We start from the raw sequence: 114,038 nt of genomic DNA, 5'->3' as shown, positions 1-114,038 counted from the left end.
TTTTCTATATATTTTTTAAATTTCAAATTAAATGAAATATTCAATTTATTTATTTTGATATGTAAAAAATATATTTTTTTAATTTTAAAATTTATGAAATATTATATTAATTTATTTTAAAATGTAAAATGTATCTAATAATTTTTTAAAATATTTTTTTTTAATTTATAAACCTATTTGGTAATTCTTATTTCTTAATTTTCTATTTTATTTACCTTATCTGAAATCTCTTTATTATAAACTTAATATTTTAAATACTTATTTAAGATCTTTTCTTATAAATAAACTTTTTTTTATATATATCTCAACCCATTAAGCGACTTCTCCCATCATAACTGAGCCACAGTTTTCGCTTATTATGATATCAGAGCTAAGAAGTCACAGCTTTGGCCGAGAGATTACTCAACTCTTTGCCTCTTGATCAGACACAATCGCTGCCAAGATGATAACAATGATGATGGTAATGGGGAGATGGTGGCTATGATGATGATGATGATGACGGTGATGCCATGCTAATGACGCCGCCGGCCTGCCAAGTGAAAGTGCTGGCTGGCCAAGATCTGCCTGTCTGCCTGCCTGTTGGGATGGATGACTGTCAATGACCGAACTGGAGGCGTCGCGTCGCACCTGTTCTATGCGATCGGCGAGCTGGTTTCACTTGTCAACCTCGATCCACATTTGGCCTGCTGCCATTGCAAATTCTACGCATAAATTGCGTATGCCAGGCACGTTAGTAATATATATTCAAGGTGTATATATGCAGGTATAGGTATAGCAGCATGTGCATATATGTAGCACCCACAGATATCGTTTTCGAAATGGGAGAGTCTAAGTCTGAGACTGAGGCTCGGTCTCAGTCTGAGTAATGGCCCGCATCGCTTTGCATGCCTAATATTTCATAGATTTCGCTGGAGATTAAGTTTAAGTTAAGTTTCAATCGGGGAAAATGTTTATCTTTATCTAGTTTTTTTTTAAATTTAAGTTTTTTACTTTTTTTATTTAGGGTAAAATAATTCTAAATTGAATTTTAAGTGGGTTTGCAAAAAGCTTTTATTTCCTTAAAGTTTAATTCAATTTTAAACCAAATAAAAAATCTTTTAAAAAATTTAAATATATACAAAAATAGTAAATCTATCCTAACTTAATTATATACTTATTTTTTTTTTTAATTTTAAAACATTTTCTGTGCAAGATTTTATTTTTCTTTCAAGTCTGTTTACTTTTAAGTCGACAAAAAAATCGAAACTAAATTAAAACTCCTTTAAAAATAAAAAAAAGAAAATTTAGAAATATAATAAATACGTATACATTAACTTTATAATTTAATTATTTTTTATATATTTTTTATTTTTGAAGCTTTTTTTTTGCTAGAAGTCTAAACTAAATTAAAACTTCTTAAAAAATTAATAAAAAGTATTTTAAAATAAATTTAAAAACTTAACTTAGTTATTTATTAATTTTTCTATTTTTTTCTTAAGTATTTCTCTGAAGACCATTTAATTTAACTTTGCTAAAAGTCCAAACTAAATAAAAATTCCTTAAAAAAAATTAAATATATAATTATAAAGACTTACGAGCTATACTTAAACTTAATTATAGATTTAGATATTATATACATTTTCCCTCTACTCTCTCCGGCAGAACCCATCTCCCATCTCCGTGTTGATCTAACTAATTTAATTTATTACACTTACGCCCATTTAGCAGGCTGATGTACTTGCTTTTCACTTTGATTTTAATCACTGTAATTATAATTAGCATCTTGGAAAACAAAAAAAAAACCATATGGAAAATGCAAATGAAAATACAAAGAAAACAAAATGTTTCCACTCAATTTAGTTTGTTGGTTAATTTTGTACGCACGCCGGCATTTTGAACTGTAACAAGAGCAAAAGTGTGGACAAAACATAGGTAAAACAACTAACTCACGTGCAGGCACTGCTAGAAATAATATTAATTACAATTAATATAAATTTTTTTGAAATTAAAACTAAAGGAAGTAGCCTAAATAAATACAAAATAAATATCTTTGAAATTGATTTAATTAATCAATGGTGACCCACTTCCACTAACTTTGTTCTCAGTGTATGCAAAGTCTTTACCATTAGCTGTGCGCTGTTTGGCATTTTGGTTGGCTTTAGCTTTTGGCTTTGGTAGCGTTGTTACAGGTAAAATACAGGTGCGGCTCAGCGGCTAGCCTCCGGGGAAAGTTCTAAAACAGGCGAGAGTGTGACCCTTATTTTTTGTTGTTTGTTTGTTTATTTTTTTTTTTTTGCTACTGGCCTGGCCAATTTATGCAAATGCCTTTTGGCCAATACCATAAATAAAATCGAAAATAGTTAAAGAAATTTGTGAAATTCCAGGCTGATTCTGGCGTCATTTTGGGGATTTTCTAAAATAAAAGTTTAACATTTAAATTGTATTTATTTACGGGAAAAAAAATATAATTTATAAAATAGTAATAGGGAAATAATAAATAAATATAATAAATTAATACAAAGAATATTTATTTTTTAACTCATAAATTTTATTATTATTATTTGGATTTATTTTATTAATTTTATTACTTCTTTCATTTATCATTTCATTTAACTTTCTATAAAATCTTTAAAGTCACCAATTAAAATATTTAAAAAAAAGAGTTAGAGTTTTATTTTGTTGACTAGTTTATTTTCCCCTTAAAAAACATATCCGAACCATGTTGCCCAGTTTTTTGTTTATCTTGAATTTAATTTTCGCTTTTTTTTCGGCGCTAAATATTCATGGAAACGAGCGTGGCGACGATAATTATTTGCATAATAGAAAATGCTCATGCTGGTTGGTATCTTTTTTTTTTTTTTTTTGGCTGCTGGCAGAATCGAGGAGATTCGAGATCTGAGATCGGAGCTGTTCGACAAGTTGTTCACTTTCTTTTTCACTTCAGAAATGATTTTTTTCTTTATTTCTCTGCGGGATGATCATGGTGATCATGCTGATGATGATGATGATACCGCTATGTAAATATTTTCCATTTTATGGAACTTAAGGGGGCGTTGTTCATCGATTAAGAAATGTGGGTGAAGATATAGCACAGATTTAATGAGATAAAGATATACCATATATATATAAAAAATTAAGATAAAGATATTTTATATATGGATTTTGGTGGGTTTTTTCTTGAGCTTAGATTAATTAGTAATAGTATTAATAGCTTATTTTAATAATAATAATAATTTATATTAAATATAAAATTAAATTATATAAATTTTATTAAAAAAAAAAATGTCATTCAGCTGTCAAGAATTTGATTCTGCGTATATAAACATTTTTTATACATTTTTTTATATTTATGGTCTTGTTATATTATTTAAAATATTAAAATAGGTGTTCTTGATATTTCTATATTATAGAAATTTAAATATATGTTAAATATAAAATTAATAATATTATTAAATATTAAATAATACGATAAATTTACATATATATATAAATATATAATAAATATATCTCTTTAACTAAAACTAAACATTTTTTATAAATTATTTATAGTCTTGTTATATTATTTAAAATATTAAAATAGGTGTTTTTGTTATTTCTATTTTTTTAGACAATTTAATATATGTTATATGCAATATTAATAATAATTTCATATTAATAATAATTAAATAATATGATAAATATACATAAATATATATAAATAAAAAATTTAATTAGAACTACAAAAAATATATCGAATATTTTTTATTGTTATAAAATTTATATAAAATTCACCTTAAATTGTACAATAAATTTCTTTTATTTGATGTCTACTTTTTACCATATTTTCCCTTATTATTGTATTTATAATATTTTTTTTTAGCCACATCCTCTTTGCTGATTTAGTTCAATTTGGTTTTCGAAAGGCAAACCATTAATCATTGGATTGTTTAATCTCTCACCTGAAGCTAATTACGCACCTTGGCAGCTAAGAAAAAAATGAAGCAGGGAGCGGCTCAAGGTATGGACATTGCAAATTACTCATACGCCCCGCATGACAAGTGAAAGAAATGCAGAAACGGAGAACGAAGATCGCAGGAGGAGGAGAAGGAGAAGGGGAGACCAAACAAAAAAGTCGTTAACTGGCGACGTTTTCGAAATTATTTAGCTCTCTTTTCTCCCTATCCCAACGGCTCCCACCTTCATCTCTCTCTCTCTTTCTCTCTCTTGCTCTTGGAAATTTTTTATGAAAGAATTCCAAAATCCAATGAAGAGTGAAAGCAGCAGCCGAAAGCCGGCAAAATGTGCGAGTTTCGTTTGGTCTTTAACAACAACAACAACAAAAATAAATAAAACACACATACAACACTCCCAAAGATCATTGACTGCTGTGTATCTGTGCATCTGTGAGGTTTAGTATCTCTAAATTTTTGTATCTCTCTTGAGAGTGTGTGCTGGGTTTGATTTTTTTGTATTTTTTTTTGGGAGTTGAACTCGTTTCTTAGTTGAAGCTTATTTTTGGGGGGGGAATATTGATTGGATATTTGAGTGGGTATATATATATACATATATATATATATGTTTATATATACATACTATTCTATATACATTCCAGTAAGTGCATTTTTTTAATTACTATATTTAACAGGTTCAATGGAGAAAACCTTTTATAAATATTTAAGAATTCAGTATTTCTAAAACAAAGTTATAAGTTTATTATTAAAATTAAAATTAAATTTTTTAATATTTTTACAAAGGAATTGGAATTTTCTTAAATTTTATAATAATTATTACTTGTATGTACATTTTATTTTTATAAATTTTATTTGTAAAAGGGAATATTCTTTCACAATTTGAATTTTTTTTTTTATTAATTTATCAATTTAAATTTTTTAATTATTAAAATTATTAAAAATGTGTTTATTAATTAGTTTGTATTTTTTTTACTATTTAAACTTCCCTCTACAATTTTAAAAAATAAATAATAGCTTAATTTTATTATTAAAATTATTAACAAAATTTTTATTCTTTAATAAATTTATATTTTTTAATGTTAAAATTATGAAAAATTTGTGTATTAATCAATTTATATTCATTTATTTTTAAAACTTCCTTCTATACTTTTAAAAAATAAATAATAGCTTATAAACATTCTGCTTATCATGCAGTTGGCTTTCGCAATGTGAGATTGCCGCCAAAAAAATACAAAATAAATGAAAATGAAAAACGAAAGACTTAAGGCACAAACTTGTCGCCGCTGCTGCTGCTGCTTGCCACTGCAACAACAGCAGGTTGCAGCCTTACATAAAGCAAGTGGCAAAAGGAAACAAAAAGCCGAGAAAAATCGGTGGAAGTCTGTGTGGCATAAAAACAAGTGGAAAACCAGTCATGAAGTTTTGCCGGCCAGGAGTTTTTTTTTTTTATTTTAATTTTTTGTGCAACTGCTTGAATATTTCTCCTTTTTGGCGGGTTTCTTTTGTCTGGGTTTTTGTTAATTTTGTTTTTGTATTTAAGCACTTGCGTAAATAATTTTTTTTTAACAGCACTTTCGCGCCAGACTTTAACTCCCCCTCGATGTATATATATATATTTTTTAAGCTCTTTGGCTTACTTTTATCTCTGTGGCTTGATTGCAGATGCCTGATGATGCTACTTTTATGGCTATTAAGAGTTTTGCTTCTTTTATGGGTTTTGTTTTTGAAAAACAAAGAAAATAAATAGTGTTTCTTAGTTGTTTTTCTGTTTATTTTAGTTCTTGTATCCCAGATTATGCTTTGTTATTTACTTATTATTTAGTTCCTGCTTTTTGTTGGCAAGTTGAACGCTCTATTTAAGCCACTTTAAGCCAGAGTTAGTGCCTCTGCCAAAAAAAAAAAGCGCTCAAAAAGCATTTAATTGCTCACTCAATTGCCGGCCGCTTCTTTTCCGTTTGAATTGCTTTATATATGGCCTATAATTTCGTATTATCTTGCCTTTGTTTACGGATCTTTTGGCTGCCTTTGCAATGCAACCGTTACACAGGCCGTTTACAACGCATATACTTAACATTTTATATAGTTTTTTTTTGCTTGCCATTCCAGAAATAATTAAAAATAAACCCAGGCTTACATAAGCCAAAGGAAAAAACAATAAAAATAGTAAAAACTTTAAACCTTAAGCCCAAAAACCATAAACAGATTCTCCAGTCACGTCGCATTTTTTTTTTTTTTTGTACCAATCCAAGGCAACAGCATTGAATTCTTTATTTGTTTTGTTGTTGTTTTGTGATTTCAATTAACATAAAGTAAACATTACAACAACAACAATGGGGTCCCAAAGTCGAAGAACAAGTTTTCAAAACTTCACTTTCAGTTGTGTGCCAAGAATCATCAACGAACGAACAACCCTATTTAACAATTGCTCAGCGAATCGTGATCCGTTTTAAATGTAACATTCTTTTATAAAACTAAAAGTGGAGCAGCACTTGAGCTATATAAACCAATAATCGAAAGGGCTTTATAAAGTCGACATCGGAATGCTAAATGGGTTTGTCAATGGTTATAAATGCTAATGGGTATAAATCTAGACACCTTAATTGTTAAACAGTTTACTTAATTAAGACGTTGGGAGAGTAAAAGATATGGAAATAGTGATTTAGTGTGGTGTTTTTTTGATATTCTGTGTTATTTTATAATATATTAGTATAGATAATGGTATTTTAGAGCAGATTATAGTAAGTATTTAATAATAGTTAAATATATTTTAAGGTATTTTATGATTTATTTATAATAATTTAATAACATTATAATTATAATAAAATTAGAATCATTTTTTCTGATTTTATTTATAATTTTAATAATTTTATTTAAAGGAATTTCATAATATTTTTTAATATTTTATAATTACATACTTATAAAATATTTTTTTATTTAATTTTAAACTTCATTTCAATCAACATTTAAAAAAAAAAATTAAATAAACCATTTAAAATTTTAATTTTAATTTCTATAAAAAAATGTATATATTGTTATAACAAATTATTTTCCCTTTTTTTAAAAACCAATTTTAATTCACCTGTTTTCACTGACATTTTCCCCCAAGATTTATTCCCACTTCCGTTTTACCTCCGGCTCTCTCCCCTTGGTTTTCTGTCCGATTTTCCGCTGATTTTCTACTGATTTTTCCACCTGAAAATCACTCTCAATTATTGTCGCCGCCGTGACATCAGCAAGTATTTTTTATTCCATTTCTTTTTCTCTGCGTTTTTCTTCTCGATTGAAATTGAAGTGGAAATTGAAATGGCAGAGAAGAACTGACGATTGAAGATGCTGGGCGGCGAGCGGTTCAATTGGAAAGTGCGTTGAAGTTGCTGCAACGCTCATTACCGTTTGCTTGTCGGCATTTCTTTGGAGTTTTTGTCGAAAAACGCAGCGCGAACAGGTTGAAAGGCGTCCGCAATCAGTGTTGGTCACATGGATTTATTTGTTTTTAAATTTATTTTGTAGCTATTGTTTATGAGATTTATATATATTTATAGCCATGGTAGAGTATTATATATAGATATATATATATAATTTAGAAGAAATACTTAATAACTTAGTTATGATATTTTTAAACTTTTTTAGTCAAAAAAATATTATATTTATTTTTATTCTATTTAAAGCAGGGTATTATGATTTTAGACAGTAAAGGAGGCATTTTCGACCCTATAAATCATATATATTCTTGATCAGCATCAAAAGCCGAGTCGATCTAGGCATTTTTCACAGAAAACAAATTTTGAAAAATTTTTTTCAAAATATTTTAAGGGTTTGCATCGCTAAGATTACCAAAAATTGAGAAAAAAAAATTTAATTTTTTTAATTTTTAAATTCAATATCCTGCTTTGTAAACCTAATAAAAACTAACATAAAACTGTTTTCCGATTTGAAATTAAAGCTTTTTTGGCTTAGTTTTGATATTTTTAAACTTTTATTGGTCCCAAAAAATTATCATATAAAATTATGGATATCTATTTATCTATTTTAAGAAGGGTATTATGATTTTAGACAGTGAAGGAGCTATTTCCGAGCCTATAAATCATATATATTCTTGATCAGCATCAAAAGCCGAAACAAACTAGGCATGTTTAACAAAAAAAAAAATTTTATAATTTTTTTTTCAAAATTTTTATCATAAAAATTCAAAAAAAAAATTAACAATAAAATTTTTTTTTTTTTTTTTTATTTTAATATGCTGTTTTTTTAACCTAAAAAAAAATAAGCATAAAAAAGCTTTCCGATTGAAAATTAATCAATTTTTAGCTTAGTTATCACAATTAGTTGTAAATATTTGTAAAATCTAGCTATTTTTTGTGGCCCACAAAGCTGGCAGCACATCACTGACCGAGCGCTGACAGCAACAACAACCATGTGGCATTCCGCAAAGTTAAAGCATCGGCTGCGGCAGCGGTTGAAAGCCGCGCTTTGGCGATCAACGTGCAATTCAGTTGGCAACGAACGCGCCGTCGAGCAACACGCGCCTGCTCTCTCTCCCTCTCGCAGTCTTTCGAAGCTCTCCGAAGCTCGCCCAAGTAACGGTAACCCGTGTGAGCACGTGAATCGATACGTTCGATTATCGTTCATCGTTCATCGAACATTGAAGTTTGTGGAGTTTTTTTTTTTTAATGTATTGTATTTGTGTGTTTCAAAGTGAAATGGAATTTGTTGAATTTTAATTGCACGCAGCACGCTGCCGGCAAACAACAACAACAAAAGGCAATAACAACATCCAAAACGACGACCAGATTTCATTCAACCTGAGATAAAAACATAAACAACAACAACAACAGAAGCAGGAGAAAATAGCTGATAAATAGACAATAATAATAAAACAAAGGCCACGAACGCCGCTTCAATTAGCGTAAGTTTGCACACGAAAGAGGTGGAGAAATGAATTGAGAAAGGAGAAAAGCGAGAGGGGAGAAAATAATCATGAATTACAAATGACATTATCAACAAGGACGTGCATGTCACTTGACAAACTGTCAGCTGTTCAGCTGAGATAAATCATAATCAAACTAGAGACTTATCTTTGTTTCTATATTAATAGTAGCTTTTGGTGAGTTAACTTTACTACAAAAAAAAAAAAAGTAACGCCCTACTGTTTATGTTCAAGGCCGAATTTCGAGGGCAGAACAAAGACTGAGAACCAAAAAATAAATCTCAAATTTGATTACTCTCATTATTCTCTGTGAGTCACAAACATTTTGGCATTTCATTTCATTATTTTGCCGCCTTTTAACATTGTTTTCTTAATTTCAAAATACTCGTAAATCCCCTCTAAACCCCCCTGGCTAACGATCTTAAAACGATCTCAGACTACGACCCCGACCTGAGCAGCCTAACAATTCAATTCCCATCGAAATCGGGCCAGTTAAGAGGGGAAAAAAAAGAAAAAAATCTTAAAACGAGTGCAGTTTCTTTTGTAAAAGTCTTGTCAATTGTTTTTTGTGCTCTTTATTATTATTTGTTGCTATTTTTTCTTATTTTTTTTGCTCACAAAAGAAACCATTACCATAGATATGGAAATTAATGGAGGTTAGACCAAGACAAAAAAATAATAAATAAAATAAAATGGAAAGTATTTATGAACAAATTAGTGGTTTGGTATTTTTTTGTTTTTGTACTTAACGACTTTAAAGCCGTGTTCAGTTTTAATGTCCGTTTGCTTGGTCAAGAGTTCATTATTAGAATGGGCAAAAAAGTCTAGGAAAATATAAACTAAAAAAAAAAAATAATAATAATAATAAAATAAAATAAAATAAAAAATAATATAAAATAAAACAAAAAAATAAAATAAAAAATAATATAAAATAAAACAAAAAAATAAAATAAAATAATATAAAATAAAACAAAAAATAAAATAAAATAAAAAATAATATAAAATAAAACAATAAAATAAAATAAAAACAAAAGAAAATAAAATAAAATAAAAACAAAAGAAAATAAAATAAAATAACAATATAGAATCATAATCTTATATCACAAAATATTATTATAAAACAATATTATATTTACAAAGTTAATTTTATTTAATTATTACGTCTTTTTCCCTCTCGAAACCCATTTTTTATTTAAGCTTCCTCATAAATAGTATTTGTTAATTAATATTTAAAATTGCATTGCCAATGGCCAGTCTTCTTTTGGGAAATCCTCTCTTAATTACTCGATGGCTTAATCACCTTACAATTATATACTTTTTGCTTCATAATGATGAAGCAATACTCGATTTTGATTACAATTACGAATAAGGGTTTGGAGAGTCTCCAAAATGGTAGACTTGGGACACACACCTATGTATGTATATGGACTTCTTCAGCTTGCATAATAATAAATACTAAAAATAATTATAAATAAAATTAAAACCCCCAGAAAAGTACGTGAAGTACGCCCACGGCACGCGTACTTATGCGATAATTGCAGGAAATGCAACGAGAAGAAAAAAATAATAAAAATAAATAAATCAAGAAAAACATTGCATGCAGCGAAAGTTTTTCCCTGAAGTGTGTGCATATTATAAATAATAATAATAAAATGCGAGGCGAAAACAAGAAAATTGCAAAGAGGCCAAAAAAGTATACAAAAAAACCGCAACTGCTGCCCACTGGCTAATAATTGAAAGTGAAAGGGGGAACCCAGACGCAGGCGCAGACGCAGTTAGCGGCTTGCGATTTGAGATTTCAGATTTCAGACTAAGGCTACACGGCAAGAAAAAATAGATGGTAAATAGTAGAAAATAATAGTAAATAATTGAGAGTTTAACAAGTTAAATTAGGGAATTTTTAGGCCTGAAAAGCAAGAGAAATTGCAAGTCTTGGCCTGGCAACATGGTTATATGTTTATAAACATTTTCCTGGCAACATTTGGCATAGCAACCTTTTTTTATGTGGTTTTTGCCAGGTTAAATTTAAGTTTTTAAAGCCTAATTGAATATTTTAACTTAATTTTTGAGAAAAAAGTAAAAGGTTTTAAATTTTTCTTACTAGCTATAAATATTTCCAACTAATTTCCTAGCTAGGATTACAAATATTTATTATAAATATTTATAAATTTATTTATTATAAATAAATTTATAAATATTTATAATTCATATTTAACCAGCTTTTAAATATATATAATTTATATATTTTCTTCCTGTGTACTCTGGTTAGCTTTATCTAATGATATATGCCTCCATTTCCTTGCAGTTAGGCAAGTGTTTCGTTTCTGAATTTATTTTGGCTTTTTGGTTTTTCGTTTTCTGATTGCTATCCCAAGATATGTGTGATTTTATTTGTATTTTTTTTTTGTGAGTATTTCATAAGCCATAAGGCCGGTCGTAAATTGGCCAGCTTAGATGCCGTTGGCAGTTACCAATATTCGATACCTGGCCAAGTTAACAACTGCGTGCATTGCACTCGCTGCCAGCCAAAGTGCGTAAGTCCACAATTTTTCCGCACTTTCCGTTCGTTTTTTTTTTTTTTGCAATTATATTTTCGTATGAAGTCATTTTTGTTGTATTTATTTTTTCTTTTTTTTTTTTTTTTGTTATTGTGGCAAATGTTAATTCCAGAGCGAACGGCAAACGGCAAACGGCGACGACCTTGCCGCCTTAATTGCAAAGAAATAATAAGAGTGCGAGTGTGCGACTCCAACTGCGAATGCGTGCAACGATAGTTGTTCGAAACCAGATTAGCAGTTGGCTGAATGTTAACCATATGCGATATATATACATAAATATATGTATGTATGTACATACCATGTGCGGCATTTGGGGCTACCTGCCATTGCACCTGGCTATGATAATAAGCCATAATTACAAAAGCAGCGGTGAGGTGGTACATTTTTTAGGCAGAGATCAACCAAGATCAGTAACCTTTTGTGATGGAGATTAAGAGTTGGGTAAATTGAATATTTATCACTACTTGATTAATATCAGAAAATGGCAGGGAATATTTTTAAAAATTAGACGGAAAACTAAAAAGTTAATCGGAGAAACAGAGACTTGTATAAAGGATATTGAAAAATTAGTAGAAAATATAAGGAAAAAACAACAGAAATGTAGAGAATTTTTAAATCTTCAATTGGATAATAAAAATATCATTCAAATAAATTAATAAAGTTGAATAAAAATAAGTTGTTATGTTATATTATGATTATATATTTAAAATTGCTACGTTTTTAATTTTTTTACATAAATAATAAATTTTTTAAGTATCTTACACTTTTTTTTGTATAAAAAATATTTTGTAAGGCTAGGTTTATATTTTTTAAAGTTAAGATATGTACTTTAAAAAATATTTCTTATTTAAAAATGAAGCATAAAATATCTGAAGAATTTATTAATTATGTAAAAATGAAATTAAAAATATATCGGAAAATTATATTAGTATTGCCTAATTAAATTATTTAGGATTTTTCATTTCGATTTTTGTTAATTTCTCTGTACAAATAATTTCCAGTTTTAGTTTACAGCCATGCAATGTAAACAAACAGCGTCTGTAATTTCGTATCCACAAATGTGGATCCTATTCCAGGATCTACATCCCGTGGGAGAGAGAGCAAGAATCACAAACACAAAAGCTAACAAGAAAAAGCGGCAGCGAAAAATTGAGAGCGAGAGAGCAAATGATATGGTCTCTCTTGCTCTTGTTACACTAAAATGTTACACAAAAATGTGCAGAATAGAAAAAAAAAAAAAAAAACGGAAAAAGCGAACAACCAAAAAGAATAAAGGAAATAAGAAGCAATGTATAATTTGTACTCACTTTGTTGTATGTAGCGGAAAGTCCGTCAAAATTCCTTTTCTCCTTTTTACACACTTATTTCCTTTTTTTTTTTTTAGATTCTCTGGCTTTCAGCCGTACATTTAACAGCTTTCGATCCCTCCGTAGGGTTTTTTTTTCACAATTCTCCCACCATTTTTTTTGCCGCGTAGATTTTACCGGCTTTTGTTTGGATTTTCGTTTTTCACTGCGGCACTATGTTTATCCGCATTTTTCCGCACTTTTCCGAGGGCTTTTTCAGCTTTTTTGACCCGTTTTCAGAGGAGCGCACGCGTTTCCAACCGAACACTTTGTGAGCCGAGGACGAAAAGAAAAAGGAATTGCGAAAACGTGAAGATGGCAAAGTCAGAAGCTAGGAGCGGCGAGAGTACAGTCTCTTTTAGCTTTCACTCTCCCGCTCTCTGGAGCAACGATCCGTTTTCGGAGGACCTAGCGTTATCTTCACGTGCGCTTTCATCCCGTCTTCGTACGTGCGGTTCTAACCGAACGCCGCCATTTGCACTTGCACACATAAAAAAAAACTAAAAAACCAATGCCTCTACGCAGCCCGGGCGTAGATTTTCGCGATTTTCCTTCGGATTTTCGTTTTTCAAGGCGGGACTATGTTTATCCGCATTTTTCCGCACTTTTCCGGGTGCTTTTCCACCGTTTTTAACCCGTTTTCAAAGGAGCTCGCGTTTTCCCAACCGAACAAATGCGGGAGTGAGTCCGAAATGGAGAGAGAGAATGGCGGAGGACGGCAACAGAGCGGCGAAAGAGTCCTCTCACGCTCTTCCAGCTTGTGGCCAATTATCGATTGACGATCAGTTTTGATTTGAATAAAAATCGAATAATTATGTTTTTTAAACATTTGCCTTAGCAACGATCGGTGTATGTAGAGATTAATGTATTGAAAAACTGTAAATAAAATATGTAATAGGTTAGGTAATGAAAATATTACTTTTTTTATCATATACATATATTAAATATTATAATTTTAACTATATTTGATATTTAAAATTCAAAATATAGTTATTTTATACGCATTAAAAATAGAAACAAGTATTTTGTGCTTCACTGTTGAATAAATAATATATTTTGCTGGTATTTTATTCTTCTTTTTTATATAAAAAAAAATATACAAAATAAAATATAAATAACCAAAAAATTATGAATTATTTTTAAAACTAATTTTCATTGTTTTATTAATTTACAAAAAATGAAAATCAATTTTTTAAAAAGCCCTTTCCTTAATATTAAGTAAAAGTACCATATTTTTCGGACTTAAAAATCTAAAAAAAACCCAAAAAATTTTAATCAATCAACTTAAAATATTAAATAAATAATATTCAAGGTTGCTTTAATATAAAAATAAAAATCTCTTATGTAAGCTGAGTGCTAATCGAAAATTAATTGATATTTATACTTGTTTTAAGCCTTTAGGGCCCAGACTGTGATGTGTGCCAAAGATCTTTTCTAAAGTCTCATAGATCTGTAAGTGTTAATGATGTTGTTGTTTGTTTTTTTGTATATTTATAAACCACAGAGAAGCGATTACCTCACCGAAATGAAATTATTAATTGCGCGCGAAGCTCTCAACCCGAAAACTTGATTAATATTCGTTGAAGGTTCACCTAACAAAAAATATTATGATTATTTTTCACTTAAATCTCGTCGAATCAACTACAATAATAATGAGGCATGTCATTGGGCTACGAAAATCCCCAAAAAAAAAGGCAAAATATATTGAAAAACATGGGATATTAAGTATACGCCTTGCTGTGCCATGGGCCAAAAAAATTAACAGTCGTCCACTAAATTCCAAAGGAAAAATAAACACAAAAAAAAGATGAAAAAAATACGAAAAAAACGTACTAATGCTGACCACAATTTTTGAAGGCTGCTGGCTGATGCCGCCGCTCTTAACCCATTGTTGGCCAACATCAACGCAAAGCAAACAAAACGTAAACAATGCAAAATTGTCACTCTTTGATCGTGTGACTTAAATACTCTGACATTTCAACCTCTGCTTGTCTGAATGCATTCCAAAATGCAGCTCAGGTGTATGCTCAGGTGTGTACTCAGGTGTGTTTGTGTCTGTGTGTGTATGTGTGTGTCTTGGCCTCAGCCACCACCAACCACTTGCAACATGATCATAATTATTCTCATTCCGATTCATTTGTCTGTCTGTCCGAATGCCTGCATAAAATTAACGCCGGCGCATGTCGATCCCAAGAAAATATAGCCTGGGTTAAGAGCTCTCAAGTGTAGAGGCTATAGGAGACCTTAGGAAACTATATATAATGTCTGTGGAAAATCTCGGGGAAAAAAAAGATAATAATAATATAAAATATAATTTAAATTTAAGATAAAATTAATATAAAATATGATTTAAATTCAAGATAATATAATATAAAAAAGTTAAGTATTCTAAAAGAGAAAATACAACTAAATGTCTAAAGAAAATATTTAAATTTGGTTTTTTCTTTAAAATCTACAAGGTATTATTATTTATATATATTAACATGTAAAACAATTAAATAAAATCTTTAATCTTAAATATAAAAATAAAATATTTATATAAATTAATATATATTTGAAATATTTTAAGTACAAAACCTTAATTTATGTATTATTAATATTATTTATTAATTTAATTATTTGTATTCTATTATTTGTTTGAGAATAATTATTTTATTACAATTTAAAATAATATTTATTTTTTAAATAATATTGTTTTAATAATAATAAAAAGAAAACTTTGTATTTTTTAGAAAAAACATTTTTAAAATGCGTTTATTATTAATTTACTAATTTTAATGGTTAAAATAAAATATATAATACAATTATATTAGTTTGAATCTCTACAAAAAAAACCTAGAAATTTAATTTAAATGCCTTAATTTTTATTTAAGATTTTTAATTCTTAATCGGAATATTTGTTAGAAAAAAATGAATGTTTTTTAATTTTTAAATGTGTTAGAAATAAATTCAATCATTTATAATTTATTTATAATTAATAAACATTAGAAAAATACTTATTATAAAATTTATAACATTTTTAAAAATATATAAATACGATTTTCAGAACGGATTGTTATTAAATTGTAAAGGTTTTATTTATTTTACGATTTTATAAAATCTTTAAATCAGTTAAAACTTAATGTTTTTTAATTTTAAATGTGTTATAAGTATATTTAATAATTTTTCATCTAATAAAAACAAACCATTGAAAAAATACTTATTATAAAATTAATTACATTTTTTAAAACGATATATATTTTGAATTTTAAAGGTTTTAAGCTGAGAATTTCTACTTCCCAATTTAAAAAAATCTTAAATTCATAAAAGTTAAAAAGTTCAAAGTTTTATATGATTTTCTAGTTTATATTTCTCAAGTTCTTTATCATCTTTTAGCCCAGTTATTTTTGTATTCAGAACATAAGCTGCTATATATTCTTCGTTCTTGTCCAGCAGACACATAAATTGCCCCTTGAAAAACGAATGACTTAGGCAGCGAACTTGGCTTAGCTTGCTCCTATTGGCAAATGGAGCGCAATTTAGCCATAAAAAAAAAATAAGAAAAACTGTCGTCACATAACCCACCCCCAAAGAGGTTTGCTCTATTTGCCATCAAATTGTTCTTAAAGATTGTTTTCTTTACATGATAATGATGATTATTAAGATCATGATGAAGATGTTGATGATGCAATCTTACAACAGAAGCAACTCAAGTGTTGCAACTGCGACCGCTTCTACTGCAGTGTCACATTTCACAGTTATTGTTGTTGTTGTTGTTGTTGTTGCACGTGGCACGCTCTTTTGATATTTTAATTAGTTTTTTTTTTCTTGTTTTTCTTTTTTTCTGTCACGAGAGGCAGGCGTTTTAATTACCAACAGCAAACTACAGCAACGACGACGACATGCATCACAATATCTAATCACATAATATGAGCAACTATTGCGTGGCGATGCAGGAAGCATCTTCATCATCATATATAAACATATATATCGTGCATATATCGTGCATATATCATACACATATATATCTATATATATTCAACAGTTGGGCACTCAATCAGTCAGACAGTCAGTCAATGTTGTGGGATTTTTCACAGACTCTCAAATACAAAAGGCGGCTTCTTCCACTTCTTTTGCAGGTGTCTCTTCTTCTCTTCGGATGATGCAATGCTAAGGGTGTCTTTTATTGACAATTGCAAATTGATTTAAGTTGCTTTTAATGACTTGAATAGGTTTTTACAAGTGGAAATAAAGTAATTGTGTCTCTCATAAGGCTATAAATATTTTTTAAAAATTTTTAAAGAGACTGGATGAAATATTAGATTATAAAAATAGTTACTATTTCCATTATTTATATTACTATATTATGATTTCTCTTTTTTTAGTTTTTTTTAAATATATATTTATATTTTAGATTATTTTTAAGACTTAGTTTTAAATTTAAATTCTATTTATTCCATTTTATATATATTTTTATATATTCTTTTAAAATGTTTTATAATTTAAACAAGTAAAGTTGACTCCCATAAGGCTATAATTATTAAAAAAAAAAAAATTGTTTTTTTTTATATATTTTTTTGTAATTAATAATAAAAAAATAAATAATTTTTATTTTGAAAATTGCCCAAATCTTCCCAAAAAAAATAAAAAGAAATGAATATAAAAAATAACAATGGCAAAAAATAATATCAACATATTTTGTCTTTCTTAAAAAAATACTAAAAATATTATTTTTAAATAAAATAATTATAAATTATTTATTTTATTATATATTATTATAAATTATTTATTTTATTTATTTATTAAAATTGTATCTCCAAAATTATATCTTAAAAAAAAATGTCCAAATAATATAAGAAACTGGTTTTTCATGGAAATGCTACCCACAATTTTCTTTTCCCCAAATCTTGGTTGATTTTCTAGTTTTTCTGTTTGTTTTCCTATTATTTTTCCTTTTCCTTTTTTTTTGCAAAGAAAAGGGCAAAGCCAAACGGAAATATGAAAATCCGGCAGCCAAACAACAAAGTGAAATGTAGAAAGAGGGGAAGTGGGATGTCGATAAGTTTTCCTGAAAGTAAAAATTGCACCGGTTTGGACCAGCAGCAGCAGCAGCAGCAGCAGCAACAACAAGCTGCGGTCAGCTCACCTGTGTGTATACACACACACAACACAACCCAACAAATACCTGCGTTCACATGCAGAGACCCAAAACCCAAAACCGACATCAACACTTTCACTTGACGGCTTCGACATCGGCATCCCCCCATGTTGGCCATAATTTTTGGTGGCCAATTGATCGACGTACACCAATTTTTGCCCAACTATTTTTTAATGGGTCTCGGGTCTACCAAAGAGGATTTCCTCATATTATTGCCAGCGGAACCGAATAGAAAACCCGAGCTATATATTTCTTGCGTGGCTCTTTTGGTTTCCTAATTTTCGATTTGCTAATTATTTCTGTATTTTTGTTTCACTATTTATGCCTAAATTAATTGAAGGAAAAATAATAAACGCTGCCAATTTTGATTAAAATGATGACAGCGGGTGTTTTTTGGAATGTGTGTTTGCATAGCCATGGCTGGGGCATGTCTTGACTTGGCTTGGCGTTGGCTTAAATTATGCATTGAGGCCTACATTTTGGTAGTAGGTGGGTGCCACCTCCTCCTCCTACTACTCCTACTCCCCATGCACGAGGCAAATATTTTGAAATGCAATTTTTTTGGGGCCTCTAAAAGATGGTTATTTAAGTGTTTACGAGCTTAAATTACAAGAAAAATAAAGATTTTAAATTATAAAAGACTTTTCTATAAGTTGTTTTATACTTTTTTAAAAAATAAATCAAATAAAATAATAAATAAACAAAATATTTATAATTGTTATTCTATTATTTTCCTTTTATTATTATTATTAACATTTTAATATTAATTTTAATTTATTTTTATTATAGTTATTTTATTATATTATTATTATTTTATATTCTTTTTATTATTATTATTATAATTGTAATTTTACTATATTATTATTATTGTTATTTTATTATTATTTTCTTTTTATTATACAATTAACCTTTTTTATTTTGTTTTAATTATTTAATTTTTAAAAATATATAAAAGATCTAAATATTGCAGATTTATCTCTTGATATCTTTGAAATATCTCTCAAAAAATCCCCTTAAATATCTAAAGCATTTTCCCATCTCTTCTGTTTATCTTAATCTCTTTCTTTAGCGTTTCGCTATTTGCTCTACTGATTTATCGACAAATTTGAATGTTTATGTTTTGTTTTCCCTCTTTTTTTGCATTTTTTGCTTCCTTTTTTGTGCATTTATGGCAAGTTGCTTTTAGCTGTTGCGGTTTTTGGTTGGGCGATTTTCGAGCGCAGCAAACCAGCAGCTGCCATTTGGCAATAGTGTTGGCCCATTAGATATTACTCAGAAAATCAATAGCTAAATTAAACTAGCTAAAAGTGGAGTTAATATTAGAAATTGAAATATAGTTTATAATCCATCTTATGTTTTACCTAAAAATGAAAACAATAAACTATAAAGCTTTGTTATATATATAATTATATTTTTTTATTATTTTAATTTATAATTATATAACATATTTAATATATACATAATTTGTAATATAATTTTATTAATTAAAAAAAGTGTTTAAAATCAGTAGATATTTTGCAATTATATATTTATTTTTAAGTAATAATAAATAATATAAATACATAATAATAGTAATAAAAAATTGTTTAAATACAAGATTTTGAAATTGCTATTGCAATTTCTACTTTTTTTTAATTTTTTTTATGTATTTTGCAATTTTTTATATTTCTTTTTAAATCGAATTTTCGAATTTTCTTAATATAATTAAATAAATTAAACAATATTCTAAAAGAAAAGTAATTTAAATTTGCTATTTTTTGGCGTTTCCTGTTTTTCATATTTTTTAAATTTAATATATTTATATTTTTGTATATTTTTATATATATTCTTAGCTAAATAAAATAATTAAATAAATTAAATTTAATTTTAAAACCTATATAAAAGCCTTAAAATANAAGTTTACTGAAAAAAATCTTTTATTATTAATTATTTTTATTATTAAAAATTTAGAAATTACAAATAATTTAATTAAAATTTTTTTGTAATATCTAAAATATTTTTGCAAGCTTTTAAAAATCACTTAAACTATGAATAATTTTTTTTTAATTTTTATCAATTTTTTAGGGCTTCTTAATATATATATTTATTATTTTTTTGGCTCTAAAAAAGGTGACAACACCGACGAGTGTATAGTGTGGGAATCGACTTGGTGGTGGGGGGATATTTGGGCCTTCGGATAAATGGGAATCGAAGGCATGCACTGCCTATGCTAATTGAAGAGCTGCGAGTGAAGCCTCTCGCTGTGTGTGTGTGTGTGGTGTGTGTCTGGCCAATTAGGCCTAATTGCTGTCAAGTCAACAGTGAAAATGAAATGGAAATGAAAAGTGCCACAAATGAGCAGCAGCCGGACTTGGGGGACAGTGGAAAGCTCTGTGTCTCTTCGAGATGAGAGGATTGGAATGGGGGAAGGGGGGATGCGGGGAAGCGGGAACGGGAACTGGCTGCAAGTGGCGAAATGTCAACAGCAAAGATCGAAGAAATACCAAAGCTAAATACCAACTTTCCTGAGCTCTCCAAGAAGAGATCAGTGACTCTGGACTGGGGCTTTGTTTTGGTTTTGTTTAGTTTTTTTTGCGGAGTTTATGACCTAGTTTTATTTTTTTCACCATGAAATTGTAGAAAATGGGAGGGTTATATTATTAAATATTAGAGGATATGTTTTTGAGGGTTTTTTAATTAAATTTAAATGTTTTTGAAATGAATTTCAGGATTTTCTTTATTAATTTGAGCTTAAAGGTTAGATAAAATTTAAGATATAATATAGAATAGTCTCCTTCGAATTTTCTGTATTATTTTAAATATTAAAAAATAAAATATATAATTAAAATTGTACATTTAAGCGTCAATATTATATAGAATTAAATATTTTTCTTATATTATTATCTTTTATTTTTTTTAATATTTAAAATATTATTATGTTACTATTTTATTTATTTAAAATTGCACCTAACATGGACAAATATCAAACATGTATTATTATCCCTAAAAATATTCAAATATTTTGTAATTGTTCTGGTAATTATACACTTAAAGCCAGCTTTTTATATATATATATTTTTTGTTTTGCTGTTTTTTGTGGAATTTCTGGTCCTGTTTTTTGCTCCACTCCCCTAGATAAAAGCCAATTTGCAGCACTTGCACTTGGTAACAATTTGTGGCCATATCAGATGCCATTTCAACTAGTTTACCTCTAAGCAATATCGCGCATACGCCGCATGGTGCCGCCAAGTTAGAAAAAAATGCGACCCACCCAGGTTTTCAAGAAATATAATATACATAGAATATAGAATAGAAAACTAAGAGTATAAATAAAAATAAATTAAATATATAAATTACAATTATAAAACATAATAAATGAAATATATATAAAACTATAAAACTATATATATTAAAATATAAAAATTATATATAAAACTATAGAATATAAAAAAAAAAATTATAAAAATAATATATATAAATGTGTATATACACAACTTTATATAAAACTTTAAATAAAACAATATACAATAATATTTTTTTTAAATATATTTAAAAATATACATGAAACTACTTTTAAAATTTTATATAAAACTAACATAAAACAATATAAATAATTAAAAATAAAAATATAAATTAAATTCATTTAGTAAATAAAAACACAATATAAAAAACTATATAAAAATTTATAATTAAAATATAAGTTAAATTAATTAATTAAACAAAAACACAATATGAAAAAGTATATAAAAAACTATATATAAATCTATATAAAAAACTGTATAAAAAGCTGTAAAAAATACACTAAAGAAAGTTGTTTTAAAATTAATATTATAATCCACCTTTTATAAGGTTTTGCCTCTTTTTTTCAACCTTTTTCATTTGATTTTTGGCTTTAGTTTCGGTTTCGCTTTTTGTTTAATTGCCAAACAAAGCTATAAAAAATAAGAAACAAAAAAATAAAAAACAAACACAGGAAAAAAAAAAGAAAAAACCGGCCCCGCGTGAGGCAAATGTCAAGGTGTTCAATGAAAAGAACACTCGACAATGCCAGCTGGTTGACAAATGTTGATTGGCTTCAATTCTGGTTTAATTTCTGCCTTAAAGAACTACTTGAATATTGTACTTAAAGTTTTTTATATATTCTGGCACATTTGGCAGGCGATTATGCGACAAAATTGCGGCTTAAAAGATCAATCAAGGGATCAATTAAAGGGGACTTGCTGATCAATAGCCGGTTCAATCGGACGATTGATCGATCCAAAGCCTTTCGAAAGTGTGTGGGCCAAACAAAAGACTTGGGCAGCGAACCTGCTAGCCGGTGGCACTTTTGCAGTTTTTTTGTTTTATTTTTTTTTATATATTTCTTTCATTTTTGCTAGTCCTCCTTAAAAGGCGGAAACGTGAAACACTTAGAAAAATAAGTTTGAGATAGAAAATAACAACAATATAGTGAAATTTTTAATAAAGGAATTGCAAAGAAAATGCCTTTCGAAAAACTCTTTAAAAATCTTAAATATTTGATAATAGTGAATAAGAAATAAAAAAAAAACCTTAAAAGAATGTATAATAAAAATAAAAAATATATACAAATTTTTACTAAAGAAAATCTATATAAAACTAAAAGGCCAACAAAAAAAAGTGATTGTCTTCCAAGAAATCCTAAAAAAATTTAAAAAATTAATAATTAATAATTTAAAAATTTAAAAAATCTTAAATAATTAATTATAATAAATAAAACAGTTAAATTTTTAATAAAAAAAAATCGATACCAAAAAAAAAGACAAAGAAAATGCCTGAAAAATCCTTTAAAAATCTTAAAATATTTATAATTATTAATTAAAAATATATATAAAAAAACTTAAATAATTAATAATAATAAATAAATAAGTGAAATGTTTACTAAAATCTGTGCCAAACAACAGGCCAACAAAAATACCCGAAAAAATCATTAAAAAATCTTAAATAATTTATATAAATAAATAAAACATATAAAACCTTTGATAATAAATAATAATTAATAAATTATACAATATTTTTACCATAGAAAATCTATACCAAAGATAATGCCAAGGAAAAGAACTGTTTGCCTTCCGAAAAAACCCTTTAAAAAATCTTAAAAATTAATAATATTAAATATTAAATAATAAACTTATAAATACCTTCTCTTCTCGCATCCCTTAGCTTGTCAATGAGCCAGTGAGCCAGCACCTTTCCTCTGGAACCAACGCAGCCATGACAGAGACCAGCAATCACCAGCAATCGGTAGCCGCCGGAGGAGACTTCAATGGCCGCCACTCGGCCTCACCGGCTCGCACCATCGATTCGCATGACTCCACAACGGGGAGCCTGGACACCATTGTAGATCGCAGCCTAAATCGCGAGGAGCTGCTCCAAGTGGTGACCACCATTGAGCAGAGCACCAATACCACGAACAGCGGCAGTTTGACCAATTCACAAATCGGAATGCTGGAGAAGCAGCGGGAGGAGCACGATCAGGATCAGCAGTCGCGCCAGGATGCCCAGAGTCACATATATTCGAGTCCCGTTTACGATGAGAAGCCACCGGCTTTAAAGCTTCTCTCCGCTGCCTTGGATTTGGATACGGAAAAGACCAAGGCAGCGGCAGCGGCTGCCGGAGATCAGCCCAAAATGATATCCCATCAGGAGTTTAAGCAGCAGCTGGAGGAGGCCATGGCCACGCGACAACAGCAACAGCAGCCGGGCAGCCAGGCGGGGACACTGATGAAATCAAAGAGTGCCGCCAATACTTTGGATTCGCGTATAAGCCGGAAGCAGCGCTGTCCCCCGGAGTTTATCAAGTACAAGGGGGGAGCAGGCAGTGATGCCGGAGGCAGTGCCTCCACCATGTCGCTTTCGTCAAAGGATAGAAGACGTCGCAAGGCCAGCAATGAATGCTGTTCGGCTTTTCCTCTACAGATTGTGCTGGGTACACTGCAGCTTCTGCTGGCCATCAGTCTGGTGGCTTTGGGTTCCCTGCTGATTGTCCGGGAGGCGGCACTCTCAATGGCCGGTTGTGGCATCTGGACAGGGCTAACGGCGGCGGTGACGGGTTCCCTGGGCGTGGTGAGCATGCGCAAGACGCAGACAGCCTTTTTGGCCTTGAGTTTGGTTTGCATTGCCACCAGTACCCTGGCGTTGGCCATTTCTGGTGTGGGTTTATCCAGGGACCTCAACCGAATGGCAGAGCAGAAGGGCAACGATGAGCAGGTGAGGTTTTACAAGGTTTTTCTTTGTAATGAGGTTTTAATGAGGTTTTTCTCCAACAGTTTGTTTTGCTAACTACAAACAGCGAGGTTTCCGCCGCCTGTGGGCTGATTTTTGCTCTGTTCCTGCACTTTGTGGTCAGCATTGTATCCGTTTACAGATGCGCCTTGCAGATTTGCACCAAGTGAGTACATTTTCAATACATTTTCAAAGAAAAACTTAGTTTTCAATAAGAAATAAGTAAAATCTTTTCGAATAACTGTAAACACTTCCCGCTGGCACGATTTATCGATAAGTATTTGCTCTTAAAATCGAAAATCGGTATTTTGCCTAGGTATTTTCCTGTGTTTCTTTGGTATATTTCTGTCTTGGTCTTTGGTATATTTCTACTCTGGCTATGCGGCCACACTCGTTGGGAAAAATATCACAAAAAAAAAAAACAAAAAAAACAATTGTTTAATGTTTTTAAGTTGTGTAAATAATAGTGATAAGGAGACAGCTGTCTGTGTTAGTAACCCGAGAGCCACCAGTCGTGTGTGTGTGTCTGAGCAGCAACTATAAAAGCAAGGAGGACGTGGGCAAAGCGGAACAGAAGGAGGAAATCCGCCAGCAAAGAAGCAACAGCAGAGAGCGTGTGAGAGAGAGAGAGAGAGAGAGAGGGAGAGCGCGCGAGTGGGAGTATAGCGGAAGTGATAAAGCAAAGAGGAGAGGCCACAAGAGCGAGTGAGAGGGGGAGTGCCGAGAGCAAAGAGGAGCGAAAGAGAGGCAGCGACGGCAAAGTGGAGGCGTCGCTGGAGCAGCCACAAGACGCCAGCAGCGATTGGAGTCATGCCGCTGGCCGATTCCCAAAAGGATCTCCGCCAGCAGCCGCAGCAGCAGGAGACTTTGCAGCAGCATGAAAACCAGGAGATGCTGCAACAGCAGCAGCAGCAGCAACAGCAGCGCAGCTCTATGGGCCTCCAGCTACGCCAGCGCCTGCAGATCACCTCTTCCGGCTGCAGCAGTCTGGCGGTCACGCCCATGGAGCATACACCCACCGAGGACGATGAAAGCGGGGCAGGCAGCAACAACAACAACAACAATAACAATAACAATGCTGTGACCATGGTGACATCATCGCAGCGCCGACAACAACAGGTGCAGCAATCAGCCTTGCAGGCAGCCCTCGAGCAGCATCACATCTCCCCCAAACAAGAGCAAAGGAGCAGCAATCGAACACTCTGCTGTCCAGCTCCTCCTCCAGAGCTAATGGAGTTGAGCGACTCGGAATCGCAACAGGGAGGAGGAGCAGGTGGAGGAGCTGGAGCTGGAGCCACTGCTGAAGGCCTTGCCCTAGCCCTCGACGAGAACGAGTTCGAGCTGAAGGAGGTCATCAAAGAGGGCCATGACAAGGCCGATCCCTCCCAGTTTGAACTGTTGCGCGTTTTGGGCGAGGGCAGCTTTGGCAAGGTGTTTCTAGTGCGCAAAATAATAGGCAAGGATGCCGGGACTCTCTATGCCATGAAGGTACTCAAAAAGGCCACTTTGAAGGTCAAGGATCGTGTGCGTAGCACTAATGAGCGAAAGATCCTGGCAGATGTGGGTCATGCCTTTATTGTACGCCTTCATTATGCCTTTCAAACACCCGGAAAACTCTACCTTATACTGGATTTCCTGCGTGGCGGTGATTTATTTACCCGCTTGTCCAAGGAGGTCATGTTCACCGAGGAGGATGTCAAGTTTTATCTGGCAGAACTGGCTTTGGCCATGAATCATCTGCACACCTTGGGCATTATCTACAGGGATTTGAAACCGGAAAATATACTACTAGATGAGCATGGACACATAGCTCTTACAGATTTTGGCCTCTCCAAGCAGCCTTTGGATGGTTCCAAGACCTATAGCTTCTGTGGAACGGTGGAGTACATGGCTCCGGAAATAGTTAATCGCAAGGGACATGATTTTGCCGCCGATTGGTGGTCATTTGGTGTCTTGATGTATGAAATGTTGACGGGGAATTTACCATTTCATGGACAAACCCGCCAGGAGACAATGAATCAGATTTTGAGGAGCAAACTGGGCATGCCGGAGAATCTTTCACCGGAAGCGCAATCTTTACTAAGAGCTTTGTTCAAAAGGAATCCTTTGAATCGCTTGGGTGCCGGTGCCCAGGGTATATTGGACATAAAGGCTCATTGTTTCTTTGCCACCATCGATTGGGTGAGGCTGGAACGGAAGCAAGTGCGTCCACCGTTTATACCTGCTGTTAGCCGTGACGATGCCTTTTACTTTGATGTGGAATACACATCGAAATCACCGCGTGACTCACCTGGAGGACCCATATCCGCTTCGGCTCATGAAATCTTTCGAGGATTTAGCTTTGTGGCTCCGGTTTTGCTAGAGGGTCAGTGTCTAGCTTCCTCAAATCAATGCTCTAACAATGCGAGTCCTTTGCATCATCATAATATGGCTGGTAATCCTGGTAATCCTGTTGCTCCTGCTCCTCCTGCTTCTTCTGCTACGGCTGGAACTGCTCCTCCTCCTCGCAGTTTGCCTGGTGTTTTGCCTGGCAACTTTCACTCGGAGTATAATCTTCTCCAGGAACTCGGACGCGGCACCTTCTCTGTGTGCCGCCTATGCGAGCATCGCTCTTCCAAGAAACATTATGCCGTCAAGGTGATTGAAAAGGCTGCCGTGGCCGCTGCCTCTGCAGCCTCCACTTCGGCGGATTGTTGGGAGGAAGTGGAAATAATGCTGCGTTATGGCAATCATCCGAATATTGTAACCCTGTATTCGGTTTATGAGGATGCAGGCTCTGCCTATTTGGTAATGGAGCTATTGAAAGGCGGTGAGCTCTTGGATCGCATCTTGGCCGTGGGTCAGATGTGTGAGAGCGAGGCAAGCGCTGTCCTAAGAACCATAGCCTCGGCGGTGGCCTATCTCCATGAGCATGGGGTGGTGCATCGGGATCTGAAGCCCTCGAATATGATATATGCCAGCATGCGGCAGACACCGGAAACTTTGAAGCTATGCGATTTGGGTGAGTACTTAATCCAGGATCCTCTGGTTATTCCTTTCTAAAACAAAATCCTCAACCTGCCAGGCTTTGCCAAGCAACTGCGCGCCGACAATGGCCTACTGATGACACCCTGCTATACGGCCAACTTTGTGGCTCCGGAGGTGCTAAAACGTCAGGGTTATGACCTGGCCTGCGATATATGGTCTCTAGGCGTACTGCTCTACATCATGCTCTCTGGACGCACACCCTTTGCCAGCACACCCAATGACTCGCCCGATGTGATACTGAAAAGGATTGGCTCCGGTCACATCGATTTCGCCAGCAGTCGCTGGTCTTTGGTCAGTGCCCCGGCCAAGGAGTTGCTGCGTCAAATGCTGCACATTGTACCAGAGAATCGTCCCACGGCAGCACAGATTTTGGAGCATTCTTGGTTAAGAGAACAGTTTGAAAGTGGTGTTCAGTTAACGGAATATGCTGGTGCACAGTCGTCACAACTCTCGCTTGGAGCCCAACAGCAGCAACAGCAACACATTTCGATGGCTTTAAGGGGCGCCGTAGATGCCACATTTCGGGCTATAGCCATACCACAGGCGGCGAATGTGGGTCCGGTGGAGTTGTCCATGCTGGCCAAGCGTAGGGCCAAGGATCGGGCCCAATTACATTCGTAATTGTGGGTCAAGAGGCAGCTAAATCAATTACTTTTCCACAAATCCTTTGAAAGTATTTCGTTTTGTTTTTTTTTGGGACAATTTATTTATTTTATATACAAAAAGCATACCGAGAGATGCCAAGGCCAAAGCACAGAGCATCTATACATATATATACCTTTATATATATATATAAACTATAACTATAAAGATACAGATACCAATATATATAGCTATTTATATATATATATAGAAAAAAACTTGTTTAAAAAAACTCTCCCAGTATTTTTGTCGAGCTCGAAAATTAAGGCCCTCGCACCAAAGACCTTGTAGTAGTAGCAAGATGCGTAACGCCCATATTATAAGGTCTTTGCTAAAACACTCAAAAAAAACCTAAATAAATATATATATAAAAAAAAATAAATAAATAAATATTTTTAATTAATTTAAATTGTAGCTAAAATTTTTCAACATCACCGTGTTATTGTTGTTTAACTAATTAAAAAAAAAACAAAAAATTAATAATTAATAATAATAAAAGAAAAATAATTAAAAATAATAATAATAAAAAAAATAAAAATAATTCATAATAATAAAAAAAAGAAAGAAATTAACAAAGAGTGGAAAAATATGAAAAAAAGGCAAAAACCACAAAAACCATAAAAAAACCTTTCCTTTATTATTATTAAAAAAACTAAAAAAAAAGCTTAAACTCTAAAAAACTCTTTAAAAAAGCAAGAAAAAGGAGCCAAAAAAAAAAAAATATATATATATATTAAAGAAAATTCTAGAATTAATAACATCTAAAAAACAAATAGAGAGTTTCCCACAAATTCTACTTGGAATGTCAATTTTGCACAAAATGAAAACAAAAAACTAGAAAGAAAGTAAACTAAACAATTGATAAATGATCAAGTTACAACTAACATATTGCATATTGTATATAGAAAAGCTTATATTTGATAGACAGTGCGTTTCGGTATGTTAAAGGCAGCTCAAATAAAAAGGGTTGACTGTACTCAACTTGGCTTAATTTTCAGTCAAGACGAGATTTTTAATCTAAAACTACTTTGAGCTTTTAAAAATCTAAAAAAAAATTCCAACAAGAGATTTTAAAGTGTCTATAATTTTTTTTTTGCAAAGTTTCCTGTTTTTAAATTAAAAAAAAAAATAATTTAATAAATATTACAATACATATTCATTAAAATTAAATTAATATTACTTTCTTCTGCCTACTTTTGGGCGAATTCCCAAGAGATTTTAAAGCGTCTATATTTGTTTTTTGTTAAATTTCTACTTTTAAAAATTCCAAAAAATTATTTAACAAATTCAACAAGTAGCTAATTTCCATATCTAACTAGTATTTAGCTTTAGTATATTGTTTTTTATAATTTTCAACTTTTTTATCTATTGTAAAGATGTTGCAACATGTTAAACATCGCAGAAACTCACTTCCATACTTTTTTAATCCCAACTTTACTAGTCTCTATATATTTTTGTTTTCTAAAAATAAACACCCCTCTTAAGCTGCCTTACACCTCTAAAACGCACTGTACTGATCACAAAGCAAGTTGTGACAACAAATTGGTTTCGCATTTCGTTCATCGCTGTCCGATGTCTTCCAACCAAAGTTGTATCGTTCGGCTCGCACTGAATTCGATTGGAGCCATTCCCCCCATACTATATACTATATATATATATATATATATACTCACTTCCGACTCCCGATATGACGTATATTTTACCTAAATGTCAGTGTATCTATTTGAATAATTATGCGAATTATGGGAGTGCAATTAAAAGCGAATTCTGAATTCCATGCGAGTATGTGTGCTAGCTTATAAATGTTTATGGGATATATATGAATATATATGCATGATCTGAGGATCTAACTACAAAAAAAAAAGAAAAAGAATGTGATTTTATAAGCAAAATTCTTCACTACTTCGTTTGCAATTCAATTTCGATTCCAACTAAAAAACTTGTTGAAAATTATACAAATAAATATTTAAAAAAAAATGATTAAAAAATACTAGTATATAATTAAGAGAATTATGATGTATGTATGCAGACAGTACGTTTCGGTACTGTAAATTCCAATTGTTTTTTTTTTTGATTCAAGCTATAAATGTACGTTAACTGAAGGGAAATTTCTCTAATATAAACTGTGTGTGTGTGTGCTGTGTGTGTATGCCTGTGTGTTTGTAATGCAAATTAAGATTTATGCGCTGTGCCACTACTGAACTTACTGCTAACAAGAAAAACAATAATAATTGCATAATATATAAAAAAAAATATATATATTATTATATACACAACTAGAAAATGTTAGTTAAACTTGCAAAATTTTTAAAGAAAAAAAATAATGTTGAAAGTGGGAAGGTATTAAGTGTATGATTGATCATCCAGCATCCAGACATTAGCTAGCTGAACGAGTAGAGAAAGTTTTGAAATAGGAAAAACGATGGAAATCTGATTTACTTGCTGAAATTTGGTTGAGAATTGGGGAATTTTTTTAGATTTTACTTAAATAAAATAATAATAAATTATAAATTGTAGCAAGATTTTAAATTACTAAAAATAGTATACCTTATATATTTTTGCTGCCTACTTTTAAGCGAGTTTTCAAGAGATTTTAAAACATCTATATATTTTTTTTTAAATTTCCACTTTTAAAATTCAAAAAAAAACTATTATATAAATATTGCAATATATATTAATTTATATATAATTAATATAAATTTTTTGCTGCCTACTTTTGGACGAATTCTCAACAGATTTCAAAGCGTCTATATTTTTTTTTTTGTGAAATTTCCCCTTTTAAAATTCCAAAAAAATATTTAACAAATTCCGAAATATCAACAAATATTTCTTTTTGCCTAATTCAATTGCTTTGCCTGTCTCAGACCATATTTCAGCGAGTAAACGATTGAAAATATAAAAAAATACTTTGATTAATGAAAACGTACTAACGGTTTGTTATAAAATGCTGTGCACAAACAAATTCGACAGAGACAGACGACGGGGACGAGAAAACGAAGACCGAAAAGTAAAAAAAAACTAACCAAGATATTTGGAACATCCCCATCTCATGCATAATTCTCCTTAAAAGACGTACATTGTATATATGGAATGCTACATACAAATATTTTCTTAGTAGATTTTTACAGCTTCCAAAACTATATATACACAAATATATATTGAAGAAGAAAAACCGATGAAATAAAAAAAATTAACAAAATATACATATAAAAACAAATTGAAATTAAAATTGAAAATTATTGAAAAAAGAAACTAAAAAAAACTAAAATAAACCTAAACACGAAACCACTTTTATTGTAATCGAAATCGATTCGAAATTATTGTAAAGTTGAATCATAAAAATCACAAACTGGAAACAAAAAATCCAAAAGGAAAAACACAAAAAAAAATAAATAAAAATAAAAATTCAAAGTTAAAAATTATTTTTTATTAATATAATATTTAATAACTAATCGAATTGCATTTTATGATTTAATAGGCACTAAAAACTAAATGAATCATTTCTGGGGGCCACTCTTATCGCTGGGCTCTCTGGTCTGATTTAGATAAGGTCGCCATTCTTATCGAAATGAGATAAGGAAATGTGGGTTTAAGCAGCTTAAGTAATTCTAATTCGATAAGGGTAAAGTTATCTTTTTTTTATATATTTTGTATACCCTTTTACAGGGTATTATAAACCTATGGCAAACTGAAAGGGTACACAAATTTTCCTTCTTCTTGTTTTAATTTAATTAAATTTTTAATTTATTTACCTTTCATTGAGTTCTATTGTTAATTTAATTTGTAGATAAAATTTTTAAAAAATTTATTGGTATTTTAATTTTCTTTTAAAATGTTTATTTTCCATAGTCCAAACTTATGCTTTATTCGTTTTTAATGTGTTCATTTTAGGGTGTTCATTTTATGATGTTCATTTACTTTTAAAATGTTCACTTCCTTTGTGAATATTTATTTTCTACTTGTAAATTCTTCGCTTACCCACTTTATCACCTTCCCAAAATGAAATTTCCTTTTTCTACTTGAGTTTTTCTAGTTAACAATAATTGTTGTTTTTATTTAACGTTTATCGTTTCATCGTTTTGTTATTTTGCAGCTTAAAAATAATTATTTATTTCAGTTTTTTTGTTTTTTGTTTTGTTTTTGCGTTTCTATCAATTGGAATCATAAGTTTTCTTTTGATTTGTGTTAATTGAAACTTGTTGCCTGGATAAACCGAAGCTTTGTTCATTCCTTCTTATCATTTCGTTTGTGATTTGATTTGGATTAAAAGAAAAAAAATATATATAGAAATAAATACACTTATTGTACAATGCTTTCGTGTTCTCTGCTTTTGTTTCGGTTTGTAAGCAAGCAAACTGTGTGGAAACTTGAATGTTTTGAATTGGTTTTTTCTACAGTTTTTGAGTTTGTTGTTTAAAAAAATAGAGATGATTTCGGAATCTGTAATTTGTAACTTGAAATAATCGGTTTCGAGTAGGGCTGTGACTCTGCTTTTCCAGACAAATATACATATGTGTTTTAGGTATATTTATGGGGGAAAGACAGACCTACTCGAAATGCTCAAAATATATATATAAGTATATATATTTCTCTCTCTAAATATGTCTATTTACGGAAGGACATTCAGTCCTAGTGCTTGCCCTTGCCCTTGCGACCCTTTTGCTGTTGCCTCGTCGTCGTCGTCGTCGTAGCGGTCTCCTTGTCCTTATCCTCCTCCTTTTCCTGGCCTAAAAAATAAAAAAAGGAATTAATAAATTAGAAATCAGTTAAAATTTTAATTTGAATTTATTTTTAATATATTTTTGAATTTAAATTTATTTTAAAAATATTTTTAAATATTAATTTATTTTTAAAATAAATTAAAAAAACTTAAATTTAAATTCAATTTAATATATTTTAAAATTTAAAAATAATTTTTTAATTTAATTGTATTTTATAAATATTTTTAAATTTTAAATTTATATTAAATATGACTTTAAATTTATTTTAAAAATATTTATAAATTTAAATTTATTTTGAATATATTTTAAAAATTACATTTATTGTAAAATAAAATTAATTATTATATTTTTAAATTTAAATGTATTTTAAAAAATAAATTTTTAAATTTAAATTAATTTTTAATTAATTTAATTTAAAGTCTAAATTTTTTATTTTTAAAATATTTTAAAATTTTAATTTATTTTGAATATATTTATAAATTTAAATTAATTTTTAATACATTTTCAAATTAAAATAAAATAAAAAAAAAATATATATTTTTAAATGAAATTACCTGCGGCAGCTTCTGTATCCTCCAACTGCACCTGCTCCAGGGCGGGCGTTAGTTCCTCCACCGGAGTCTCTTCCCCCAACCTCTCCTCCGGCTTCTGTGAGCTCCTGGCCTCGTGGACAACCACCTCGCCTTCCTCCTCCTCCTCGTCGTGCACCACCGCCTCCTCCTCGACCACGTGCGCCTCCTCGGCAATGACGCCATTCAGCACATTGACCGCCTCCTGGGCCATATTGGCCTGTGCCTGCCGCCGTCTATGCTCCAGATCTCGCTTATAATTCTGCGTCCACTCCACATGCTCCTTGTAATACTGGCCAACGGGTATGACAATCACCGAGATGTCATCAACGGTGGCCGCCGCCTTGCTATCCGCCAGCCGCCAGTGACCCGAATCATTGATTTTACCCCTAGCCCGGGCCACCAGCTCCTGGGCCACCATTGTATAGCGATGCTTCTCCGTGGGATATTTGGAGAGCGTCTGGAAGACGGTCCTGGCCACCGACTCATTCTCCGAGACATCCCACAGCCCATCGGTGGCCATCACCAGGACACCATAATCACCATCACGATTATCCTCGTCGGGAATGCTTACCACCTGGGTGAGATCACGTTGCCGGACATCGGGATGGGGCGTAAGGAAGGGTTTAATCTGAATGCCCGTATTAATGGCCAGCAATTCATGATCACCAAAGCCACGAGTCACTCCCAGAGTGCCAAGCAGGCGACTCCTTTTGCCCTCGCCATTCACCACCGGCATGCAGAGATCATCCCGGGTGAGCGTCTTGTATGTCCAGCCACGCATGGTGCCTTGGCGGCATAGAATCCTTTGACCCATATCCTTGATATGCGGTCGCTTGGCATACTCCATGGCCACATAATAGTTACCCATCAGGTGGGGCTTTAGTCTGGCCACATTCAGCAGGCGTTCCCTCTCCGTTTCCGGTGTGTGATCCGCCGAAAAGGGCACTGGATAGCAGCTAGCCTCCAGGGGATCCGTCTCAATGCTAGAGTCTGTCGATGATGATGCAGGTTTTGCTTCCTTTTGATGCCTTCGCTGGCAGAGAACCGCCCGAGAATCCCCAGCATTTGCCACATACATTTTGCCATCAATGAAGAGGGAAACGCAGGCAGTGCAGCCACCAGCATCTCGATACCGATCACTGTCCTGCGCTATCAGCGAGTCCATGTTGAAGAAGGCGCTCTCCAGGGCACCAATGATTAGTTCATCCTTGGATACCCGCCGCTGGAAGTAGATGGGATGCGGGAATGTGGGATTTAGCTTGGTGCCATCGCCACCAGCAGAGGCATTGCCCTCTGAAGAGGTGTCGCGCGGCAGGAGGAGCTCCAGGCAATCCACTAGCTTCTCGTGCAGGATGTGATGGAACTGATGGGAGGCAGCCAGGGCGGCACCGTAGCCGGCATGGCCATCGAAGATGCCAAAGTATGTGTAGGGTAGATCCGGGTGCTTGTGCTCCGGATCGGAGAGGACTTGCCTGGGGGGAGAGGGAGAGAGAGAGAGAGAAGAGGGAGAAGGTTAGTTTATAATGCTTTTTTTTTTTTGATTTAAGCTTACAAAAACTACGCTTGTCGGTGTTTTTCTCCTTTTTGGGGGTCACAAAAACCAAAAATACACTTTTTTAATTTTAAAATCGATTAATCGATTTTTTTTCAATTATGATATAAATTGATATTAATCAAAATCGATTTATCTCACATATTTTAAATGAAATTAAATTTTAATTAAATTAAAATTCATTTCAAATTGATTTAAAATTCTATAATTCTTGTTAATCGATTAAGCGATTTTTTCAATTATGCAATAAATCGATATAAATCAGAATCGATTTAATAGAAAAGTTTTTGACGTATGTAAACTAGTGGAAAATTAAAAAACAAAGTTGAACATTTTTTAAATATTATTTTTAATAAAAATAAAAAATAATAAAATATGAAATAATAAAATACAAATAAAAAATAATAAAATACAAATAAAAAATATATAATAATAAATAAGAAAATAAAAACTAATAAAATATATAATAATAAATAATAAAATAAATTATTATTATTATGTTATTAATAAATGCTTTATTTATAATTATTATTTTTTATTATTAAAAAAAAAACGTATTAATTTTTCTTCGATTACAATTATAACTATAAAAGGCCATAGCAATCAGATAAGCTCTAGAAATAAAGTGATTCATTTGCCTTGTAAAAAACTATATTTCCTGGTTCTATTGTTTATTTCTAATAGAAATGTCACTTGAAAACCTATAAAAAGCTAGACATTAATCATTTTTAATGGCCCCCAAACACACAACTATATATTTTTTGTACCCTTCAACTATTGATTTTTAAAAACCCGGGGAGTATCTAAAGCAACTAACTATGCTTTTGCTTTTGTTCTTTTGGGGACCCTAAGCAAAGTCTACTAAATCAAATTACTTATCTGGCGACAAGTGCAAACAATCATCATGCCAGCTCCCCTGAGATGTTTCAGCTTCCAAGAAGAACAAAAAAATTAAATAAATAAATGTAAACAGGCAAAACTCTCGAGGTTTTTAGGGTGACGCAATCTTTAGATAAAAATGAAACCTCCAAAATAAATCTATAATCATTTTTTAAAGAAATTATTGCGTTTTAGAGTTGAGAATTGAGAGAGGAAATGCATCAAATTTGATTATTGTAAACAAAAAACAACATAAACAAGCTAAACAAAGCGTAATCAGTTCGATTTAAGGCATTTATTTATAGGGAAAACTAAATTCTAAGAAAATAAAATAGGCATATTTAGGTTTTATGGCTGCCATCAGCAAATAAACACATTTTGTGGCATTATGACGAAACGTTTACAGTGCGATAAGCAATATTTTTATCATTTAATAGGGAACTATGCGTAGAGAAGGGGGTTTTTAGGAAATGAATTATAAAATGAACAAAATGATCAAGAGAATAGCAAAAGAAAATATAACATAAACAAAATGCAAGCTAAATTGCAGAATAAAAAAAGATTTGACATACATAATAAAATATAAAATAAATAAATTAGTGAATAAATCATAAAATGAACAGAATGAACAAAAAAATGAAATAAAAATATAAAAGATAAGGGATAAAAACCCTAAACAAAACAATAAAAAGGATTAACTTGACAGCGATTTTTGCAGAGTGAACAAAGTTAATAGAATGAAGTAGAGAAAATAATGTAAATGAATCACGAAATGAACAAAATGAACTAATAATTCAACAAAATGCAAGTGAATTGGTTTCCCCAATATAAACGAGCAACTCAGACCCCCCCAGAAGAGCATCCACACCTCCCATCCCCCCCAGTGCTTACCGGCAGAAGGCTCCCTGATCCTCGTTCCACTCCGATTTGCCCGAATTGACGCACTCGGCATAGCCAGTGCCCCACGGCAGCAGGTTAATGTCCCGCGGCACTATAATCGGTCGAACGTTGTGATCGGCCGAGGCGCGCAGCTCGTCGGGCGTTAGGAGTTGCAGGAATGGTGGTCGTGCGTAGGGGAACTTGTCCGGCATGGGTCCACCTCCTCCGCCACCACCTCCCCCACCGCCACCACCACCAAATCGCATCCGCTGGTGGCCGCTGTGATGGTGATGCCCGCCGCTACGCTCCCGCTCGAAGCTGCTGATGCCCGGCAGCGGTGGCAAGTCCGGTGCAATGGCCGAAATAAAACGTTCCTTAAAGTTGCTAAACATGTTTCCTGTTCTCCTTTTTGTCCTTTTTGGGGGTCCTTGGGCCTTGCTGCTGCTTCGCTCTCTCTCACTCTCACTCTCTCTGTCTCGCTCACTCCCACTGACGTGGCGAGCTTGCGTTTATGTTGTTGTTTGCCTCCTTTAACCGCCTGCCGCTGCTGGTGTTGTTGCACTTTCCTTGGGGAAGAGGTAGAGCTACGTGGTGATTATCGATCTGCCGATCTGCTAAGCTTAAGCTACGGTTATGGCCGAGTTGCTGGCTGATCGGCCTCAACTTAGCGGATATAGTTTTTTTTTTTTGCGTGTTTTTGCCGTTGTTAGAAAATAAATCGATTAGCAACCAGCAGTGTGGCCGTTTGGTGAAGTGCTGGAAAATACCAAAGCTGTGATTCGATTGTTCAGCAAAATACCATTAAGAAAATACTGTTTTTGGCCCGTTCTATTGAGCAAAATACCAAATTGTTGGTGGCTTATATTATTTTAGGTTTAAGTCTTGGCTAAACCGTTAGAATTTAAATTTAATTTTAATTATTTTGTTATTTTTATTACAGATCCCAGCACAGCGAGCTGCGTGATGTCATTATCAAGTCAAATGCCTCGGGCATTGCCTTGGATCAGCAAAAGGTGGACCAGTACATTAAGGCCATGTCTTTAAATGGCAGCGAAAAGGTTTGATTTTTGGAATTTTTATGGAATTTTTAAAGGTTTTTTTAGAGGTTTTTTTTTATACATTATTATAGATTTTTTTTTTGTTTTTTATTGATTTTTGATTGATTTTTATAGATTTTTCTTGATTTCTATTGATTTTTTTTAATTTATTGGTTGTATTGATTTTTTATTGTTTCTTTTTTTATTGATTTTTCTTAATTTTTCTTGATTTGTTTTGAATTTTTTTTATTTATTGTTTTTTTTTTTTTATTTTTTATTGTACTTTTAATTGATTTTTTATAAATTTTTCTTTATTTTTTCTGATTTTTATTGATTTTTCTATATTTGAATTCAATTTTATTGATTTGTTTTATGATATTTATTGAATTTTCCTGATTTTTATTGAATTTTATTGATTTTTATTGTTTTTTATTATATTTTTTGACTTCATAAAATAGGTAAATACCGAAAAGCTAGCAGCCATGTGGATGTATGCCACTCAAATGGGCAGCCTGCCGCCACCAACAATCCGAAAATTGACGCCTCCCTCCCGGCAAATCATGCTGATTCCCTCTACAGCAGGCAGTGGGGTGAGTTTTAAGACTTAGTTTTTTTTTTTAGAATTTTCGAGGTAATAATTAATATTTAATTAATATTATTCCCCACCAGCTGGCACCACCGCCACCCACACGAATGCCACCACAGCCACCGCCACCCGGCTCGGGTCCTGGATTATTACTCCCTGTGCCGCCGCCTTTGATGCCGGCTCAGTACCGGGGCATGACCCTGCCTTATATACGAGCTGGACCACCGGGAGCCCCTCCTGGCTTGATCTATGCCCATCCGGGCAGCTTGAGCGGCACCTATCGCACACACAAGAGCACCAAGTCGGCGGAGATGAACGGCCAAAGGCGACGTCGGCGTGCGGGCAAATCGGATGCCAATCGTCGGCAGCGTCGCAAATCGGAGGCGGATGTCCTGGATGGCGAGGGAGCACCGAATTTCCAATATACCGGACTGGATCGGGCCATAGCCGATAGCTTCTTGGCGCGCCAGGAGCAGTCGCAGGCGGGCAGCAGTCATGTGGATTATTCGTCGTCCGCCTCCTCGGAGCTGTACGGCGGTCAGAGGTCCTCCTCCAAGACCAAGATTGTCTGCAGGGATGTGGTCATGTGAAATGGAGGATGGGAAAAGTCGAAGATCAAGTCCAAGTCGCTTTTTTAAAGTCCAACGAACTAAACCTTCTCCTCTTACAGCTTTTGTACATAAATCTTTTCCTAAAAAAACAAAAAGTTATTAAAGTTCTCTGGATTTGCTTCCTTTTTTTTTGAGTCCCCTTTCAAAAAATGTATTTTCTATTACTACTTTTATTTCTATTTCTATTCCTATTTTTATTTTTATTTCTATTTTTATTTTTATTCCCAAATGAATATTAATTGTAAGACATTTATATATATGAATCGAATAAAGTTGTATTAAAAATATTATAATCATATTTTTTAATAGAGTTTTTGAAAAATGTAGCTGCTCTTTCTTTAATTGTTTGCTTATTGTTCATTCTTTAGTTCATTTTGTAAGTCATGTTTATCCCTGTGTTGTTCATTTTGTTGTTCATTCTGTTCTACCCTCTGCTATTTATTCTGTTGTTCACTGTTGTTTCTTTCTGTTATTTACCCTGCTGTTCTATTTGTTACTGAAACTGTTGTTCATTCTGTTGTTTACTCTGTACACTCTTGTGTTCACTTTGTTGTTACACTCTGTTCACTTTTACAAGAATTAATTTTAAATTAATATTTAAAAATATGACCTTACAAAGTTATATTTTTAAACAAGCTCCCAAATAATATATATTTTTAAAATTTAATTAAAAAACGAGGTATTTTTTAAAGATAGCCTTTATATAAAAGTAGTACAGTTTACGTCATATTTCAGCTGCTCTACACAACAAGTACTGCTCTCATAGGTAGTGCTTCTATAAAATCTGTAGAAAATGATTAGTTTTGCCTTTGGGAATCCCTTGGTAATCCCCTAGAAATCCTCATCGCTGTGATGCTCCGCCTTATTGGCCGTTTTTGGGCGCAGCGGCAGTTCGCCGGTTAATTTTGAAATGCTGATGTCGTCAATAGAGTTGAGATCAACTGGGGGAAGGGTATATATATCAAAATTATATTAATATACATATATTTTTTAATATATTATAAATCTACATTTTTTTAAATTTATTTACAAATATTTAAAATATAATAAAATATATAATTATTATATTTTAAATATTTTTTTGATGTATTTATTTAATTTATTTATATTTTAAATATTTTCTTTCATATAATTAGTTATATTTATTTTATAATTTTTTGTATATATATATTTATATTGTTTTTTATTTTTTATTTTTTTAAATCTATTTTTTAAATTTATTTTATATATTTTTTATATTTTTTTATATATTTTTTTAAATTCTTTTTTTTTTAATATTTTTTTATGATTATTTTGTAAACTTATTTTTATATATTTATTTTGTATATTATTTTTTATACATTTATTTATTATTTATTTTATTTTATTTATTTATTTTTAATAAAACTCACATTCATCATCGCCCGCTGCCAATGCCATGTTGCTCATCCCACTGATGCCACTTATGCCGCTGATGCCGCTCATCCCACTCATGCCCATGATCTCGCCCACATCCAGTTCGCTGTCGGAGCTGCCGAAGCTGCTGTCATCGTCCCGCGAGTTGAGCATGCTGCTGCCAGGACCATTGCGTCCATTTCGGCCAGTACCGGCAGCTCCTCCGCCAGCTTCTGCTCCTCCTCCTCCTCCTGCTCCTCCTGCTCCCCTCCTAGAGGCCCTGGCTGCCCGGGCATCTTCAGTTCCAGCTGGTGTCCTGCCTAAGAAAAAAAATATTTAAATATTTAAAAATATATTTTTAAAAGGAAAAGCCTCATTTTTCCTACCTCCAGCTGCTCCCTTCCTGCTCCTGCCCGTTGTGGGTCTTATCCTGGAGGTGGCCGTGCCAGGACGCTTGCCCTGAGCCACTCCATTCTGCTGCAGCAGCAGCAACTTGTCCTCATCTCGGATATCAGGGATTTCCGAATCCAAACCAAAGACACTGCGTCCATTGACCACCATGTCCAGGCGACTGGAGACATCCTCAACACCACCAAGGCCGCCGCCACCACCAACACCACCCACCTCATCCTCCTCATCATCCAGATCATCATCATCGCCATCGTCCCCATCGCCATCCTCATCATCATCGTCCTCGATGAGTCCCTCGGGTATAAATGGCATCGAACTCTCCGCTGGCTTCTGCAAAACCGGCGAGGCAATGGGCGTTGTCCTTTTAGTTCTCATTTCTAGCTGAGATCTCAGAGCATCGCGGACATGGAGACGCAGAAAATAACGCTGGAAAAGCTGCTGCAACTCCTTTTCACACTCCTCGAACTCGGCCATGTGAGCCGGTCGGATGCGATGCAGTGCCTCCAGTCGTTGACGTGTCCTCTCCAGCTCCGCCCGCCTTCGCTGAAGCTTGGACCCTAGAGCATTCAGCTCCACCTTGGCCGCCTCCAGTTGAGCCCGACTGGTTTGCAAACGCAACTGGCTGGCCTGAATGGCATTCTTCAAGGTTCGTTCAACACTAAGCAATTCCAAAGGTCGCTGGGCCTGGGCCAGACGCTGCTCCTTGTGCTGCAGCTCCTTGGAGAGGAGATCGTGTAGCGTGGCGCCGCGTTGGGTGAGATCTGTGGCCAGTTCGCGGGCACGACGCAGTTCCTCCATTTTATCACCAATATCCACGGGATTGAGACTACGATATTGATCCCGTTGGTGTTGCTCTTGGTCATCCTGGTCCCCGGAGGTTCCGGCTGGGTCCTCCACTTGGCCAGTGCCTGGTGCCGTCAGCAGGCGGGTGATTTTTTGCAGCTCTTGTGCTGTTACAGCAGCGGCAGCATAAAGCTTGCGGGGATTCAAGCGAATGGCTGCTTTGGTCACAAAAAATTCAGTGGCCGAGCGGATTAGGTGGATGCGCTGCTCCTCGGTGTCCACGCCGCCGGGCAGTGTGGAGCCGGGCTCCATGAGCCCGGATAGCCATTGGAGCAGCTCGGCCACGATGTGGAAACTGGCCAGGCTGCCGTGGGGATTGGCCAGAGCTTGGAGGGGGAAAATCCGTGGAAAGCCCAGCAATTTGAGCTGCTCGCCGAGATCTAGGGGGGAGAGATAGTTACTTGGGGTCTACTTAGGGGACTTCTTATCCCCCACTCACCTCGCACATCCTTGAAGGACATTCCTGGAACACTGGGCTGCTCAGCTGCTCGCCTGCAAATGCATTTTCCGCCGCCGTCATTTGTTGTGGTCGCTTGGCTTGGTCTTTGTTTGCGCCAACGGAGTCCAAGGGGAAGGTTGCCCCGGCAACGGCCAGTGCACTGAGACAAAACTTGGGTAAGGTGGTATTTTCTATAATTTAAGAAATTTAATTTTCAAATAAATAAATAAATTACAAAAAAAATATATAAATTATAATAATAAAAAAATAAACAAACAATAAATAAATAATTAAATAAACATTCAAAATTATTTTTTAATTAAAACAATTTACAAAATATAGTAAATATATTTAAAATAATAAATATCAATTATAAAATAACTTATAAAAAAGAGTTAAATAAATACTAAAAATACTATAAAAAATAGCTTTAAAACACCCCTAAAAATTTAAATTTGAAACAACATTATTTTTAAGTCGTATGATATACAACATTTTAGATTTTAATTATCTGCATTACGGATAGTGGTTCAAAACAAACCACCGAAAATGGGATCCACTCTTCGGACGCCGTTCCTTCGTTGGCCCTTCGGCCACAAGCTCAAAGAGAGTGCGGAGGACTCTCTCGCCGCTCTCCTGTTTATTTCACCGTCCTCTAGGATTCCGCCATTCTCTCCATTTCGCACGCGCAATTTGTTTCGATCGGTCGGGAAAAACGCGGCTCCTGTGAAAACGCAGGAAAATCGGTAGAAAACGGCGAAAAACGTTCAGAAAATCGGGAAAACGTCGTTAAGTCGTGAAAACTAGCCCTCCGGAGGGATCGGTAGCGGTTAATCGCGTGAAAATCCGTGTTAAAGTTGGAAAAAAAAAATCTGCGCTCGGGCTGCACATCCAATAAGTGCCGGTTATTGGTGTGCCAGTGCCAAAAAAGTGAAATATAATTGCGATTTACAAAGGAATTTACAAAATGCAGAGTGAGTACAGTCATACATTGCTTTTTTCCTATACCATTTAGTTTTTTATTTGGTTTCTCTCCGTTTTCGCGCATATTTGTCCTTTTTCTTATGCACCGTTATTCGGCACATGCACGCGCAGAGCAAAGCACAGGATATTTGTATATGTGTTGCGTCTCACACATATCCAAATATCATTTGCTCTGCTCTCCCGCTGTCGCTCTCGCTCTCTCTCTCTCTCGCTCTCAGTTCTTTGCTACCGCCTTGGCTTTTTCGTGTTAGGCTTTGTGTTTCTGATTCTTGCGCTTGCAACAAAATGTAGAAGCAAACGAAAGGAAACCTCTCTCACGGCAGCTAGATCCCAGAATACGATCCACATTTGTGGATTGGACGTTTCTGGCGCTCTTTGCTTTGATTTTCTGGCTGTAAAGTAAAACTGAAAATACATTTAACAGAGTAATTAATTTACAGATCTTTTTGACTCTTTCACTGAGTTGCAATTAAAATGGAATCTCGATCTACAGAAGAATTTACAAAATGCTTGCTTTTTTTCAATCGTGGTTAGTTTTTTGTTAGCTTTCTCTCCGTTTTCACGCATATTTCTCTTATGCACCGTTATTTGGCACATGCACACGCAGAGCAAAGCACAGGATGTTTGTGTATGTGTTGCGGCTCACACATATTCAAATATCATTTGCCCTGCTCTCGCTCTCGCTCTCAATTCTTTGCTGCCGCATCGGCTTTTTCGTGTTAGGCTTTGTGTTTCTGATTCTTGCTCTTGCAACAAAATGTAAAAGCAAACGAAAGGAATCCTCTCTCACGGCAGCTAGATCCCAGAATACGATCCACATTTGTGGATTGAAAGTTGCATGCGCAATCGAATTGGAAAATAAAAAACGCTGCGTTGCAAACTTCTGACTAAAATTATAAAAATACTCTGCGAGGGTATAAATATAAAAATATAAAAATATAAAAATTTATAAATATAATAATATTAATATATATAATTTATTTATATATAAATATTAATATATAATTTTAAATTTTAAAATTAAATTTAAAATTTGTAAACTCATTTTAAAATTCCTATAAATATTCTCTCAGTGTTCCCCTGCCAATTGTGACTAATTTCCCTTCGATTTGCTTTGGTCAGCCATACACACACACAGTTCACCTAGACAACGGTTGCGGGGCTGGTTTTTCCATCACTTTTCTTTCCCCACTTTTCGGAACATTCTGGAATGGGGCTGGATCTATGTTTTTGTTGTTGTTGTATTTATTTTCTTTAAGAGGTTTACAGGATACTGGCGAGCTAACCTGTTGCCTGCGTTGGTCATGTAATTAAAACTAGCCAAGTTTCGCTTGATTTTTCCTCTACTCCATTTTCTTGGCTGCTTTTGACAAGGCCTAGATTTTTATCTAATTTCCGCTGACAGATTTTCCTTGTGTGTCTGACATATTTTAATCTGCAAAAATCAATTAATCCAAGTTTCCGGCGATTAATTTGCTTTGGCGAAGCACAAATATTTAATTTTTTATTTTAAAAATCTAGAACTTTACTTTTATAACTTCTATTTATTTTATTTAAAATTGTATATATTTTTTTTGTTAATTTGAAGAATGAGCGAGGCTTAGCTTAGCTTTAAAAATGACTTTAAATTATTTTAAAATTAATTTAAAATGCCAAAACAAGCCCAAAGTTTAAAGTAGTTTTACCTTTAAAAAATTCTTCAAAAGTTAAGATTTAAAAATATATTTAAAATTATTCTGTAAGGCTTAGAAATATGCTGGGTAGGCCTGGGAATTGCCTTAAAGTGATCTCAGAAACTCTTTTGACATTTAGAAATTGTTTTTGTAAAAAAAAAGTCTTTTTTAAACAAAAAATTGAACAAAACAAATTTTAAAAAATCTTCCAAAGGGGAATAAATCTTCCCAAAAAATAAATTTTTCTAAAAAGAAAGCAAAAAACTCCTTAATTCCTTGAAAATGGCTCCAAGGAAACGCATTTCGCGGATTCCCCCACGTGCAGTGGTCCCGGCAGTGGAGACTATCGATGGATCTAGTCGCTCCATTGGCATCCAGACGGATCCCGAGCCCAACAATCAGTTTGTTGCCCCTCAACCGACCAAGCGCCAAAAGATTCTGGAGAAGATCAAGCAGCTGAACAAGTCCAAGCAACTGGATATGGCTTCCACGTCGCGCTCCTCCTCCTTTTCCTCATCGTCGTTTTCGCTACTCACAGCTATGGATCTGCATCCCAAGGCCTTTGTGCCCGGCGACAATGAGAAGGCCTGCCAGGTGAAGGAGTCGGAGTTGGACGCCAAGCCGTTTGGCCCCAGATCGGACTTTGCCATCAAAATGAAACGACTGAAGACCGAGGTGGACCGTCGACGTACAGAGTCCATTATCTGGGACATTGAACGTTTGGCCACTTTGGATGATCAGATTAACCACGATCCGCCGCCACGCTGGTCAGCCGCCAGTGAGATGTGGCTGGAAGTGGATAAGCTGGAGACACGTATTGAGTCCTTTTCCCAGGAGGCGGAGCGCATGTGTACCTCCCTCAAGAGTAACATTAACTAAGCGAGGGTAAAAGCAATGTAAACTTGATCAAAGGTGTACAAAAAAAATACATTTCGTATGCCGAACAGCTTGAGTTTATTAATTATATAAAATTATTTATAAATAAATAAATTAAAAATTTTTTTTTACTATTATTTCAATGAATTAATTTAATTATTTATTGTTTTTTTTTATGTTTATTAATAATATTTTAAGAAATATGTTTATATATAGTTTTTTGTATATTTATTTTATATTAATTATTTTTTTTATAAAATTATGTATGTATTATTCAATGAATTAATTTAATTATTAATTGTTTATTAATTATTTTTTTTAGAAATATTTTTTATTATATTAAGTATTAATTTTTTTTTTGTTTTAATAATTTATTTATTTTTTATTCAACTAATTCATTTAGTTATTAAATTTTTTTATAAAGAAATAAGTTTCTATATTTTTTTTTTATATATGGTATATATATTTTTTTGTATTATTTATATTTTTTTTTATTATTTTATATAATTATTTATATATTCAATCGTTTTAATTATTAATGGTTTTTTTAAATTATTTTTTTTAAAAATATGTTTAAATATTATTTTGTTTTATATATTTCTTTTATAATATTAATTATTAAGTATTTTATAATTTTTTTATTCACTTATATTAATGGAGTTTCTTATTTTTTAATTCTTTAACTAGTTTTTAAAATAATTTCTAATTTATTAAATAATTTATATTCATTTTTTAAGTATTAGTTAGCTCTTAAAGATTTACATATATTATTATTTTCTATATATTTTCCCTGGGTTTATTCAATTTTCCCAGCAAGCTCTCTCTCTCTCACTCAAGAAGAGCATATAAATTCCCAGATAAAAGGCCTTGATTTATGGGCAAAGGCATACGATTCGTAAGGATATTCTTCCTAGGGTCCTCCTCTGGCTTTTAATTGCAATTCAAGTGGTGTGAATCGCTTGTTACCATATGAATGCCCCTGACTCGCGGCGATGACAGCCACTCACATGGGATCCTTGGGTACTGGCCAGGCACTTGGTGTGTGTGCTTGGCCTCTGGTCCTGGGTCCTTGGTCCTTGGTCCTTGGTCCTTAGTCCCTGGTCCTGGGTACTCTTCAGAGCTGCCTTGGCCCCATGCTTAATCAGTTGACAGGCAACTCGTTGCCTGCTGAGCCACGCCCCTATAGCCACACCCACACTTACTCCCACTACCCCCCTCCCCCCCCCCATTTCCATTTCCATTCACATGGCCGGGCACATCTTGCCGGGCTTTTGGCCATGCGTGAGTCTTTGTGCATATTTAAGCAGCAAGGTGGCGGCGAGTCCTCGGGTAGCACAAGGATGTGCCGGATCCCATGCCCGAACCTCAGCCATCCATGTCAGTTGGCCTGCATTTGACGAATTTTCACGCGTCACGCATTTGCAGTGACCTCAAGGCTCAAAGGCTTCCTTCCTTCGCACAGCCCATCATCACATGTCACGGTCGCCCAGGCCCTTGTTTACACCGTCATATAATTAGCTTTATAAATTGGAAATTGGTATTAGGTGAGTGGGTGATTTTGTGGAGATTTTAGTGTGGGTTTTTAATGTAATATTTAATGTTAATTTAGTTTTAAGAATTTTATTTGGATTTTAAGTATTAAAAATATTTATAAATTATAATTATTATTCTATAAATATAAAAAAATAAAGATAGAGTATATAAAGTAATAATTATTATTTATAAATTAATAACAAATATATAATTATTTAAATAATATAATTTAATTTAGTATTAAATAATTCAAATGATAAAATAATTATATAGTTACTCAATTTCTTTATTTTTCCAGTAAAGAAAATATTTACTCAAGCATAAAATTTATAAAAATTATTAAATATATTATATTTATTTTTAAAATAGTTTAATTTTATTTTTAAATAAAACTTAAAGCAAAATATTTAATCTTAACCTCCTATTTCTATGTGAATTGCAATTAAAAAAAAAAATTTTAATTTCTGTTTAGGCACTTAATTAATTATTATTATTATTTATATATATATATATTTTTGTATTTAATTCTCAATTTTTGTGGCATAAACCTGCGGCTGCGGGTGTGTGTGTGAATGATATGCGAAGGAGGTTGGCTAGACTCGTAACCCCCTCACCTCCGTTTCGGGGTAGCCTGCGTGATGTTTTGGTGTTTGTACAGCGGGGGACTGAGGGGTTGAGGGGCTATGGGGGCGCCGGCGTCGCCAACACCAACGCCTGGCAGATGCGAAGGCATCTTAGTTGGTTCTATCAACTCCATTGGCCTCGTCATTTGGTGGCCGGCGTCGGCTTGCATGTACTTATGTCAACATGTGCATATATTTGCATTGCCCCCGGGGTGTCGTCGCACTGTCCGACTGCGCTTTTCCCGCATTTTCCGAATCGTGATGCTCAACTGGGGTTTTTCCAGATGAAGCTGGGTGTTGAAAATATTTATGTATAAATTTTAATATTAAATGAGTGAAGTTTTCCTATAAATTTTGATATATACCTAATTTATCGATATTAAAACCATATTAATCGATATTATATTTAAATATTGATTTATGTTATAATTTAATTATAATTAGAATTTCTTAATTAATATAGCAAATATCCTTAATAAATTTTTAATTTTTATTGTTTGATATAAATATAAGGAGGTGATGAAAAGCTTAGTTTTAAATATATATTATCGATAAATAAATAACACAATTAAAAAATATATTTTTGAATATAAACAAATTTTTTTTTATTATTTTAAGTATTGATAAATTACTAAATTCGATTTGAATCGATATGCATACATCCAAAATATTTTAATCGATATTTTTATCGTTTAATATCGATATTTTTTTTAATAAATCCAAAATTATCAAGGATTTTGTTTAAAAGAAATATTAAAAAAAATACAAATAAATGAAATAATATTTATATGATATATTTTATAGATAAAATCGATATAATTATAATTAAATTCGATATTTTTCGATATTTAAAATTTCCAGAAATTAAAGATTAAAATATTGTTGATACAATATTGATATACTTATCATATAATATCAAAAGCACTTCGATATGCATCCCTAGGCAGCACTGAGATGCGTGAGGCGTGGCAGATGTGTGTTTTTGGGAAGTGTGTGTGTGTGCGTGTTGTGCGAAAGTGGGTTTTGTGGGCGATGGCGTTGTCCCACTTGCAATGCGCTAAACATCCGCTGACGTTCTTCCGTAGCCAGAGCCAATCTGCATCAGACTACAAACAGGCATTGAGTCACGCATACCGGCACAAAGGGGTTAAGCGGGGGCCCCCAAAAGGGGGTTAAGTTGGTGCAACAGCAAAACAATGAATGAAACTGGAAAGGTTATTTGCATTAACCTCGGAGATCAACAGATTTAATTTTGAAATAATAAACATTATACTCCCTTCCTCATTAATTTGTTTAAATCATTTAAAATTGAGGTAAATATTAAATATTTACACACACTTGCCTTAAAATGTTTATTCACTTTCCCGCACAGATACACAGCTGAATGGAATTCATTTGGTTTGTTTTTGGTGAAATATTCGCAGTAAATGGCCATGTGTTTAGCATGATAACACATTTCGAATGGCCTTGCTTATTTAATTTAATTTAATTTGAATGCCAGCCAGTAGTCAGCGGTGGGTTAGCACGAATGTCCTGTCATTAGCAGGCGCTCTTGATCCTCCTTTGTGGTTTTTCCTGGTGGGGGGAGGTAATCCATTGTGCGTGTGTGTGTGTGGGGGGGGGGGGGGGGGGGAAATTGTTGTTGTTTTTAGTCGCATCCATGTTTATTGTCAAATCAATGCTGCATAAATAAATATTTCGCGTTAGCATGTGCCAAGCTCGCTCTCTTTCTCTGTTATTTAATTTTTTTTTGTTTTAGGCCTCGAATTGTGTAAAACGGCCTATAAATTAGGTTTTCTGAGCGACTACAATTGGTAATTAGGTCTAAGTACTAGCTGGTTAAAATATAACGGGGGCTTTAGGCTGTCTTTGTGATATAGAAATTATCGAAAATTTTAAAATACTAGAGTATTTAAATATAAATTAAATATAAATATATCGAAATTATCGAAAATTTTAAAATACTAAAGTGTTTAAATATAAATTGAATATAAATATATCGAAATTATCGAATATTTAAAAATACTGAAGTATTTAAATATAAATGAAATATAAATATAACCAAATTATGGAAAATTTAACAATCCTAAAGTTATTTTAAATATAACGGAGCTTTAAACTGTCTTTGTGATATCAAAATTATAGAAAATTTATCGATAAAGATTGTTTTAGTAATTATGATACCTAGCTTTAAATTTGTAATAAGGCAAAAATATTTTATAAATATTAAATATTAAAAATAATTTATTTTGGAACTTTATATTTTATAAATTTCACAGATACATAAATAATTTGACATAAACATCAAGGCAATACTATTTTGAGCTTGTTTTAAATATTTACTTTATTATTTTGATTTTTTTTTCTATATATTTTAAAAAATATATATACCATATGTAGCTATTTTTTTTGTTGTATTTTTTGTATGTATTTTTATATTCTACAATTTTTCGATTTATTTTCTAAATCTGTCTATTCAGCGTAAAATATTTATAGCTTTTTCAGTTGCCCTTTTTTTATATATATTTTTTTTGGGCTTAACTGTTTCGATTGCCAACGAGACAGAAAGAGAGAGGGTTGAGTTTTTCGTTTACAAAACGATTTGCATTGGTAATGAATAATAAAACTAAAACTAAACCCTCAAATTCCGCATTTCCCTCTGTATCGATGGCAATTTGTCAAAAAGCAAAAACTGAATTTTATGGCAAAAAACTGGAATTGTAAATATATATAAATATATATATATATGTGTGTAAATATTTAAATATGGTTCAGACTTTGTTTTAAAATATTTATTAAAATATTTCTGTACTTAAATTTCTTTATTTTAATTTCCTGAAATTATAAACAACATTTTATTGAAGTATATTTCTATCTTTTTTTAAAATTACTTTTTTTTTTGGCTTAAATTTCCCTAAATTATACTCAAATTTTTAAAATAAATTAATTTAAATTAAAAATTAAATCTAAGAAATTTAAAATTATATAAAAAAATTATTCATTAAATATAATAAATATATTTCCGTCTTTGTTTTAATATATTTATTAATATATATTTTTTTTTAATTTTTAAAATTTCTTTTTTGTAAATTTCCTTAAATTATAAACAAAATTTTATTTCACTATAGTTTAGTCCTTATTTAAATATTTATATTTATTAATATATTCCTTTGATTAAATTTTCTTAAAGTATACACACATTTTTAATAAAAATCTACCTGGGTAATTGTAATTTTCCCCTACCAATTTTCCATTTCCACTTTCCTTTTTGGTTAGCTTTCCATATTTTTTTTTGCGCTGTTTTCCTTTTTAATTATTATTTTCCAGCTCGTGTTCAATTGTAATTTGCATTTTCAATTAGACCAGGTGTGGGTTGGGAAAATGTGTGGAAAATTTGATTTACAAATATTATTTTTTGCTGAAGGGAAGGGGGAAGGTGGGGTTTAGATTTTTGCAATTAAATCAATAAATCGAAGCCATGGCTTTTGAGCTTTTTCAAATACACAAAAAGATATAAATGAAAATCTAAGTGATATTAAAATATTAGCCTGCTTTCCTTCCAAGGCAATCAAATGGCATTTAACCCCCACACACACACCCCCCCCTAGAAATGCCAAGTCAATTACAAATGCCGCCTTGACGCCGCGTTTTGAATGCATTAATATCCCATTTCCGACTTTAAAGGATGAAAATTTAAAGCGATTTGTTTGAGATGCTGATGGCGCAAATCTGTCACAATTAATGCCGCCCCCTTTCCCTCCCCCCCCCGAAGGACTTTTCCCTCACGAATCACGCTTGAGGAGGCCCAAGGATACCCCAGATGTTGGCTCATTTACACCGGAAGTTCCTGGCTGAAGGGAAATCACGGGATTTGTCTCTGAAGCGTGGCAAAAAGTTGAAGTCTAAAGCCCTGAGCAGTGTTGTTGTTGTCACAAAGCTAGCTTAAAATTTAAAGAATATAAAAAATATACTAAAAAATAAGTAAATAAATAAAATTTAAAGTTTACTTAAATTTATTTATAAATATAGAAAGTTAAATATTTTAAAATGTTGACAACACTGTTATTGCCGGAATCGGGACCATTAAATCCATGTTAATCGATTTTCTGTTGCTTTACGGAGGCAGGGGGCGGTTGGGGGGTTTCCCTTTCCCCTAAATCTGAGCTGTTGCTGCTGGCAGGACTCCATTCCATCTCCATTTCCACAAAGAAAAGTAGAAAATAACCAGGATACCCACACCAAGTGGGCGTGGCTGTACTTAAAAGGCAATTGTTAATCGTCTAAGAAATATATATAACAAGAAAAGAATTTAGAATTAAAAAGGAGATATAAACAAAAAAATAAAATGAAAAAATAAAATTAGATAAAAATATTTTTTTTTAGAAAATTAAAAAAAAAACATTACTTTTAAATTGTATAAAATATCTTATACAATATAAATTATAAATATATATGCCTAAGACAAACAAAATAATGAAAACTTTATTTATAATATATATATATATATATATATATATATTTATTTAAATATATATATATATTTATTTAAATACATATGTATATTTATATATACCAATCCCTTTGCAAATCTTCCTTTTTTCTTGCCTTTTCCCTTTGACAAACTTTAACTTGGGAAACCCAATTTAATTGCTATGTAAATTGCATAACTGTTGCAAACTGACAAATATGAGAGCACACACCACACACACACACACACACATAAACACACTCATTTCTGCCACTTTCTTTGGCTTTCTCTCACCTCTTTTTGGGATTTTTCTCTTTTTTTTTGAATGTTCTTGCTCAACCGCAATGTCACGTGCCAGTGTGTGTGTGTGTATTTGCAAAGGGGGCGTGACAAAAGGCAACGGGTTAATTGTTAAGCGGCGTGTGACTTTTCCAGCCACAACTCTCAAGCCGCTCACATATACACATACATACATATATACATAAGCACAGCCGGAAAATGCCACATGAATATGATGTCAAGAGCGTAATTATTGAATTACTTGACACACACACATTTAAAAAAAATGGGGTGGGGAAAATATTTAAAAAAATAAAAAGAATTTTCTGTGTACTCTTTCTTAGAACTTTATAATTTATGATTTATGATAACTTAAAAGATTGTACAAAAAATATTTTAATAAATGTGGAAATTATATTAAGTAAAAGACTTAATAGAGGTCATAATATTAATTTATAATACGTATTATAAATAAAATAATTAAGCATATAATAAAATATTAACTCTATTTAAAAAAATATATCCATAAAACTATCAAAAATAATCAAAATTAAGTTAAAAATTAAAATTAAAAATTAAATTAAATAATTTTAAAATTATATTAAAAATTATTAATAAAATAAAATAAATTAATTTAATACAAAATATTTTATGAAAATCTAAAAATATTTTTTTATTATGTTAATATTTTGTAAAAAAAAAAATAAAATTAAACATAAATAATATTTAAATCACAGTATGAATAAAAAAATATATTAACTATATTTTATAAAGTCCTTACAAAATGTTGACCAAAAATTAGAATCCTCAAAAAAAAATAAAAAAAGTAAAAGACAGGAAAGAAAGTGGGAAAAGGATGTGGGGGTCGTTAAAAAGTCAGATGGCACATGTAGAGACTTGGTAATATTATGCAATATAAAGTGGCAACTTGTAAATGTGTAAAAATGGCTGTTACAACGGTAAATGCATGTCTGTGTGTGTGTGTGCGTGTGTGTATTTGTATCTGTGTGCAAGTGTCGCGCAAATAACAAAAAACCAAAACACGGCCATCCGGTTACCTGACACCAACAAGCAGCAGCAGCATCAGCTTCGCCGGTAATGGTAACAGTAACTGGCACGTCCGTGGGCGTCTATAGCCACGCCCCCTCTCTTCACACACACACACACGCACAGCACACACACACAGAGACAGAGACAGTTGCCCGACCGCTCTGAGCATTCGTTTATGCGGTTAAAGTAGTGGCAAAAGTAGTAGCCACCAGGTAAAAAAAGAGAGTAGCAGACGAGTCGCAGCATTCAGCATTTCAACAAGCCACATGCACTGCCAGAAAATTTGTATAATATAATTTAATAATTAGAATTATTTTATATGTATTTATAAACAAAAAGATAAATATTTTGTGTGTATTTATAAGCTGTAGGAGTCTTAAATAATTATTATTAAAAATTATAGGATTTTTTATTAATTTTTTTCATGGACTTAAAAATTAAAATAAATAAATAAATAGTATTATTCATGGATTTAAATAAACATACTAAGAATTAATTTTAATTAAACAATTATTTAACAAATTTTAAATTCAAGATTGATAATATAAATATTTTTTTAATATTAAAAATATTTTGTATTAATTTTTATTATTAAATTATTATTTTATTATTAATATATAATTTTTTTAATTTTTATATTTTATTTAATTTTTTTTTTTATTTATTTATATTCTCGTTTTATTTATTTTTTTGTTTTATTGTTTTTTTGTTTATATTTTTTATATTTATTTTTATTTTTTTTCTGCAGTGTATGCTTTTCCTACTCCTCTTTCCATATGTGCGCGAATGTGTGTGTGTGTGTGAGTGGGCGCGTGCCTTTTGGCATCCATGTGGTAACACAGACACATGCAAACACACACGCGCAAGCTGCTCGCATATGCATAGAAAGAAATGTTTACCTTATATTATCCCCACTTCCCGCAAATTCCAGGTGTTCGTGTGTGTGTACGGTGTCCTCACAAAACTTTGTCATTTAGTTAGGTGTAAGTTAGTTTTTTGGCTTAGTCCGGGCCAACACTTTAAGCAGAGAGAAAGAGTGAACGTGGCCAAAAGGAGGTGCTGGCTTGTGGCAGAAAAAAAAAAAATGGGGTAAAAAGGCGGCGAAGAGGGGTGCCCACCGCATAGAGTTACCTTAATTTAGTGCAGTTTGCAAAATATGCGTACGTGTAGAAAGAAGGCACACACATCCTCGGCACACACACAGTTGCAGAGCGAAAAGTTGCACTTTCCATTAAATCAAACACTTGGCGAAACATATGATCGGAAAAGTTGCCGAATGAGTCATGGCAATGGGGCCCTGGGAAATGAGTAACACGCCAAAATGGCTGATAAACTTGAAACTTTTGAACTTTAAGCACTTGCTATTACAGCTGCAGGTTCCTCTTTTGGTCCCCCAAAAAGAAATTAAAGAACAAAAAATTCGTATAAATCAAATGAAGGCTAAAGAGGCATTATGTTTTATTCAATCTATAGTGTTTTAAGCTTCCTATATCGATAGGTTAACTGTAGTTCAGTCTGTGGTGTCGCATCTCTAATGGATGTTATCGATTATCGATCAAATGTAATTTTAAATCTTTGAGGATTAAGGTCCAAGCTCCAAATGATATTTATAAAGAGTGGCATTCGGTTTAAACTTAAGAATAAATTAATCTAGTTTTTACTGTTTTAATTTTTCTATATTCATAATCAATAGTTTAGTCAGTGGTTATCTTTAATGGAAGTTATCGATTAAATATACAGGTCGTTAATCTCCTTCAGGATCTCCATAACAAGCGATCACATATAGATCTATAAAAATAGATGTTGATAAAATACACTCAACTCTGTAGGCGAAGGGGGAGCATAAATACGAGCAACAAATTTTCAATTACTTGTTTGGGATAATATTTTCGGGGAAATGCAATTTGTCTGACTAACTTTATTCATTCATTTTGGGGCTAGAAGTTGCTGCCAGAACACACTCATACACACACACACACACACACACTGGGCAAACAGCAGCAATGAATGCACTTTCATGTCCTGTTTCCTTCCCAATCTCTGTGTGTGTGTGTGTGTGTTTGTGTCTGTGTGAAAGCCCATGTTTGCTTGTGTTTGTAGTTTTGTTCCCAAAAACAAAAAACTTTTGCAAAACGAACGCATGAGACGGGCATTTGGTCCTTCCTCACTCTTTATCTGTCTTGCCATCTCGTTTACTCTGTCGCACTTTCTTAGCGACCAGTGTTGAGCAACAGCAGTATTTTATTACTAAAGGATAACGGGATACTTTGGTCTATTTAGTCTATTTGAGAACAAATTAAAAAATATTTATTTTGCATTTACTTTTTCATATTTTCCAGTGCTGGTAAGGTCCAAGTAATGCAGAGAATAGTGTTGGTAACTTTAATGATTAATTTATTAAAACTGAAGCAAATGTGTTCTCTATTCTTTAGATCATTAAAAACATATTTAACAAACAAATACAAATAAATATAAATAATAAATAATAAAGTAAATAAACTACTCAACACTGGCCTCACAAACGGATCACAGCGGCGACGACAATGGCAACGGATGTTGTTTGTCGCACTTTAAGCCATTCGCTACCGCCCGGGTTTGTTGTGGGCTGTTTGGCCCATAACCCCTTAGCGCCTACACCACCCTCACACACCCACATCCACACCCACACGTACAGTTGTAGAAACACACATCGAGCTTGTTCCTTTGACGCCATGCACGTTTTTTACCCCGTTGAAATTGTAAAAGTTTTGTGATTTTTCCACCCGCCCTTTGGGCGCGCATTGTCAGCGTTGTTAGGATGCTTGCCTACACTTGAAAAAAATGTGGGAAATAGGGATGGTATTACAATATAATTGGAAATAGGGTTTCTTTTTGGCAAAATAATTTTTAAGTTTAATTTACAAGAAATAAAAACCTGAGAAGCTCTTAATAATGGTTTTTGGTTTTTTGTATTTTAATTATGACACTATTTTTTATATATTTTTAAATTTATTACTTATGTTTAATTTTTAAGATTTTGATTTGTACGATTTTAATTTTTCAGATTTTAATTTTTCAAATTTTAATTTTTCAGAATTTAATTTTTCAGATTTTAATTTTGCAGATTTTTATTAAGGAACTTAAAAAATTAAAGCCTACACTTACGTATTTTTTAAGTGATTTCAAACAGCATATTATATATTTTTTGTAAATATTTTTAAGTGACTCGAAAATAGTAGAATGATCTAAAAACTCTATTTTCTTCGAGTACATTGATGCTGCTTTTGATGGTGACCCTTTTTCTATTTTTTTTTCTCATTGTTATTACCGGTGTCGTGTCTAATTTGTGTTTTAAATACATAGTTGATATTTGCCGGGCAAAAAGTTGGAAATTGCGCATTTGCTTTTGCTTCGAAGGGCCGTCTGAATAATGCATAAATGCAATTTGCAAGTTGAATGCACTGTGCGGTCGCTTTATTTTCGGTGGACTCGGTCACACTTTTGGGGGTGGGGGGTTGAGGGTTGAGGTTGGTAACAGATGCGACACCCAGATGGCGCCAGCTGGACTCGTCGATTCGCGGTGATTTATGTCCGGCAGTTATCGATTGTCAGTTAGCATTTATGAGGCCACCTGAACGGCACTTTGGGGGATTGCCGTGGGATTTCCCATTTCCCCTTTACACATTTCCCAATTTCCCATTTCACATTTCCCATTTAGCCTGGCTTAGGAGACGAACGAGTACTACTACCATCCTGTGTTGCAAAAACTTTCCGCTGGCCATAATTTTTGGCCAACAACTTTTGCCGGCCAAACGAGCGAGTGGACAAACATTTTAATTGAAATGGTTTGGGTAAATAAATTAGGTAGGGATTATCCTTAAAAGTTGGCAATGTGATGTTTATGTGGTGGATAAACCAAACGACAGGTTCTTAAAGATTTCAAGTTTTAAATTAAACTGCCAAGTATTTTTTTTAATGGTCAATATATTCATACAAAAAAATTCATTTTTCTTTTCTTTTTTTTTTTTTCTTTACATACACTTTGTGGCTTAAAAACTAAGAACAATTTGACACAATTTCGCTTAAGAACTATTTGGGGGGGCGGAAAACTATAAGGTGAAAATTAGGATGAGAAAACTGGACATAGAAAAATTGCTCATTATTGCATCATGACTGGCACATTTACGGACAGAAGAAAAATCAACAAAACAAAAATGGGAGACAAGGCCAGAAATAAAAAAAATATTTAGAAAGGGTATACAAAAAGGGATTTAACTCTGCTCTGTAGAATCTTGTTCAGGTGCGCCATTAAATATGTAGTTATCCTTTCCGGGAATACCTGTGCCGCCTGCATCACCCAGCCAGGGATAGACATTGGGGCACTCCCGGCATGTCTCCATATAACGCGTATCCGTCAGATTCTGTTCGGGGATCTTGAAGGGCAGGGCGCATGTTTGCCAAATGTTGCACGGCTTTGGTGCCACGGCCACGCTCTTGTCACACTTCCAGGCCTCGATCTGGTTAATGTCGCGCAGTTCCTTGGGATCGGTCATGTACTGCAGCATCTGGGTGACGGTCAGGATATAGACGTCGGGTCTGAGGATGAAAATTTGATTTAATTTGGTTATTTATATATAGAAAATTAGTTAAACAATTAGTTTTTAGTTAAAATATATGAAATCATTTAAAATGTTGTCTAAAAGTATGCAATAAATAATTTTTATAATTTTGTTGCCTGATTTCGGGTGGCATTTTTATTGATTTCAAATTTTAATGTTTTTTTAGAGGCTCTAATTAATTATTCTTTTTAAATATTTATTAAAAAAATGCGGAAATGATAAATTTATTTTATATATGTGAAATTTATTCTTAAGCTATCTCAAAATTAATTAATTAATTAATTAAATTGTTGAATTAAAGATTTAGTATTAAAATAAATTTTGTTTATTTATTTAAAATAATTTTATAAATATTTTTTTAAAACAAAAAATCTTTGGATTTAAAATATCAAATCGTTCTAAAAGTTAAGATTTTATAGCATAATTTTAGGCATATTTTTTCAAGATTTCAAAACAAAATATAGAAAAATAAATAAAAACAAGGCGAAAATATTGTTTATTCAAAACTAAAATAGATTTCCTGAACATAAACTCATGGAAATTCTTTAAAAATATCCCTCAAGCATTCCTCATTAGAAGGGTACGGATGACAGTGCACCTGTAGGGCCAAAACAAAAGAGTAATGATGCGAGGGGGGCGAAAAAAAGGAAACTTTACGGCATTCTTTTACGCATTTCCAGGCGTCTCATGCAAACACTAAAACGCCGCATTTTTCCCAGGGCATTTCCCGCTGATGCTCTGATGCTTCAGTTTGAGCCTCTGGTCCGAACGGCAACGCAATGTTGAAAGTCATTCACACTAATTAAAAACTTCGTACAATTGTGCGAGAAATAGTTTTGCAGCAGCAGCAGCTGCTCTTTTCAGTTTTCTCCCCCAGCGTGTGCAGGTCAGATCTTTATAGTTTTTAACTTGTTCTCTAATGCACGACGAGGTGTGTGAGCCAGGTGAAGATATGTATGAATGCAATTTTCGAGCAAAAATTAAGTTGAAATTTTCTAGACTTGCCACCGAAAATAGCAACAATAAAAAGTTCAAAGTTGCCAACAAAAAAATAAAAATAAAAGAAATACGCAACTACATTAAATGTGGCTCTTAATTCTGTATCTTATTTGAGTTTAAAATTCTTGGTTTCATTATAATTAAATACTTTTTTAAGAATAGAAAATTGTGGAAAATTAATAAAGTTTTTTTTTTATAAACTATTTAGAGGCAGGAATATATTTTATATTTATTTTAAGAGATACAAAATATGTATAAAAAATATTTATAAAATACATAGCATATTTTTGAGGGTCTAATGAATTTTTTAATTTTTCAAATTTAATTTATTTTCAATTTCTAATTAATTTATGTACATACATTTTTTTTAAATAATTATTTGAATTAATTAATATTTTAAAGCAATAACTTTTGTTAAAAATCAAATTTAGGCTTCATAAAATATTTATAAAAATTTAAAATAAATTCTTGAATTAATAATTAAATTCTAACATTTTTTTGTTTTCTTTTGCCGTCTTAAGCAACCTATTTTTCACCCATTTGCACTTGTTTTGCTGGCCAGAAAGTCCGCTTAAGCCAAAGATAAGCCAACGTTCAGAGAGTGATGTCGATGACAAAGTGCGATTCTATCAACATAACTTCATTTAGCAAACTTTTCTGTGCTCTCTTTCTTCATTGCCTCTCTTGTCGTTTGCCTTTTTGTTTGTCTTGCTTTTTTCACTCTTTTGTTTTTGTTTTTCCTCTCATTTTATTTCGTTTTTTTTTTGTTGTAGTGCGTTTTAACATGGCTTTTTTTGAGTTAGCCACGACCTCTAATACCGCTGTATCCTGTTTTGGCTTTGCTCTCCCTTTTCCTCCCCCCTTCTTTTTACTAATTTTTTTTTTTCACTGCCTGGGCCTGCACTGATATTTTTGCGAAAATGAAACTTTAACAAAATTAAACTTTTCTCATTAAAACGTGCGATTTTTTTCGCTCCTTATCCTTATACCGAGCTCACACAGCTCCTGGTGATTTTTTTAAAACGCTGACCGCAGCGTCGCCATTGTGGAGGGACGAGACTGAGAAAGGGCAATGAGAGAGAGAGAGAGAGAGAGAGAGAGAGAGGGAGAGAGAGAGAGGGAGAGGGAAAAGGCGAACGGCGAGATTCCGCCGAGAGTTGTGCATATGGTTGAGTGACTGCCAGCAGAATTGGCCAAATGCACAATTAAAAAAAAAGTTCAGGAATAAATTAAATCTAAAAAAATAATATATAGGTATATATATGTAAGAATATATATAAAAAGTATAAAAAAAAATATTAAAATCAATTGAAATATATGAAAAACTAGTCTTTAAAATGCCTGATTTTTAAAGAAAAATAAAAAGAGCTGCCACAAAAAGCCAGACAATTTTTTAAAATGGATAATTATTAGTGGAAATCTAAGATTAAATTATATAATTATTTTAAAATATTTCCTTATTTTTAAAAAAAAATTTAAATTGAGAAAAAATTTATATACATTTTTTATATTTAAATATTTCATTCCAAACTTTTATATGCATCATTTCAGATATTTTTAATCTCTAGTTAATAGTAAGTATATTAGTTTTTTATAATATTTATATTATTTATTAATTTGTTATATTTTTTTTTATATATTTTTATTTATTTTTTAATTTTATTTTATTTTTAATTATTTTTTTTATTAGTATTTTATTATTATTTTATTAATATTTTATTATTATTTTATAATTATTTTATTATTATTTTATTATTATTATATTAGTATTTTATTATTATTCTTTTATTATTTTATTATTATTTTATTATTATTTTATTATTATTGAGTTACAATTTCGCAGTAATTTTAATTTTTGACTATGTTTTAATTGAATTTCCGTCAGTGCATCACCCCCGGTATCAGTGAAGAGACTTTGAAGGGTTTTCTTTTTTTTTTTTTAATGTTATTTTTGTGAACTGCTCAACCTGTCGACATGGGCAACATGTGCCGCCGCCATCACCACCACCAAAGAAGCTCTTCTACAAGCAATTTTTATAGCAATTGCCAATTTTGCTGCTGCTCCTCCTTCCTGCTTTCTCTCTTTTTCTCCACTTTCTTCCCCTCCTTCGCAGTCTACTCTTTCTCTCTCTGTATATCTGCTTCGCTTGGCTTTTTTTAATTGAATATAAAACTTGCCAGCGGCAATCGGAAGTGCACTGCAGGAAACGCCAGCTGCCCCCCCCGTGTGTGTGTGTGCAAGTGAGATAGGTAGATTCGAGAATAGAGTAAGGGAGAAGGAGAGAAGTAGAGCCAGAGAAACCGTTCTAAAGTTGGCTTTCAATTATGAAAAAAATACCAACAAAATAAAAAAATAAAATAAAAAAAATATATACTATGCAGAAAAAAATTGAATAAAAAATACAAAAAAAAAAAAATTATGAAATATTGTGAACAAAATTTATTAAAGCTTGCAGCCTGTTTAAATCAATAAAAAATTATGTGAAGAAAGTTAAAACTAAAGCGAAAATGCTTAAAATATGCTTAAAAGTATGTTCTATCATACTCTTAGCCACTTTGGAGAAGGGTTTAGAAAGCCACAGGAATTTTCTATATAACTATAACTATTTTTAGTAAATCCTCCACTGAATATTATTTGAAAATATTTAAAATTAAATTTATAAAGAAAAAAAATTACTCACAATTCAAGGGCCCAGTCCAGGAACTTGTGCAGACCATTCTCCAACGGCTTGGTCTGGAACCAATTGGTATGGAAGGGCATCATGTAGGGCGCCTTATTCTGTTCGTAGTAACGGGAGAAATCCTCTTGCAGCCACTGTAGCACTTCCTCCTCATCCAGATTATGCAACACGCACTGATCCAAGTACGGACAGTGTCCGCCCTCATAGCCCTCCACATAGTGGGTGTTCAAGGGCACTTCCCAAACGCCGGGGAAGGTGCGCGACGGGCAGGTGCCGCTCTTGCATTCGTGCGAGATTTTATAGTCGAGGGTATAAGGCCACACGGGCACGGCCACTGGGGGAACGGTGATTGAACTATCGTAGATATAACCAAAGTCTTCAAGAACCTAAAAGAAATAAATAATATAAAATAAAATAATTTAATAATAATAAAAAAAAAAATAATAATTAAATAATAAAAAAATAATTAAATAATAATTAAAAAAAATTTAAATAATAATAATAATAAAAATAATTAAATAATATCGGTACAAAAAATTAAATAATAATAAAAAAAAAATTAAATAATGATTAAAAAAACAATTAAATAATAATTTAAAAAAATAATAATAATAATAAAAATAATTAAATAATAATAATAACAAGAAAAATTAAATAATATTATTTAAAAAAAAAAATTAAATAATAATATTAATAAAAACAATTAAATAATAAAAAAATAATAATATATACTAAATTAATATAATTTCAAAAATATATTGGGAATATCTCAGGACCTTTTGTATATTTTGTTTTGAAACTTTGTCACAGCTTTAATAGTGTAATTTTCGAACATCATATGCATTTTTATAAAAATCTGTTTTTTATTTTAGTTTTTAGAAAGAAAAACCCACTTACAAGTTGCTCTCATATTAGACCTTTTAGCCATTGAGTTTATTTTAATATATAAAATATTATAAAAAATCCCTTTTGACGAAATCCTTACAGCTTTTTGTATTTTTAAAAATTAAAATCCTTAAATTTGAAATTTGAAAATAATAAAATATGAAATTCCTATTAAATTTCGTTCACTGTAAAATTTAATAAATTAACGCATTTTGCCTAAAGTCGAGCAACAGATGGCTGAATGCCTCTCGGCATTGTCCCATCGGAATGTGTGTTGATATATATACATACATCGAAGGGTGTCATACACACACACACCCCCCATTATCTGCATAAAGAGATCCGCCATAGATATGATTTTAAATGCGTGAATCGGTGATTTAGGGCTGTTTTACGTATACGTAATATGGCTGATTTTCGCATTATGTGCTTGGTGTTGCTTTTGAACCGCTTTCAGTGTCTCTCTGGTTGTGTGTGTGTGTGTGATGTGACATTGATGTCATGTCATGTCATGTCAACCAGAAACTTTCAGCCTGTGTCTGTGTGTGCGTAGTGTGTGTGTGTTTGGGGGGACTGAGGTTACGGTTAGGTTGCCTCATCTGCCTCATCGACTTCCCCACCAAAACTCAATTTCAATTTAAAGCCAATCTCAGCAACGTGGAATTTAAATCAGGCAAACACAGGCTCTGAATGAGTATTTTGGTTAATAAATTATTTTTTTTAGAATTTAATTTACCTTTAATTGAGAAGAAAAATAATTTTAAGCAATATTGGTATTTAGTTTTTGGGTTTTAAAATAACTTTAGGCTGATAAAAGTAGCTTTTCTTTAAGAAAAAAAATATTTTCAGGAAAAAATATATTAATTCCATCTTTAATTTTTATCTCTTAAGTCTAAAGTTTCGAAATTGGAAATATTATAAAGTCTATGTTATTTATTTATTAATTTTTAATTAGAGTAAATTACCTTAATTCATTTATTACATTTTTTATTTATTATAAATATATTTTTTTTAAATGATCCAAAATATTTAATATTTTAATTTTAAATATTTAAATATTTTACTAAAAATATTAAATCTATTTTAGTCTTTATAATTTGTATTTGTTTGCCCTGAAAATTGTAATTCATTTTCAAAATTTTCAATATAAAAAATTAATATTTGTATAAAATATTTTTTTTTCTTGCAATTTATGTTCATAAATTGTATTAATCTTTAAGTTTGATTTTCTTGAGTTTTCCTTTGAACAAATGAGATGGAAATCCGTTCGATTAAGTGAAAATTGAGTTCGTTTTGACATTCCGTTTGGCTCTGTTGCGACTCTGAAACCGAAGCCGCAGGAGACATGTAGACAGAAAAGACAGCTTTAAATGAATCACTTTTTCGATTTTCGCTCTGCTTCTGATTTCAAGGAATCGTCATCGCCCTCGACAATTGCATGTCAATTGAATGTTGTTCATTGTTTGCATTTTTCTCTTGTGAACCCACCTTGTCCCTACTCGTCCTGCGCCTCCTCACTCACCTTGTATTGGGTGTTGCGGCCGGGCTTGAGGAACGGTGCTCGCATGCCGACCACATCGTTGACGGACACATTGGCAAAGTGTCGCAGGATCTCGCGCATGCCAATCATCTCGCCCACCCACTCCTCGTAGCCCTTGTCCTGCAGTCCCTGCTGTTGCGAGATGCTCTCCGTTCCGATTTCGTGTCCAGCGTAGCCCAAATGTTGGATCTGCTGGTAGTTGCTGCAATCGAGAGAAAAAAAAACATGGAAAATTCAGCAATTGGCCAGCAGATATTTTACAAAAGAAAAATGAACAGTCATTTAGGGATTCCAAACAGCGGAAAAGCAAAGAAAAGTCGATATTTATAGATATATAAAGGGGGAAAATTCGATAACTTAAGGATTTAGGTTAAAATGTATATACAAAAATTATGTATAACTTATAAAATATATTTTTTTAATATTTTAATATTTTCCTGAAGAAATATTCAAACAAAAATCCTTTAAAACAAATGGAATTTTTGTTTAAATCGATAGCTTTATATATATCGATTGTTTAAAAATCACTCTTATCGATAAATAGCTTTCTTTAAAATGATTTCAGTTATATTATTTATTACTTTCCTATTTAATCTTTATTTTAAGTGGAAACAATTTTTTATTACAAAAATTCCCACAGTAGTTGAAAATTTTACAAAATTTCCTTACAGAAAACTATGTAGCAGTTAGCTTCTAGCTGGGAAAACTGTTAGCAAATCATTTTCACACTCAATGGCTGGTTTGGCACAAAGAAAAGCACCCAAGGTGTATGTTGTTTTGTTTTGCAAATTCGAAACTAACTGACGAACGAGCATGGGACTCTGACTTACTCGCACATCGGGCTTTTTGCCAATTAGAAGAAAATTTCCCCCAAAACAAAACTGCACTAGGAAATGGGAAATGAATGAATTTTCAAAAAAAAAAAAAAGATGGGATGGCAAGTTCAAGCTGTTTAAAAAAGATACTTCAACGATTTCAAAACGGAGCAGACTTAAAGAAATATGTTCAATTTGAGGATTCGGTTTTTTTTAAATACATATTTTCAATTTTGAGAAATTATTTAAAATATTTAACATTTTAGGAAAATATTTAAAAATTTTCAAGCATTTCAAACTTTAAAAAATATTTCAAATTAAAAAAAAAATATTTTAAATTTTAAGAAAATATTTAAAATTTTAAGAAAATATTTAAAATTTTAAGAAAATATTTAAAATTTTAAGAAAATATTTAAAATTTTAAGAAAATATTTAAGTTTTAAGAAAATATTTAAAAGATTTTAAATGCATTTTTTTTGTTTTTGTTAAAATATTAAAAGTATTTGAAGAAAAATATTCAACTTGAGGATTTATACATTATTTTAAATTTTGTAGAATTTATTTAAAAAATATTAATGATGTATTTTTTGTTTCACTTAAAATGTTAAAAATATTTAAAATGTATTTTTTGTTTTACTTTTTTGCTGCAATTTTGTTAACATTGTTTCAACTTCTAATTTTTGTGGGCAAGCATAAAAAATTGAAGTTTGCAATGCCAAAAGCAAAACTACCCAAAAATATGTACATGTCTGCATGTATGTTTGATTGTGTGTGTTTTTGAAATATTTATTTCTTCAAAGGGCGCCAAAAGGGGTTCCACAGCTTGAGGGAAAACTGCTAACGAATAATGTATAGTTTTTTCGTTGCTGCCCGTTTCTCGCAAAGAGCAAATAGTTAAGAGAAAATATGAGGGGAGAGAAATAGAAAAAAAAAACAAAAAAATAAAAAAACAAAATGAAGAAAACAAAAAAAATTTAAATGAATAAAAGAAAATAAAATTATGAATGCTTTTTTGCTTGCTTTTCCATTGTCTTTTTCTTCTCTCTACAGGCTCTTTTTCGTTCTGTTAACTCGTTTCATGCAAGAATGTTGCCTGAATATACAGTTATACATATCTATATATATATGTATATATGTATATTTATATTTATTAAACATTTCACTCGCAGTGTGCACAGTGTGTGTGTAAATATTTTGCAATGAAATTACGCCCTAAAGTCAAACTTTTGCCCAAAAACTACGAGAAACGAGTAACGAAAAGTAAAAAATCATAATGAATGCGAAGGGTTACTACTTGTCGTTTTTGGTCTTTGTGCACAGAAAATAAAAGGGTAGAAAGAAAAAAAATACTTTTAAATATTAAAACATATTACTGACTTTAGTTTGTATTTTTATATATTTTATAAATACCTTTTTTTTTCTGTAAAATTTAAGGAGCACGAATTTGTTTTAACTTCTATCAGAAAAAATAGTTTGTTTAGTTGGAAATAAACTGAATTATTAAAAATAAATCTATTACTATTTGTATTTAAAAAAAAATGTTTTAAAATAATTTAAAAAATCAAATAAAAAAAAAATACAACATAAAACTATGTCAGAAAAATTTTAAATTTTTGTATATCTTTTATTTTTAATTTTCCGTAAATCCCCAAAAAAAAATTAATATTTAAAATTAAAATTAAAATTAGTTATTCTATGTTTTTCTCTACATGCAGTGGCAATGACGCATTTGCTGCACCGTAGGCGTTGCAACCACGCCCATTGCATAGAGCCTGCTGCATCCACACCTACATTATTCCGCCCACGAAACCTCTCGAAAGGGGACCCCTTAACCCATACTCAAAACCCCTTAACCCGCACCCAGCCCACAGCCAAAACCCAACCCCCCAAACCCCTCTCCCCCCTTGCTGCACTTTCAAACAATAGCGCACGGGCACAAAACTATCTGACATCGTCAAAAAGTTCATGCAAAAATGTGGAAATGTGAAAAGTTGTTGAAAAGCCTGTGCCTCAGGATGTGCCACAAGAGTGTGTGTGTGTGTGCGTGGGGTGTGCGTATGTGAGTGTGTGTGTGTGTGGGGTAGATTTATTGCATGACATTTCAATTGTTAGACAAACAGCTGGACGAAGAACTAGAAGCTGAAAAAAGGGGTGGCACCCAGCACTTGTAGCCAAGGCCAAATGAGGAAAGCTTGCAAAAAAAAACAAAAAAAAAACTGAAAAATGAAAAAAAAAGATAACAGAAACGGAAAGAAAAAAAAAGGAAAGAAGTGAGGAAACGAAACCCAAAGAAAGCCAACAATTCAAACAAACACTGTTGCCAACAATGTGACCCAAAACAGGGTTGTCGATGATGATGATGATAATGCTGGTGATGGTGATGGTGTTAGTGTGAATGCGCGTCGATGACTGTGACAGATAGTATTCCAATTAGTTTGTCATACTGTGGACACACATCCTTCCCAGAACTATGATGGGATCATTTTCAATTTCAGTTTGTTAACGGGAGTTGTTTATAATTAAGGCAAACTTTGTAGTGTGTCCAGCTTACTTTGTAAAGTAAAATATGAGCCATAAATTAAAGTAAATTGTAATAATTTGCTCAAATTATTTTATTAACACAACAAGAAAAGCTAAATAATATTTATATATAATTATTCCTTAAGTTAGATTCTCATTATATGAATTTTATGAAATTATAGTGTGACCAGGGCAAGTTGAAGTGCATGTAATGCCGTCACACTACTTACCTAGTTCTGTTTTTGATAAAATATTCAATTAACTCATTAAGAATTAATGAATTCAATTTGGTTGTGTTTATTTTACAAGATAGTTGATTTAAAAAAATAGTGTGACCAGGGCAGATTAAAAATACATTTAGCGCTGCATTTAAGGTCACACTTTACATATTTTTATGTATATGATCACACTTAATTTGCATTTAATGACTATAGAAATTTGATACATTTTTTAGAGTGACCAGCTTTTTCGAATGTAGTTTAAATGGAATTTTAGTCTCTAGAAAACCTTTAAACCTCGTTCTTGTGACTTTGACAACCTTGGTGAAATCCAAAATTATACCCTGAGCTGAGCACCAAGCACTCAGAAGTGCACCTCCCTTCAATTGCTTCAGATGACACTGGCTCATATGACATAGGCATATATAAGATAGTGTGTGTATGTGTATGTGAAGTAGTGGTTAGAGCCCAGGCTTTAAAGGCCAAAAAGGAAAGGGAGGATGAGCTGTAGAGGTGACAAATGTCAGCAGCAATTAACAGAGCCAGCGAGGCAGAGGCAAAAATAGTCAAATGACACGCTACAAAGAAAAACTGACAAAACATAGATCTAAAAAAAAAAAAAAAGAAAACACTGAAAACCAAAAAAGGAAAAACAAAAGAAAAGGAAAGGAAAGAAACGCCCCCGTTTCTTAAAAGTGGTCTAAAAACCAAGAGAGACGTAGAGGGGGAAAGTCTGTGGTGGAAATGCGTCACACATTTGATGAATTTCCCTTTGGCCTTGTCGCGAGTGGCCGAAGACAGAGTGCAGTCATTGTTTATGCCACCTCGCCCTCTTGAAAAGCCTCCCTACCACCGCCCCCTAGTCCCCTTGAAAACCCAGCATTTTGATAGTGGTTACCCCCTCCTCCCTTTCACAAATTTTATTGCCGAAATCCATTTAAAAACTCTGCCCTCGCCTTGTTCCATTTCCATACTCTGTCAGTATTAAATTTTCCAGCAAGGAAAAACGGCTTTATTTTTTTTGTGTTTTTATTTCCCTTAATTCCACACACACACACACTCACACACACTCCTCAGTGTCTGTTGCGGTTGCTAACAAGTTCAATTTGCATTTAAAAAGGCAGAAACACATGTAATCTGAACGATTAGAAATTGTAAGATTACACAGGGCACACAAGGAGTAGGGCAAGAGGAAAAATCTTGGGGGAAAATCCGGAAAAAATAACAAAAAAAAAAAAAAAAACATACCAGAAGGATGTCTTTTTTGTCTGCTTTTTAGAATTAAATTAAGGACTTTGCGTGATTGATTTTGAAATTTAAATTTATATTGAAAAGAAAGTAATGGCAAAGGTATCACAAAAAAAAAAAGAAATATGGATTTTAAGTGGAAATTAACAATTTTTAAATTAGGGTATATACTGGATTTATTTTTAAAATTTAAATTAATTTGTAAATCTTTTTTTTATTTAAATTTTATTATTATTAGTATTTTTTTTTTTATTTAATTTATATTTTATATTAGTATATATTTTTTTTTTATTAAATTTATATTATTATTAGTATTTTTTTTTATTAATTTATATTTCAACTTTTAGTTTTTAATTTATAGGTTTTATTAATTTTTATTTTTGATAATTTTTAAACTATTCTATCGATCTTTTTTGTTGGAATAGTTTAACCTAGCACACACACACACACACACACACATTCTCTTGCTCACTTATTTTTCTTCAATTTGTGCCCCTTCTCCAAGCCTAGCAATTTCTTTTAATGTCCTTTTAAAAGTCGATATCTACAGGTTCGTCCATAGCTTTTTTTTCTGTAGAGTTTTTTGTTTTTCTTTTTTTTTCTACACCGAAATAAAAATCTAGATCAAAGTACTGTACGTATAATAATAACAAAAGCTTCAAAATTTAAATAGAAAATCATCATATGTTTTGTTTGTAAAAAAATTAAATTAAAAATTTAAAAAATATATATTGTGAAATTTTTTTGTTATAAAATATAAAAAATATTATTAATGTGCTATTTATTTATATTTAATTAAATTATTTTAAGCAAGGTATTATAGAAATTAATTAATTATGTAATTAAGTTAATAGGTTTTTATAATTATTAAATTATTTAATTATTTATATTTAAATAATTACTGAAACAATACTTTTTTTCATTTACAAAAAAATATTTTACTGCCTAAAACCCTCTATATTCTATGATAAATACATTTAAGTTGCTTAACATATACAAGAAATTAACTAATTTATTAAAATATATATATTACAATTTAAAATTTAAAAAAATACCTCATCTTGAGGTTCTGTGTAGATTGAGAACCAAAAACTAACTTCATTTGCATGGCCAGCGCATATTGTGCGTATGAGTATCTGAGCATCCGTGTATCTGTGTATCTAAGTATCTGAGTATCTGTGTATCTGCATATCCCTGTATCTGTGGCCATGGCTAACGAGCTAGCGTGACTTGGGCAAAGGCATAAAAACAATAAGCCCCCCCCCACCCGCTGCACCACCACTCCCTTTCAGCACAATTTCAATAAAGCTCTCCTCGACAGCTCTCTCTACACACTCATAAAGAAAATTGCAACACACAAAAAAAAATGAAGAAGAAAATTAAGGAAAAATGCAAAAACAAAAGAAAGAACAACAACTGACAAAGCCAAAAGCCAAGGCGAAGCAAAGAAAAGAAATCGGAAAAATGGGGGGGGACGATTCTGTTCACATGGAAAAATTATGGTTGCCTTGCTGACTTCTAGTTTCTTTTTCTCTCCCCTCTACTTTTTTTTTTGTCCATGATCATCGTTATTATCAACACCAGTTAAGCAATAACAGTTGGCAGGGAGGAAATGTGGGGGAAAGCATTGGAAAATGGGGTAGAATGTGGGGGAAAACGTTCGGGCGAGGGGGTTTTAGTGATTACAAGAACCAACTAATAAAAACAGACAACCAAAAACAGAGGGCGAATGCAAAGGACCGCTTCTTTGGCGCATAAACATACAAGGAATTTGAAGAAAAAAATTACAGTAAACACTGGCAAAGAGGGAAATTGTTCTAACAAAGAAAATTAATAAAATATAAAAGTAGTTATAAAATGAAATAAAATTTGTGCTTAAATAATTAATAAAAAAGTTGTAATTGTTATTAATTTATAAATAATTTATTTATAGATTTATTTATTATTTTTATTATTTTATATTATTTATTTTATTATTTTATAAATTTCTTTATTATTCATTTTATAAATTTGTTTATTATTTATTCATTATTTATTTTATAAATTATTTTATAAATTTAATTAATATGCTTCAAAAACCTCGATAAAAATTTCAATACAAATTAATTTAATACATTTTAAAATTAATTATTTTTCTTTTATTATATTTATCTAAAAAATTATATAAAGGTTTTTTTTTTAAATTTTTATGAATAAAATTCATGGGGTTACCTTATAAAATTTTGGTAAAAATTAGAAATTTTTTTTTTTATATATAACATGGCTAGATCGACTCGGTTTTTGATGCTGATCAAGAATTTACATGACATGAACATGAGGTTCGGAAATGACTCTTTCACTCCTTAATTCCTATAATTTAACCAAAGACAGAACCTAGGCTTGTAGTATTTATATATATATTTACATATATAGTACTTTTGTATATATATAAAAGTAATATACACTTTATCACGTTACCACTGTATCGCAGGGAGTAAAAAAAGAAGAAGCTGCTGAGTGGAGCAAGGTCTAGTGCACATCAAGTGCACTTTGCATACACACACCAAGATGCAGATATGTGCCATCATCATTATCATCATCATCATCAACAGAGAAAGAGAAAGGTAGAGAAGGAGAGAGAGAGGGAGGGATAGAAGAGTGAGCAGGACAGCAGAACTTTGACACTGAAGAGAAGAATTAACCCAGGAAAAAAAGTTAGACCATACGGCTTATCCGCTTAGCTGCCTCGACTTGCTCCAATTAAAAACTGATAACGAAATCTGTTAACAGGATTAATACCCTCATTCAGCATATGTTTTGAAACACACACTTCAAGGGAATTATATCTTAAAACTCTTCCCTTTAAGTTTGATAATATTTCTTTGGCTTAATCTTTATGCCCATCTGTGTGGCATCTCTATGAACCCATCTGCAGAGTTTCCTTTTTTTTTTTTTTTTTTTTTTTTTTTTTTGAGATCAGAGGCCCGAAAGTTAATGTACCCAAACATGGCTTTTTGGAGTTTTGGGCCAAAAAGGATACTTGGGCATGTGTGTGTGTGTGTGTTCTCGGACACATGGACAGGGGCTGCTGAAGAGGCACCTGCAAGAGCTGTTAAAGTGTCATTGGGTTGTTGTCATAGTCATTGTCAACGTTGTCGTTATCTTTATTTCACATCAACGACATTGTCATCATCATCATCATCGTCGTCATCGTCATCGTCATCGTTATCGTCGTTCGTTGAAATCTCTTCGGCGATGCAGTCGCCGACAGTGTCCAAACAGGGCTGATAGTCTGGCTTTTTTATAGCTAAAGTTAAGGGTTTTTCAGGGGGAGATATAGGTTCTACAAAAATCTATTTATCCAGATTTTTATACAATAAAAAATGACCAAGACTGTGATTTAATCTCTAATTACTTGGAATATATTTTTAACATTTTTTTTTTTTTAATTTAGCTGAGACTGTTTTAAAGCCACTTGAAAATAGCCAAGTCTAAGAACTAAACTAAAATATAATATAATTATTAAATTTAAAAAAAAATTAGGTAGATTAGGCATAAAATTATAAATAATTTCTAGTATATGCTTAATGCCTTTGGTTTTTAAAATAAATTATTTTAAAATAATTTGAAACTTTAATTATTTATAAGTAATTTCAAACTTAAATAAATTATTTTAAAAAAATTTCAAAGTTAAAAAAAGTCTTATTAATTCTCTAAAAATTTATTCCCAATTAAAAATAAGTCTTTTTAATCCAAGGAAAGTATTTAAACCAAAAACTAGTCTTATGAATTATCTAAAAAAATTATTTAAAAATTATATTTAATCATAAGAATTACCTAAAAAATTATTTTCAGTTTAAAACATGCCAATAATTCCCTAAAAATTATTTTAAACTAAAATTTAGATCAGATTTTAGTTGAAAATAGTTTTAATTAATTAATTAAATAATTTAATTAATTTTTTAATTCACCAAAAAATTATTACCAACAAAAAACTAGTCTCATTAGCGCCCCAAAATTTATTTCCAACTAAAAACCAGCCTTATTAATTCTTAAATTTAATTTTTCTTTCAGAATTACAAAAGCATCCTGTAAACCCCAAGGCCAACTCTGTGTCCAAGGATGCACTGGCTCCGCCCCCGGACTTGGATCCGTAACCATTTCCTGTAACGTAACGTAACCATTGCTTGGAGTTTTGGACCAAAGTCTCATCATCATTGTCGACAACAACAACAACAACAATAACAAACAACAGTGCGCGCTGTGGCAATAACAACAGGAACAACAAACGGCAGCCAGCCAAGCCAAGCCCAACCGAAGCCTTCATCAACAATTTGCAGTTGGAAAAACAAGGAAAATCGACCACCACCCACAACCCACCACCAACCCACACATGCACATGTCACACACAGATACAGCACACACACAAAGAGTGAGAGGAGAGACGAAACCATTAGCCAGCGAACAGCATCTACATATTAACGTTACGGATATTTTCCTACCAAATTGCAAACACAGAGAAAGGAGCAAGGAGAACAGCGAATGGAGAACGTAGAACGTAGAGAAGGTTCGATTGCACAGCTCACTGATCTAAACCAATTGCCAGGACCAAAAAGGACTCCAAGGGGAGCTAGTGGATGCAAAAGCCATGTCGATGCACAGATTAATTGCAGCCACAAAAATCGATTTACTATATATACCAGGTGAGTGTTTTGCCTTAAATATTTGAGAAGAATAATAATTTAATATATATATATATATAAAATATTTGAATATATAAAATATTTGAATATATAAAATATTTGAATATATAAAATAAAGACCAGTGAAACCGAAAGCTGTTGCATTGCATTACGCATACGCCCTGTGTGACGCAGCAAAACTGTGTGAAATCGTGTCTCGCGGTCACAGTTAAAGCAAATTAAAGTGAAATTTGCATATATGAAAGTAAAATATATATATACATAAATATATTCCCCAACTTCTTCTCCTCCTTCTCCTCCGCTATGCTGCCTTTTTGATGGCAACTTAAAACTTGGGAAACCTCGCCCCAGACAGCTGCTCCAAAGTTGTTCAGGTCATTTAGAAAAGTTTAAAGCTAAAGATGTCGGCTTCGCTGTCGCCTCAGTCTCAGCCTTTCTACCATGTTGTTGTTGTTGTTGTTGTTGTTGTAATTGTTGGTGTGTTGGTGTGTATGTGTTGCCTGTCCTGGTATTTATCGTTGTTGGGAGCATCGGGGGCATGGCCACGTCAACATTAGCATCAACATCAGGCGCAAAAACCGCGACGCTGCGCTCGCCGCTAGGCATAGAAAATATATATAGTATATGTATATATATATTCCCCAGCAGCTGGACGAGCTCAAGGTACAAGTTGCGACACAACAAACCAACAGAAAAGAATAAAGAAAATAGGAAAGCGAGAGTCCTGCACAGTGGTTAAGGTGGTGTTGAGAGAGCGGTGAAAAATTGCTTGGAATAAACTTTATTCAATTAAGTGCTTGCCAAAAAAATGTATACATTTTTTGATATTATTATATATACAAAATTTATTTTGTTAAATTTAATAGAAACAAAATTTAATTTCCATTAAAAATTTAAATTTGTTTTTTTAATCATTTTAATTTTAAATTTTAAAATTGTTTAATTAATATTATTAATATTATTATATTTATATTTTAATAATAATAAAAATAAATTGTTGCTTTGAAAATATTTTGCTTTTTTCACTTCTACAAATTTGTTTGATTTTTAAAATGTACTTTGTTAAATTTAATCCAAAAAATATAATACTTTTCAATAAAAATTTAAATTTGTTTTTAAATTTTAAATTTTAAAATGTTGAAATTTTATGATATTATTATATTTATATTTTAATAATAAAAAAATTTGTTGCTATGAAGAAAAAAAAAAAAATTACTTCTACAAATTTATTTTCTTAAATTAAAAAAAATATATTTTGTTAATTTTATTGCAAATTAATTTCCAATAAAAATTTAATTTGTTTAAATTACATTTAACAAAATAAAATTAAATTACATAATTAAACCGTATTTATTTTTCCAATAATTAAAAAAAAAAAAATTAAGAATTCTAAATAAAATTAAAAAATAAAACAATTATATAAATTATTTAATTTATTAAAATTAAAAAATAAAAAATCTCATTCCCATTAATTTTTTTTTTTTTATTAAAAAACCGTCTAACTGAGCCCACTGTGTCCCACTTGGCTTCTTGGAGCAGCAGCAGCAGCAGCCTCTCCTGACCATATTGTGCCACCGGAGGCGTTTGGTCTAAGTGGGCGTGGCAGCTGGTTAGCCTTTAGCTTGACGTTATTAATATTAAGTCGCTGAAACGGGACCGGAATGGAAATGAAAAGCCAACTTTTTCCCCAGCCTATACACCTCTCTTGGGTGTGTGTGTGTGTGCCCGGTGGCAACTTTAATGGTAAGCCAGGACATCAAAGTTGCTTAGCCAGGCTCGAGGATGCTAAACAGATTTCGGGGCTCCCCTCTCCCTCTCTCTCTCTTTTTAGGATGGCCGCTCGGCCGCTTGGCAAAATGTCAAGGTGTTGATTACGCGTGTCAAAGTTCACCTTTGGTAATTGCCAACGGCCCTCGACGGCATGTCCTTAGCGCCTATATGTGTGTTGAAGTGTTTCCTATGTCCTAGTGTCCTAGTGTAGGTCCTAGTATAGGTCCTAGTGTGTGTTTCTGTGTGTGTGGTTTGTTGAGGTCAAACGATGGCAAACAATTCATGAAATGCAATATCAAAGAGCACATCTACTCAGATGGACACAGGACAAGGCAATTATTAGGACCAGGACAAATGTAAGGAATGCACAGCAAGAAAATATGATCAATTTATTAAAATAAATAAAGAAATAGAAAAAAATAACTATATAAATAAATAAGAAATGAAACCAAAAACACCCTAAAGAAATTAAAAAAAAGAGAAATGAAGCAGAATGTTGCTCTACAAGATATACCCCTTATTCTTCTCACTTATTTCTCTCAGTGTCTTGAAAATGCACTTGCAAAGCCACTCGAAACTGGGACAATGTCTTGGCCAAAAGAGCCGGGGTCTTGCGGTTCGTTGTGTGTACTTGTGTTTTATTGATTCCATTATAAATGCCACCTAATCGATATGTGGCAGCAGGCAATCGGGATTAGGCATATGGCAGCATTAAATATGCAGCAAGGAAATGCATTTGATTGAGAGACCAGTTAATGGCCATGGGTCTGGGTCTGGTTCTGAGGCCAGCACACAACTTTGGTCTGGAGTTAATGGAATGTTTAGTGAAACGCACAAATGCCCTAATTTCGAAAAGGCAGAGGGAGGGGGAGGGGAGGGTAGGGAATTAAAAATCCAAAAGCCCAAACCTTGGAATATTTTATTGTGAATTTTAATTGTATTTTTACGAGGATTTTCCTAGGATTTGTTGTAATTTTATTTGTTACAATACATTTGATTTTTAAATTAGATTTTTCTTGTGGTAAAAGGATTTCCTTTAATCCTATTTGATGATTTTTATGTCATTATTATAAGGGATTTATTTGAACTAAAGATGAAAATATTAAAAAATATGTATTTGTTTTGGTTAGAAAATTATTAAATATATTTAGCCGAATTATAAAATTATTAAATATTATTAAGTATATTAAATATATTAAAAATGTATTATGTTGAATTTTTAAAAATAAATTATTTTAATATTTTTTTAAATATTTTATTTAAATTTTTTTTTATTTTTTTTTATATATTTTTATATTTTTTTTAATATATTTTTATATATATTTTTATATATTTTTATATATTTTTATATATTTTTATATATTTTTATATATTTTTATATATTTTTATATATTTTTTATATATATTTTTTATATATTTTGAAAGTTTTTAAATATTTTTTGTATAGATTTTGTTTTATATATTTCCTTCCTTTATAAATTCTGTATAAATTACTATATCTTTCCTAGCCAGATTTTCCTATTAATCCAGGCATTGTCTAAGGCTTAATGAATCCTCGTCTTCAATACCAATTCGTATCCTTGTTATCCTTTGTAACTGGGAATAGCCAGCGTTTAGCTCCCTAACAATAACCACGCCATCTTCGTCTGCCTATTTTCACACATTTTCCCACCTGCGTTCTACGAGGAAAAACGATTTAAAATAAATAATTACATAGTTAAACCAGCTGCTGCCACGCCCACTTCCGTTTCGCAATAAAAGTTTAGCCCTTCGTCTATCGCTTGAACATAACGCGGACTCGATTTCAATCTTCTGGTTTCTGCGGGGGAGTGGCTCATGTTTATTCATGTTTATTCGCCTTCCTTTGAATACACTCAGAAAACATAAATAGGTATATATATTTAAATAGAAATTTAAAATTTTAAATGGAAATTTAAATAGAAATTTTAAATTTTAAATGGAAATTTAAATAGAAATTTTTAATTTTAAATTGTCAATGTTTTAGGTAATGTTTTTAGGTTTTAATATTTTTAGAATAATGAATTTGCATTGATAAATGTTTTAAGAAAATTTTAAATTGTATTTCCAATTTTTGTAGCCTACTTTTGGGTCCCAATTTTAGAGAATTTGAAATCTGAGATTTCTTTTTTAATATTTAAAGTAAGGCTAACTTGTTACCTAATATATTTTGTAACTTAATATTTAAACTTAAAATAAATACATTTAAAGCAAAGTTGTTTTAAAAAGGGAAAAATATGAGTTCAAAATTTAAAAAACCTTTTGAAATAATTTCTCGCAGTCCTTTGAGTAGTCGCTTTAGTGTATTGTTAACAAGGAAAATTAAAACGTAAATGTTTGAAAATTAGATTTTGGCCCCCAAAGTCGCTATTGTTTAGTTGGCTTTGGTCTGGCCTTTGGCTCCTCTCCCTCCTCATCTTTTCTCCCCCTCGCTTACTCCACCTCTTCCTGCTGCTGCTGCTCCTTTATCCTTTATCCTGCTGCCCACTTTCTTTGTGTCTGTGTGTGTGTGCTGGGTGTGTTCAGTGAGGTGTTGCCTAGTTTTCGGCTTGTTAGTTAGTTAAAAGTTTTTGCGTGCAATTAAAATGCTGCGCAAAAAGTTTCCTTCCAACATTGTTCTTAATTTTTTCCTTGGTTTTTGCAGTGTTGCCAAAGCCAAATACAAAATGAACAACTATTGTCTCAGAGCCGTGTGTGTGTGTGTGTGTGTGTGTATCTGCGTAAGTCCTGCAGTCGGCAAAGTGTGTGCAAAGTCCTGTGGCAATTGTCTGATTGTTTTCTTAGCCGCAGCAGCAGTAGCTTCGTAAGGAGCAGCATTCAATGGCAAAGAAGAAAGTTCGTTATCAGTGACATTTTGGCGTATAAATAGCAAACAGCTCGCAGTCGAAAACCCTTTCGAGTCCTTGGCACAGCGCTAACCCGCTTCGTCCTGGCCAGTTTTACACAAAGAGAAAATGTGGCAAACAAGTTTCTAATTTTTTAAAATCTTAATCTGCCTTAGGCTTTGCTAGAATAGAATATCGATAAAGGAAGTTCTATATTATGCCGAAAGTACCTTAAGATTTAATAATACAGAATTCTATATATTGAAAAATGTATCATTAATCGATAATATCGAAAAAATATCCAATAAATTGTCTCGATTTTATTTAAATATTCTTTATTTATCAGAATATATATAATTATATGTATAGAATATCGATTTTCCTCAATTTATCGATTATAATATATCAAACAAATTATTGATTTATAGCACATGTATAGTAATGTTCAAAAGTATCTTTAGATTTGATATAACGGAATTTTGAATAATATTCAAGGGAAGTTGAAAAATGTAGAATTTAAGCGATATTATCGAAAAAGTGGCCGATAAATTGTATCGATTGTATTAAAATATTTTTTATTTATCAGAATATATATGGTTATATGCATAAAATATCGATTTTCCTCAATTTATCGGTTATAATATATCAAACAAAATATCGATAAAATATTGATATATCGATTTCACCGTGCTTTTGGGAAATTACTTCTTTAAAATATATTCTTTCCCTTTAACCATTTATTTTATCTTAATTTTCACTTAATTTCCCTTCGACTTCCTTCAATTTTTATTGTATTTTTTTTTGCAGTGTAGTATTTAGTTCTCGATTCGCAGTTAGCAGTTAGCAGTTCCCAGTTGCCGTGGCGAACGTGCTGGCAATGACAATTGAAATGAATATTCTAAGCAGCTGGGCCACAAAGCTACTCAAAGACCCGGTAGATTTGGTCCACCGAATCCTGCAGCCTGAAATTCTGAAATCCTTCAGTCTCTATTTATATATATATATATATATCTATTTATTTGCCTTTCATCGATGTCTGAACAATTAGGGAATGAATGAAATGCGGCAAGAGAGGATATAAAATATATATACGAAAATTGTCAGAGCCATAAATATATTGCCCAAAAAAGACGTTGATAAATCTCTGATGATAGGCTAGGCTTTTGCTCCTTAATTTAAATCAATTCTTGAAGCTTTTTCGCTTTAAATTTGCTCGACGACTGTCATTTTCAGTTTGCTATCCGCGAAATTAAATCAATTTCTGACCGCAGAAACCGAAAAGCTGCAAAAATATATGATTCATGTGTGTGTGTGTTGAGGCCAAAAAGAACCGCAGAATATGCATTTTTATCCAGAAAAATATATATATAAAAGAACTGACAAAACTAATTGCCTTGGCAATAAAAAAAAGAGGAAAAATAAAGCGAAATTGAAAATAAAAATCTTAACAAAATAAGCTAAAAGCTGAAGAGTTGCCGAGTCGCATTAAATCATTTCCGCACTGCGAAGCAGGCAGATTCTTCTTCGTTTTTATGATGTTTCTCTATATATTTTTTGTTGTTGTATTTTCCTCTTATATTTGTTGTATTTTTTTTTCTTATAATTTTTTGTTGCACTCTTCTTTTTTGGCCTGTTCTTGCGGCAAGTTGCAAGTTGCAGGCAGTTGCAGTTTACCACTATTTATGGGCTGCTGCCGGTGGCGAAAAAGATGAAAAGTGGCAGCAGTGTCTCCCTGGTTTTTTTTTTTTTTTTTTTGAGAAAAATGTTGAAGAGTATTCTGGCATCCTGCTTATATATATATATCGTATATATATACCCGCTTCCCGCTCCCCTCTCCCGATTAGCGCATTCATGTGTGTGCATGTGTAACATATTCAGGCAATTACTGCCATTCAGCGCATTTCAATTCAACTTCAAAACTGTGCCACCCTCTCAGTCCTCCGCCTTGCTGGCTTTTCCGCCACAAAAGTAGCAGCAAAAAAAAAAAAAAAAAACAACAGAACAAAAAAAAAAAGCTTTTAAACTTCACTCAAGATTTTTGCCGTTCACGGCTCTCGGGCTCGCAAATTTTTTGACTGTTGCTGCTGCTCACTTAGTTTTTCATTTTTTTTGCCAGCAGTCTGACAGGATTTTTGTTGGCACCCTGGTTAAGGATATGCGATTTTTAAATATTAAGTTAAAAAAAAATTAAAATTTTTAAAGATAAAACATTAAGGAAAGTTTCTAATTTCAAGGGAATAACTTATTAAATATTTTTTATGTCAATTTACAGAGTAAAATAATTAAATATATTTAATGTCTTAACATTAAAAATATAAATATAAAAAATAATAAATAAAATATATATATTTTTTGTTTTAATTTTATTTTGTATATAAGTAAAGAATGTTGCCAATAAAATTTTCTGAAATATTTATCTAAAAAAAAAAAATAATAAATATATTTTTTATATACAAATTTTATTAAAATATTTCAGAAAATTTTATTAAAATATTTCAGAAAATTGATGAATTTGAAGAAGATTTCAACCTTTTCTAAACATTAAATAAAATAAGTAAAAATTTAGAAAAATACAAAATGTAATAAAATAATTATTGATTTCAACACTTTAGTAATTTAATTAAAGTTCCATTTTAAATTGAAATAAATTGTTGAAAATTTTCCCCCTATTTTCTACCACCGTTCCTTGGCATTCTCATAATTTTTGGGCTTGCATGCTGACTGCCTGACGCATCTTCTTCTAGGATGCTTACACTATATATCCTGCTGATGCTGTTGCTACTGCTACTGCTGTCTTTATCTACGACTGCCACTTTATATATGTGATGTGGGCTTACACCCGAGGGTAAATAAATAGTTACAGTTTACAGCTTAAGTTGAGTTTGAAGGGATTTCCAATTAAATTTTCAAGAGATTTAATAATAAATTTTAATAATAATAAATTAAAAATTAAGTAAATTTTGGGTCAGTTTTTTGCCAGTTTCTTTTTGAAGCCTTAATATATATTCTTAAAAAAATAGTTTACTTATTAACATTAATTTAATTCATTTAATAAGATTAATTAATAATTTAATAACATTTAAATATAAATAAGAGAATAATTTGTAAAAAAGGCAAAATATCATGGATTTTATGTAAGAATTATTTGCTTATTTTTCTTATTTCTTTGGGAGAATTATAATTAATAATTTAAATATTTAAATAACTAATTTTACTTCTCAAAATTAAATAATATATATATTTATTTCGAATTCTTAACTAATAGCTATTATTCTGGTTACAGCTGTTTTGTCCTGCCGCTGGCTCTTTATCATTTTCTTTCTCACTTGATTTTGCTGCTGCTGCTGTTGTTGGGCTCTTACTTTGTTGTCGTTTTTACAAGTCTGTCAAAATGTAGTTCATATATCCGCACACACACATACACTTATATTATATATGTACATATATACATATATATATATATATTCGGCGAAAATTCATTTTGCAGTTGACATAACTTTGTCAGCCCCAATTTATCAACAACAATTAGTAGAGCAGAGCGGACCCCACTGACTTGACTTGAGTTGACTTGACGAACGGGTGTGTGTATCCTGGGTGTGTGTTATGTTGTGTTGTGCCATGTGTATATGTGTGTGTGTGTGTGTGTGGCATGGCAAGTATGTGACAAGTATTTTGAACAAAAACTTTGTCTGCCAAACAGACTCCACTTGGCTTTTCTTCGGCCCCGAGAATGAGACCGGAGCGAACTTTGCGTAGACGTAAGCGTAAGCGTAATATTATAATGCCAAAATAATGTGCATTTGGAAAATTGCTGTCACAGCAGCAGCAGCAACAGCAACAGCAACAGCAACAGCAGCAACACATCAATTGTCAAGTTGTCAGCTCGGGGAGCCGGCTTATTAAACTACAAAACTCACCTGTACTCGTGCGACATGAAGAAAGTTCCTCGAATCAGGCAACCATTTGGATTCTTTCGCTTGCCATTGAAAATCTTTTGGTAATGATCGTAGTTATTCAAGTTGACAGCCCCATCGAAGGTCAGCATAATGATTTGGGGAACCTGCAAAACGAAAAAAAATGTAATTGATTAATCTAAAAAGATTATAACAAGTTGGATTTTCTTTAGCATAGTTGTTTTTTTCATTTCTCAGCTTTAATTTTTGACACGAGTTGATTATGGGTCCTGCCAACCTAAGAAAATATGTCAGAAAATAGCCATATACTGATACTATATTAATATTTGATGATAAAGCCTATTAATACATTCATAAATATGTACGATATATGTGCAATAAATCGATATTCTGGACGATACATATCGGACTGTGCCAGAAAAATGCTTAAACTTGGTTTAAGCCATCATAATTTTCAAGAAATTTACAAATGTTTACTGAATATTGTTTTAAAATTTAAACTATGAAAATTAATTAAATAATACAAAAATTTAAAAAAAACCCAAAAAATATTAAAATTAGAATAATCGAAAAAATATTAAATTTTTTTAGGAAAATATAAATTTTATAATAATCAGGAAAAATCAGTATTTTTAATCGATATTTTTTCGATAATTTTAATTTATTAATTTAATTTAATTTTTTTTAATTATAAAAAAAATATTGAATTGAATCCAGAAAAGTTTTCTTAAAATCGATATTTTTACCTAAAATTCGATATTTTCGATAATTCTAATTTTAATAAATGAAACTTTAAGTCAATTTTGGTATGATTTTGAGTGTCTTATTCTTATAAATTTTTATCGATATATACACCCCGATATAATATTCTCGATATACATCAATGCTGAACAAGTATATATACTCCCTTTGAGCTCAAAACAGCCTTTTTGCATGCACTAAATTATAATATGAAAGCTAGTAACTGTGATAAAAATAAATACAAGTATTAGGCACTTGCTATGACACGAGGTGTAAGAGGTGTGCAAGGTCTGCGTGTGTTGGTGTGTGTGTTTGTGATGGGTGTTTTTGTGCCCAATTAGAGGATTGCCGACCTCAAAATCAGCCGGGCATACCGATGGCATTGGCAGCCGCAAAAGCAGCGCACGCTGACGGCATTTCCTAATTGAAGGTTTTGCATTTTGCGTTTGTTTTTCCTGTTTGCATTGCGCCTGGCTGCATTGTGGGGGGGGGGAAAAGTCCTCACCTCACACGCCACCCCTCACCCCCCAGTCAGGCCACCACTCTCGGCTTTGGGAAAACTTGCAACTTGAGCATTAAACATAATTAGTGGGCATGTGGGGAGCAAACTAGCAGCGGCAACCAATTCACGAAAACCAAATTAATTTCAAATAAGCCCCCCCCACTATCAATAACACCCGAAAAGCAGCAGCAGCAGCAGCATTGCGAATTCCATTACAAAATTGCCACCCAAAAATATGGGAATCAACCGAAAAAGCAAAGCAAACCCCAAACCCCAAACCCAACCAAACCCAAGGCAAAACCCCTGCCAGTTTCGAGCTGCAACACTTTAAGTGCAATTTCTATAATCAAAGACCGCACGGAACACCAAGCCAGCGAAAAAGTAATAATAATGCCAAAGAAATGACGAGGCGAAATACAAAAACAGCGCGAAAATTGTTGTGGAAATAAAGGAGAACTTGGGGATGCTCTGATGCTAGGGAAATATTTATAATAATAAATTATAGAATAAATATATAATGAAATCAGGCAATTTATTTAATTTTTTAAATGATTTTAAAATATATTTTGGCTTAAAAATTATATCTCGATAATGATTTACTGTTATTAAACTTAAAAAAATTATTAAAACATATAGAATTAGGTAAAAATTTATATAAAAAGGTTAAGATTTTTTTAGGAACTATGGTAGAATTTTAATTAATTTTTATTTGTATACTTAATATATATTTTACAAAAAATTATGTATCAGTGTGACCAGATCTTACATTAAAAAAAGAAAGTTATAGTCGAAGCTATACAATTTATAAAAAATTCATATACAAAAGTTAAGATTCTTTTAGTAACTATAACTGAATTATTATTATTATTATTATTTAATATATATTTTATAAATTATCAATAGTGTGACCATATCTTACACCTAACTCAAAAATTTAAGTTAAAAATGTTAAACTTTGCCACAAAATCAGACGACTTTATCCGTTGTAAAAATTTTTGGGATTAAGGTATATTGAATTTTGGCCCTAAGAACCCTTAGAACCTTGAGGATATATAAAAAAGAAATAATAAAAACGAAGGAAGGATTGGGAAAAATCCGGAAATGCATTCTGCAAAAGATCTCGTCATAAAGGCGAACGGCACGACGGCCAGAAACGCACTTAACGCTTTCATTGTAAGGACACATAAAAAGGATTATTGTACAAATTCAATATTAATGTGGTCGCTGGATCGGCGATGACGATTGCAAATTGCAAATGCAACGAGGATAGTGATAGTGAGGATAAGGATGAGGATGGGGATGGAGATGCTGGGCACCTAACCGAATTGAGCTGGCAAAATTATGCAGGGGCGTGAATCGAATCTCTTGGCGGTCAGTTTAAGTGCGGAGCTTAGGATGACAAGGCGGCATTGAATCGAAATTGAAATTTGCGCTTGGATTCGACAGGAGTTTTCAGGCTTTTCATATTCTTTTTTTTTTATTATTTTCCTGCACTTTTCCGGACTTTATTGAACGGCATATTTCAAAAGGCGCGTTTCCGCAAAAATGGGTGCAAATCAACTGCAAGAGAGAAAAAAAAAGAGTGTAAAAAGAACTTTGGGCCCCTTTCTCCTCCGCTGAATTATGAAGTAAAAATATTATTGCAAATATATAATGAATGTGCGGGAGAAGAAGATGCTGGGGGAAAATGGAGCTAAGGCAAATCATAAATTTCTAGCTTGGACCAAGTTTCTTCTCAAAAGGGAGATGAAAATAATGGGGAATTGGAAAAAGTGTAAGGCATTGTGAACTTTATGCTTTTGCCATATTGCTGAATCGTCGATTACCTATCGCACTTCAATGGCAAATTGCTTGTCAAGAAAAAGAGGTCAAGAAAAGGCTATCCTAAAAAAAAAAAATAAAAATAAAATAATAAAAAAAATATTAGTAGTAAATATGAATATAAAATGGATTATTTAATTAAACTTTGGTTACAGGAAATATAGTGCTGCCAACTTGAGTATATTGATCGGAAAAGCCGATAAATAAATCGATATGTTAAAGCATACATATCGAACATAAATATCTATTTGTTTCTGTATCTGTAACTGTATTCTATTTGATATATTTTGGACGGAGCCAAAGGGAACCCTAAATTAAAAATATTATATATTAAAAAAAAAAAAAATTATAATAATAAAATGAATAAAACAGTAAAATAAATGTTATTTTTTTTTTTCATTAAAATCGATACTTTTTAGCAAAAAAATTTTTTTAATAATAATAAAATAAGTAAAAAACTCAAATAAATGTACTATTTTTATTTTATTAATATCGATATTTTTCGATAGCTTTAATTTCGATAAATTAAAATTTAAGTAGATTTCGATATGATATTTGAAGCATTATTCCTATTGCTATATATTTTTATAGGGGGATATATATATATATTAATACATATTCATCAAGAAAATTATATAGGATATATATTGATAAAAAATTCTATCAAAACTCATATTTCTTATCGATATATATCCCTCAAAATAATTTCCTCCCCCCATAAACCTCCCTATATTCCCCCTTTTAAATGCCTGATTAAAGCAGCCACACGAGTTTAATAGAATATATCCTAAAATTTAGAAAGGACAAATTTATACAGAGACACACACATACACATGAGGATGGCAAATAGAGGATGAAAAGTGCTAGAATATTTCCCCGGCGCCAGCGACCCTTTTGGATGGCCTCCCCCCTTTGCTTTTGCTGCTGCTGCTGCTTCTGTGTGCGTTGATAATTTTTGCCTAATGCGACTCAAGTTTGCACTTTAGTCTTTCAGCAAATATGGCAGCCCCTGAGGCAAGGATGCAGGCGGGAAAACTGGGAGGGGGGAGGGAGGAGGAGTAGGAGGCTGAGACTGAGACTGAAGCGGAAGGAGGCCACAAGTTTCCTTCGTCGCTCTGCTCTGCTCTGGCAAATTTGCATAGCTCAGTTGCTCAATCGCAGCGACAATTGAGCGGCTCATTGTTTGCACCACCACCACCCCCCATGTTTGGCCCCAGCCATTTTCCATTTCCCATCACAAATTTTTCCCCTGCCGCAGTTTTTCCCCATTTTCCCCATTTGCTGCCACTCGCCACTCACCACTTATCCCAGCCAAAGTTTTTGTTGACACTGTGTGCCATCTTTTCATTTCATTTTCGCAAATCAAACTCGATTCGCATTCAAATTGAGCAAAAGCGGTGTTTTTTTATTTGTTTGCAACGCATCTTTTCTCATTTTCCTATTTTCCAAATATATATATCTATTTTTTTTTGCTTTGATTTATGGCCAAGAAAAATTTAAAGAGTTTTGGGCAATAATAATTATGGTTATAAGTGAGTTAAAAAATTGTTTATTAAATAGATTTCAAGGGTGGAGTAAAATCATTTATTAAATTTATTCAAATTAAATGCCTTTAAAAAGTAATTTTGTTTTTACTGGTTAATAAACATTAAATTTTGTGAATTAAAATTTATTATTAATTGCTGAGTTATGAAAGATTTTAATAATTCAATATTTTTATTGTATTAAATCAAAATTTGAATCAAAAATTAATTTTGTTTAGGGTGTTTATTGTTTATTTCTTTATTTTTTAGTTTCTTTATATCTATGTATATATTTGTTATTTATTTATTTTAATTTTTATTGTATTTATTTATTTTAATTTTAATTTTTATTTATTTATTTTAATTTTAATTTTATTTATTTATTTTATTTCTTAATTTTATTTCTTTATTTTATTTATTTATTTTTTTCCCTAATTTTATTTCTTAATTTTATTTATTTATTTTATTTCTTAATTGTATTTATTTATTTTATATATATTTTTAAGCTTTTTTTATTTATTTTAAAATTTCAAAGAAATCAAAACCCAGAACCGACCCCATACTAACTCCCGATAAGATAAGGCAAATAAACTTACTCAATTAGTTGGAACAAAAATTCCCAAGATATTTTTTTAATATACTGTGTCACCGTCCAATTAATGAGGCACTTGTAGATACCACAACTATCCAGTATAGAGTTTCGTAATAAAAAAGCATGACTGAATTGCCCAACGAAATCAGTTTGAGCCAAATTGCTGTTGCAATAACACATTGTCTCTTCGACGACATCAAAAAATTTCGTTAAAAAAACATCCCAGAAATGAGATACTTTACACTTCTGGCGGCAGCCCTTGTGGTCTTGGCCTGTGCCTTGCCCAGAACCTATGCTGGCAATGATTACCTCTGGGGCGAGATCGGGGCCAATGACTACAAGTTGGAAAAAACAACGGTTTCGAAGGCCTTTTTCGTGGGTCTGGTGCAGACCAAGAAGTACACCTTCAAGCAGTCGGTAAATAAACCATAAAAATTAGCTAAAAGAAAACATAAATTAATACAAATCTAATGCAAAAATGCGTTCTTAAGGACAATTTAAATGCCTTGACCATAACGGCCATCAAAGTCACGGACAAAAAGAAGCGCAATGGTGCCACGGCGGAGCTAATCAGCGGCGGTCCGGGCTCAAAGGGAGCCACTATTAAGTTTACATCGGTGCGTGGCGGTGGCATCAAAGATGTTGTCGAGATATGGGGCCGCTAATCAAGTGAAAAACATATACTTTCACTTTCCCTTTCCCCCTAAAATCGAAAAAGATAAAAAAAAAACAAAGAAAAGGTCTAGCTGGAAGTGTATACATACATTATTTTTTTTCCAACAAAAATGTAAAACTTGGCTGGCCAAGAAAAATAAACACAGGCTTTAAATGAAGTTTTTTTTTTTTTTTATTTTTAAAATATATTTTTAGAAAACTTTTCAGGAGAAATATAGAGAAAAAATTATTTTTTTAATATTTTTTAATAGAGTTTATAAAAAGAATATTTTCCTGGGAGTGTTATTTAAAAAAAAAATATTAGCTTTTTAATTTATTAGGAAAAGTACTACAAAAGTATATGTTTTTAAAAAAATATATAAGAAAACTCCCAGAAAATTATTCTTTTTAGAAACTCGATTGAAAAAATATTTGTATATATTTAGATACCCAAAAAGGGCTAGCACAATTCTGAAAAAAATATTTTTTAACATTTTCTGGGCTTAAAGAAAAAAAATTAGAATTGTTTTTAAATAAAAATATTAAAAAAAATGCAAATAATATTTTTGTAAATTTTCTGAGACTAAAATAAATAAAATATTTTTAAAATTAAAAAAAAAAAATAATTAAATAAACAAAATAATTAAAAAAAAAAATAATTAAAAAAAAAATAATAATAATTTAAAAAAATATAAATTAAAATAATAGAAAATATAGAAAGAAAAACTTCAGAAAAACATTATAGGATATTTTCTTGCCCTAAAAAAATAGAAAGCCAGCTTGAAGAATATTTAAAAATATTTGTGTACAAAAAAATTAAAAACGAAACCAGCAAATAATATTTAAATTAAAAGATAGAATGCTTAAAAAATATTTTAAAATATTTCTAAACCAAAAAAATAGGAGCCAAACTGCAAGGAAAATATGCTTGTACATTTTCTGGGTCTCAAATAGATAGAAAATCTGCCGGGTGTTTAATTAAAAATGTTTCTATACACAAATATTACAAAAAAGAAAATTGCAAATAATATATTTTAGAAGAAAAACTTCAAGAAAACATTCTTGAACATTTTGGTTTAAATATTCTTGAATATTTGCCCGGAAACCCTGCCATAAGAGTATTTAAACCTCGGCTCCAAGTAGTCTTTTGTAATTCTGTAATATATGCTGTGACATTTAGGGCTTCTTCGTGGGCAAGATACAAGAGACACTATAAGAATATATGCGGCAGCTTGTCTGAGATACATCAAGATGCTTGTGCAGGTGTTATTATCGAAGTAGGTCAGCCCAAAAAACAGCTTGGAGGTTGCAACCAAATACCCAATACTCGATATGCAACTTCTCCGGGCGTTCCCTATAAAAACGAAAGCTGATTTTGTCATAACCAACAGTCAAACTTCATCGATCAACCTTAGAAGATGTATCTGCCCTGTGTGTTTCTCCTGATCCTGGCCACCGTGGCCACCAATATCTACCAGATCGAGGCTCTGGGCGGCAGCCAGGATGGCAATAACTATACGTGGGGCACCAAGGCCACCACCGATACACTGATTGCCAAGGAAGTGGTCTCCGCCAACAAGCTGTTGCTGCAGACCAACACCCAGACCTATACGCTCACCCAGGCGGGCACGGCCAAGACTATATCGTATATAGCCATAACGGATCTGAAGCGTAAGAGGGGAGCCACAGCATCTATAACATCTGGTGGTGTTGGCGACACAACGGTCACCATTAAGTTTACATCGGCCCGAGGAGCTCCCATTAAGTCGCAGGTGGAAATATGGGGTGCCTAAGGGTTTGCTCCATATATCCATATATTTATTATTTTATTTATTTAGATGCACCTCTAAGGAGAGCCTTTTTTTTTTTTGTCTTTCGCACATTAAAACATTTTTTTTTTTTAAATATGATAAATAAATAAAATAAGATTTTAAAATGGATTTTTTTTTTTACGAAAAGAGGAGGGAAAATATTTTATTTAATTAAATATAAAGGAAAAAAGTTTGAAAATGTTTCTGAAAAATAAGAAAAGCTATAGCTATAGCTTTGATTTTTCAGAATTTGTGGAAATGTTTCACAAAAACATTGTTTTTTAAATAAAGTAAACTAAAAAAAAGATTTAAAGATATTATTAATTTTTTTTATATTATAAATAAATAAATAAAATTTAAATATGAATTATTTTCTTTATATTATATTTTTGTAAAAAAATAAAAAAAATATATATATATAATTTTCTTAACAAAAGAATTACCGAAAATTAAATTAAATTTCTAAATGAATTAATTAAATTAAATATTAAATAAAAAAAGAAAAAAGGTTACAAAAATTCGATGAAAAAAATATAAAATCAAGGGTATCTAAGGGGTATATAAATCCCTAGAGAAGCTGACAAGCCACAGGCACACGCGGCGTATGCGTGTTTTGTGATGCCAAATCAAAAGAACTTTTTGGCATGCACAAATTAACCGCTTGTTTGCGGTTAATTGAGATGATATTAATTATAATTATGCCCGCGTCTCGCACAGACACACACACACACACACAGAGAAAAACAGGATACAGACACACGCACATTCTACACCCCCACCCCCCCATAGATAAAGATTCAGTTAGCAAATGGAATTATTTTTGGGGAACGGGGGAGCTCGCATTCGCTGCGAACACATGTAAGCGCTAATAACACTTAAATAAGCACCGCCAAAGCCCACACATATACACAACACACACACACATACACCAGCAGTGTTGGCATTTTGAAAAGTTTTTTGTCGCTAGTTTATAGCTAAAAGAAATATTAAATTAGTTTTTCATTAAAGATTAATTAAGCTTATATATAATAAATAGGGATATATCGAAATTAAATCGGTTTTTGATGCCAAAACTGTTATATAAAACGAAATTTTAATTATTATTTTAATTATTCATATTCTCTTAGTATTATAAATGTTTTTAATACGTTTTATAGATAGTTTTTAAGGATATTACTTTTTAAAATTAATGTAGCCCAGAAAGCATTAAATATCGATATATTGATACTAAATCGATATAAAAATCGATATTGTAGTATGGCAATAAGTCCATGTTCTCATTGATATATGTATATATTTAATTATAATTACTTTTAAAAATGTTTTAACTATAATCATTAAAACAACAAAGAAAATATTTCCAATTTGTGTTATTTATTTCCGAAAATATCGATATATCGATATCTTGAAGATATATAAATAAATAATATAAGTAATATTTTTTTAATATTTAAAATTTTAATAAATTAAACTGAAATATTTTAGAAAGGGATGACAATATTTTTAACTATATCAGACATTTTTCCTCGATTCTATATATATATATTTTTTTGTTACTTAATTTTAATTTGAAATTAATATTTCGTAACTGAAATCATTTCAAAATTTAGGCAGCAATGCCACACATACTTGTACAAATATACATACTCATAACACACACAAGGCAGACAAACACACACACACACACACATAAACATAGAGGAAATGGCGAGGACAAACATACATTTCAATTTCGAAATTAAGTGGCTCACTTGTCTTGTTTGTATTGGAATTCGTGTGTATTTGGCAGTGTGTGTGTATGTGTAAGGGTGTGCGTGTTTATGGCTGTGCCTGTGCCTCTGTGTGTGTGTTGATGCATCTGCTTGATTGTGTGTAGATTTGTTTGTTTGTTTGTCTCTGCGATTTGCGTATATTCTATGTATGTCACACACGTTTTGCATTTAACTTGTGTTTGTTTTGTGCTCTTTTTTTTCCTTTTTTTTTTGGCTAAGTATGAGCCCAAAAAGGATATAGATGGGGAATGAAATAGGTTAATATATGGGAATAAAAAAATAATAGATTTTATAAAGAAAAAAATTAAATAAAATTGTAAAAAAAAAAACTACAGATAAAGCATAAGAAAAGCCTAAAGAAAAACTAAGTAAAGTATTTTTTATTTATTTGTTTTTAAATTAAGCCCTTTACTTTAATATTAGTTTTGTATTTTTTATATATTTTTATATTTAAATTTATATTTTTATATATATTTTTTACATTTAGATTTATATTGAAATTTTTATATTGATATTTTTATATTTATTTTAATATTTATTTTAATATATTTATATATTTCTAGATAAAGATTAAGCAAAAATAATATTTTTTAAGACCTACAAGATCTTTTTAATTTTTTTAAATAAAAAAAGCTTTTATAAACCTTGAAAATTTATTTAAAAGGGTCTTGTTAGTGTTTGGTTTAGTTAGGATTTATTTTTATTATTTTTTTTTAGTTTAGGATTTATTTTTATAATTATTTTTTTAGTTTAGGATTTATTTTTAATATTTATTTTTAGTTTAAGATGTATTTTTATTTTATTTTTATTTTTTTTTTAGTTTAGAATTTATTTCTATTATTTTTTTCTTCTTGTATTTTTTTGTTTACAGTGTGTGTCCTTTTATTATTATTATTTTTCTTATTATTATTATAATTATGCAAGCGTAACCACAACTTATGTACATGACCAACTGTCTGTCAATTTGCCGGAGGAAAAATCGGGTCACGAGTCAAAGGCCAAGCCAGGAGGGGCAGGAGGGGTATATATATATATATATGCCCAATATTAATATACATATATTAACCAACTTTTCCATTTTAAAGTGGAAAGTGGAAAGTGGCCAAGGAAAATATTTAAAAAATCGTTTTAACGCATTCACACAATGGAAATAATAAATGATATGTAAATATAAATAAAATATATAAATTAATTATAATTAAATATAAAAAAAACTCAAAAAAATACTTTAAAGCCTTGGGGAAAATAATAAAATATTTGCTAAATTTATAGAAAATTTATTTAAGAATAAAATTATTAATTAAAGTTAGAAAATAAATCTTTGAAAATGTACAGTAGAAAGCTCTCTTGATAAAAAGGCCACAGAAGTCCTTAGAGTTTAGGTGTTTTTTTTTTCTATCCATTTTCGTGAAAGCAGTTTTCCGGGGTTTTCTTCCCCCCCTTGACTGTACTGTATTGGCCATGGCTATTTACACCATGCAGCGCATAAGTCTTGGCCAAATAAACAAAGCGTAGTTATTAAACAGGATATTCGAATCAACAGGAACACCAGCCGCAGTAGCAGCAGCAGCAACAGTAGCAACAGTAGCAACAACAATAAGGACGAAGGACAACGAACAACGAACAACAGATGGCAAAAAGTACAAGAGCACAATTTCCTTATGCAAAGCGACGATAAGAGCCAAACCGAATGCAAATACATAGATTTATAGCCACAGAACACGATGGGCAAGAGAGAGAGAGTTTTCCGGACAATACAGTATATCCAAAGGAAAATATGTGCTCTACTCTCTCTCGATATATATATATATGTATATAGATATATATATATAGATATATCCCAAGCCCGATCCACAGCTGCCATAGCCCCAGTTCTGTGTCGTAAAAATAAAAGCTGTCAATGCACTTGAAATTTATCGCCCTGCAAATTAACACTTAAATGCAAATGGCAAAAAATGGAGACCAACAAGTAGTAACAGGAGAAACTAACTCGACAGGAAAAGTACCCTAGAAAAAATAAAAAAAAATTTATAAAGAAAATTGGGCCAAGAAAATGTTTACTAAATTAATTTTAACAACTTTAAGCAGCTAAAAGTAGGTCTCAAAATAATTATAAAATAATGTATATAGTATATACCCCTCTTATACCCTAGGAAAAAGGTACCCTCTCTCTCTCTCAAGTGGATAGTTACTTACCTTTTCGGCCTCCAGTTCCCCGGGTATCTGTGTGCCGTCCTTGGAGCAGAAGCAATAGGGCAAAGCACAGCTCTCCGTGTTACACCTTTGGGCGGTATCGGCAGGTGCTTCTGTGGCCGGGGCAGGCGCTAAAAAATAATACAAAAAATATATATAAGAAAACGGAAACAAGTTGGGAAATTATTTAAAATCTATTTCGTTATGCGAGATCCAATCCGTTTTGGGGAAGCCAAGTAACAATGCCAGGCAAATATCAAAAAGGAGGAGGAGCAGGTAAAGCAGGAGCAATGCCAATTCCAGGAACAAGTTAAAAGAAAGTTAACAACAAAAGGGGTAAAGGGGGGCGGGGTGTGGAAGAAGGGTGCAAAAGGGGGGCGATACAACAGGGAAAAACTCCGGAGGGGGAGGGGCTTGGCAGGTAAATAACCTTAAGCCAAAACCCGAGAACTCGCTTTCTCTCGGTCAAAAGCTATTTGCATATGTGGGCGTGGCCACAGAAAGTCACTTGGAAAAACAAAAAATACAAAAAATATATATTTAAGCTTTTATACATATACAAAATTATAATAATTTTATATTTATATATTTAAATGTATTTAAAAAATATTTTAAATATTAAATGTAATTAAATGTATTTTATAAATATTTTAAATATTTTATTAAATACATTTACAGATTTACTTGACTTAAATTTTTTTTTTAATTAAGTAAAGTGAAGAGATCTTTAAAAAAAAATTTAAAAATATTTATTAACTTAAATTTTAATATTATATATATATATATTTTCAAATTTTATTAAAATAAATATTTTTTTATTAATTTTTTAATTTTATAAAAATATTTATATTTTTCTTTTAATTATATTAAAATTTTTATATTATTTTTTTTTGTTTTATAAAAAATATATCTATTTTTAAATTTTATAAAAATAATATAAAAAATAATACATTTTAAAAATTCATATATATTTAAAAAAAAATTTTCAATATATATATAATTTTTTAAATTTAAACTACGTTAAAAAAATCTCAAATAATAAACAGAAAAAGTATAACTAATTTTCGTTTATTTTAATTCTTAATTTTTAAAGTTTCAGCTTCTTAAGTAAGTTCTTGTTTCAAGTAATTATTTTCTTTTAGTGTAACCGAGTTTGCCTGCCGAAATTCGATCGAATTGAATTGCTTTTTCTTTTATTTTTTTCGTTTTTTTTGTGCTCCACTGTGACGCCTCAGTCTCGATGGCAATCGAGTGGCTCGACTTGGAGTTGTTTTGCCTTGTGATCGAGTAAACAAAGTTCACAGAGAACAAAGGTGAGAAGATGGAGAAGAAGAAGTGGAGAAGCCCTTTTAACACCCACCCACCCATATCCATATCCTTGGCAAATATTAAATGCATATCCTGGACTGGCTCTTGGCCTGTGCCTGCAACTTGCACTAACTGAATTAGCACTCGCCAAAGGCGTCGATTTGATTTGATTTTGATTTGGACTAAGAGAGAGTCTGGTTCTGATTTCGATTTTGACGGCTTCCACATAAAGGAAAAGCCAAGGGGGAGAGGAGGTAATCAGCAGAAGGACTTTAAGGTTACTGTTAGCAAAGGAATTACATTTTGTATATATTTTTTTAGCTACTAATTTAACGGCTAAGCCTGTGGCTTATCTTGTTATACCTATTAACAATTAATCAATCTCTATATTAAGCCCTATATATATTTATATATATATCCAATAGTTGTCAAGTCATTTCCCTCTATTTTTTTTGTACAAATTATGTCATCGATGGCTTCTAGTTTTATTTGGTAAACATTTCCTTAATTCCCGGCGCCACATCATCAATCACAATGGAAAATGCCATTTCCATTTTCATTTCCCTTGTTTCCCCCTTCACTCTTTCTCCTCCCCTCTGATAAGCCAGTGAAAAGTGTGCTTTTTGGAGTGTGAAAGGAACTCAACTCTTGGTTGAAAAGTTTCCATTTCGATTAAGCCTTTTCGACAATGCTTAAATGGGATTTAATTACAAACAGCTTTAGTGTTATGCAAATGAAATAATATATATATATATAAAATATATTTCTAAATTAAATACAAAAAATATGAACAAGAAGTCAAGCTTAAAACAAAAATAAAATCAATGAAAATATACAGCACATATACATTTTTGTGGTCACATCGTAAATAACGGCAATGAAAATGAAATGCTTGGCAATTAATTGGCCAGGGCACAAGAGGGGGGACACAGGGGGTGGCAGCAGGACTGCAATCAACATAAATTCTCTGTGGAGAGACCGAATGTGTCCTTCTGTTGAACAAATTGTATTTATTATTTTTTATTATTTGAAAAATCCAAACAAGAAACTTGAAGAAACTCCCCAGCTCTCTGCCAGAGTTATTGAATAAAATGTAATAAACACTTTTAGTAACTTTGTCTTGTGCTATGTGCATTTTTGTCCTAACGACTGGCACACACTGCGTATACGTAATATTTGGACCATGTCACTCCTTGCTATGGTATATATATATACATATAGTTTTTGCCACAGTTGTTTTGTTTGTATGTATTGTACATATTTATTTTTATCCATGGCTATTTTCTTACTGTTGCTGCTGTTGTTGTTGCTGTTGTTGTGTAAGCAATATTGAAATGCTGTCATTGAGCGTGCTCACTGAATTATGAAATTGAAAACTATTCAGTGCAAAACATTTTTTTTTTTTTGCATTTTATCAGCTCAGCTGTAAGTGTGCGTGTGTGTGTGTGTGTGTGGAAAATCAGCTTGTGATTTCCTTGTCAAGCATTTTAACCCTTTACAAAAACCAAAAAAAAAATAGGAGAAGGACTTTCTCCCACAAGGACTCTTGTCAGTACTATAAAACAATTGTTTTGAGTGAAATGTTAAAGAAATGCCTGAGATATTTTTATTTCAAGTTTCTTTTTGTTTTTTAAAAATAAAGAAAGTGTTTAACTAATTAAAGTTATCATGGAAAATAGTAAAAAAAATATTTTATAAGAGTGAAAATATTAAAAAAATTATATATATATATTTCTATATAAAAGCACGCTTTTTATAGCCTCTTTTATTTTATTAATTTTTAATAATCAAGAAAAAGTTATAAAAAATAGTAAAGAACATTTTATTTTNTTTTATATATATTTGATATATTTTTTGAAATATTTTTTATATTTTATTTATGTTTTTTTATATGTTTTCCATGTTTTTATATTTTAAAATATTTTTAATTAATATTTTTAAAATATTTTTTATTTATATATTTTTTTAAATATTTTGTATATATATTTTTTATAGTTTATTATTTTATTTTTTTTTTAATTTTTTTCATATTTTTATATTTTAAAATATTGTTTTTATATATATTTTTATATTTTGTTATAGTTTTTAATATTTATTTATATATCTTTTTTAAAATTTTTTTTAAATTTTTTTAAATTTTTAATATTTTTTAATACTTTTAATTATTTTTAAATATTTTATGATATTATGTTTTATATTTTTCAATATTTTTAAAAATTTGATTCTGCATAAATTCAGTTCTTTTTAAGACAGAAATAAATATTATATCAACATAAATTACATTAACATTAAAATATATAGATTTTTAACCAGAATAATATATATTCCGATCATTCAAAGGACAAAACCCCTTGCCAAAATAAATAAAGACTTAAATTTTCGTCAAGGAAAAAAGCATTTTAAATATTTTAATTCGTGTCTCGCCTTGGCCAAATCAAATCGAAATGAAATGAAATGAATTCGCATTTATATGCACAATGTATAGCATATATTTTCGGGACACACTCAAGTGTGTGTGTGTGCTGTGTGTGCTGTGTGTGCGTGTGTGTGTGTATGCCAACCAGTTTGTTGGTTGCTTATTTATTTTTGGGGACAAGTTGCTGTCACAATTTCAAATTCAGTTGAGACTCCGTTGCGTATACGTAGACGTTACGTATACGCAATTCGTCAGTTGAGATTTAAGGAGTGGAGCAAGGATGCTAAAGCAGAAGGAGATGGAAGTCCTTCTGCTACTGGCAGAGCTCTTAATCCTCGGCTGGCTTAGGCAGCTGCCAGATGGCTGCAAAATTAAAGTGCCAGTGACGATTATAGGCAATCAGTTAGTTTGTGCTTCACTCATTCTGATGAAATTGCTTTAAATTATATAATGAAATACATGTGCAAAATGGTCTAGGTGGGACTTAATGGATAGTCGACTTAACAGAGAGAGAGAGAGAGATAGAGATTGAGTATGCCTGAATGAGTTGGAATTTATATGAGGGATTTTGTAGGTATATATATGTGTCGGTTGTATTGTTTCCAAAACCGAAACAATTTACTGATTTAAGAATATTGTTAGTGTCTTGAACAGGTTTTAGTCTGTTAACCAGGAAAAGTGTCAAATAGCTTTGATTATCGTTATCGAATTTGATATCGTTAAGGCAGTGTGACCGCATATTATTAAAATTAGCAAGATGGCAATGCTATGAGAAGCTTTACGACAGTTTTTGGCGTAGGGCTTAGGGTTTATTTTTTAAATTATTAAATTTTAAGGTTTTCCAAATTATAATTCTTTATTTACCAATTTGTCACTAGAGATATATACATCATATGATATATTTATAAGCCTTTTTTCCACGACCCACAAATTTCCAAATAACCAAAATCGGCAACGCGTTATATTGGCTTAGCTTTTAACCATTTCCTGTGGCCCAAGCCTAGAATCTGATTCCCAAAAAAATTGTACACATATAGGGAAAAACTACATACCTATATATCTATATATATCTGTATCTGTATCTGTATCTGGTGTCAGCAGAAAAAAACAAAAAAAAAAAAAAATGTACGAAGCGGGACAAAAATTTTATGCACAGAGCTTTGACCTAATCTCTGCTGCAATATTTCTCCTCGTCCGCTCTTCGTGTGTGTGTGTGTGTGTGTGCGAAGAAAAGTAATAACATAAATGACACACACACACTGAAAAAAAATAATTAAAAAATTAAAAAAGAAACGTTTGTAAATTATTACAAAATATATTTTTAAATAAATAGGATTAATCGAAAAAAAAAAATCTTAAAATTTCAAAAATTATTTAAATTAAATTTTTAAAAATTAAAAAAAAAGTACATAAATTGATGGTTTAATTTTAATAAATAAAATTTTTAAATTTATTTAAAGCATTTATTTAGCTAATTTTACAATTTGCAATGATATTTTTAAAATATTTTCCTTGATTAATTTTAAAATTTAGAAACCAGATACTACTAAAACCTAAAAAATTAAATAAAATCAGGCACTATTTGTAATTAAGGTATATTTTTATCAGTGTAAAAGAGAGAGAGAGCCAGCGCGAGGAGCTATTTATATGAGACAACATTCCAGTTGGTATTACGCAAATCCCCAAACGCTTTAGCTGTCGCAGCTTTCTTCCAAGCGGTTGCCTTCCGACCAACGACCGACGACCGACGGACCAGGATCAGCTTCCTCTGCACCCTATCCCCTTACTCCTAAGCCTTCCCCGCCCCCAACCTAAAACCCTATTCCAAAAGCTACCCAAAACTCTGCAGCTCCGACTCCAAAAAGAACCAGAACCGAAATGGCGACTACTGCAAAAGTGCGTGTTTGCCGGCGAGCGATATGTCACTCTGCATATGCCGCCTGCATGTGTGTGTGTGTGTGTGTGTGTGTGTACTTTTTTACTAACCCCCCCACCAGCACCACTGCCATATTTCCCCTAAAAAATCCACTTCCACCCTCTAAAAACCCCCCTAGTCACCAAAAATTCCACTTCTTCCCACTAAAAACTCCCCCTTTTTGGTGCATTTAATTCTAAGCTCGTTTCTGCTGCATTTTTGGCCTTTTGTCGGTTACACTGGGCAAAATTAATGTACTTTTAAGGAATATTTCAAATTAAATTAAAAAATTAATTTCTTTCTCTAAATTATTTTAATTTAAATAAATTCAAATAATTATTTTAATTGAAATCTAAATTATAAAATAAATTTAAATAATTTAGTAAAATTTTTTATATTTAATATCCTTTGTTTTATTTAGTTTTGCTTTAATCTTAAGTTATTTATTATTATTTTATTTATTTAAATTATTTTATATTATTTATTGATTATTTAAATGAATAAAATATAAAAAAAATTTATAAAAATTTAATATATTTAATAATATTATATATATCAATTTTTTTTATATGTATATAATTTTTTTTTTATATTTTATAACTTTTTTTTATATTTTATAATTTTTTTTTTATTTATATATATAGTTTTTTTATATCTATATAATTTTTATATATATGTTTATTATATTTATTTATTCAAGTCAAGTGTATGCAAAAAAAAATTTTTACTAAAAGTGAAAAAATCTATAAAAACGACCCCCATTTTTGGAACTGCCCCACAAAGTCAAGGCAAAAGTCCCACAGTAAGGGGAGAGGCTAAGAAGAAGCCGTTAAAACTGAAAACTAAATCGTAAACGTGGGCTTTAATGGCCCACACACATATTCAACAGGGGAGGCTAAATAAATAAAACCAAAAATATAAAAAAATCTAAAATTTAGAAAGATTTTTAATTAATTGAAAAATGAAATAAAAACTAAATCAAGCTTAAAGCTTTCGAAATAGAGGAATAATTGAGAGATTACTTGAAATTAAATTTAAAAATATATTTTTTTGGCTCCTATTCTTGTGCCCTTAGCTGTAACTTTGAAGGAAGATCGAAAGATAGTCTTGGTTATTCTTAAGCGGTCGCGTTTGTGCCCCATTTGAAGTGCACTCAATGCCCCCGGCTTCCAGGTCCTTCTCAAGCACTTGGCATTCATCTTGCCACTGGCCACGCCCCCTTCCTGCCCAGAAAAGGTGGCCCTTTGTCGTTAGGCAAGTCAATAGAGCGGACAATGTTTGGAATTGTGGGAATCCCCCCTTTTGGGAGGGAAGTATGTACGAGTATATGGCCACCATTTGCTCATTGCTTTTGTTATTGCTTTGGATTTTGAATTCGAATTCGATTTTTGGTTTAGTGCACACACACACACATTAGGATTATGAGGGGGATTTTGCAACCATAAATGAATTATGCGACATTTACTCAAAATTGCTTCCTAATGCCCAACATCCGGTAGAGACAAATGTCCTGGGTGGAAGGACTATGGCAGGAAGTGCACAGAAAAATGTTGATAATGTATTTATATTAATTATAAGTTTGAGTTTTTTATATATATTATTTATATAGTTTTTTCTCTTTAAAAACTGTCTTAAAAATTCTTGAAAAAAAAAAAAACTATTTAAAATTATACGGATTTATGTTATGATGTATATTTTTCCTAAAAGAAAAATTTGTTTTTATACTTATAAATTATTATTTTTTATTTTAATAAATTATTTTTGTAAGCAAACCTTTTAAAAATAGTCATTTATACTCCTATATTCCTTTTCCTTAAACAAAAAAACAATATTTAAATACATAAATACCCTGAAAAGTTTTGATTTAGTTTTTTCCTAACAGAAAAATCTATTTAAAATTCCTAATAAATTGTGTGTGACCTGTGGCCTTTAGCCTCCCCCGGCTATTGTTTCGGCTCAAAGTTCGCATTTCTATATATCCAGTTTTTCGGGGGGTTTTTAGTGTCTTTTGCCGCAAACTTGGAAACGTTTTGCAGTCCCAGACAGATGATGATGATGATGATGATGATGGGGAGGAAAAAGAAAGGTAGGGAGGGGGAAAGGAAAAGCAGGAAAAAAAAAGAAAACCTGAACCACACACTTAGAGTGCACTTAAAGTTTTTCACTCCATTTTCTTTGTTCGCTCTTCCTGATTTATGTTGCACTTTCAATTGGTAGCTGGGAATAGGAGCTAGAAAATTTCGAGTCCTTCTTTCCTAATCACTTACTTGTTGGCAAAGGACCGCACTTGGCCTCATCCTTGAAGGTGCAGAACTTCTGAACATCATCGAAGAACAGTCCCGAGGGACAGCGGTTCAAATAGGGATAACCATCAACGCACTAAAGGGAGGGGAAAGGTTAATGTAGTCATAAGTCGCACAGATCTAGATGAGGGGGTCAATTAACTCACCTGGTAAAAGCGACGACAGGTGGCCGGATCAGCATAGTTGCCATTGGCTATGTGTGAGGGGCACTGGAACTCCTCCTTCTCTTTGCCTTGACCTAGGAATAAAAATGTAATATATTTTTAAAGGAATTTTTTACATATATTTTAAAACAATATTTCGTGAAATTTTTACAAAACGGAAGTAAAGAATTTAAATGGATTTTAAAGTAAATGTAAGAGCTTATGACAAATTTTTATTAATTTTTTTTAAATTAAAAACTAATTTTTATTCATTTTTTAAAATTAAAAACTAATTTTTATTAAATTTTTTTAATTAAAAGCAAATTTTTATATATTTTTTTTAATTAAAAACAAATTTTATTAATTTGTTTGTTAATTAAAAACTCATTTTTATTATTTTTTTAAATTGCAAACAAATTTAAAAAATTTTTTTAATTATAAAACTATGTTTTAAATTTTTTTTAAATTGAAAACAAATTTTTATTAATTTTTTAAAATTAAAAACAATTTTTTATGAATTTTTTTGAATTAAAAAGATTTTTTTTATTCAACAAATTATTTTTTTTTTATTTAGAAAAATTTTTAAAATTTATTGCCTTAGGGAAATTAATAAATATGCATTTTTTTAAAAGGAAATTTAAGTAAATTGTTCTTTAAAATAACTCGCAGAAACTTGCTTCCTTTTTTTAGATTTTAATTTAAGCCCTGAACTAAGCCCTAATTTAAAAAAATTTTAATTATAATTATTTATAAGTATTCACTTAAAATACCACGATTTTATTTATTTATAATTTATTTTTGCCTTGACTTCAGGGGAATTTTTAAATATCCGGCAATTAATTGCATAATACACACAATATTGCTTGTAAGCCATCAGATTTAAATGTTTTTATGTATATATACAAGGGAATAAATACAAATTATAATCGCTTAATGTATATTTATGATGATGCATGTACTTTTTCCGAACCGTTTTTCCCTTTCAACCCTTTTTTTATAAGCCAAATCTAAGCTTTGGCGGCTTGACATTTACAAAAAAAGCGAATAAAACCCATAAATAAATAAATAACAGATAAGTTATAATTAAATGTCGATTTACATTTGATCACCCAATGAAAAAACGTGAAAATTCAGCGAATTAAATACGAAAAAAAAGTAGTAAAACGCAATTAATGGAAATATTTGAAAATTCATACTTCAAACTTGCCACTTCTGTGGCTTAGGACGACGACTAGTTGCAACTATAATGAATATAAATTGACTAACAGCATTAGATTAACCGAAAAACCGTAAACCAAATAGCAAAACAGCAAAACAGTTTCCCCTGGAAATGAGGGGGAAAATCGATGAGATATTGCGGCGATTATAATTACGCGAATCGCGCGCGGCGCTCTCTTCCAAAAATTATTCATAAACGCGGCGGCGACACACATCACATTCATTTTTCGGGACGGGGGCTAAATGTTAATTAAATGAAAACTATAATGGGACGCAATTGCATTATATATGTGCCCCCCCCCCCACTCGATATTATAATTATTATAATAATTATTTGTCAGTTTTTATGATTTCTCATTGTTGCCGTGTGGCATGCAATTAATTGATAGCTTAGACCAAAAATCCAAAATTCAAAATCTAAAATATATTTATGCCGAAAGGGGAGATGCGGGAGATTATTGGCTAGGCCGGAAAAATGCACAAATACAATAATATTTCCTTGGTATTTGACTTTAAAATTGAAATGTTCAAAATATTCATAGATTTTCTTGCTTCATTAAAATTCATGAAATGCCAGGCGGATTGAGATACAGATACAAAGATGCAATTCAGTGTCTTGAGCAGCATTTTTGCACTTCATTTCATTTGGATATATAGATTTAGATATTTATACATGTATATTTGTGCATTTTATGGGAATTTCACAGTATAGGTTTTGATATTTGAATGAATGAATGAATGAACACATCTTGAAGATGTTGGGTAAATTTTGTTTTAAGCTTAAAGTGAAAGGAGTAACAAATACATATTGAAATTTTTGTAATGTTTTTATAACAAAGTGGAACATCTGCCCTTTGGGTGGGGCATGAAAAGTGCACCTATTTTGTTTAGGTTTTTCCGAGTTATTTTTTCCCTTGGGTAGCAGTTTTTTGTATATTTTTTATTATTTGTTTTAATTTTATAGTAATTATTATTATTTCATATTATTTAATTTTATTTTTTATTGTTATTATTTTTATTATTATTTTTTATATTATTAATTATTATTATTATTTTTTGTATTATTTATTATTACTTATAATTTATTATCAATTTTTATGATTTATTATTACGTATTATTAATTATTATTTATTATTTCGAATTATTAATTATTATTATTATTATTTTTATATTTATTATTTAATATATAAACATTTTTTTAAGATTTTTTTTATATGTATATATTTTTTAGATTATTTGTTTTATATGTTTTTTAAGATTATTTTTTATATATTTTTTTTAATATATTTATTATTATTAATTCATATTATTTTTTATATTTATTTTTTTATGTAAAATTTATTATTACTTACAATTTATNATTATTATATTGTCATTATGTCATATGTATAATTACGTAATTTTAATTATTATTATTTTTATTTATTTATTTATTTTTTATTTTTAATAAAGCCCTCTTTGGTTCACTTAAATTTTTGGTCAAACAGAAAACCAAAAAGGCTTTATTTTGCCACAGTTTAAAATGTGTCGGAAAAATGTTGCTTTGGTCAATTTATGGTTATTTATATATACACTCTATATATACATACATATACATATATATATATACAATATATAACCATATAAATCTATTTATGGCCATGTGTATATTTATAGTATAATGGCAACAAACAATGACCACAATGCGGCGAAAGAGCAACAAAAATATCAGTTAATTTAAATATAAGCTGGAGTGTGTGTAAAATAAACAAAAAAACAACAAAGTACAACAACAACCGAAATTAAATCAAAATGAGTAAAAAAAAAAGAGGAAAAGAATTTATTAGAGAGCGAAGGAGGTAAACCTTTTTCCATATAATTATTATGGCTAATTAATATTTATTAACCAACCAGCTCACATCCTCACAATGCCCATAAAACTGGCGCCCGAGTGGCACGAGGCAAGAAGTCCTTTGGCTAATGAGGCGATGTCCTCTAAGCGGCTTAAGGCCCCCAACCCTCTCTGCTTTGCCTTTACCCCTCTTTTCCTTGTTCATTGACACCCAAGGCGCCTCCTTAAATGGGCAGGAACAACTCAAGACGCAGTCTGAGTCTGTTTCTAGGGAGCTACTTCTAGATTTCCTAGCTTCTAGCTAAGAAAATAAAATATATATGTTTGAATTGTTTACTTAAAATAAATATTTAAATATTTAAAATTTGGTTTAGTATTTATCTATTTTACAGTTTTTTTTTAAATAAATCACTTTTATATTTTTTGAAAAAATTAAGGATTTTAAGCAAGTCTATAAATTTTTTAATATTTATATAATATATGTATATGTTATATTTATTTATTGTATATCTTTAATTTATTTTTTATTTTTGTTTAATTTATTTTATATTTATTTTATATTTTTAAATTATTTTATATTTTTAATTTATTTTATATTTTTAATTTATTTTATATTTTTAATTTATTTTATATTTTTAATTTATTTTATATTTTTAATTTATTTTATATTTTTAATTTTTTTTTATTATTTTTTATGCTTATATTTTATATATTTATATTTTTAATTTTTTTATTTTTGTTTAATTTTTTTTATATTTTTAATTTGCTTTATGTTTTTAATTTATTTTATATTTTTCCGAAAACTGTAAAATTTTTTGTATAATTTGTTTTTACGCACATTTCACAGCTGAAATACTGTTAAGAAAATTATTCTTGAACTTTTTAAAGGCAATTCTCATTCGCAAGGCTCCTTCTTTCAATTTTACAAAATGGATTGACATCCATTCACCTTTTTCTCTGCCGCGACGATTGTAAAAAAGAAGCAAAAGTAATAATAATAATAAATTTATCGTACATTTATTTAAAAGTCACAAGGCCAATTACATGGAAAACGTTCTTTTTGTTTTCTTTTCTTTTTTTTTTTTGCCCTTAATTAAGAAATTGCCAATGCGGAAAATAATAATTAAAAATAAGCCCAGAACCGTAGCGTTCAAAAAGGATTCATTTCCTTCTCCCTCGCGCCACGCTCGGCACAAAAAAAATTAAATGTGCCCGAGAAAATAAATAAAATTGAAGAACAAACGAGAATGAAATCTATCTTTAGGTAGCCGAAGCTTGAATACCCTTGGATTTTGTTACCAAAATTGAAACCACTAATAAAAAGTTGAAACAAATTGTAATTGTATTTGCATATTACATTTTATAATTAAAAAAAAATATATATATAATATATATATAATTTTTGTTATTTTTTGGTAATTCTGAAATTTTAATTTTTAGATGCCAAGCTAGATTGATTCGCCTATTGATGCTATTCAAGAATATATACGATTTCCATTTCCCACTAACTTCTGACTAAAATTATAATACCCTCTTAGGGTATAAAAAGGAAAACTGTACAGAAAAACTGGCAAAGAAACCTCGGCGCAGGGCTGAAAAATCTTTATTTTATGCACAACATACAATAATTTTTACGTTTTTTATTTTATTTATTTATATATATATATTTATACATTTTTTTCGCTGCTTTCCCCGGGCATTTTCACCCTTTGCCTGAGCTCATAATTTATTTAAAATCGAATAGTTTTTAAATTTAATTCAATTTTTAAGGGCAGGCTAATTATGCTTTTAAGTCTTTGTTCGTTTCAATTAAAACAAGCACTTTGGCCTCCATTTTTTATATATTTTAGGTCAAAGATGTTTGTCCATCTGCTTTTCACATTATATGATGTGCATTTTGTTGACTTTTCTTTGCCTTTGCTACCCATAATTTGTTTACATTTTCTTCCTTTTAATGTTGCTATTTAATTTTATCGAAGCAAAAAAATGCAGAAAGGGAATAAGTGTTTAAATAAATATTCAGTTGGAAAAACAATCAAATTAAACACAGTAAATTATACAAGATTTATGTATGAATATTAACTGCGAGGGGAGGGAGAATAGTTCTAGATATTTTTTTTAATATTTTATATATGTATAAATATATATATATTTTTAAAGAGTTTAATAATATTTTTAAATAAAAAAAATATTAAAAAAAAATTGTTTGAATAGTTGTCTAAATAATATTTTATAAAAAGTAAGTAATAATTAAATTGAAGATATATTTATGAATATTAACTGTGAAAGGAGGGAGACCAGTTCTTGTTTTTATTTTTTTTAATATTTTATATATGTATAAATATTTTTTTAAAAAGTGTTTAATAATATTTTAATATTAAAAAATATTAAAAAATATGATTTAAATAGTTGTCTATTGTAATTTTCTTTAAAATGTCTAAATTATAATTTAATTTCTTTTTTAATCAACTTAAACATGTTAATTAACAAATAATTGAATAACAATAATTGCTAGATCCATTTGAGAATTTTAAGAAAGAGCCACTGGTTTTTCCCCTGTGACACACTTTCATTGAATTCCATCTCTGCAGATGTTTATGTGGACAGATATATGGTATATATACATATATTCACTTAAAACATTTCGCATTCAGCTTCGCCACGTCCCTGTGTATTTTTTTTTTTTTCACTTTTGTTGTTGTTTATCCGCTGGCATTTTCAAGTAATTTTTCACGCATTTCTGTGGCTGCTTTGCGCCTCATTTTTCACGCCAGTCCATGTGTCTATCTGTGTATCTGTGTGTGTGTGTTAAGCTGCTTAAATGTTGTCTTTTTTTTTTTTGTTTTTGTGTCCTTGCTTCCTTTTGCAACATTCGGCACACTGTTTTTTTCCAACTGTATGCCGCTTTTCTGCATTTACAACACTTAAATTGTAAATAATGCCGAGCCAGAGCGGTACGAGTGTGTAATGGCCAAAGCCACTTGCCTTTGTCAACAGCAAATTTGCGTTTAAATGCAGGCTCATGTGCCTTCTCCCATTCCCAGCATCCCTTTTTAATGTATTTTTAAATTATGTTGATTTCGTTTTCTTTAAGTGAGCGGAAACACAGCACAGAAAATAAAAGTAAACTACAAAAACCCACTCCTTGCTGAGCACAATCTCTTTTTTTTTATATATATTTTTTTATTTTCTCTGTCTGAGCTGGGGGAAAGAGACTTAAGCGAGCGGGAAAGATAAATTCCTCTTTCTCTTAATTGGCTTTTCCTTGGGTGTAATCAGATTTGGCCTTTTTCACTTCATTAGAGCGGCATTTATCAACACTGATTTAATTTAAGCAACACTAGAGGCTTAGTTGAAGGAAGAAAATTAAAAATTTTACGGCATTTATCAACACTGAATTCATTTTAATAATACTTGAGGAATAATTTGAGTAGAAAACACGTTTTTCAACCCTTTTTTATGGTTTATAAAAATTGTAAATAAAAATTTAATTGATTTTAAAAAGTAAAAAAAAATAAATTATTCAGTAAAATGTGATATAATGTTAAATATTTCACTTTACCAACACTGGTTTAAGTTAAGCCACATTAGAGAAGTATAAAGAAAAGTAAAAGCACCTTTCTAGGCCCTTTTTATGTCCCAAATAAACTAATTAACCTTTAAAAGTAAAGGTTTTTTATACAAATTATTTAATTTCCGCCACTAAATATTTATTTATTAACAAATAATTCACTATTTAAATGAATCAATAAAAGTAATCATTAAAATGCATTTTATATAAGCGACTCTACTTCAATTTTAAATTGCCATATCACCCACACAAAACAGAAAATCTGTGGAAAATCATTGGAAAAACTCATGGGTTTATGAATTACTCAAATAAAACGTAAAAGTAAATACCTTTCCATTTATAAAAATTTCGTTCATATTCAAATAACTAAATAAAAGCATTTTCCACGCACATAAACACCATATTGAAACCACTTTCATTAGGTTGTAAAATCTTTCTTTTCAAAGGATTCTCCCGCAAATAACAAAAACAGGCCAGACAGAAGTCCGTTAATATGTGTTTTTCCAACTTTTGTGCAATCGCCATTTCTCGCTGATGAAATGAAAGTACTTTTTATATTGTTTTCCTTGTTTTTTGTTTATTTTTTGTTGTGTTTTAGTTAAGCTTTTTGGCAGATTTTTCATCACACAACCGAAAGCAATTATGCAACGCGAATAAAACAAAAAAACGGAAAAAGTAAAATCAATGTCACAATCAAGTTGCATAAATGAAGCTCAGGCAGCAGCATCTGCTCGCTGCAAGCTTTTAAAAAATATAAAAAAATAAATATATGTATAAAAGCGGGGGGTATTATCGATCCCGTTGTTACGGTTACAATATATATGTATACATTTTCACATTTAAGTTTTTAACTCTTGCGTTTACATAATTGCCAGCTAAACAAGTTTCTCGGCACAAAAGAAAGTGAAATCGAAAGAAGAAATTTTTACAAATGATCGTGATGCTGCGATAATCACCGTTACAAGGCTACAAACAAAAAAAGAGCCTAAGATAACACCAAAGTGTACAAATAACAGTGAGTTATATATATATACGCATAATGATAGCAACAGTGCTGACCATGAAATCTATGCAGAAAAGACTAGCCCGAGATTTGCATATTCATGAAGTTCATCTTGTTGATATTTCCGATATGTGAGCCTACACTTGGGGAAAAAGTGTGAGCTTTAAAGAGGGTAAACTGAATTTGTATATAAGAAAACAAATTTTTAATTTTAATTTAAGTTAAAATTTAAGTTAGAAAAATTATATTTAAAAAATTTTAAGAATAGATTTTTTTTATATATTTATTTTTTCAACATTGAAGTGTTTACTAAGTGACTTTTTTATATATTTAAATTGTAATTAATAATATTTATCTATATGATGGTGTTTTAGTGATTTTTTATTTATGAGGAAAAGTTAAAAAATAAATATATATATTTTTTTTTATAATGCATAAAAATTTTTGTTAATTACATTATTTTTAAATTAATTTTTTAAATTACTTTTTTTTTAAATTAAATAGTTTTTAATTAATTTTTTTTTAATGAAATGTTTTTAATTACATTATTTTTAAATTATTATTTTTTAATCCAATTTTTTTTAACTAAATTTTTTTTAATTTGAAATTTAATAAATAAATATAATTAAAATAACAAAAAAATAAATAAATACAAATAATATAAATTTCTTTTGAATAATAACTTTTGTAAGTCCTTTTAACATAGATGAAAACTTAAAGTAATGAATATTATTTTTGATATTAAAGCCCTCTCTTGATAAATGACAAGTACAAAAATAATTTTAAAAATAATTTCATAATTTAAAAATATTTAATTAAATATAAAAACAAAGGCTTTCTTCTTCGATCTTTTCTATTTAAATATGTCAAGCCTTTCTTTCAGTGTATGTAAATGCCTGGCTGGCTTTTAGACTTTCCGGCTAAAATCCGCTAATTAGCATGAGCGACTAACCAAGCGAGCAAAAGCTGCAAAAGTTGCCGCTAATCAAGTTGGAGGTCAGTTTCTTCGCCATCGAACGGCGTCTGTCATTTTTGTGTTTTTTTTTTTTGGCTGTCAGTTAAAGAGGCGGACTTTTTGTCGTTACGCAACTTTTTGGGGGAGAGTGAGGAACTGGACAGCTGGACAGCGGGACAACCAGTTTTCCGCCATAATATCCAGCATTTTATATTGGTTGGGCCAGGACAGCTGCTGACCTTGCGGTATAGGGAAAAACCAGTTGAGAGGAAAACCGCTGCCAATGGTTACCTAATTCGTACAGGAAACAGCGGGACAACCTGCTAGTTCCCAGTTTTAAGCAGACATTATATTTAAGTTTTTCAGTTTTTTTTTTAAATTTTTTCTTTAATTTTCTCTTTAGTTTTCATTTCTCAAAACAAAACAGACACTCAGGAAGAGATGCTCCAACTCTTTGATTTCTTTCACTCACTCAAAACAACACAGTAACAAAAATACAACAAAAAATAAATAGTATATATTTATATATATATGTGCAAGGGGAATGCGGAACTGTTATACACATATATCTATATTATATATATGCCATATAATATATATAATTTTATATATATTTTCCTTGGTCGTTGTTGAACTCTAAACTTACCATTAACACCAGCTATAGCCAGTAGCAGGCCCAGCACCAGACACGGCCGGAACATCTTAAAGCTTCTCTGGATCGAAATCTATATTTACTATATAAATATATATATTTATATTTATCCCGAGAGAGACGACGGGAAGAGAGAGACAGAGAGAGAGGGAGATCGATCGGCGAGTGAGAGCGAGACGTCCGCAACGCGCAAATGCAAACCGCCAACTGATCGAAGCCACTGGCCAAGAAATTGCAAGAAGCCAACACCACAAGCCACTCAACCACAAAAGAAATATATATATATAAGCCACTCCAATCGATTGTGGCTCAGAGCACAGAGCTGGGAATAAAGCCACTCAAAATCTATGAGAGAAAAACTAATGAAGGCGAAAGTGGTGTCGAGTATATGGGTCGGTTAGGACTATAAGCAGTTGGGAATTATAAGACAACTGTTGGGAAATATTTAATTATTAAATTTTTTATAAATATAAATATAAAATAGAGCTAAAGTAGAGGTTTTTAAATTGAAACTAAAATCACGTTATAATTTAGTTTACTAAAGCCAGTTGGGAATTATAAAGATAAGTTTAGGAATAAAATAATTTGTAACTAAAAAAAAGTTAAGGTAGAGATTTTTGGCCTACTATTTTATAAGTTAAATAAACTTATTTACATAAACATAAGTCACAGAAACCCTAACCATAACCAGTTGAGAATTATAAGAAAAATCAAAGAAAATTAAGAATATTTTCAGTTTTTATTATTTTGATTATTAAATGTTTATAAAAAAAATATTTTTATATTAGTTATTAACAATTTAAAATATATTATTTAGCATTCCACCCAGAGACTCCTCTCCAATGATCTCGTATTCTCCATTGTGTTACCGCGCTCAGTCTCAATTTCGGATTCACTTTCATTTGAACCAGTTGCGCCCATATATCTATATATATATATATATTTATATATATTCGAGTTGATTCGAGTTGATTCGAGTCGAGTGAATTGATGGCGAAGCCGGTTTCTGGTGGAGAGCAGGAGAGAGGTCTCTGCGCATGCGTGCGCATTTCAATGAGCCCGCGGCTAAAATAATAGTTATGTCTCTGTGACGGCGGCGGCTCTGTGGGTTCGTTCGAATCGGAATTATGCATATTGGCCAGTTCATTATGCTGACTTGGGGATCATCCCCATCCATATGCATGACGACGGCCTCCCTTTTCCCCCGCCCCCCCTTCCACGGTATTAATTTGCCTATCATCGGTCCCAAATCAGTCGTTGGACGAGTTCTTGGCCGGCACTCTTAGCCGCCTGAGTCGGCATACTAATGAGATGCTAATCGCAGATTACAGTTATCAGATGGTAGAGCCCCGCCCCGGAAAATAATAAAAATCAAGTCGTAAGGGAGAAAGAGAGGGAAGGGAGGGGAAGGGAAGATTTTGTATATATAAACCTTAGGTACACCCACAACGAGGCATTGTTGCATCATTAAATTCGAGAATGCACACACACAGCAAAAAAAAGGGGAGTTTTTGAGGGATATTTAAAGTAAAAAACAAAAAATTGAATTTAAATTTGTAATCAGAAAATATTAAAAGGAGTTTTAAAATCCATAGAAAGTATTTTTGAAAGTAGGAAATAAAATATTATTATTTTTTTCTATAAAATATTAACAATTGTAGATTTTTGAAGGGTAAATGAGAGCTTAATATGATAAAAAATAGGTTGAAAATTGTTTTATAAATCATTTTGTTAAATATATATTTATTTTTGTATTTTAAAAATTGTAAATGGGTGTTAAAAACTCTTTAAAATATTTCTAAAATTTGTTAATATAATATTACTTGCTACTGAATCGTGTATCTTTTGTTAAAATAATTATATATAAAATATAACAATATGTAAATATTATTTTAAAGGAAATTTAATTTAAAAATGGTAAAAGATAAGCTTGAAATTCTTCAAATTCTTAATTTTCTTTTTATTTATTTATTTTTAATTTATTTTTTGTTTATTTATTTATTTTTATTTATTTATTTTTTTCTTTTGTCCTATTTATTAATTTTTTATTTAATAATTTTTTATTTATTTATTTTTTATATATATATTTTTTTATTTATATTTTTATTTATTTTTATTTATTTTTTTATTTATTTATTTTTTTTTATTTATATACAATTTATAAAACTTTTTTGAAAATTTGATGTATGTTTCTATTAATCACCCAACACTTTTTCATTCCAGTGTAAATTAACTTTATTGGCTTCGTCGAGAGTGCTGAGTGTTCGAGTGAAGGGCAATTGTCTCGTTCTGATTCTTGATTCTTGATAATAAATTTCTGTGAAATACAAAACCAGGTGAGTTGAGCTCTACAAATATTAAACTTTGGCTTTAAAATAAGCAATATATTTTAGTATTTAATAATTAATTAAATGTTAAGACAAAAGTAAAAGTTAAATGCAGCAATTTAATGGATATTTAAACTCAAACCCCTAAAGACAAACTTAAATAAAATAGAACGAAACAAATGAAAGCCATAAAAAAACTGGTCCTTCAAATGCAGATTTATATATATATCTATACATATATTTACTAGATATATCTGTATATAGTCTGGTTTGTGTTTGCTAGAAATGTCAATAAATGAATTAATTTCGGTTTTCAGCTTTTCAGCTGTTGTCTCATGGCATTTGTATACGATTTTATTTCGCATTTTTCTGCTGCTCAAAGCCCCGGCATGTGAATGACAATAAACATTGGTTTTTCATTTAAAAAAATCGTTGAAGATTATGTCAAAATGAATAAATATGATAGAATATGAAAATATATCTATTGTATGTATATTTTTGGGTTAGAAAACGGGGAAAGTGTGTGTGTGGATAAACGAGATTACATCTTTAATAGGTTAACTATAGTAGTTTTTGTGTTTCTCTCAATTTTGTTGCTCGAATTATTCGTGAATGGTAAATGAATACACTCGTGGTGAATTTCCATTTCGTTTCGCCAGAATTATGTGCATTTTTCGTTGGCTTCCAAAAACTATTTCCACAAAAAGAAATACGAAATGAGTGAGTGAGTGGGTTTCTCTCTAGCTCCCACACACTCAGACATTTTTTGGAATTCTTTTTTTGAATATTCATTCACACGAACAGTGCGTTTCGGGAGTATAGGGAATTTTATTTATTTTATTTTAATTTATTTTAATTTTTAATAGTATTTAAGAAAGATTATAAATAGGTTAAA

The 114,038-nt window shown here is 31.2% G+C and overlaps 8 protein-coding genes across 10 annotated transcripts; 5 read left to right on the top strand and 3 right to left on the bottom strand.

Annotated features, from left to right (window-relative positions):
* Nucleotides 1–8,439: 8,439 nt before the first annotated feature.
* On the top strand, nucleotides 8,440–38,782 carry LOC108079784 (uncharacterized). The gene is made up of 6 exons (XM_017174230.3): nucleotides 8,440–8,835; nucleotides 23,058–24,104; nucleotides 24,164–24,285; nucleotides 37,332–37,449; nucleotides 37,887–38,018; nucleotides 38,098–38,782. Exons 2-6 carry the CDS (start codon nucleotides 23,109–23,111, stop codon nucleotides 38,602–38,604), a joined length of 1,875 nt encoding a protein of 624 aa, XP_017029719.1. The 5' UTR covers nucleotides 8,440–8,835; nucleotides 23,058–23,108; the 3' UTR covers nucleotides 38,605–38,782.
* Nucleotides 24,507–28,661, top strand: S6kII (Ribosomal protein S6 kinase II). The gene is made up of 2 exons (XM_017174228.3): nucleotides 24,507–27,120; nucleotides 27,184–28,661. Exons 1-2 carry the CDS (start codon nucleotides 24,930–24,932, stop codon nucleotides 27,765–27,767), a joined length of 2,775 nt encoding a protein of 924 aa, XP_017029717.1. The 5' UTR covers nucleotides 24,507–24,929; the 3' UTR covers nucleotides 27,768–28,661.
* On the bottom strand, nucleotides 31,808–37,139 carry LOC108079783 (protein phosphatase 1H). Its single transcript, XM_017174229.3, has 3 exons — nucleotides 36,404–37,139; nucleotides 33,064–34,553; nucleotides 31,808–32,515 (listed from the first exon to the last, which is right to left on the bottom strand). The coding sequence occupies exons 1-3, from the start codon at nucleotides 36,781–36,783 to the stop codon at nucleotides 32,418–32,420; spliced, it is 1,968 nt and encodes a 655-aa protein (XP_017029718.1). The 5' UTR covers nucleotides 36,784–37,139; the 3' UTR covers nucleotides 31,808–32,417.
* Nucleotides 38,783–39,402: 620 nt separating the features above from the next.
* Nucleotides 39,403–44,093, bottom strand: Cluap1 (clusterin associated protein 1). 3 transcript variants are annotated; one of them, XM_070288313.1, is made up of 6 exons: nucleotides 43,963–44,093; nucleotides 43,820–43,898; nucleotides 41,693–41,883; nucleotides 40,386–41,633; nucleotides 40,017–40,319; nucleotides 39,403–39,566 (listed from the first exon to the last, which is right to left on the bottom strand). In XM_070288313.1, the coding sequence occupies exons 2-6, from the start codon at nucleotides 43,849–43,851 to the stop codon at nucleotides 39,457–39,459; spliced, it is 1,884 nt and encodes a 627-aa protein (XP_070144414.1). In that variant the 5' UTR covers nucleotides 43,852–43,898; nucleotides 43,963–44,093; the 3' UTR covers nucleotides 39,403–39,456. The 3 variants fall into 3 exon arrangements, with proteins under 3 accessions (XP_070144414.1, XP_017029634.2, XP_070144415.1); XM_017174145.2 differs by having other exon boundaries at nucleotides 43,820–44,093; XM_070288314.1 differs by lacking the exon at nucleotides 43,820–43,898.
* A 371-nt stretch (nucleotides 44,094–44,464) lies between these two features.
* Nucleotides 44,465–45,303, top strand: LOC108079735 (uncharacterized). The gene has a single exon (XM_017174147.2). It carries the CDS (start codon nucleotides 44,632–44,634, stop codon nucleotides 45,226–45,228), a length of 597 nt encoding a protein of 198 aa, XP_017029636.1. The 5' UTR covers nucleotides 44,465–44,631; the 3' UTR covers nucleotides 45,229–45,303.
* An 11,931-nt stretch (nucleotides 45,304–57,234) lies between these two features.
* On the bottom strand, nucleotides 57,235–111,010 carry Cda4 (chitin deacetylase Cda4). Its single transcript, XM_017174375.3, has 8 exons — nucleotides 110,811–111,010; nucleotides 101,589–101,680; nucleotides 101,407–101,518; nucleotides 93,504–93,631; nucleotides 81,895–82,037; nucleotides 63,864–64,083; nucleotides 61,457–61,842; nucleotides 57,235–57,753 (listed from the first exon to the last, which is right to left on the bottom strand). The coding sequence occupies exons 1-8, from the start codon at nucleotides 110,863–110,865 to the stop codon at nucleotides 57,429–57,431; spliced, it is 1,461 nt and encodes a 486-aa protein (XP_017029864.1). The 5' UTR covers nucleotides 110,866–111,010; the 3' UTR covers nucleotides 57,235–57,428.
* LOC108079866 (uncharacterized) lies at nucleotides 87,225–87,903 on the top strand. The gene is made up of 2 exons (XM_017174378.3): nucleotides 87,225–87,487; nucleotides 87,562–87,903. The coding sequence occupies exons 1-2, from the start codon at nucleotides 87,299–87,301 to the stop codon at nucleotides 87,733–87,735; spliced, it is 363 nt and encodes a 120-aa protein (XP_017029867.1). The 5' UTR covers nucleotides 87,225–87,298; the 3' UTR covers nucleotides 87,736–87,903.
* Nucleotides 88,395–89,595, top strand: LOC108079865 (uncharacterized). The gene has a single exon (XM_017174377.3). It carries the CDS (start codon nucleotides 89,143–89,145, stop codon nucleotides 89,515–89,517), a length of 375 nt encoding a protein of 124 aa, XP_017029866.1. The 5' UTR covers nucleotides 88,395–89,142; the 3' UTR covers nucleotides 89,518–89,595.
* Nucleotides 111,011–114,038: the final 3,028 nt, after the last annotated feature.

Source organism: Drosophila kikkawai, chromosome X (genome assembly GCF_030179895.1).
Source record: "Drosophila kikkawai strain 14028-0561.14 chromosome X, DkikHiC1v2, whole genome shotgun sequence".
Classification (NCBI taxonomy): Eukaryota; Metazoa; Arthropoda; class Insecta; order Diptera; family Drosophilidae; genus Drosophila; species Drosophila kikkawai.
This window is presented reverse-complemented; position numbering and strand designations above follow the sequence as displayed.

Excerpts from the sequence above, each read along its gene's own strand:
- LOC108079784 (XM_017174230.3), top strand. The coding sequence starts at position 23,109 with ATGACAGAGACCAGCAATCACCAGCAATCGGTAGCCGCCGGAGGAGAC. Across the intron at positions 24,105-24,163 it reads AGAAGGGCAACGATGAGCAG|TTTGTTTTGCTAACTACAAA; the intron begins GTGAGGTTTTAC and ends TTTCTCCAACAG. Across the intron at positions 24,286-37,331 it reads GCCTTGCAGATTTGCACCAA|ATCCCAGCACAGCGAGCTGC; the intron begins GTGAGTACATTT and ends TTTTTATTACAG.
- S6kII (XM_017174228.3), top strand. The coding sequence starts at position 24,930 with ATGCCGCTGGCCGATTCCCAAAAGGATCTCCGCCAGCAGCCGCAGCAG. Across the intron at positions 27,121-27,183 it reads TTTGAAGCTATGCGATTTGG|GCTTTGCCAAGCAACTGCGC; the intron begins GTGAGTACTTAA and ends TCAACCTGCCAG.
- LOC108079783 (XM_017174229.3), bottom strand. The coding sequence starts at position 36,783 with ATGTTTAGCAACTTTAAGGAACGTTTTATTTCGGCCATTGCACCGGAC. Across the intron at positions 34,554-36,403 it reads GATCAGGGAGCCTTCTGCCG|GCAAGTCCTCTCCGATCCGG; the intron begins GTAAGCACTGGG and ends CTCTCCCCCCAG. Across the intron at positions 32,516-33,063 it reads GGATACAGAAGCTGCCGCAG|GCCAGGAAAAGGAGGAGGAT; the intron begins GTAATTTCATTT and ends TTTATTTTTTAG.
- Cluap1 (XM_017174145.2), bottom strand. The coding sequence starts at position 43,851 with ATGGAAAAACCAGCCCCGCAACCGTTGTCTAG. Across the intron at positions 40,320-40,385 it reads CAGGAAGGGAGCAGCTGGAG|GCAGGACACCAGCTGGAACT; the intron begins GTAGGAAAAATG and ends TTTTTTTCTTAG. Across the intron at positions 39,567-40,016 it reads GGCAGCGGGCGATGATGAAT|TTGATCTCAACTCTATTGAC; the intron begins GTGAGTTTTATT and ends CCCTTCCCCCAG.
- LOC108079735 (XM_017174147.2), top strand. The coding sequence starts at position 44,632 with ATGGCTCCAAGGAAACGCATTTCGCGGATTCCCCCACGTGCAGTGGTC.
- LOC108079866 (XM_017174378.3), top strand. The coding sequence starts at position 87,299 with ATGAGATACTTTACACTTCTGGCGGCAGCCCTTGTGGTCTTGGCCTGT. Across the intron at positions 87,488-87,561 it reads AGTACACCTTCAAGCAGTCG|GACAATTTAAATGCCTTGAC; the intron begins GTAAATAAACCA and ends TGCGTTCTTAAG.
- LOC108079865 (XM_017174377.3), top strand. The coding sequence starts at position 89,143 with ATGTATCTGCCCTGTGTGTTTCTCCTGATCCTGGCCACCGTGGCCACC.
- Cda4 (XM_017174375.3), bottom strand. The coding sequence starts at position 110,865 with ATGTTCCGGCCGTGTCTGGTGCTGGGCCTGCTACTGGCTATAGCTGGT. Across the intron at positions 101,681-110,810 it reads GGCTATAGCTGGTGTTAATG|GTCAAGGCAAAGAGAAGGAG; the intron begins GTAAGTTTAGAG and ends TTTTATTCCTAG. Across the intron at positions 61,843-63,863 it reads GCCGCAACACCCAATACAAG|GTTCTTGAAGACTTTGGTTA; the intron begins GTGAGTGAGGAG and ends TATTTCTTTTAG.